This window comes from Bos javanicus, chromosome 7 (assembly GCF_032452875.1).
Source record: "Bos javanicus breed banteng chromosome 7, ARS-OSU_banteng_1.0, whole genome shotgun sequence".
In the NCBI taxonomy this organism is placed as follows: Eukaryota; Metazoa; Chordata; class Mammalia; order Artiodactyla; family Bovidae; genus Bos; species Bos javanicus.
In genome coordinates this window covers 18,198,922-18,311,773 of record NC_083874.1, presented here as the reverse complement: position 1 = coordinate 18,311,773, position 112,852 = coordinate 18,198,922, and the positions used below count along the sequence as shown (strand labels likewise).

General features: G+C 54.4%; 9 protein-coding genes, 1 long non-coding RNA gene and 2 other non-coding genes across 40 annotated transcripts; 5 read left to right on the top strand and 7 right to left on the bottom strand.

Moving 5' to 3' along the window:
• Window positions 1–2,463: 2,463 nt before the first annotated feature.
• MICOS13 (mitochondrial contact site and cristae organizing system subunit 13) lies at window positions 2,464–4,456 on the bottom strand. Its single transcript, XM_061422548.1, has 4 exons — window positions 3,989–4,456; window positions 3,160–3,337; window positions 2,945–2,996; window positions 2,464–2,687 (listed from the first exon to the last, which is right to left on the bottom strand). The coding sequence occupies exons 1-4, from the start codon at window positions 4,015–4,017 to the stop codon at window positions 2,590–2,592; spliced, it is 357 nt and encodes a 118-aa protein (XP_061278532.1). The 5' UTR covers window positions 4,018–4,456; the 3' UTR covers window positions 2,464–2,589.
• Window positions 4,457–4,551: 95 nt separating this feature from the next.
• Window positions 4,552–9,537, top strand: HSD11B1L (hydroxysteroid 11-beta dehydrogenase 1 like). Of its 15 annotated transcripts, none has more exons than XM_061422542.1 (8): window positions 4,552–4,775; window positions 6,456–6,542; window positions 6,626–6,756; window positions 7,387–7,498; window positions 7,899–7,990; window positions 8,126–8,387; window positions 8,498–8,663; window positions 8,766–9,537. In XM_061422542.1, the coding sequence occupies exons 2-8, from the start codon at window positions 6,470–6,472 to the stop codon at window positions 8,959–8,961; spliced, it is 1,032 nt and encodes a 343-aa protein (XP_061278526.1). In that variant the 5' UTR covers window positions 4,552–4,775; window positions 6,456–6,469; the 3' UTR covers window positions 8,962–9,537. The 15 variants fall into 15 exon arrangements, with proteins under 15 accessions (XP_061278526.1, XP_061278516.1, XP_061278521.1 ...); XM_061422532.1 differs by having other exon boundaries at window positions 6,424–6,542; XM_061422537.1 differs by having other exon boundaries at window positions 5,454–6,542.
• Window positions 9,538–10,868: 1,331 nt separating this feature from the next.
• RPL36 (ribosomal protein L36) lies at window positions 10,869–12,218 on the top strand. The gene is made up of 4 exons (XM_061422549.1): window positions 10,869–10,976; window positions 11,154–11,248; window positions 11,873–12,007; window positions 12,081–12,218. Exons 2-4 carry the CDS (start codon window positions 11,156–11,158, stop codon window positions 12,168–12,170), a joined length of 318 nt encoding a protein of 105 aa, XP_061278533.1. The 5' UTR covers window positions 10,869–10,976; window positions 11,154–11,155; the 3' UTR covers window positions 12,171–12,218.
• A 123-nt stretch (window positions 12,219–12,341) lies between these two features.
• On the bottom strand, window positions 12,342–31,111 carry LONP1 (lon peptidase 1, mitochondrial). Of its 2 annotated transcripts, none has more exons than XM_061422524.1 (18): window positions 31,033–31,111; window positions 26,078–26,166; window positions 25,406–25,525; window positions 23,798–24,029; window positions 23,540–23,601; window positions 23,225–23,354; window positions 22,765–22,848; window positions 21,777–21,997; window positions 20,154–20,292; window positions 19,445–19,623; window positions 18,218–18,305; window positions 17,706–17,828; window positions 17,510–17,626; window positions 15,324–15,464; window positions 14,785–14,950; window positions 13,892–14,112; window positions 13,647–13,811; window positions 12,342–12,678 (listed from the first exon to the last, which is right to left on the bottom strand). In XM_061422524.1, exons 3-18 carry the CDS (start codon window positions 25,453–25,455, stop codon window positions 12,502–12,504), a joined length of 2,295 nt encoding a protein of 764 aa, XP_061278508.1. In that variant the 5' UTR covers window positions 25,456–25,525; window positions 26,078–26,166; window positions 31,033–31,111; the 3' UTR covers window positions 12,342–12,501. The 2 variants fall into 2 exon arrangements, with proteins under 2 accessions (XP_061278508.1, XP_061278507.1); XM_061422523.1 differs by lacking the exon at window positions 31,033–31,111 and adding an exon at window positions 30,008–30,460.
• Window positions 15,370–17,062, top strand: LOC133250832 (uncharacterized). The gene is made up of 2 exons (XR_009737432.1): window positions 15,370–15,458; window positions 16,219–17,062. It is a non-coding gene; the product is annotated as an uncharacterized LOC133250832 (long non-coding RNA).
• A 59-nt stretch (window positions 31,112–31,170) lies between the features above and the next one.
• Window positions 31,171–68,541, top strand: CATSPERD (cation channel sperm associated auxiliary subunit delta). 7 transcript variants are annotated; one of them, XM_061422526.1, is made up of 22 exons: window positions 31,171–31,260; window positions 33,771–33,825; window positions 35,662–35,738; window positions 36,543–36,615; window positions 38,330–38,444; window positions 41,636–41,703; window positions 43,135–43,248; window positions 45,822–45,905; window positions 46,987–47,137; window positions 47,861–47,956; window positions 49,630–49,712; window positions 50,108–50,284; window positions 52,624–52,737; window positions 53,568–53,657; window positions 54,348–54,406; window positions 55,091–55,169; window positions 55,641–55,693; window positions 58,663–58,737; window positions 60,465–60,593; window positions 61,942–62,125; window positions 66,757–66,914; window positions 68,223–68,541. In XM_061422526.1, exons 1-22 carry the CDS (start codon window positions 31,217–31,219, stop codon window positions 68,458–68,460), a joined length of 2,316 nt encoding a protein of 771 aa, XP_061278510.1. In that variant the 5' UTR covers window positions 31,171–31,216; the 3' UTR covers window positions 68,461–68,541. The 7 variants fall into 7 exon arrangements, 6 of the variants coding, with proteins under 6 accessions (XP_061278510.1, XP_061278515.1, XP_061278511.1 ...); XM_061422525.1 differs by lacking the exon at window positions 31,171–31,260 and adding an exon at window positions 31,342–31,517; XM_061422527.1 differs by lacking the exons at window positions 31,171–31,260; window positions 47,861–47,956 and adding an exon at window positions 31,341–31,517.
• Window positions 68,542–70,389: 1,848 nt separating this feature from the next.
• On the bottom strand, window positions 70,390–70,459 carry LOC133252218 (small nucleolar RNA U2-30). Its single transcript, XR_009737842.1, has one exon. It is a non-coding gene; the product is annotated as a small nucleolar RNA U2-30 (small nucleolar RNA).
• Window positions 70,460–70,609: 150 nt separating this feature from the next.
• On the bottom strand, window positions 70,610–70,689 carry LOC133252219 (small nucleolar RNA U2-19). Its single transcript, XR_009737844.1, has one exon. It is a non-coding gene; the product is annotated as a small nucleolar RNA U2-19 (small nucleolar RNA).
• Window positions 70,690–72,557: 1,868 nt separating this feature from the next.
• On the bottom strand, window positions 72,558–74,351 carry PRR22 (proline rich 22). 2 transcript variants are annotated; one of them, XM_061422510.1, is made up of 3 exons: window positions 74,222–74,351; window positions 74,061–74,123; window positions 72,558–73,675 (listed from the first exon to the last, which is right to left on the bottom strand). In XM_061422510.1, the coding sequence occupies exons 1-3, from the start codon at window positions 74,349–74,351 to the stop codon at window positions 72,576–72,578; spliced, it is 1,293 nt and encodes a 430-aa protein (XP_061278494.1). In that variant the 3' UTR covers window positions 72,558–72,575. The 2 variants fall into 2 exon arrangements, with proteins under 2 accessions (XP_061278494.1, XP_061278496.1); XM_061422512.1 differs by having other exon boundaries at window positions 74,226–74,313.
• A 259-nt stretch (window positions 74,352–74,610) lies between these two features.
• Window positions 74,611–102,639, top strand: NRTN (neurturin). 5 transcript variants are annotated; one of them, XM_061422517.1, is made up of 4 exons: window positions 74,611–74,694; window positions 85,337–85,452; window positions 98,928–99,146; window positions 102,050–102,639. In XM_061422517.1, the coding sequence occupies exons 3-4, from the start codon at window positions 98,978–98,980 to the stop codon at window positions 102,472–102,474; spliced, it is 594 nt and encodes a 197-aa protein (XP_061278501.1). In that variant the 5' UTR covers window positions 74,611–74,694; window positions 85,337–85,452; window positions 98,928–98,977; the 3' UTR covers window positions 102,475–102,639. The 5 variants fall into 5 exon arrangements, with proteins under 5 accessions (XP_061278501.1, XP_061278503.1, XP_061278499.1 ...); XM_061422519.1 differs by lacking the exon at window positions 74,611–74,694 and adding an exon at window positions 79,841–79,905; XM_061422515.1 differs by lacking the exons at window positions 74,611–74,694; window positions 85,337–85,452 and adding an exon at window positions 88,529–88,949.
• Window positions 74,866–79,788, bottom strand: DUS3L (dihydrouridine synthase 3 like). 2 transcript variants are annotated; one of them, XM_061422508.1, is made up of 13 exons: window positions 79,691–79,788; window positions 78,692–78,980; window positions 77,922–78,434; window positions 77,521–77,562; window positions 77,227–77,379; window positions 76,903–77,019; window positions 76,668–76,733; window positions 76,480–76,590; window positions 76,135–76,231; window positions 75,911–75,986; window positions 75,359–75,547; window positions 75,140–75,268; window positions 74,866–75,018 (listed from the first exon to the last, which is right to left on the bottom strand). In XM_061422508.1, exons 1-13 carry the CDS (start codon window positions 79,786–79,788, stop codon window positions 74,946–74,948), a joined length of 1,953 nt encoding a protein of 650 aa, XP_061278492.1. In that variant the 3' UTR covers window positions 74,866–74,945. The 2 variants fall into 2 exon arrangements, with proteins under 2 accessions (XP_061278492.1, XP_061278493.1); XM_061422509.1 differs by lacking the exons at window positions 74,866–75,018; window positions 75,140–75,268 and having other exon boundaries at window positions 75,459–75,547; window positions 76,135–76,332.
• Window positions 102,640–104,759: 2,120 nt separating the features above from the next.
• LOC133250823 (3-galactosyl-N-acetylglucosaminide 4-alpha-L-fucosyltransferase FUT3) lies at window positions 104,760–110,962 on the bottom strand. Of its 2 annotated transcripts, none has more exons than XM_061422514.1 (3): window positions 110,818–110,962; window positions 107,558–107,746; window positions 104,760–106,190 (listed from the first exon to the last, which is right to left on the bottom strand). In XM_061422514.1, exon 3 carries the CDS (start codon window positions 106,176–106,178, stop codon window positions 105,081–105,083), a length of 1,098 nt encoding a protein of 365 aa, XP_061278498.1. In that variant the 5' UTR covers window positions 106,179–106,190; window positions 107,558–107,746; window positions 110,818–110,962; the 3' UTR covers window positions 104,760–105,080. The 2 variants fall into 2 exon arrangements, with proteins under 2 accessions (XP_061278498.1, XP_061278497.1); XM_061422513.1 differs by having other exon boundaries at window positions 107,558–107,698.
• Window positions 110,963–112,852: the final 1,890 nt, after the last annotated feature.

Below are 112,852 nucleotides of genomic sequence, written 5' to 3'. Positions count from 1 at the left end.
CACTTACTCCCCAGCACCCTGGCTCCCACCACCTACTTTTTGTCTCTGAAATCTGACTCCTCTAGTGAGATTGTGTCCTACTGTGAACGACAGATGACCACATGTTCTGTGACAGGAGCAGAAGGGTTCTTGGACACCAGGTGATAAAAGTAGGCCTGGGCGGGGTGGGCAGGGCCCAAGTGGAAGGGGAGTTGTCAGGATGGAGGAGTGGGGAGGGGTCTCACTCCACACAAGGTAGAGGTATGTTCAGGGATCAGGGGCTGCCTGGACTCCAGGGGTGTCCAGGTTTACTGCAGAATGCAGTGTGTAATGGGGCAGTACCACCTCCCTAGGTCAACTATGTGCCTTGTCTCCAGGGGCCCTGGGTCTGTGTGGATGGGGCTGGGGCCACCCCACTCCACTTTCCTAGGGGAATAGTGGTCAGAGCCCTGCTTCTTGGTTCTCTCTCTCACACTCAGGTAGGGTCTGGCCTGGCCCTCTCTGGAGGCTGAGATGTACCAACAATCAAAGCTGACTAGGCCCATCCCCCCAGGCCCACAGTCAAGGGAAGACAGACACGGGACAGGCCTTTTCACCTGTTGGCTGAATACACCTCCACCAGGCCAGGCACATCCCTGTCATAATTCTTCCATATTGACTGGGCAAGAGGGAGCTGGCAGACGGGACTCAAGTTAAGCTTCACACGAGAGCACCTGGAGTCACCCAGGTGGGTCCTCTTATTGGAAGTGTCCTTACAAGGGAAATGGAGGCAGAGGGACAAGCTGGAGACACGACAGAGGAAGACAACCCTGCTGGCTGTGAGGGTGGGTAAGGGGCAATGGCCTCTAGAAGTTAGTAAAGACAGAAAACAGACCCCACGCCCCACAGTCTGCCAAAGGAAGCATTATATACTTGGCTTCCAGCCTGCTAAGACCCACGCTGGACTTCCAGCCACATAGGGCAATTGTGTCCCCTGAAGACAGCTGGCAACACCAGAAGACATTGGTGGGTAAGGCGCCACTGGTATTTTGGGGGTTGGAGGCAGGGACACTGCTGGACACCATGCCTAGGGTGACCCCAACACAGATTCATCCTTCCTGGATGTCGGTGATGCCGAGTTGAGGAAATGTGCCCCGAGGTGATGGACACTGTGACAGGGCACTGAGAAGCACTGGAGGAAGGGGGCAGGGGAGGCTTCCTGGAGAAGGTGTCTAAGCCAGGGGAGATGGCCTAGTGAGGGGCCGCACAACGGGAAAGGCAGCTGTGTTCTGGGAACTGAGGGCTTCCAGTGTGTCCCAGAAGGACAGAGGGGAGGTGGGGCCCCTCTGAGGAGTCTTAAGGGGTGGGGGAGCCACAGGTGTGTGAGCAAGGTCCATAATGTCATCAGACATGGTCTATGGGGAGCAGATGGAGGGAGTGGCCCCACAGTTGGGGCCAGCAGGGAGCTGGTCACTGGCAACAAATACAAGTCGAAGGAGAGGAATCTGGGTCTGACAACGACGGCACAGAGCGGTTAAGAGCAGCACCAGTCTCCAGGCTGTCAGATAATGACCAGGTGGCACAGGTCATCCCTTTCCCAAGTACACAAGTCCTCCCCACCCATTACTGGCTGAGTGCATGGACAGACGTGCAGTTTCCTACGCTCAGGTAAGCCTAGGAGACACCCTGACCTCTGAGCTCTGCCTCCCGCATCTGTAACACAGCTCTGCCATCCTGGCTTACAGTCCTGAGTTAGCTCCGTCCCCTAGAGTGACATGAACCCAAGAACTCTTGGGGACAGACAATCCTGTGCCAGCTCAGGGCACCAGTCGTTACCCAGGCCTGCTCCCTGCTCCCAGGGTAGCTTCACAGGCCAGCAGCTGGCTCCCACCCACATCCACCTCCTACCCTGTCAGGGGCAGAGGTCTTCTCCTGCTGCCACCATGGTGGGATGCCTTCTGTGGCTGGGTGCTGGGGACCTCACAGGGAGCATCTCAAGGGTTCACCCTCCCCAGAACTCCGGCTGGATGGGGAGACATGTGGATCACCAGGCAGCTGACCCAGAGTAGGCATGGGATGTCAGAGGCGGCTTCCCAGGGGCACAGAATGTGCTCCCCAGCAATCCTCAGATTGTGGGGAAAGGGGGGAATGGGAGTGGACACAGGGTGAAGGGCAGGGACTTGACTAGACATGCAGATCAGGGAGCTGAGCAGGGAGGAGAACCAGTAGCTGTGGGGACTGCCGGCCGTGTGGATCAGCCCTTGCCCCCAGACTGCCCCACCCTGTGCTCAGCCCTCCAGAAACCAAGGAGACCCCAGACCCAGATGGGCCCTCAGCATGTTCTGAACCCTGAGCCCAAGGGCTATTGTCTGTTCCCACTCCCCATACCAGGTCGAGGGTCCACTGGTGGGCAGGGTCCAGGTACAAAGGAGTGGACCTTGGCCTTCGATCAAGGTCAGGCCCCCAGGAGCCAGAAGCCCATTTCCCAGGGGTCCAGCACATGGATTGAGAAACACTTCCAAGTCCTTTATTGGGCCAGCAAGGCCAGGAGCTGCCCAGTTGGGTCCCAGTCTGGTGTTCGTGGCGCCCCTGCCCCTGTTCCCACCTGGGGCAGACAGCTTCTCTGACAGGCTACTTGGTTTGCTCCTTCAGGTATTCCCAGCCCTGCTTGGAGTACTCCCAGGCCTTGGAGGGGGCCACGGACAGGGCTGACATCATGGTGATGATGCCTGTGAGGAGGAAGGGCCAGGCACTTTGAGCAGACTTTTAGAGGTACCACTACCAGCTGTCAGTTCCACACAGGGAAACAGATGGAGGTCACACTTGCTCCCCACTCCCTGGAATCTCCACCCCCTTGTCTCTTTTAGCTCTTGGGGAGGGGGGTTGTACAAAGAGCAGGAAAGCTAGTGATGAAAAGGAATGGCCAGGAAGGGATATGGGAGGTATCTGGGGCCCCTCCCCTGCCTGCAGATGGACCAGGGCCTACCTGAATTCCAAGAGTCGCGGATGTGAAAGTTAAACTTTGGAGGGGCTGGGAGCTGGGGAGAGAAGGGGAGAAGGGGCTGGTGAAAGAAGACCTGGCAGGCCCAGCCTCCCTCACAGGCCAGGAGAGCAGCATCCAGTGCCGAGGATGTCAAGCAGGGCTGAAGGACCCGAGATTACATCCCTCCCAGGCACAGCCTCAATACCAGCTCAGGGTACCTGTGGTAACTTCAGGCCTGTCTGCTCACACACATACTGGCTGAACTGGTACACGGCATTGGGGACCACCTCCTCGGCTTTCTGAAGGACCGCCTGACTCTTGTCACTGGACCCCAGCAGCTCTTGGTCGTACACGAGGTAGACAGCACCCCCAGCCACACTGCCCTTGATGAGGAACCTGCAGGCAGAGAAAGGAACCACAGTAGCTCAACAAACACTGCTGGCCACCTCCCAGGTCTAGGCCCGCAAAGGTGAGGGTGGGATTAGACTACTAGGGGAAGGGTGCCCACAGTCCAAAGAGGGACACACCTGAAGCCATACAGCTAATGGGGGAAGCGCGGGGCATCTTGGGAGCCCAGAGGCGGGACTGACACACAGCACTTAATTTAGAGCGTGCAGGAATATTCAGCGCCATTTAACTGGTACACTGAAGCATGGAGAGGGACGGGGTCACTTGAGATCCTGCAGAGGCCAGGGAAAAGTTAAGGCTTAAGACGTCTGACCACCTTCTACCTTCCAGTTCCCGTGGAATGCTCCGAGAGGAACCCGCGGGAGGTTTCTAAGTGTCCATTTAACCTCTCAACAAATGCGTGCGGCACTCCCATATTATAGAGCCGGCAACTGAGACTCCGAGGGCTCTAGCATACAGAGTGCGAAAGCAAGGACTCGCTAGGAAGCAGGAAGTGGAGAAGCTCCACCCTGTCTGAACAGACATGGGAGACCTGACACAACGGGCAGCAAAGAGGCGATCGGGAGCAAACCAGATGTCGGGTGCCCGCAGAAGGGAACATCTTCGGGGGCTTGAGGCCCGCCCGGTGACCCCACGAACCTCATCAGCGACCAAACTCGGGGTACCATGATCGCTCGGCTCCGCGCGCAAGGACACTCGGTTCGCCCGCCGCTTCCGGTTGCGGCACCGCAGGGGCCTTTGGGACGCGTAGTCTCTTGTCAGCCGCAAAGGTTTCTGGGAGTCGGAGTCTCGGCTCCGAGAAACCAAAGATGGGCTGCGGTCCGACTGCAAAAAACGTCTCCGCGAAGATTAGTCCTCAAGGGCCGGCCACCGCAAGGCTGTCTGGGAAAAGTAGTCGGCACTTCCCGTGAGGCGCGTCTAGCTGCCAAGCCTCCTGGGAAATGCAGTCGGGCGCAGCACGGCCCTGGTGACGTGAGGGAAATAGAAGTCAGGTGTCTTGAGTGAGGCCTGAGAGAGAGCCACAACCCAGGAGATCCACCCGCGCGAGGGACTAAGGGCTCAGGCCTAGGAAGAGAGTGTCTGCCGCCCGGTTGTCACGGCAACACGAGGGCGGAATTGTCTGATAGGCGGGGCTTTGGTCACGTGATCCGGTCGGGGTTGGGGCTTCCTTAAGGGGTGGGGTCAGGGAAAGAGCTAGGCCGGAGGCTGTTGCCTGGCAACGCCTGGAGCTGAGTTCCCCCCAGCAACACACAGTCTAGCCCCTCCCCCCGAGGAGGGCGGTTCGGAGTCACGTGACTCAGACCCTACGCAGGGGGGCGCGGTCCGAGCCCCGGGGACACGGACGTAAAGTGAGGGTGGAGGGGCGCGCGCGTGGCTCCTAAGCCCGGCCCCCGGCCCCTCTGGACGTTGGGAGAAACAAACCTGAGTGAGTGAATGCGCGGTTGGGAACGTGCAAGTGGGTCGCACGCCCCCTTTGTCTAGAGGAGAAACTGAGGCCCAGCGATGTCAGGAAGCCAGTGGGTTCTGCGAGGATCTGGGTTCTCCCTTTTCTCCCCCATCACATCCTAGCTATTTCATCCACCCATTCATCCATTCACCCCCGCCCCCCCGCCCACCCAGCTTGCCAGATAACCCCTGCGGGGCTGCTGTGATCAGGGCCTGGTTAAGGAGAGGGTTGAGCTGAGGGGCTTCAAGGCTTTCCCTGGAAGTGGGGAGAGGTGGGAGAGCGTTCTTTGCTGAGGGGATGCTGGCATAACTGGGTTAAGGCGAGGAGTTCACTTCTCTGAGAATTGATAGATTTATGGATGGGACGTGGGGGAGATGAGCATGGACAGGGAGGCAGGGGCCAGACCTGCTGGGTCTCCATTCGGGGAAGTGGTGAACCCTGGAAGGGTTTGAAGCAGCAAGAGACATGCCAAATTTTTTTGGACAGAGATCCCTATGCCCTGTAATCTTTGCCCCATGCAATTCAGAGGATAGAAACCCCAAGATGGAATGGCCCTGTGCCCTTTTCAGGGGAAACCCATGACCATCTGCACTTTAATTAGCTGGCTTTTCTCTCTTATGCCTTCTACCTGAGATACAAGTAAATCGACTCCCACAGATGAAGTCACATCTTAACCCTGAAGACATGGACACCTCCATCTCCAAGCCAGTCCTGAGTGTCCACTTCCTTCTGGGTGTCTCCAGATAGAGCTGTCTTTCTGGGCTCCCCCACTTCTCACCTCCCAACATTCCTCATATCACTCTGGATCAGTCTATCTATTGAGCACCTGCTACAAGTCTGGCGGTTTGGGGCACTGAAGATCAAAAGTGAGCAAAACAGGGACTTCCCTAGTGGTCTAGGGTTTAAGACTCTGCGCTTCCACTGCAGGGGGCTTGGATTCTATCCCTGGTCGGGGAGCTAAAATCCCACATGCGGCATGACACGTGGCCAAAACATTAAAAAAAAAAAAAAAAGTGAGCAAAACAGAAACAGGTTTCCTTTTCCTTTCTGCCCTCATGGAAGTGAGTCTAAGGGGAAAGAGGGAGCTGAACAGGTAATAAATCATCATTTCAGGGGATGACAAGTGCTGAGAAGGAGATGAATGTTGTACAGGTAAGGAACAGAGGAGGATCAGGAAGAGAGGTGCTGTAGAGAAGGAGGCCAGGCAAGCACCCTCTGAGGAGGTGGTGGTTGCCGCGAGACTTGAAACAGAGAGCCACTGGGTTGTACTTGGGAAGAGCATCCTCGCAGAGGGAACAGCCGGTGCAGAGGCCCTGAGGCAGGATGGTGACTGGCTGGTTCATGTGATCAGTGACGAGGCTAGTATGGCCAAGCAGAGTGAATGAGAGGGGCTGATCCAAGCAGGGTCTTTTTGGTCACCCACCTTTTGTCCTAAGTGAAACAGGCAGGGTTTTCAGCAGGTAAGAAGATTGCTGCAGTGGCTCAGGTGAGCTGGATGATGACCTGGACCAGGTTGTGGCTATGGGGACAGAAAAAAAGGGGCCAGGGCTGGGGGCATCATCACTTGCTATTCGAACAAAGACACCATTGGGGAAATGAGTGTGACTGGGGTTTAACTCTGGGCCAGGCCTGTGTGGGCTGCCCTCTCTCCCACTGCAGACCCAGGGAGGGCCATGAAGGTGCTGCTCCTTACGGGGCTGGGAGCCCTGTTCTTTGCCTATTACTGGGATGACAACTTTGACCCAGGTAAGTGCCCGGGTGTGGGGGAGGGAGGGATGGTCTGGCTATCCTGTCCATCCCCCAAGCTGACCATCCCTGCTCACCGCCAGCCAGCCTCCACGGAGCCCGTGTGCTACTGACCGGAGTCAGTGCCGGCATAGGGGAAGAGCTGGCGTATCACTACGCGCGCCTGGGCTCCCACCTCGTGCTCACTGCCCACACCGAAGCTCTGCTGCAGCAGGTGAGACACTCCATCTCAAGTAGGGGTGGGGAGTGGGGAACAGGGATTGAGTTTGAACCCCTGCAATCATCCGGGCTTCCTGTGTGACCTTGGGCAAGTCACCTAATCTCTCTGAGCCTTAGTTTCCTTATTTGCAACTCAGACAAGAAGAGTACCTTCTCCTGAGTTCTGGTGTGGGACTGAAGCAGTGAGATAGTTGTAAAGCGAGGAGTTTTTCTCACTGAAGGAGGGTAATGATAGTGAACAAAGGCTGTGCTGACAGCTCAGGTTCTCAAGGACAAAAGTGAGGTGGGTAGACATTTCTTAGCAACAGCCCAGTATTGCTTCAAGGAAATATACATCTCCTGGGGACAAACCTTCCAAAACTTCAAGAGGCCAGCAATCTCAAGATTTATTTTAAATCTCCTGAGTTTTAAATTTTGATGGTTGAACAAGCAAAAATGTCCCCCATTCTGGCCCATGAGCTGCCAGATTGCTATCCCAGTGTTAAAGCTTTGGGGATGATGTTAAATGGAACCCGAGGCTCACTGAAGGGGAGGGGAGGCTTCAGGCTGGGGCCCTCATGGAGCCGACAGGTGGAGGGGGACCAGCTGGGGTGGAGGGGCCCACGGGCAGCTCTGGCCCCCCTAGGTGGTAGGGAACTGCCGGAAGCTGGGCGCTCCCAAGGTCTTCTACATCGCTGCGGACATGGCCTCCCCTGAGGTGCCCGAGCGCGTGGTGCAGTTTGCGCTGGACAAGCTGGGTGAGGGGCGGGGCCTGGAGTCTGGGACCTTGGTCTAGGCTTTAGGGTCAAGACCCAAATTGGGGCGGGGGTGTGGTAGTAACAGCCGCCTGAGGGTGGAGATTTATGGCTCAGGGGGCGTGGCTAGGGGTGGAGCCTCATGGCATCCAGTGGGTGGAACGCATCCAGCGGGTGGAACTCTGGACCCGGCCCATTGAATGAGGGTTGAGGCCCGGTTAAGGAGTAGAACGGGTTCTCTTTGATCTTAGTTGTGGCACTACCTGGGTTAGAACTCACAGAGTCCATGCTCTAGCCGGAGTTTCGCTAGTTCAGGGGTCAGGGCTCGGGGCGATGTCTCATAGGGCCGGGGGGTACGGAGCCTCAAGGACTAGCTCCAGGCTGACGGGCCTCTCCGGGCCAGGGGGGCTGGACTACCTGGTGCTGAACCACCTCGGGGCCGCCCCAGCAGGCACGAGGGTCCGCAGCTCCCAGTCGACACGTTGGCTCATGCAGGTACTCCGCCCCTCCGCGGTCCCTGCTGCGCCCCCTCGTGGCCCTGGCCCCGCCCTCCCTCCAGACTCCACCGTCTCCCCGTTCCCATCAGGCCCTGCCCCTCGGGGCTCCAGACCCCGCCTCTCCTGGTTCTAGGCTCCGCCCTCTTGGCCTTGGCTCCGTTCCCCGGCCAATGCTCCCACACTCTCATCGGAGCGCAGTCCCAGTCCTCAAGCCCCGCCCCTACCTACCAAGGCCTTCACCCCTTCCCCGTCTGGGCTTGGATTCCTCCTCCGCCCGGTGACTCGCAGTCGCCACCTCCAGATGAACTTCCTAAGTTACGTGCAATTGACTTCTTCGGCGCTGCCAAGCCTGACTGACAGCAAGGGCTCCCTGGTGGTGGTGTCCTCATTGCTCGGTGCGTGTACGTGGGGCGGGGCGTGGGGAAGCCACAAGGGCTGATGCAGGAGAGCCTGGAGCGGGCAGGAAGGCTTCAGCCGCTCAGCCACTGCCCTCCCGCACCCCCAGGCCGGGTGCCCACTTCCTTCTCCAGCCCCTACTCGGCAGCCAAGTTCGCGCTGGACAGCTTCTTCAGTTCTCTCCGGCGGGAGCTGGACGTGCAGGAAGTGAACGTGGCCATTACCATGTGCGTTCTGGGTCTCCGAGATCGTGCCTCAGCCGCCGAAGGAGTCAGGTGAGGTCCAGGACGCAAGGCGGGGCCAGGCTGGCTTGGGAAGGGCTGTGGCCGGGCTGCTCAGCCCCAGCCGCAGTCCTCATCATACCCTCCCGTCCCCAGGGGCATCACAAGGGTCAGGGCCGCTCCAGGGCCCAAGGCAGCCCTGGCCGTAATCCGCGGAGGCGCCACGCGTGCCTCTGGGGTCTTCTACCCGTGGCGCTTCCACCTGCTCTGCCTGCTCCGCAGTTGGATGCCACACTCAAGGGCCTGGTTCGTCCGCCAGGAGCTCAATATAACGACGCCCGCTGCTGCCTGAGCCTCTGGGCTTGAAGCCCCTTCATCTTCCCAGAAGACCTTCCAGCCAACCCTCCTGGAGCTGGGACACACACTGAAGACACTTCTGAGCAGGTGGTCAAGGGCCAAGAGAAAGTCATCAAGACACAAAAAAGTAAACCCGAGAAAAACTACCAGCACTTGAAAACAAGCAGAACTCGGAGTGTACCAGGCATCTTGTCACGAAGTCGGAAGTCAATTACCTCAGTCCTCTTAGCTGTTACTGATGATACAAGAGTTGCTTCCATTTTGCAGATGGACAAACTGAGGCTCAGAGAGGTGATGTGACTTGTCTCAGAGCCCCGGCCCCATCAAACAGCTCATACCACCACTGAGCCACCCTTGGAGCGCGCTCTATCTGTGACCTGAATCCACTGCCTCCCACTTGGTTCTTTCCACTCAGTCAGCCTCAGAGCATCCTCCAACCCTTTCCCCAGGCAAGGGAGCCCCTAAAGCTTTCGAGTTGCTCTTGGGGTCTGAGGAGAGGGAGAAGTAAAGGAACATGTTCTAGGCTAGGTCCAACCTCCCATTTGATAATAAAAATCCTTCTTCCCTTGCACATCCGCTGTTCAGATTCCTCCAGTTTGTTTGTGGCATGAGGTGGAGAGGGATGTCTATGATATATTTATGTCAGAATGCTCAACTTCATTTCACAGATGGAGAAATGGAGGCTTCAAGACAGGTGGACCTCATCCAGGAAGTCAGGGATGGAAGGGAAGGGAACCGCTTGTGGGCCAAAGGCGTTATTTGCAGCACTAAGCACGTGATTTATGCCCCAGTAATGATCACCTGCATCAAGCGCTATGCACTTGACATTCGTGACCTCATGGCATTTTCGCAACCAGAGGTCAGTGCTATCATTATAATCATTTTATGGATGAGGAAACAGGGGAAGTTGGTGGCAGAAGCTGAGATTCCTACAACAGACTATCCCTCTTTAAGGCCATGTGTGCATCTGCACACCACTGATATTTACATTAATACATTTAAAATGGAGACTTTCCTTAGAATGGTATACCAGCACTGCTTGCATAAAGAAAAAGTAACTGTAAAGATTAAAACTGTAGCATGAAAACAGTGTTATAAAATGCAAGCTACTGTTGGTTCTCCAAGGCGCCAAGATCAGCGGATGTTTGAAGGGGTAACCCCCAAACAGATCAGCCCCAAACTGATATTGACTCTTGGTGATAAACAGGATTGAAAGATAAAAACGAGGGGGAAAAAAGGTTTTGTTCCCACCATGCCTCCTATCTCTGCCCCTAAAATTACACCAGGTGGCGCCAGTGGCAAAGAACCCACCTGCCAATGGAGGAGACCTGAGACGAGGGTTCGATCCCTGGGAAGATCCCCTGGAGGAGGAAATGGCAACCCACTCCAGTATTCTTGCCTAGAGAATTCCATGGACAGAGGAGCCTGGCGGGCTACAGTCCTTAGGGTCCCACAGAATCGAACACGACTGAAGCGACCTAGCACACACGCACATATCAAGTGCCTCCGGGGACTATATCACAACACTTTCCTTAGCGCTAGTCCAGAACTTGGCTTCATGTATCGTAAAACCAATTCCTCCGTTAGTGGAAGATTTATTTTGTGCCAGGTGTCATTATATCTTACTCAGTTCGGAATAGGTACTATTTTTGTCATCCTTCTATAAATGGAGAAATTCTGGTAGTGGGAGGTGGAGTCCCTGGCGCTGGGCCAGCCGGGTGGCTGAAGAGGTAGGATTCCAACTCTCAACCCACCTGCAGAGGGAAGCACCGTCGCCATAGTCACGCCCACCCCCAGTCCGACTAAAGATTAAGGCTCGCTGGGTAAATTAGCTTGCTCTGGGTGTCTGTTCGCGCATGCTCAGAGAGCCCGCAGGGACTCCTCCAAGCCGCCAGGGGGCGGCCGAGCCATTCTTGCCTCTCTGGCCCGCTCCACCCGCGAGCTGGTAGATATCCCAGAGTTCCGCTCGTCTGAAGTCCTTCCGCCGCGGCAGCCATTGTGGAACAACAGGTTAGTGAACTCTCTCGCGAGTAGCATCCGTTGCCATCCGAACCCTGGGGGTCCCAGGCAACTCAAGGGATGGCTGAGTGCAGCGAGCGAGCCCGTGGGAGCCGAAGCGCGGTGTTCCAGGCAGTGGGGACCCAGCCGGAGCTCACTCACATCCCTTCTCCCCTCTTCTGTCCGCAGCCATGGCTCTGCGCTACCCCATGGCCGTGGGCCTCAACAAGGGTCACAAGGTGACCAAGAACGTGGGCAAGCCGAGGCACAGCCGCCGCCGCGGGGTGAGTACCAGGGCGCGCGGTTAGTGGGTAGGAAGCCTCCCGGACGGAGGGCAGGGCCTGGGCAGAAGCTCCCGGAGCTCCGTCGGGGTATCGAGGACCGGGGGAACCCTGGTGTTTTAAGCAGGGGAAAAAAGAATGTGCGGCTGGCCGGAGGAGAGAGTGGAAATGCTGGTTACCCTCCTGTGTGTTCCCCTTTGCTGCGGATGCCCACCGAGGCCACGTAGCAGGACCCTCCCTCGCGCCGTGGATTCGGAAGCTGGGGCGGGAGCGACTTGGGGGCGGGTTTTGACACATGAGCAGGAGTTTGCCGAGTAGGAAGGTGCCTGGATCCGGGTTGAAACGTGGAGGGAAAGTGGATTCCTTGGTTTTCATGTTGAGGAATCGTGGCCTCGAGGGGAGTGTGTGTGTGTGTGTTTCTTGTTTAAGCGGGCCCAACTCCACCGTGCCCAGCCTGTGTGCAGGGCGAGTGTTCAGGGTGCCAGGACAGGCCGTGCAAAGGGCCGGGCGTGACGCGCCGCCTTGATGCCAATGAGACTGGGGAGGTGGGAGGAGTTGGGGGGGATCTGGCCTTCCGTCGTCGGCAGGTCCCTGAAGCCCTGGCCCTGACGCCCCTGTTTCGCGCAGCGTCTCACCAAACACACCAAATTCGTGCGGGACATGATCCGGGAGGTGTGTGGCTTCGCCCCTTACGAGCGACGAGCCATGGAGCTGCTCAAGGTCTCCAAGGACAAGCGGGCCCTCAAGTTCATCAAGAAAAGGGTAGGTGGGATTCCCGTGCGGGGGCCCGGTCTGGGACTCGGGGCGCAGGCTCACGGCCCTCCTTGCCCGGCAGGTGGGGACACATATCCGCGCGAAGAGGAAGAGAGAGGAGCTGAGCAACGTCTTGGCCGCCATGAGGAAAGCGGCAGCCAAGAAGGACTGAGCCCTTCTCCTCTGTTCACAATCACAATAAATCTTGCCCAAAACTCGGCGTTTCTCTGCTACCATTGGAAATTGAAGGGTAGTTCACGTTGAGAATTGGGGGGAGGGTCCCACCCCCTGGAACATCCAGGTGAGGTGGTGGTGGGCAACAAAAGAGGCCACAGACAAGCAGTACTGGAAACGGTTTTTAATCATAATTAAATACACTGATTGAGTCATAGTAGGATCGGGCTTCCAATCTTCCCCCAAGCTTCCTGGGGCTCAGCTGCCCAGAGCCCCTCCCAGGGTGCAGTTCCGGCTGGGGCCAGGCCCAGCAGTACCAAGGGCTGCTGTCACCGCTCCACCGCCAGGGCCTCGGCCCTTTCCTCCGGAAAGGCGATGTCAAAGATCTCGCGGTAGTGCTCCACGAAGTGCACCTCCAGGCCCTCGGTGATGAAGGCAGCCAGGTCATAGAAGTCCTTCTTGTTCTCAGCTGGCAGGACGATGCAGGTCACCCCAGCACGTTTGGCCTGGGAGGGAGGGGTTGGTCAGTGTGGAGGAAAGAGAGGGCTGGGCAGGGAGCCAGACTCCCGGTGCCTGCCCTGCCTTGCATAGGTGAGGAAACAGGCCCTAGGTACCATCGCCAGCCTCCACTCTGGCAGCCTGGGGAGCAGGGCTCAGACTTCTGCTCAGGTGCTCGCAGCCCAGATGCTCCCATACCACAGGTGGGCCTGGAAATACATGCAGTGTGATGTACGTGGTTTCTTAGGTCAATCACCGCACCCACTGCTTTACATTTTGAGGTTTGGCACCTAAAAGTGCATAAGAGCTGAAAGTTCCCACACTACGACCTGCTCCTCAGCCTGACTGCTCCTTGGGGGATGGGGGTTCCCATATGCTGCTTTAAGGATTAGTGACCCGTGGAAGCTCCCACTCTACAGGTGAGGAAAGCAAGGCCCACACACCCTGCCTGGGGTGTCTCCCTCGTCAGAGCCTCTGGGGACCAGTCTCTTTGAGATACCAGGGTGGAGCATATGAGGGCCAGAACCAGGGTGCCACAGTGAGGTGTGTGGGTGCTCAGAGACAGTAGGGCTCTGTTAGGAACCCCTCAGTCCAACCTACACACCTGGGGAGACTCCAGGCTCTGGCCTCTTGTCCATCTGCACTGCCTGAGCCCAGGCCCCTGCCACTGTCTCTTGCAGCCGCATTCTCACTGCTCAGCCACTGGGCAGAGATGGAGACCCCAGTCTCAACCTCAAGGAAGGAGCTGAGATGGGCTGGATCAGCCACTGGGGGGCAAGGGGTGGGGAGTCAGGTTGTCAGCTCAATAGAGGCTCCAGGCCAGGCAACCCTGGGTCCAACCTCAAGCCCAAAGAGCCTTACTTTTCCCATCTAAACTCAGCCTGTCACCCTGCCTTTTCCCCTGGAGGTGGGCTCAGCCCTGAGTGATGGCCATATGTTATCCGGGTCTCTCTTGCTGAGCCGGTGCAACACTCACCGCGATGGTCTTCTCCTTGATGCCGCCCACAGGCAACACTTTGCCTGTGAGGGAGACCTCGCCCGTCATGGCCAGGTTCTGCCGCACTGGCCGGTCCAAAGCCAGGGAGAGCAGGGCCGTGACGATGGTGCAGCCGGCACTCGGGCCGTCCTTGGGGGTGGCACCCTGCGGGGAGACAGGCAGGTGGGCAGGCAGCCTGGCAGATGTGTGTGTGACCCAGGGCGGGGGATCAGGGTGGGCCTCACCTCAGGCACGTGCAAGTGGATGTGCGAGGTCACCAGGAACTTGTTGGCGGAGTCGTGCTGCATCAGGAAGGCCCTGGCGAAAGTGTAGGCTATGCGGGCGCTCTCCTTCATCACCTCCCCCAGCTGGCCGGTCACCTCCAGGCTCCCATCCTTGTCCCCCTTGTCACTGTCTCTGTCCCTCGGCCGTCTCAGGGACGTCTCAACAAACAGAGTGGAGCCTCCTGGGGACCCAAGGGCAGAGCCATGAACCGGGGCAGCCCCAGACTCCAGGACAGCTGCCCCCACCACCTGCTCAGCCATTCCCAGTAAAGTTCCTTAACCAGCTCATCCCAGCCTAGAACCTCCTCACCCCTCTATGTTCACACTGTCCCTGCAGCCACCTCCTCGGGGCAGCAGGTGGAGCTGCAGGAATGGACCCAGTTACACGAAAACCTGAAGACCTCTGTGCTGGGCTTCCCAGAGTACTTGCCTGCAGAGCAGAGCCTGCAGGCTCAGGAGCACGGTTCTCTCACTATAGCCCAAATCAGCAGACTCCATGCCCTCAGTCTACTTCCTCTGACACACACCCCCTGCCTGCCTGCAGACATGCATCTCAGCTACATAAGCCCCTGAGCTGCTCTCCCACCACCTTGCAGCTCCCAGACCTCAGGGCCAGTGGGCTCAGCGAGGTCACTTGGACAGGGTTCCCTGAACCCTCTACCCAGAGCTGCCTCTCCTGCAGTGAGGCGCTCTCCTTCAGGCAAACCTGAAAAACAGAAACTCAAAGCTCCTGGCGCTGCTGCTGCCTCAAAGTTCCTGAACCAGCCCTGCGCACTCCTAGCAGCAGGGAAGGGTGTTCAGAGCACCCCACGGTGGACGTGCCCACCTCTCCTGGGGGTGCAGAGGCCACTCACCCATGGCCGTCCAGGCCAGGCCCATGACCACGCCAGGCGGCGTCACGTCATACATGCGCTCCACGGTGAACACCGGCTTCCCCACGAAGTCCTGCAGGTTCTCGGGCGTCACCTCCACGAACTCAGCCTCACCGCTGACAATCTTGTAGGCAGACTTCCGTAACACCTGCGTGGGCACAGTGGGCTGGGGGGTGGCAAGGCCACAGGACCCTGCCGTCCCCAACCTGACCCCAGCTCATCTCCACTCGCCTTTTTACAGTTTGTAAAGCACACATGACCTAAAACCACCTGAACCATTTGTAAGCAGACAGCTCGGTGGCAAAAGTGCACGGGGGCTCTTGTCCAACCACCCTTCCAGAACCCTCTGATCATTAAGCACTCACTCCCCGTTCCCCACCCCCAGCCCTGACCCTACCATCTGCTTCCTGTCTGTGGCTGTGACTCCTCTGGGCACCCACTGTGGCATGTGTCCTGTCTGGCTGGGCCCACTTTAGCCATCACGGCCCCAGGCTCCATCCGCCGCTGGGCAGGCAGCTCACCTTCTCCACCTGCTTCTGCAGATTGCGGACACCGCTCTCCCGGCAGTACTGCTTGATGAGGAGGGTCAGCACGTCGGACGACAGCTTGGCCTTGCTCTCGTCCAGGCCACAGAGGGCACGGGCCTGAGGAACCAGGTACCGCTACAGGGAGGAGGAGAGCTGCCGTCAGGGGCCCAAGAGCCTCTCTGGGACCCCCCGCCCAGCCTTCCAAGACCCCTGGCTGTGTAGATGCGGTCACCGAGGTATACCCTGGGCCTGCCCTGAGGAGCCCCTGTCCACTGGGAGTCATCCAGCAATGACAGGGTGTCAGGGAGGCTGCTCCACGAGGCCATGCCTAAGCCAAGACCCAAAGGGTGAGGAATCAGCGAGGCCAGGACGTGAGGTGCAGGCAGCAATCCCTGCAGGTGCCAGGATCCTGAACAGAGGGCTTGGGACCTGCAGACACTAGCCTGCCACCTCCGCATGCTCCCAAGGCTCCAGCCTCTGCTCCTGCTGCATCCTCTGTCCAGATCTGACTCCTGCCCTCCCTCCAGGTGTCATCGTAGGTGCCTCTTCCTCCAGGAAGGCCTCCTTGATCCCCTAGACTTGCTCCTCATACAGAGACTGGTTAGTAGCTGCTGCCCAGTACAGGCAGGGATGGGGAGCAGGTCACAGGCTCCAAGGTCACTCCTGCCACACAGCAGTGGCCGGACAGTCAGTCCGGAGCACTGACCACAGGCCTGATGCATCCCATAGTCCTCATCTTCCTCCTCCAGGGCCCTGAAGGAAGCCCTCCACCCACTCCACCAAGCCTGCCCCTCCTCTGTCCCGTCAAGTCTCCAGGCTCGGCGGGGAGTCCAGCACCCCTGCCACCACCTCAGCCAAGAGCTCTTTTTCTCGCCGCCCACTCCACCAGGGGACACAGAGACTGGGAGCCAGCTCCGGTCACACCTGCAGAAGGCTCAAGGGGACGAGTACACTCAAGTCCATTCTAGAAAGAGAACACTCCGTGAGGAATACAGTCCTCTGGAAAGGAAGCCCGGCTTTCCTGACTGCAGGCTAGCGAAGCCGCCACACCCCGGGCACCAGAAGGGGAAGGACCCCCACCCAGGAGAAGCTTCCTACACAGGTGCAGGCAGAGGCCCGAACCTCAGGTGAGCCTGGGACCAGGAAAAGGCCCGGCAGGCGGTCACAGAACTGGGAACCACAGCCTCCCTGTAAAGCCCACAACTGCGAGTGACTGGGCCTGGACACCAGCCACATGTGTGACATTAAAGGCGGGGGCCTCCTATCAGAGCGGAACTCAGGACCCCAAGATGGGGTGGGGCCCTGAGGCCACAGGTAGGGCTGTGCTGTGTTCAGCACTGTGCTTGCAGAGGTGTCTCCTGTTCTTGTTCTACGGCCTGCGATGTTGGGACATGAGAATTCCCACACAAGCGCTTCCAAGACCCGTGGGGCTTCCCAAGTGACAGGGACAAGAAGAGCAGCCCTTCTTATTCAGGAAAAGCCCCTTCCAGAACACTAAGAATAACAAGGTGATTATTAGCATAGCTGGCTAGGGGCCAGAAGAACCAACGGAGAGACTGGAGGGACAATTTCTGCCCCCAGGGAGGGGAGGGTGCTGGGGTGCTAATCACACACAACCAAGGATCTGATCAATAACCCAAGAAATGGGCCCTTCCCCACACCTTGCCCCAGTGTCTCTTTTTTGGCTGTTCCCTGGTTGAATCCTTTATAATAAACTGGTAACAGTGAATAAACCCATTTCCTGAATTCTGTAGGCTGTTCCAGCAAATTATCAAACCGAGGAGCAGATGGTGGGAACCCCTGACTGACACCTGGTCAGTCTGAGGTAGGAGAGGCCAGGGACTTGGGCCTGCATCCAGGCCGGGGGCTGTGCTCTGCTCTGAGTGCTGACCCTGGGTCTCATGCTATTCCTGGATGCCGAGTCAAGACCACATTGACTCACGCCCCTCAGCGGGAACCGGCAGGTGCAGGGACCCCCACCCCAGCACCTCAGTGTCAGAGGTGTGACTGGCAGGAACGGTTCACACCAGCCTCATCTGCTTCTCGTCATCCCGCCCCATCCCATCTGTCCCTCTGGCACGAGAGCCCCTGAGCAGTACCCTGAGCTCTAGCTAAGGGCCTGGCCCCAACGGAGCACCTGGCTATTTCCTGAGCCTAGGGCCGGGCTGTGGGTGTCTCACCTCAGCAATGGCGAGCTTCTCCTGGGCCACGTAGCCTGACACGTTGATCATCTCCATGCGGTCCCGCAGTGGCTCGGGGATGGTCTCGGTGATGTTGGCCGTGCAGATGAACAGCACCTGGGGGTGGGGCCGTGAGGTGTGGGGGGACAGGGTGCCCATCCCTCCCCGCTGGCCCAGCCCCGGGCAGGACACGCACCTTGGACAAGTCCACGGGCACGTCCAGGTAGTGGTCCAGGAAGTTTGCATTCTGCTCAGGGTCCAGCAGCTCAAGCAGTGCAGATGAGGGGTCGCCCTGGTAGCCCCGGCCGATCTTGTCCACCTGAAGCGGCAGAAGTGGGCGGGGGTGTTGGCCCCTGTCCTGCCTGAGCGCCTGCTCACCAGACACCCCAATGGGAGACAGACCCAGGGGTCAGAGCTGGGGAAGGCCGGAGCAGAAGGAAGAGCAGGGGGGCTGGCATGACCGTGAGGCTGTGGCAGGGACAGCGCCCTCCAGGGCAGGGCAGGGGCAGTGTCAGGAGACAGCCTGGGAGCAGCAAGGCCACCCCGTGACTGGCGCCATGGAAACCGCAGAGCCATGATTTCACCTTGAACACAGATTCCGTCTGCTCAGCGCCACCTGGAGCTGGGGGCCACGAAGGCCCAGGGCCCACGTCCAGCCTCGGGAAGGGGTGTGCGCCCAGCCAGGCCCGCCCACCCAGCCCCACGCACCTCGTCTATCAGGACCAGGGGGTTCTCCGTCTTCGTCTTCTTCAGACACTGGATGATCTTGCCCGGCATGGCGCCCACGTACGTCCGCCTGGGGAAGAGGGCAAGGCAGGGTGGTGGGAGCCCCAGCATCTGGGCTAGCCACACCAGCGCCTGAGGCCCAGCTCCCTGGAGCTCCAGGACGCTCATGTGAGACACATGGGCCCCCTCGAGAGCTGCCCAGAGAGGAGACACGCAGCACAGGGGGCCCAGCAGAAGATAAATGCTTCTGTGCTGTGCAGGTGGGCAGAGCACTAGATCACCCCTCCCCCAGCTCAGGCAGGAAGCACAGGGAACAGGTTCACAGCCACGTCTCACTCATCCCCCTAGATAGCAAAACCCAGCCTGCATCGCCTGACTCAGCAGAAGGACAGAGTGGGGAGCAGCTGGGGCCTGTGGCAGCAACGTCTCCAATGCCTGGGTCCCCGGCGTCCCCAGGCCCAGGGCCCAGCCGGCACATGCTTTCAGGAGACTACTGCCAGGAAGACCTGCGGGTCCCAATGTCCAGTACTGTCCGTGTTTTTAGAAAAACCAGAAAAGTAATTTAGACACAGATTTAACCCTTCTTTGACCACCACCAGATAACGGTATGCTCCAAGTCAGCTCGGAGCAGACACTCATGTATCTGTTGTGCTTGTGTCTCACTGAGCCCGGCTTTTCAGAGACCCACCCTCTGCAGAGGCCAACAGGGCGCGAAGCCCTGGAACACAACACCCTGAACGTCCCACTGAAGGGTGCCATGCACGGACCAGGTGGCTGTTAAGAGCCCGCACACAGGGAACACCAGCCCCCGCTCTGTGCCTGACAAGGGAGCAAAGAACCAAGACAGGCCCTGAGTCTTCACCTGGGAGACCTCCCACTCTAGTGCCCGGCCCTGGCCACGACACAGCTCCCGAACTTCGGCCAGTGCTGTGGGGAGCTGAGCTGGTGGGATGCGAGCTGGAGCCATGCAGCTGTCTACTGACAGCCTGGCCGAGAGGCTCTCCCAGTGACTGAGAAGCCGAGATTTTGAGCTAATGTTTGAGCACCTCGATCAAGCCAGGCCTGAAGTCAGTCAACACCTTTTCAATTACCTACTCCTGTGTGCAGTTTGCTGCTTGTCCCCATCATGATACCAGAGCAGGAACAGACCCAGGAAAAGGCAGGCTGACAGGAGAGGTGAGCTCTGGGGGGTGTGGGGGGCAGACCTACCTGTGCCCCTTGATCTCAGCCACATCTGTCATGCCTCCAACACTGAAGCGGAAGTACTCCCGGTTCAGGGCACGGGCGATAGAGCGGGCGATGCTGGTCTTGCCCACGCCCGGGGGGCCATAGAAGCAGAGGATCTTGCCTTGGGTGGAGCCCCGGAGCTGGCTGACGGCAATGAACTCCTGTGTGCAGAGGCAACTGTATGAGACAGTGCCGGACTTTCTGAAGGGCAAGGGGCCCCACCTGGCCTGAGGCTCCCCATGGCTAGGCACCTGGGGCTGCGGGAAGGGACAGCGCCTGGCCTGGAGGAGCCAAGCTGGCCAGACTGTGATTTGTCACAGGGATGGACAACGTGTGGCACCAACAGGACAAGCAGGCACCAGGGGATGTGGGGACTGACTGGGGGGTGACCCCAATGCCAGGCCCACCAGCCCTCAGCAAGATGCCTCTGCCCCATTTCCTCCGCTCAGGAGCACGATTTTTATCCCCTCTGGTGGATGTGGGCCCCCAGTGGCCCCTGGCACCTCTAAGCCACTCCAGCACTGGTGCCTCAGGCCCCTGCTGACGCCACTCCAGCCCTGCCACGGCCAAGCCCCTCCCAGAGCCTAGACTCACAGGGGACTCCTCAGGGTCTCCCCAGCTGCACAGGGAGTCCTGGGTCCCAGCAGGAGGCCCCGACGAGGGCATGGGCGGGGCGGGGGCGGGGCCTCACCAGGATGCGCTTCTTGACGTCCTCCATGCCGTAGTGGTCCTCCTCCAGCACCGCCTGGGCCCGCGCCAGATCTAGGTTCTCGTCGCTGTGCTTGCCCCACGGGATGGACGTCAGCCAGTCCAAGTAGTTGCGGGTGACGCTACCACGGGACAGGTGAGAGCCGGTGAGCGGGCCCTGCGCGCCGCCTGCCTCCCCAGCTGCACACCCAGGCGCTGGGACCCAGGCACCCAACACTGGAACTGCACAGCCTGCGCTGGACAGGCCGCCCGCCTCACCTACGGCTCCAGGCAGGCACCGTGTGTGTCATACCGGGAAGGTCTGTACTAACCCTGCCTCAGCAGGTGATAAAGTACTTCTTAATTAAAGCATGTAACGTACTTTTTTGTTTTTTTAGACAGAATGCAATTGCATACTTAAACTACAGTACAGGGTAAACATAACTTTTACATTCAACAGGAAAACCGACAAAATTCACATGACTCACTTTCCTGCCGTGAACCAAGCCTGCGCTGTCCTGAGGTCTGCCTGTGTGGGTGCAGCTCCTGGCCCAGAGGCTCAGTGAGCATGGGGATGGCTCAGAGTCCCACAGCTCAGGAGGGGCCAGCGATGAGAACAACCTGACCCAGCCCAAGTGGGGAAATTGAGGCCTGGAGCTGTGACCCGGGGACAGAGGAACCCCTCTCAAGGGGCCTGAGGAGGAGCAGGCAGGAAGGGCAATCAGAGGAGGACCCGGAAAACAGAAGCAGAGGTGGGAGTGACGCTCTGAAGGAGGATGGGCTGGGAGCGAGGAATGTTTCCGAGAAGCTGGAAGAGGCTAGAAACAATTCCCCCAAGGCCTCCAGAAGGAACCCATCCTTCTCATCACACCAGAAATGAGGGTCTCTGCCTCCAGACCTGAAGAGAAGTCGATGCTGTCTGGGGCACTACGTGTGTGGTCCACCCTGATGTGAATGTGGGGAATGCACTGCTGCCCCAGGGAGAGAAGCTGGGAGTCTCTCTGGTGTACAGGCCTGCGGCATCTGGGGAAACCAGGGAGTCCCAGGGTCCCTGAGCAAGAGAGCAGACCCCACCAGACACCCTGATCAGACAGGGGCCTAACACAGCAGCCCGGGAAGCCCGCCCCTTTGAGAAGCTGTCCCGGAGCAGCGCCCAGGCAGAGTCAGAAGCATCACATGGTGCCCTGACCCCTTAGCCGCCACTCTGACCCCCAGCCAGCGTGCACAGGAGAAGGCCAGCCAGGCAAGACCAGGAAGACACTCGTTTTCTGACTCTCAAAGCTGCCAGAGGAGACCAGGGAACAGAAGGTCAGGGGAGGGGCTGGCCTTGGGGCACTGGCCCTGGGGACTCCTGGTCCTGACGGGTGGCACAGGCTTGCAGCCCAACGTCCCTGGCTTCAAATCCGTCCCCATTTACCAGCCCAGGGGCGGGGGCACCGATTTAACTTCTCCAAGCCGCGATTCCTTCATCTGTGAAACAACAGTGACAAGAGACCCAGCCCCACAGGGACCACACGAGAGCACTAAACATGTGTGGTGACAAGAACATGCCCGAGGGCCCCCACCGTCCTGGCCTTCCAGGGTCAAATCCTGGCCCCCCACGCCAGGCCCCTCAGCACTTGCTCACTTGAACTCGGAGGAATGGTTGTCCAGCAGGCCCAGCTTGCTCAGCTCCTCGTCCACCACGTCCATGACATGCTTGGGGACCACGAGCTCCTTGAGCCGCTCACGGAACTTCTCCTCGATGGCGTCCTTGTCATCCTTCTCCAGGCCTAGCTCCTTCTTGATGATCTTCAGCTGCTCCTGCAGCAGGTACTTGCGGTGTGTCTGCTTGATCTTCTCCTCCACCTGTGGGGCCCAGGCCACTGTCAGACCAGAGGAGGGGGCCGAGGCCTGAGTGGGCCTGCCACATCCTCGGGACCCAGGAGACAAACCTGGGACACTCAGCCTCCAACGGCCCTCACCTTCAACCTGGAGTCCCCGCACATGAGTCTCGCGATAAGTGACCCCAACTTCCAGGGGAGGAAGGGATCTGCCCTTCAATCCTGGTTACAATCAGGGAAAGCCGGACCTGATGCCAGCATGTCCCCGACACTCATCAAAGCAGTGTCACCCTCTCTCTAAAAGCTGACACAGCAGGACACAGGCTCAACACTGGCGCCTGCCCCGAGTCATGCTGCCCTGCATATTGACAGCTGCCTCGTGGCTTTTCCAATGAAAGATGCAATACAACTTTTTTACCTAACATAGAATCAAGTGATATGATGGCCTATGTTGGAAATGAATCTAAAATAAGAGTATTTGCATAACTAATTCACTTTGGTGTATAGCAGTGACTAATATGTCACTGTAAGTCAACTATACTCTAGTAAAACTTTTTTTAAAAAACTAAACAATAAAAGTGACCTAAATCTGGAAAAGGTTAAACGGACAGTCCGAGCAGCCAAGGTAGGCCTCCACCAGCCGAGTATGGGGAAAGTCCCTTCAACCTTTCCTAGGCTGCCTCCCAATTTCTAGGTTTCCCCCAGAGCTCCCTGGACAGTCAGGGGAGCTCTCACTGTGCACAGCTCCTGGCCCCAGTGTGATGGTGCCATGAGTTTGCAACCTCTGCTCACCTCCCGGCCCAGGCGCTGCTGCAGCTTGCTCAGTTCAAACTCCTTCTTGAGAAGGGACAGGGCCTTATACAGCCGCTTTGGAATCTGCCGAGAAAGGGAAGATCATGTGTGCAGGCTGAGGGTTGGGGGGCAGGGGAAGCAGGGCACAGGAAGTATGAGCTCTGGCAAGTGGACAGGCCACGCCTCCCCAAATCCGAGAGGCCTGCCCCCTCGGTCCCAGGGCTCCAGCCAGGCCCACAGGGACCAGGACGTTGGCAGGGGCACTGCTTCTAATGTTGAGTCTGGGGACAACCCAAACACGCCACCGACTGAATGATGGGCACTGCCCAGGAGGACACCGCGCGGTACTACCAAGAACCAGGGGTCGGAGGCAGACGGAAGGAGGCGGGCTAACGTGAAACCGCCCCACAGCAAGGCCCAAGAGCAGCAGCCAGTGGGGGAGGCCCCCGGCCGCACTCACGTTGGTCTCCTCCAGGACTTCCTGCAGCTCGTGGGACTCGGCCCCCGTCAGCGCTGCGCCCATGTCGCTCAGGTAGATGGGGTTGTCCACCACCCTGTGGCCGGCCTGCATCATCTGCAGCACTGACTCCCTGCAAGGGACCCAGGCGCTGCACCAGGGCACCGACCACCACTGCGGCCACACCTCCTGACGCGCTCTCCCATCTGCCGACAACTGAAGCATGAAGCCGCTCCCCCGACCCGGGCTACGTCAGGAGCCCCCGAGCAGGACACGCCTGGGCCAGCCCCGGCCTCCGGGAGAGTGCATGAGACCAACCTGTAGAGTGGGTTCAAGGCGATGATGTCCCTGATGGTCTTCACGATCTCCGCAGTCAGCGCCTAGTGAGCAGGGAAGCCCCAAGCGTGGGTCACCGGACCAGAGGGGGCTGCAGCCCCCGGCCCCTCCCCTCTGCCCTGGACCCAGATCCTCCACAGCAGCTGAAGCCCTGGCCCACTTCCCACCTGCCAGCCGCTGGCTCCTCCCAGGACTCCTGGGGGAACACGGCCCTCTGCCCCTCAACACCCCTGCACTCACCTTCACCTCCTCCGTGACCTGGAAGTCCTCGTGGGCCACATTCTCCACCTCCACCATGAGCACCTCGCCGGCGGGGCTGGGACCAGGCCCCACCACCACCTCCAGTGGCCGCTTGGTGGCCCCGTCCTCTTCTGCCTCTTTCTTGCCCCGCTTGGGCTTCTTGCGCAGCTTCTGCTTGTTCTCACCCTCGGGCTCCTCAGGCTCCACCTCCAGCTGTCGGTTGATGTGAACCCTGAAGACAGGAGGAGGGGGTAAAGCCACCACCAAGGTGGGGTGGGGGGATTCTGCCTGCACGCTCCTCTGCAGTGTCCATGACTGAAGGGCCCACTGGGCCCAGACCCCTGCAGCCACCAGGCCTGAGGCTCGCTGCCATCTCAGAACCCAAGAACCTCCACCCTGGGACTCCAGCCGACCCATCCATTTCAACACCTACGGCCCCCCGGGAAAAAGGAAGCCAGTGGCAGCCCACCTCCAGGGTTCATCCAGGACTCTGCCTGCCCCTCCCTCAGCCTCCAGCGCACCCCTCAGTGGCTCTTGCACACCATTCAGGTTCAAGGGCGCCTCCACCAAGAGGCTCTCCCTGACCTCTCAACGTGAAGTCCAGCCCCACCTGCACAATCACCCAGCACCGCCCTCCATCTTTGTTTCTCCCACAAAGCACCTGCCACCATCAGAATTCAGCTTGTGACCTGTTCTCCCCACTCGGGGTGAGCTCCCCAAGGTGGGTCCCTCACCTGCTGCTCCACCCCGATAGCCCAGCAGACAACAGGCCGGGCGTCACTGCTGCGCTGGCTCCTTTCTACCTGCAGGCTAACTGACAACAGCACCCTCTTAAAGAGCAGGCCTGAGAGGTACCAGGGGTGTGGACTCAGCGCCCAGCAGACACCCAGGGTGCGCAGAGAAAAGGCGGTGGGGATTCAGTGAGCCCTGGGGCGGCCTGGCCTCAAAGGCCAGCAGCACTCATTCTACAAGGCACCCTGCAGGTGAGCAGGGCATTGAGGAGCTGCCATGTCTTTATTAATTCTGGTTGCACCTTATTCTGTTTCTCCTGAGCCATGACTCCTCCCAGGAGACAAAGGTGCAGGCTCTTTCCTAAAACAGACTCTAACAGACTCCTAACACGAAGACGGGCATGGGAATCAGCGCAGCCACCTGGACGGTCCACAGATGCGCTGCTAGCCCAGATTGTTTCCCGGATGCGCTCTGCAGGGTGACAGGGAACAGGGCTCCATGGGACTTCCCTGGTGTCCAGTGGCTAAGACTCCGCACTCCCGATGCAGGGGGCCTGGGTTCGATCCCTGATCAGGTAACTGGATCCCGAATGCCATGCGGCACAGTCAAGAAAAACCCTAACCAACCAACCAAAAAACCCCGCAACCTGCCAAGTTGAATGGAGCTGCAGACATGGGCAGGGATGGCGGGCCAATACCCAGACATGGGAGACACGGCAACATGCCAGCTTCCGTTTTGTGGTGCTTTGTGGACTAATAAGCATGAGAGATGGCTTCTCCCTGACCACCCAAAGTACTGCTTTAAGAGAAGGGCCCTGAGATTGGGGATGGGGACCCACCCCCAGCTGTGGCCGCTCCTCCCGTCCCGCCCCCGCACCTCCGGTGTCCCATGACGATCATGCGCAGCTTGTCCCCCAGGTCCTGCATTTCGTGGATCTGCACAAACGTCCCCGTGTGGTAGATCTCATCCAGGTTCTCGACCACGTCAGACTCATTGCTGAGGGAGAGGGACACGGGGCACATGGGCACAGGTGCTCTGGCTCTCTCAGGAGCAGAGAAACACCCATCCTGGCCTTGACCACCTGGCTCCCACTGGCACTCTAGGATGCAGGGTTACTGCACACAGGCAGACAGGGCCATATGGACCTGGCCTTTGGTTCCATACTGCCTCTTTTGGAGCCGGCCTAGAACATGCCTTCTGACTCTGAAGTGGAACTAAATCCTACCCAGAAGTGAGGTGGATGAGTCCTGAGCCCCCACACCTGCCCACCTAGCTCTGCTCTGAAGTGGCCTTGCTCTGGTCTGACACGGGGGATCATTGAGGTTAATTTCCCCCCACCTGAACTACACACAAGGCCCAGGGCTCAGGGCGGAATCTTAGCCCCATCTAAAAAAGGATGCTCAGCTCTTGGTCTTGTCCCCTGTAGCTTTTGCTAGGTTTGTTTCAGGTCAAGGGCCAGAGGTCTAAGCTACTCTACCGATCGGGCTCTGTGGGGAGCTACACTCCAGGGTGGTCTCAACAAAAGGGTGAGGGGGAAATTACACTTACTTGTCATCTTTCTTTAGAAAGACGCCAGCATACGGCTGGGCAAGGCGGACTTTCCTTCTTAGCAGCTCAACCAGCTTCTTATTTTTAACCTAGTATGACAACAACCCCAAAGTGAAACACAGGGTAGGTTTTTCTGGCTGATATTTTGACAGCAACTCTAGCATTCTCAGTGCTACACTCTGGAGATGCACTAGTCTGATCCAGGACTAACCTACACGGTTCAAGAACTCCTGAACCAAAAAGAAAAGAGAGGACGGGTGTGGAGAATGGAGTGGGGCAGTGCTGGCGAGCCGCACTCCTTAGTTTTTTTCCCTCTTGCTAAAAGGAAAACTCAAAGGAGATGAATAGCCAAAGCCAAGAAATTGATTTCACATCCCCTTCCCAGAGCTGGTTCTGCGGGGAAATGCGTTGGCTTGAAAGTCTAAACCTTCTGCTCTTGTCAGGAGGACAACAGTAAATGTGCATAACTCAACTGTGACACACTCCACAGGCTAATAATTTTCATGGACAGTTATCCCAATCCCATCTATATCCCATATATTGATCATCCGACCCCGCCCCCCTCAATCACAGCACATTCTCATGTTGTTTTATTGGCAGATAGAGGGCTCATGTTTCCCAGGAAACAGCTGCTGGGGAGGAGCACAGATGTCCTTAGGGCTCAGACGATTCCCTTCAAGCCCCTGTTCATTCCCAGGCCAGACCTGAACTCAACTTAATGGCCCTCAAACTTTGGCACAAATCAGAACCACCGGGAGGATTTTCTTTTTAAAGAACAGACGGCTGGGCCCCAATCTCTAAAGTATCTGATCTGCTGGGGGCTGGAATGGGCCTGGGATTCTGCACTTCAAGGGAGCTCCCAGGGGATGCTGCTGTTTTCAGGGACCAGACTTTAAGAAGCAGTGCTAGCTCACTCCATGACCACATGTTATGGGGATTCCTAACACTCTAAAGGCATTCTTTCCAGGATAAAGGCCCATGACATCCATCAGGAGGATACCTGACCCACCCAAACTTAAGAGTCACTGGCCTACACTCAGAGGCTACTGATAAGGAGATGCTACTGGGGCAAGTTAGCCACAGACAGGGTCAACTTCAACATCAAGATAATCCCAACTTTGCTAACAAGTTCAGATTTACTTATTAAATACTCTGGAAGCTCCCAATTTCTCCTCTGTTAACAGCTGACTGCTGCATCTTTATTTTGACCACACTGCACAGGATTATCGGAGAAGGCAATGGCAACCCACTCCAGTACTCTTGCCTGGGAAATCCCATGGATGGAGGAGCCTGGTAGGCTACAGTCCATGGGGTCTTGAAGAGTCGGACACAACTGAGCGACTTCACTTTCAAGCACTGGAGAAGGAAATGGCAACCCACTCCAGTGTTCTTGCCTGGAGAATCCCAGGGACGGGAGCCTGGTGGGCTGCCGTCTATGGGGTCGCACAGAGTCGGACACAACTGAAGCGACTTAGGAGCAGCAGCACAGGATTACAGCTTCCTGACCAGGGATCAAACCTGTGCCCCCTGCATTGGAAGCTCCTAGTCTTAACCACTGGACCACCAAGGAAGTCCCCTGACCCTTGCATCTTAACACCTGGCCCCTCCCTTTGGCAGGACTCCTTTTCCTTATTTGCAAGGTAACAGCAATAGAACTGGAGGAGAAAATGGCAACCCACTCTCAGTATTCTTGCCTGGAAAATCCCCTGGACAGAGAAGCCCAGCGGAGTACAGTCCATGGGGCAGCAGAGGGTGTGACACAACTGAGTGACTGAGTACAGCAATAGAAATACTCCATGTGCGTTCCACAAGCCAGCCTCATACCATCTGCATCAACTCCTATAACCCTCTTGGCTAGCCCTAGGTGGGCAGACAGGGTCTCTTGAAAGAATCTTATCCCTGCTTGGGCACTGGGGACAGGAGGCAGGTGCCACTTTGCAAGGCTGAGGGGACCATACCTGCCAAACAGTCCTGGCCCCAGAGGCCTGGAGGGTAGAGGACAGCTGGCAGTGGGAGACAAGGATGAAAAAAAGACCCACAAGGGTCATCTCTGAGGTGTCAGAGCACACCATAGAGGAAACAGCAGCCACTTCTTATGAAGGTGTATGAAGCACCATGTATGGTTCTAAGTCCCCTACATGTGACCTTATTTACCTCCCATCACAGCTCTAAGAAATGAGGGATTGCCCATTTCACGGATGAGGCAATGGAGGCCCAGAGAACATCTTGCCCAAGGCTATCAAGCTGGAGGCAGAGGGACCAGGATATGAAGCCCCAAGGTCTGGCCTTAGGGCCTGCCAGTAATCACTATTTAACATCAGAGAACGCCCTTGGAAGGGCAGCTCAGACGCATGCAATCAGCAGTTCCAGGGTGGGGATGTCTTTCTGTCCCCTGCTTGCTGACTGAATGCTGTCCCTCTGCTTTCCAAGGGATCCCTGAAATTTATGCAGCAAAGATGGGAGTGTGAGGGGAGGAGGGTGAATGCAGACACGGCTGACTCATTGTATGACCTTGCTTAGACAGTTAACAGATAACCTCCTCCACAGACTCGTTTCCACATCATTAAAGAAAAGATGGGGGCGGGTGGGGAAGAAAGCAGGCATTCAGGTTCTTCCTACTCTAAAAACTCAAGGTCTGGACTTCCCAGAAGGTCCAGTGGTTAAATATCCACCTGCCAATGCAGAAGACACAGGTTCAATCCCTGGTCTGGGAGGATCCCACATGCTGTGGGGCAACTAAGCCCGAGAGCAACTACTGAGCCCACACTCTAGAGCCCGTGCTGTGCAACGAGAGAAGCCACTGCAGTGAGAAGCCCTCAAAAGGCAACAAAGCGTAGCCCCTACTTGACGCAACTAGAGAAAACCCAAGTGCAGCAACGAAGACCAAGCACAGCCAAAAAAATAAACAAAAAAAAGCTCAAGTTCCTTGCACTCTTGCTTTCTATTACATCACCCCGGTCCACTTGCCCCACCCCCTAAGCCATGGCTCTTACTGTCTCTTCCACCAGAATGTAAGTCTCTGAGGCAGAGGGCTGTGTCTAACTTGTTCTGCTGAATCCTCAGCCTGCTGCATGGTAACAAGTCAAGAACACTCTGCCTGACTGCATTGCTCAGGCATGTCCAATTCTTTGCGACCCTATGAACTATATATATAGCCCAACAGGCTCCTCTGTTCATGGGATTCTCCAGGCAAGAATACTGGAGTGGATCCTCCAAGGGGATCTTCCCTACCCAGAGATTCAACTCACGTCTCCTGCAGTGTAGGTGAATTCTTTACCGCTTCGAGGCACCCTGGAAGCCCAAAGAACACTCTACTGAATGAATAAATCCGACAACATCTTCCTGCCACCTTCCTCCTAAAATTCCTCTACAATCTCTCGCTCAATCATTCTCTGTACTACTAATGACCTCCCGATACAGAATTAACTTACTACTCATGCTTCTCTAATCCCCGCTGGAACCTAAACTCCAAAAGCATGAATGTGTGCCCGTTTTGCTCACTGTTGTATCCCTTAGACTTACAACCGCACCTGGCCCATGACCTCAATGAACATATAATGAAGGTATGAGGAAGGCGGATAGCCCTGGGGGAAGAGTGTCACAAAACAGCTACGGAGAAACCCGCAGAAAAGTAACTGAGCGGCAAGACTGTTCTGATCCTTCCCGGCACCAAATTTCTATGACTGGGAGTCTATTGGACAATCCTAAGTTCACTGGATTCAACTTTCTTGAAGGGATCTGAAAGGGGAAGAAATCTAGCTCAAGCTCATGGAGCTAGTGCTGAGAAGACTCGTACTCGAACTCCAGGCCTTGGAGAAGCTTCGCTCCTGGAAAAAGTTGCTGGGGTATGAAGGTGGTAAATGATCCCTCGGTCCAACCCGCGGCTTGCAGACATGGGGAAACCGAGGCCTTGGGCGGGGCGCTCATTACCTCAACAATCTTGATAAAGCGCGGGAACACTGGGTTGCGAGTAACGGCGATGAGCGGCAGGTGCGGGAATACGTCCGGGATCATCATCGGCGTCAGCGCCGTTATGACAGGGCCCTCCCCGCCGCCCGCGCTGCCTCCCACGCCAGAGGCCCCGTCCTCGGCGCCGCCCTCGGATGCATCCTCGCCTCCCGAGAAGGCGCCGCCGCCGCTGCGGTTGTTCGCCTCCCAAAGTCCCCGCCAGTGGCCCGCGGCCGCGGGGCTTTGGCCCCACAGCGCCCAGGGAGGCGAAGCGTCGCAGGCCCTCCGGCCTCTGGGCAACCAAGCTCTGGCCGCAGTCGGGACCCGCCCCCCGGCGGCGGCCAGTAGCGGCCGCCGAAGCGTCCAACACCTTGCAGCTCCCCACAGCCGCACACAGCCTGTGCCCCCCGCCATGGCCCGGCCATCCTGGCGGCGCGTAAGACTTGCGTCATTTCCCCGGGCCCGGCTGGGGCGCACGTGACGACCAGCGCGTGTCTGGGTGCCCGCGGGAGGGGTGGCCGGAAACAGATGGCTGCGGGGGCGGGACATGGAAGAGTGGAGGCGGGGCCTACACGCAGCGGAGCTAGAAACTTTCAAGATACCTCGTCGCATCCACCTTTTCCGATCTTCTAGCCAGCGTGTTTGAACTATGGTGTTGGAGAAGACTCTTGAGAGTCCCTTGGACTGCAAAGGAGATCAAACCAGTCAGTCCTAAAGGAAGTCAGTCCTGAATATTCACTGGAAGGACTGATGCTGAAGCTGAAGCTCCAATACTTTGACCACCTGATGCGAAGAACTGACTCATTGAAAAAGACCATGATGCTGGGAAGGACTGAAGGCAGGAGGAGAAGGGGACGACAGAAGATGAGATGGTTGGATGGCATCACTGACTCGATGGACATGAGTTTGGGCAAGCTCCGGGAGTTGATGACGGACAGGGAAGACTGGCCTGCTGCAGTCCATGGACTGTCGCAAAGAGTCCGACGCGACTGAGCGACTGAACTGACCTGAGCCAGCGTGTTCAAGGCTCCTTCGAATCGCGGGGAGGGCTGTGGACACGCATGATGGCCCCTAGAAAGACAAAACCGTGGCTGCAAGCGCAGCTTTAGGAACGAGTGGGCAGCCCAGTCCAAACAGGTTTAGGAACTTAGGTGATATGCGCATGCTCGGACTCTGGACGCGTCACGATTGATGGATTCGGGTTTCCCGGGAGACGCTAAGTGCGGGCAGAAAAGGTAGATTGCCTATGGGCGGCCGTGTGCGCATGCCCAAGCGTTTGGTTTGGTGGGGTGGGTGGGTGGGGCTTGTTGAGAAGGTCAGCTTCGGGCTTCCTGGGGAGCAAGGTGCGCATGCCCAGACTGTGAAACGACTCCCCGCGGCAAATGAGTCTGCGTATTGGAGGCAACGGCCGGAGCGAGATGCTGGTGTTAATGTTGGTGGTGGCGACCACCTTTCGGCTCTGCCCGCTGGTGAAAGCTCGGCCGCTGTGCCGGTGGGGCTGCCCTTCCGGGCCTGGGGTACTGCCAGGGGTCGGGGAGGGGGCAGACTCATCTCTGGGCGCAAACTAGGAAAGATGCTCCGCTCCCCAACCTCATTGAGGATTCCCAGCTTACTTGATTCCCACTCTTCTCTCCCACCTCATGCCTTCCAGCCCATCACCAAGTCCTCCCATTGCCACTTAAAGACTTTAGCCTGATTCCGATGCCTTCAAGCCACCTCCGCCACCACTACCCCTGGGCTGTGCCTGGCAGCCAAAGAAGTTGTTTGTAAACGAATCTGACCTCGTAATTCCCCTTCCCTGTGGCACCCAGCATAAAAACCAATTTCCTGGCGCAGCCTTCATTCCCTCGCATGGTCTGGCCCAGGGTTCCTCAACAGCGCTGCTGACATCTAAGGCCAGATCACTCTCTGGGGTGGGACCGTCCTGTACATTGTAGGATGCTGAGCAGCGTCCCTGGCCTCCATCCACTCAATGCCAGTAGTACCTTGTTCCCCAGACTTGACAGTCAATCAAACGTGTCTAGGCATCACCAAGGGTCCGCAGGGGATGTGACAACCACTGATGTCGCCCCTGCCCACCCCTGAATCACTGCTCCCAGCCACCGGTCCCTTGTGGAACAGGGGAGACTCGGGGCCTGCTTCTCCCTCTGCCTGGGACGCTTTGCTTCCAGATTTTCTCCGTGACGTCTTCATTCAGTTACCAACTTAAATAGTACACTGCTTTATTGAAAGACGCCCCCCCCTCCCCCCTATAGACTTCCCTGGTGGCGCAGGTGGTAAAGCATCTGCCTACAATGCCAGAGACCCGGGTTCGATCCCTGGGTCGGGAAGATCCCCTGGAGAAGGAAATGGCAACCCACTCCACCACTCTTGCCTGGAAAATCCCATGGACGGAGGAACATGGTAGACTACAGTCCATGGGGTCGCAAAAAGTCAGATAGGACTGAGCGACTTCACTTCACTTCTCCCCTATAGCTGCTGCTTCCTATATATCACTAACTTCTGTTACACTTATTTTTTCTTGTTTGTTGCTGTCACTAAGATATTAACTCCATAGGGTATTGACTGTTTCTCTTATTCACTCCTTGCCCCAAATGTTTTCATTTCAGTAAATGTTAGATTAGTAAATATCATACATGAGGTGCCACAGGCACTGGACAGATGCTAAAGCCCAGTTTCAACCCTCAGGGAACTCCTGCCAGTAATAAGCTGTACATTCAGAGAGCCCTGTTTGCCGATGAAGTAGAGAATGTGTATTTCTGGTACATACTCCCATTTGATCACTGCAACAAATTTCATAGCAGAGTGATTCCTTAACCTTACTTTATAGAAGTAAAAACATACGCCGTAAAATTAAAGACACACTTGCTTTTAATAGGGCAGTGGGGAGTAGGACTTTCAGGTAAAACTTGCTAGCTGGATGTGTCTCAAAGTCTGCAAAGATTGGTACCATCCAATCCTCCCATTTCCCCACACTGGTTCTCAAAGTGCGGTCCTGATACAGTAGCATCAGCGTTACCTGGGGATTTGTTAGAACTGCAAGATCCTTGAATCTGCTGAGACTCAGCAGTGGAGCCCAGCAGTCTACAGTTTATCAGGACCTTCATGTGCTTCTAACTCACATGCAAGACTGAGAACCTGCTGTAGATGGCAGAATCTTTTTTTTATTTAATTTTTGGCTGTGCTCGATCTTCGTTGCTGCAAGTGGGTTTTCTCTAGTTACTGAGAGTGGGGCCTACTTTTCACTGATGTGCACAGACTCCAGAGCATGGACTCAGTAGCTGTGGTACATGGGCTTAGTTGCTCCCTGGCATGTGGAATCTTCCCAACCCAGTGATCAAACCCACATCCTCTGCACTGGCAGGCAGACTTCTAACCACTGGACCACCAGGGAAGTCCTAAGAACCTGCTGTAAACTGGACCAACATTCTCCCAGCCACCAACAACCTCCCATCCCCCTAGCCAAAAACCACCCCCTCAAAATCCAGGAGTAAGTATTCCTAATCTGGAGTCAGTCTGCAAATGACCCTTGATGAGCTCTGGGGAATTATGTCTCCATTCTTGCCTATACATAAGTCTCTTTCCAGGTGAGGAAGGCTCACTGTTTCATCAGATTCTCCAGGGGCTCCCTTAATCCTACAAGCTTCAAGAACTGGTACAGCACCATTAACCCAGAGGAAACTTGGTAGGAGTCACGCTGAATACTGAATAAATACTGACAGGTATTTTCTTGTCTCACCTCTAGTATTCGAACGTTGAGGACAGGAAAGGTGTTTCCTGTCGAAGAGAAAATACAAGGGGTATGTGTCTGGCAACCCACTCCAGTATTCTTCCCTGGAGAATTCCATGGACAGAGGAGCTTGGCAGGCTACATTCCTTGGGTTGCACACAGACACGACTAAGCAACTAACACCTTATGTGGCTCCGCGGGCTTCCCAGGTGGCTAAGTGGGTAAAGAATCCTGCAATGCAAGAGACTCTGGTTCGATCCCTGGGTGGGGAAGCTCCCCTGGAGGAGGGCATGGCAACCCACTCCTGTATTCTTGCCTGGAGGATCCCCATGGACAGAGGAGCCTGGTGGGCCGCAGTCCATGCAGTTGCAAAGAGTCTAGACATGACTGAAGCAACAGACCATGCACACACATGGCTCCATAGTTAACATTCATTCTTTACTTTTATTGCTGGATCAGAATGAGTATTTCCTAGTATTTCTTGGGTGACAGTGTTGTGGGCGGCGTAGAATATTACTTTATCTAATCCTTACTATTGCCTTTTGAAGTAGGCAGTAACCTCTCCCATGTCACTAAAAAGCTATTAATAATTGAGATGAAGTAGACAGAACACAGTACTGAGCGACTTTCACTTTCAGACAGAATGAGGGCTTCCTAAGTGGCGCTAGTGGTAAAGAACCTGCCTGCAAATGCAGGAGATATAAGAGTCATTGTTCAATCTCTAGGTCAGCAAGATCCCCTGGAGGAGGGCATGGCAACCCACTCCAGTATTCTTGCCTGGAGAATCCCATGGACAGAGAAGCTACGATCCACGGGGTGGCAAAGAATTAATTGGACATGGCTGAAGTGACTTAGCACAACAGTACAAGACAACAAAGCCAGAAGCTGGAGTTGGGTTTAAAAAGATCATCCGAGTTTTTATTCAGTGTTCTATTCTGATTGGAGGGTTAGTTGTGTGTGGTTTATTTTATTTTTTAATCTATTTGACTGCACTAGATCTTACTTGCAGCATGTGGAATCTTTTTTAGTTGAGGCATGAGGGATCGAGTTCCCTTCCCAGGGACTGAATCCCAGCCCCCCTGCATTGGGAGCACAGTCTTAGCCATAGACCACCTGACAGGAGGTTTTAAATGCATAGTAGGCAAATTACTTTGTTTACACCACATAAACAAAGCAGGAAACTTCCTTTCACCCACATGTGCCAAAATGCATGAAGAAAAAAATACTTTGTCAGCTCAAATGTGTTTCCCATTGACATCATGTTATCTCATAAGTGATGTCACCACTTGCTAAATAACCAAGTGATTATTTATTAGCAGATTTCTAACTTTTTTTGTCCTCGAGCTTCTCAAATGATGAGTAATCTGTAAACAAATAGCATACACGAGGCGAAGTGATATGGATTATTGTCCTGTGAAACTTTTTAAAGTTCTAATGTTTTTTTAAAAGATTTCATTGTTGTTGTTGTGGGCCATTTTTAAAGTCTTTATTGAATTTGTTGTAATATTGCTTCTATCGTATGTTCTGGTGTTTTGGCCAAGAGGCATGTGGGAGCTTAGCTCCCCAACCTGGGATTGGACCTGCATCCCCTGCTTGGGAAGGCAGAGTCTTAACCACTGGATCTCCTTAGAAGTCCCTAAACTTTTTGTTTTTGACATAATTATAGATTCATAGCAAGGTACAAAACAGTGCTGAGACATCCCAGGTCCCTTTCACCCAGCTTCTCCCATTGGTGACCTCTAACAAAATCAGATGATAATATCAAATCAGGAAAATGACATAGATGCAGTCCACCTGCCCAACTCAGATTCTACCTTTACAAGTTCCACGTTGCCCATAAGGAACTGTTTTCATCAGGTGTTTATTAGGATCGATAGGGATTAAAATTTTGTGATTCTCTTTCTAGGACCGCCTGTATTTTTCATCTGGGAAAACTCACTTGATTAAGCATCCTTGTAAGAAAAACCTAGCCCTGTATCTAGGGTAAGATATCGTTCCCTTCTTTTTATCAAACCATTACATTCACCCTTGTTCTTTGATTACACAAACATTAGGAAAAAAGACAGCTCCGTCCTCTGTTGCTAGATGCTAGCCTATAGGGAGTCCACAGTTGGGGTCCAACTGGAGAGAAAGAGGTGAAAAGATAAATAATTACAGTATAGCTTGTCACAGAGGCTTGAAATAAGGCAGCTGTGAAGAGTGCCATTCACAGTAGAAACAGAAACTTTAAAATACATAGGAGTGAACTCAGTAACTCCTCTCTGTTTAAAACCATAAAATTCTTCCAGAGGGGGGGCAAGGGAAAGAGATCTGGATAAGGCAACAATATACCATGTTCATGGATGGCCTTTGGCCTCTTAAAAGTTACCTGCCTAAGGGAACATACTGTTTCTTTTTTCTGTCACATTCCTGATATGAAAGCCTTTACTTTAGTGGGCTGAGCGTGAAATAAAGGACAAACCTGAAGTTCACCCTCAGCAAAACAAGCTGGGACTTAATGTACATTTTATATAATTTTATTTTTGATGCAGTCACACTTTTCAACTGTTATTTCTAGAAGTCAAATAGCCATGCTAAAGAGGTTTACTAATGCAAAAATAAACAGATGAGCAATAGCTAAATAGACAATGATGGATGATAGGTAGACAGACAGATAAATAAATCTCGGTTCCTTGTTAACAAAGGAATTTTATTTGAATGGAACATTTTTTAAAATGCCTGACATTGTCTTTTTTTCTTTGCTTGGGTGAATTTTTCCTAATTGAAACCTTTTCCTGTTTGTTTCAGAAGACAAATTTTTCTCACAAAGGACACCTTTGAGAGTAGTCTCATTCCATTTTCCATCCCTACGTCAATGCAGGTAGTTATGTTGTTGAACCATCTGAGAGATGCTTGAAATAGTAATACTTAGGGTTAGATATAGGGGCAACCCTGGTGACACAATGGTAAAGAATCTGCCTGCTAATGCAAGAGACACAGGTTCAATCCCTGGGTGGAAAAGATCCCCTGAAGGAGAAAATGGCACCCCACTCTAGTATTCTTGCCTGGGAAATCCCATGGACAAGAGGAGCCTGGTGGGTTTCAGTCCATGGGGTTGCCAAGAGTCCAGCACAACTGAAGTGACTGAGCAGGCGCACAGGGCTAGATACAGCTGGGAAGCGCCGTGCACATACTGCTCTGTGTTTGGTAGTTTGGGGACTTAAAGGCACTGAGAGTCATTTCTAATCTGGAAGGAGTGTTGATTCTATTCTGCCCTTACTACCAGAACAGATATTCTTTTTCCCTTAAAAAAGAATCAGATGTCTTCCAAGAGCTCTTTATAATTGGTTTTGTGATACATGACATGCACTGATTTTAGGACCTCCCCAAATTACTGTCAACCAAAACAGAAACACCTGTACCCTCTCAGTAACTATCTTGAGAAATCTGATGGTTGGCACTTATACTCCAGAGGGTTCTATCATCTGTTAAAATATTAATACCAGTTTTTCTGATAGCTAAGTGAAAGTCGCTCAGTTGTGTCTGACTCTTTGTGATCCCATGGACTATACAGTCCACGGAATTCTCCAGGCCAGAATACTGGAGTGGGTAGCTGTTCTCTTCTCCAGGGGATCTTCCCAACCCAGGGATTGAACCCACGTCTCTACCAGCTGAGCCACCAGGGAAGCCCAAGATTATTGGAGTGGGTAGCCTATCCCTTTTCCAGCAGATCTTCCTGACCCAGAAATTGAACCAGGGTCTCCTGCATTGCAGGCAGATTCTTTAAGAGCTGAGCTACATGGGAAGTCTCAGTTTTTCTGATAAGTGACACATTGATCAGTTATGTTCATCATTCATTATTGATGGATTAGGCTTTATCCTCAGGAAAGGTCCTTTAAAAAATATTTATTTATGTACCATAATTTCTGTAAGCATTCATCTGTTAATGGACATCTAGGATGCTTCCATGTCCCAGCTATTGTAAAAAGAGGTAGACAACCCTAGACCCCCATTATACAAAGTGAAGTAAGTCAGAAAGAGAAAGACAAATATTGTATATTAATGCATGCTTATGGAATTTAGAAAGATAGTACTGATGAACCTGTCTACAAGGCAGCAATGGAGATACAGACATAGAACAATATGTCGAGTCTTACTTGCAGCAGGTGGGATCTTTCATTGCAGCACGCGGGCTTCTCTCTAGTTGCAGCAAGCAGGTTCTCTAGTTGTGGCCCACAGGCTTAGTTGCCCCACGGCATGTGGGATCTTAGCTTCCCCAACGAGGGATCAAACCTGGGTCCGCTGCATTGGAAGGCAGATTCTTCACCATTGGACAGCAGGGAAGTCCCCTCAGAGGTTTTGATATGGGAGGAGATGGAGTGACTTGCGTATTCCCAGGGACACCCAACACTAATGCCAACCTCCCAGTTCTCCTTTCAGCTGATCCCTAGGACGCATAGTTCCCAGTATCTAGGACCCCAAACAACGCTCGCTGACCTAAACGTTCCTGGGATGCCTGTTTAGAAGTACTGCTTTCTGAAATCGATTTTGAAAAGCTGCACATACTGATATCCTGGTGTATATCCTATTCTTAGGTTGGCACACCGGAAGTGACGTCAGCACATTTTGCTGGTTCGGTATTGCTGTTAGTAGTGAATCAAAAAGTCTATGTTTATGATTATGAAGCCAACTTCTGGACTGCATCTACAGGTACGCGTATTTTGTAATTTTTTAATATTTATTTAGCTGCATTGGCTCTCAGTGGCCAAACTTGGGATCTTTGTGGCAGTGCACAGGCTTCTCTGTGGTTATGGTGCACAGGCTTAGTTGCTCTGCAGCAAGTGGAATCTAGTCCCCCAATCCAGGATCAAACCCACGTCCTCTGCATTGGAAGGCCGATTCTTAACCATGGACCACCAGGGTAGTCCCTATATTTTGTATTTTTTTTTTTTTTTTTAAATTATTTATTTGGCTGCGTCGGGTCTTGCTTGTGTCATGTGGGATCTTTCGTTGTGGTGCAGGGACTGTCTAATTGGGGAGCACGGCCCCGGAGTCCTCAGGCTCCATAGTGGTGGTTCACAGGCTTAGTTGCCCTGAGGCACATGAGATCTTATTTCCCTTACCAGGGATTGAACCTTCCTCCTCTGAGTTGCAAGGTAAATTCGTAACCACTGAACCACCAGGGAAGTCCCTATTTTGTATTTTTTAAAAACCTTGTTTGCGTTTGGCCAACATCAAAGAAAAGTTTCAGAAGTTACAGACAATGCTTTTACTTGGACATCGGTCCCTGGACATTACGCTGTCCTTTTTTTTTTTTTTGGCCATGCTGCACAGCTTGAGGGGTCTTAGTTCCCAGAGCAGGGATTGAACTGAGCCCCAGGCAGTGAAAGTGGCCAGTGCTAACCACTGGACTGCCAGGGAATTCCCTACGTGATCCTTTGCAATTCAGTGAGAGCTGGTCTAAGCCCCCATCCCACAGGTTGGGGACTGTTTCCACTGGGGATTGTGGTGACAAGCCACAGAAATGTGCTATCACTGACTGGAACAGTAAGAGGATTCAGTGGGAGTTGTGATGGCAAGGAAATCAGGGAGGACCAGGGAAGGCAGACGATGGGTCCGAGATGCCGGAGTGGGGCGCATATGCAGTCCCACAGATGTCACCTTCAGGACAGGAAACAGTGGAGAAGCTCAGGCTTTAAGGACAGAGAAAGCGAGAACCCTGGTGGAGGAGGCAAGGAGACGGGGTCCAGTGAAGAAAAGGGAGATGGTACTTTCTAGAGAAGAGAAGCACAGACAGGGATGGCCCGTCCCTCGCGGGGAACGAGGACAGGGGCCCCCATTGGTGAGAGACGGGGCAGTACTCGGTTTCTCAGCCCCAGCCCTGCTGACACTGGGGATGCAGCACTCTCTGGGTGCTATGGGTGGGGGCAGCAGTTATGCCCCCAGCCACTGGATGCCAGGACCCCCCTCCAGCTGAGTCCTGACAACAAGCACGTCCCCAGACAGCACCCAGTGTCTCCTGGGGCTTGAAATTCCCTTAGTGGAGAACCACTGGGGTGGTATACCACCATCTTGCAATCTGTTATCCTTCTGCTCCACTTGTATTCCTGGTGGTGAAAGATTGTGGTCCCCACTCCCTCCAACAAGATGGAGCCCTGCAGTCCGTCACCACAGTGCCTGCGGGGGAGCTTGCTAAGCTCTGGCTGGAGAGTCAATCATAGCACCCCCCTCCCCGCTGGAGGGAAAGAGAAGCACGGGAGAAGAGCCGCGCCTTGCCCTGGTCTCTGGCTTACGTGTCTCATCACTGTGTTCCAGGCTGTCCCTCCAGGAAGTGACTGATTGATGATGGTTAGTGATTGACGGCTGGAAGGTTTCAAGCCCGGTGGCTGAGGTGCCATGCAAACACAGCGTAAATGGCCCACAGAGAATGTATAACCCAAGTGAAGCCAGGCGGCCTGGGGGCCAGGCTTAGGCTTATCTCATCAAAGGGTCACATTCAGCACAAACACTCATCTCCCTCCAAGACATCAGCTGGCCTACTCTTTTTTTTAAAAATTTTATTTATTTGGCTGCACCAGGTCTTAGTTGCCACGTGTGGGATCGAACCCGGGCCCCTGCATTGGGAGTGCGGAGTCTTAGCCACCAGGGACCACCAGGGAAGTCCTTAGGCCCGTTTTTTTTTTAATCCATTTATCTGTCAACAAATACTCAGGCTGCTTCCATGTTTTAGTTATTGTGAATAATGCTGGTTTGAACATGTATATACTGCTTTTAATTTGGGGGAAGGTATGTACCTGGAAGTGGAATTGCTGGCTCATATTTTCCCATTTTTGAGGACCCTCCACCCCGGCCACACCATTTGGCATTCCCACCAGCAGTGCACAAGGGTTCCAAGTTGTTCGCATTTGTCACCAACACCTGTCTTCCGATTCTGTCATGGTAGCTGTCCTAATGGGAGTGAGGTGGGGGTCTCACTGTGGTTTTGCTTTGCATTTCCCTAAGGACTGGTGATGCTGAGCATCTTTTCATACGCTTTTGGCCACATGTGTGTTTCCTTTGGAGCTGAAGCTTCTCCTTCAGAAACAAAGGATGCCTTGCTCAGAGAAAGGTGCCCTTCCTGCTATTTTGGGGGACAGTTTACCCCTCACCCCCAGATGACACTTGGCAATGTCAGGAGACATTTTTAGTTGTCTAGACTGGAGGAAAGAAACTTCCCTGGTGGTCCAGTGGTTAAGACTTCAATTCCCAATGGAGGGGATGGGGATTTGATGCCTGGTTGAGAAGCTAAGATCCCACATGCTGCATGGCCAAAAAACATAGAACAGAAGAATATTGTAACAAATTCAATCAGGACTTTAAAAAATGATGCACATCCAAAAAAAAAAAAAAAAAGATCTTAAAAAAAGACTAGAGGAGAGTGACACTGGTCAAATAAGTCACTACATAAGTGATTTAGTAAGCTAAATAAGTCAGCAGAAGCAGGCAGCTGAAGCTCCAATACTTTGGCCACCTCATGCGAAGAGTTGACTCATTGGAAAAGACCCTGATGCTGGGAAAGATTGAAGGCAAAAGGAGAAAGGGGCAGCAGAGGATGAGATGGTTAGATAGCATCACTGACTCAATGGACATGACTTTGAGGAAACTCCAGCAAACTCCAGTGGAAGACAAAGGAGCCCAGTGTGCTGCAGTCCATGGGGTCAGAAAGATTTGGACACAACTTAGCAACTGGACAACAACAACAGAAGCAGGATGCTGTGAAACATGCCGCAGTGTCCAAGAGCCCCCTAACTGAGAAGTCTGGCCACAGATGTCAGTGGGGAGGATGGGAAGCCCCGCTCTAAGCTTCTCTCTCGGAACCTTCAGGGAACTCAGAGATCATCTCAGTTCCCTTTTACTTTCAGGCATACAACACCCTGTGTCACATGTATCTGGTGACAACTGTTGTTACAGTGGAAATTCATTCTGCATGGTGAGTACCACATGTCATTATCTCATTTTCTACTCTGCTGTGAGCAGAGATAATTAGGAATGGAAATAAGGACAGTGTAAGCCTTGAGGGCTGGGAGTGTGATGGACTCAGGCTGTGTTATCTTACTGGGTTCAGAAGAGGACCTGAGAGATGGGAGGGGCTCATCTGGCTGACACACTGAATATATTCATCTTTTTTTTTCTTAATGTGTTATTTTGAAATAATTATAGGTGTACAGGAAGTTGAAGAAATTATACAGAGTCCCATGTATCCCTCAGCTAGTTTCCCTGAGTGGTTACATCTTACATGACCAACTACAGTGATACAAACAGGAAATTGATTTGGGTACAACTGTGTCAAGTCAGAGAACTGCTGTTGCCATCAAAATACTGAACTGGGGACTTCCTGGTGGTCCAGGGGTCAAGGCTGTGTGCTTCCACTGCAGGGGGCACAGGTTCAACCCTGGCTGGGAAACTAAAGTGCCGAAAGCTGCATGGCACAGCCAAAAAGTAAAAACAGTAACAGTAATAATAAAATAAAATGTTGAACCGTTCCATGGCCCCAAGGCTCTCCATACCTCCCTACCCTGCCCTAGCGCTTGGCAAACACTAATGTTCTCCATCTCTCTAATTGTATCATTTCAAGAATGTTCTATAAATGAGGTCATACAATATGAAACCTTTGGAGAATAGCTTTTCTCAGCAAAATTCTCAGGAGACTCATCCAATTTGTTGCATATATGTCACTAGTCTGTTCCTTTCCATTGCTGAGTAATTTTCCATGGCCTGGACCTACCAGAATTGGGTTGTTTCCACGTTTTGGCTTTTATAAATAAAATCACTAGAAACGTTCATGTAGCTTTTTGGTGTGGACACCAAGTTTCCATTTCCCTGGGAGAAATGCACAGGAATGTGATCATTGGCATCTGTCTCCCCACTCCCTTTTAATTAAAAAAAAAAAATCTTTTTATTTTTCTCGCTTGCTGGATCTTAGTTCCCCAACCAGGGAGCAAACCCTCACCCCCTGCAATGGAAGAGCAATGTCTTAACCACCGGACTGCCCAGGAAGTCCCTTTTTTCCCCCGATTTTTCCTCTCCACCCACCCCCTTTTTAAATTGGGATGCAATTGACATACCACACTGTGTAAATTTAAGATATACAATGTGTTGATTTGCTACACTTACATATTGCGGTATGATTACCAACCACATCATGTCATGAAATTATCATTTCTTTTTTATGGTGGGAATAACCAAGACCTGGTTTCTTAGCAACTTTGACGTTTCTAATCTAGTATTGTCTGTGATCACTATTCTCTGCATTAGACCTCCAGAACTTATCTACCTACTTAAAGAACATCTCCCCAGCTGCCACCCCATTCCACCTTTTATGTCCTTTTAAAGTAACTGTTTTATGTGTGTGTTCTTCCAGGATATAAGTAACTCGGTTTTTGCTTATTTGCGTGGAGATCAGGTGTCTCAGGCCAACATCTATTTCTCAAACTCCCGAGGATACAGATTTCAGAAGTACACCCAGGAAAGACGTGTATGTTCAGTGTGGTAAGAAAATGAACAAACAGGGGCTTCCCTGGTGGCTCAGTGGTAAAGAATCCACCTGGCAATGCAGAAGGCATGGGTTCCTTGCAGTCCAAGGGACTCCCAGGAGTCTTCTCCAGCACCACAGTTCGAAAGCATCAATTCGTCGGTGCTCAGCCTTCTTTACTGTCCAACTCTCACATCTATACATGACTACTGGAAAAACCATAGCTTTAACTATATGGACCTTTGTCAGCAAAGTGATGTCTCTGCTTTTTAGTATGCTGTCTAGGTTTGTCGTAGCTTTCCTTCCAAGGAGCAAGCATCTTTTAATTTCATGGTGTCTTTTCTTATCAGGGCACTAATCCCACCCTGACCTCATCTAGATTTAATCACTACCCAAAGACCCTACCTCCAAATACTATCATTTTGGAGGTTCTATGAATGTTTGTGTCCCCCCACTTCCCTCACCCCAGTTCATAGGTTGAAATCCTAATGCCTGATGTGATCTGTATTAGAAGCCTTTGGGAGGTGCTTAGGTCATGAGAGTGGAGCCCTCACGAATGGAATTAGTGCCCTTATGAAAGAGACTCCAGAAGGGCTTCCTGTGGTCCAGTGGTTAAGGATCCACCTTCCAGTGCAGGGAACACAGGTTCAATCCTTGGCTGGGGAACTAAGATCCACATTTCATGGGGCAACTAAGCCTGTATGCTGCAACTACTGAGCCTTTGAGCTCTACAGCCAGTGCTCTGCAACTAGAGAAAGCCTGTGTGCTGGAAGGAAGACCCAGATCAGCCAAAATATAAAAATTTTAAAAAGAGGCCCCAGAGAGCCAGCTCACCCCGTTCCTCCATATGAGGACACACCAAGAAGTCTGCAACCGAGGAAAAGGCCCTCACTTGACCATGCTGGTCCCTTCATCTTGGACTTCAAACAACAGCCTTTCTGTTGTTATAAGCCACCCAGTCTCTGATATTTTGTTGTAGCAGCCTGGACAGACTAAGACAGGGGGTTGGGGTTTTAACCTATGAACTGGAGGAGGACACCATTTGGTCCATAACACTGTATATAATAGAAATACTGTCCCCCCTGCCCCACATACACACCCAAACACAACCAAGTAACAGAGGCTTAAATAAGATGGGAGTCTTTCTCTCTTACCTGAAAGATGTCCAGGGAGGGGTGGGGGAGCCAGGTGGGTTGCCATGGCAACTTGTCCCACTGACCATAGGTTGGGGTCCTTGGCCTTATACTCCAACATGCCTGCCAATGGGCACTTTGCTGCCCAGCCAAAGATCAGGAATGAGGAACCGAGGCAGGAGTGAGGGATTTAGGCAGGCATCTCAGAGTCTGGGTCACCCCACTTCCTCAAGCACCCCACACCAAGCTGTCTTCATTCAAAGTTCTGCCCTAGATGCTGAAAGGTTGTTGCTGAGCCACGAAAGATGCCGGGATTCTTGGCCTCCAGGAGAGAAGAATTCAATCCGGGGCCAGAGACAAAGCTTGATTGCTCAGAGCTTTTGTGTAATAGAGTTTTATTAAAGTATAAAAGGGATAGAGAAAGCTTCTGACACAGACATCAGAAAGAGTACCCCCTTGCTAGTGTTAGCAATGGAGTTATATACCTTTTAATTAGTTATTACAATGAATCAAAAGAATGTCTCAAGTTCGTGAAAATTTTACCAGACCCACTCCCACAATTTACATTTTAGGATAACAAGATTAGAATTTAACAATAGAAAGATTCTACCAGACCCACAGGGCTTCCCTGGTGGCTCAGAGGTTAAAGCGTCTGCCTGGAATGTGGGAGACCCAGGTTCGATCCCTGGGTTAGCAAGATCCCCTGGAGAAGGAAATGGCAACCCACTCCAGTACTCTTACCTGGAGAATCCCATGGAGGGAGGAGCCTGGTAGGCTACAGTCCATGGGGTCGCAAAGAGTCGGACATGACTGAGCGACTTCACTTTACCAGACCCACTCCCATGATATACATTCTAAGATATCAGGATTAGTCAGAAGGTTTTCAGGAAGGAGAAACTGTCCTCCAGCCAGATACATTACTGTTGTATAATCCCTAGTACAGAGTTTAAACTGAATTGTGTAATTGACTAAGACTAGCTCAGACTAGCAATCTGCCTGCAAGGCTCGGGAAACCTGGGTTTGATCCCTGGGTCTGGAAGATCCCCTGGAGAAGGAAATGGCAACCTATTCCAGTACTCTTGCCTGGAAAATTCCGTGGATGGAGCAGCCTGGTAGGCTACAGTCCATGGGATCGCAAAGAGTTGGACACAACTGAGCAGCTTCACTGGTGGTGGACTGAAGGAATGTAGATGGACAAAAAGTTTGTCCTTTTCTCCTCGAGAATTCCAGACCCCTTTCTCCTCCTTGAGAACCTTGGACTTCTTATCAATCTGCCTAGGAATTGACTTTCTCAATGCTACAGAGGGGAAACAGATCATAATTTAAAAAATCATAATAAAAAAGACTTTCCTTCCTTTTAGCTTACTAGCTAATCTAGAGTTAAGTTATAAAGGAAGCACACTGATGATCTTATTTACATGCAGTATTCCGTTTGTCTCACAGGCAGAGCTAGTCGGGACCTTCGGGGGGATCTTCTCCTTTCACTCCCTGTCACAGGTCGGGCTGCTTCTTGTTGACGAACAGATGGTAAGTACCATTTGGACTGGGAAGAACCACTTTGGTGACCTTTACCCCAAAATAGGTTTTTGTCAAAACTCATACACTTAGATTATCATATCTGAAATCCATCTAGCTTTTGATTCACCTGTCCATCCATGTATCCATCCACCCACTCATCCACCCATCTACACATCCATCCACCTTTCTACCCATTCTCCCATTTACCTATTAATCCATCCCCCTACCCATCCACCTGTCTACCTACCTACTCTTCCATCCATTCATTCTTCCATTTTTCTATTTATCCATCCACCTACCTCCCCACCTACTCACCCAACAAAACACTTATCTGTCCTTCCATCCATCCATTAACCTGCTTATCCATCCTTCCATCCACTCTCCCATTCATCCATCCACTCATCCATCCATCAGTCTACTTACTCATCCATCTACCCTTCTACCCACCCACACACCACCACCCACCTTCATTATCTCATTCAGCCATGCACTCAGCAATACTTCAGTAGGAATATAAGATACGGTGCATGTGTCACTGGTGGCACCCGAGGCCATTACATGCCTCGTGTCACCCCTTTTTTTAATGATTATTTTCACGTGGGTTCAGAAAATCGGGACATGGAAACCATGACCTCACTGGTATCATTTAGGATAAGACTAAGAAGAGGAATCAGTTCATGCAAAGTACAGCTGAAGAAAAACTATTAAGTCAGGCAAAGATTAAAGTACAGTTGGTACCCCTGCTGCAAAATTCCTGAACAAAGTGTGTGGCTTTGAAATCTGGGGGAGGCCCAGGGATCAGGAAGCTCCCAGAGGCTGGGCTGCACCTGGTAGCTAAAAGGCCCTCCCTCTAATCACACGGTGGGGCCACCCCCCCATCCAGAGTCCCCTCAAGCACCTGCACACACTGCCAGGGTCCCGTCATGAATAACAGACACTCCCAGAGTCTGGAAATCCTAAGAATATAATGGTGGCCGAGGAATCAGGCTCTGGATACAACCTGTGGGTGCAGGGTGTTAACCACTGGACCACCAGGGGAGTCCCCTTGGTGATTTCTTTTCTCACTCAAGATTGAGTATTTTTCTTTCAGGCCATGTTCAGCTACTCTGACCATCCCTTGAACCGCAGCTTTGGGCTGCCCTTTGACTATGACAGGGCCCTTGACATCCTCATCGCCCCGGGCCAGAAAGGCATCCTTATCTTTTGGTCTGAGAAGAACCTGCTGGTTTCCCGAAACTCAGGTGAGCAAGGCCCAGGGTTGGGGCATAGCCAGTGCAAGCGGCTGTTTTCCCCTCTCCCTTGACTTTAGTGGACCATGACAAGCTGATTCTTACCTTGCCATCTTCATTGCAACCCCCGACCCCCACTTTACGCCACCTGGGACATTGAGGCCCTGTAGGCAGGTTCTGAAAGTCACCAGACCCCAAGGGCAGAGGGGCCACATCCAAGAACTGAGATCTTATTTTGAAGCCTATGACACATGAGTCCCAGGAGAGAAGCACAAGGCAGCCCCCTAGAAGAAGGTGCTGTCAAGGACCTCTGGGCACAACTGTGGCTGCCAGAGCACCTTCAATCACAGCATGCTCCCAAGTACCGGTTAGGCCACCTGAATATGGCTGTTTCCTTCCCATGCAAGAAAAGGGCTTAGGGCTGGCCTGGCCATGCAGGGGGCACCCACTCCAGAAAGAAAGTTCTGCCTGATTACATGTTACCTGTACAGTAAGAGGCATCCTAAAGTTCATCTGGTATCCAGTCCATCCCTAAGAGTTCTCACATCAAGATTTAGGTGGGATGGGGAGGTCACGTTTTCTTAAACCTAATGTCTTGCATGAGATATTTTACAGCATTGCATCTCGTAGCTGCATTTTCCTTTGAGTCAAGAATCAAGGGGCTGTGTGGGTGGCAGGGGACCCTCTTGCCAACAAGTGCACAGGTCTCTCTGGATTTACCCCGTTGTCTACTAGGTCAGCTGGTCGAATCTGTCCAGGTGCGAGAAGGACAACGCATCTTGTATAATTCCATTGTCAAAGCCAACATCACCATCCACAGCGTTGCTGCCAGTATGTGCCTGACCCCCGGGTAACTTTCTAGAAGCGCTTCAGACCTGACTTATTCACTCTTGACACACACCGCCCCACCCCCACCGCCAGATCCCACCTGGCCAAAACAAACAGAACATGATTGTTACATGTTCTAGAACAACTCGGGGCAGAAACGTCTGTGCCCTTTCGCAATGAAATGGAATGTCAGTTGGATGTCGTTTGCTGGGGCTGCTCTAACAAACCTCCACAAAGTGGGTGAATTACTGTGATTATTTTGGCCACTTCTCAGGGCATGTGGGATCTTAGTTCCGAGACCAAGGATTGAACCCGAGCTCCCTTCAGTGGGAGCACAGAATCTTAACTGCTGTACCATCAGGAAGTCCAAAACCGGGTGAATCAGAACAGCAGACAGGTACTGTTCCCCAGGGCTGCAGGTTCTTAGTTCGAGATCAGTGTGTTGGCAGGGCCGGGTTCTTTGGAGGCCTCTCTTCTTGGCTTGCAGGCGGCTATTTTCCCCCTCTGTCTCCTACCATCTCCTGTGTGGTATCTATGTCCAAATTTCCCTTTTCTTAATATATTTATTTATTTGTGGCTTTGCTGGGTCCTCTTTGCCGTGCAGGCTTTTCTCTAGTTGTGGCAACTGGGGCTACTTTGTAGTCGTGGGGCTCAGGCGTCTCATCGCAGCAGCTTCTCTTGTGGAGCGTGGGTTCTGGAGGTGTGGGCTCAGTAGTTGTGGTGCATGGGCTTAGTTGCTCATGGCATGTGGGATCTTCCAGGCCAGGGATTGAACCCATGTCTGCTGCATTGGCAGGTGAATTCTTAACCACTGGACAAGCAGGAAACACCCTTGTCTTTTTTAAACCAAATAAAAATACACATTGGATCTTGCTACCCCTTCTCATGGAAACTTTTAATGGGACTTTCCTTGTTGCTCAGTGGTTAAGACTGTGCTCCCAACGCAGGGTGGGCATGGGTTTGATCCTTGGCTGGGGAGCTAAGATCCTGCATGTCACACAGTGCAACAACAACAAAAGCCTTTTAAGAATATCTTGTGTTTGTCGGAACTCTATATCTGCCAAAGATCAGAAACAACCTGTGCTCATCAGTGGAGCATTGGTTACACAAAGTTATGATTCATCTAAGTAACAGAATGCCAAAGGGTCAACTACATTCATGTGTATGGAAGGAAATAAACATACATTTCCATGCTACTTCAATTAAGAATAAGTACATAGAGTAAAAAATACTCAACTTGTGCTATTAAAAAAAAGAAAATAAATACAAAGCAGCTTAAAGGGTCCCAGAATATGATCCCCAAGTATATAAAGCTACTGAAAAGCATGTTTACTAAAATGCTAACAGTGGTACCTATGTCAGGGCTCAGCATACTGTGGCCCATGACCCACCATGGGTTTTAAATAAAGTTTTATTGGCACATAGTCCTGCCTATCCATTTACAAAGTGTCCATAAGCTGCTTTCCGGGGGCCAAATGCTTGTAACAGACATCACGTGACCAGCAAAGCAGAGCATTCTTACCACCTGGTCCTTTACAGAAGAAACTTGCTGACCCCTGGTCCATATGATGGGACTTGGGGTAACTTTTTAAACTTTAATATTTAATATGTTTATACTTCTGTCCATGGAAACAACCCCTGTTTCAATTTTTGTTCTGTTTTGTTGGCTTTCCTAGATGAAAATGAACTGGCAGTTTTGACTGAAGAGAATAATTTATATTATGGCAGCCTGGGAATCCAGTCAAGTTCTCTGATCAAAGTGGGTAAAATCCCGATGTTACTCAGTTGTTAAGGACTAACAGTCTTGTTCTCAAACATCTGATCCTTTTTATAAAGAAATTGCTCTAGTTATTAAAATAGCAGTTAGTCATTTAATAGCAATAATGATAATATAACATGAATTTTAATTAATTTGACACCTGAAAAGTAGGTGTCTCAACAAAGGGTATCTAAGACTTAGCTTGGCCTTTTTGGTTCTTGTTCAGTCGCTCAGTCGTGTCTGACTCTTTGTGACCCCATGGACTGTGGCAGAGACCATGGGGTTTCTTAGAGTTTTGTTTTTGGCCTACCTTCTGTAAATATGAATCATAAGGAAAGTTAAATCCTCAAAAAAATATGAGAATGAGCTGATCTCATAAGTCACTCTTCTCTTAGTTTGCAGACCAAAACATCTGGTCCCAAGAGGCAGTCCTGATGTTCACTGACGTGGGGATGCTGGAAATACTGACCCCGCTTCCTGACGTGCTCTTTGCAGCTTTCGATTTCCAGAAGTGCCGCCTGAATATCCAAGCCCTTCTCATGGATCCCCAACTCCAAGCTGGCGTCTGCAAAGTATGTGGTCGTGACTTGGGGTAGGGAGAAGGTCAGTTTCCAGAAAGATATTAGACCGTCCATTTCCAAAGGGCCTTTGGACCACAGCAATCAGTGGAATGAGAAAAAAGAAGTGCCATTTAAAAAAATTTATTTGTTTTTGGCTGTGCTGGGTCTTCCTAACTGCTCGGGCTTTTCTCTAGTTACGGTGAGCGAGGATGTCACTCCAGTTGCAGTGCTCAGGCTTACTGTTACAGAGCACAGGCTCTAGGGTACTCGGGCTTCAGTAGCTGTAGCACATGGGCTCAGCAGTTGCCGCTTCCGGGCTTTAGAGCACAGGCTCAATAATTGTGGTACACGGGCTTAGTTGCTCAGTGGCAGGTGGGATCTTCCTGGATCAGGGATCACACCCATGTTTCCTGCATTGGCAGGTAGATTCTTTACCACTGCAGCCACCAGGGAAGCCCAGTCAAGCACATTTTGTCCAAAATATCCTTTTATGATGGTGCTACTGGGGCTACTCTCCAGTTGCTCTCTTCTCACTGCAGTTGCCTGTCTTGCTGAGCACGGGCTGTGCAGCACGGGCTTCGGTAACTATGCCGCACAGTCTTAGTTGCTCCGTCAGCAGCTGGGATCTTCCTGAACCAGGGATAGAACACATGTTCCCTGCAGTTGGCAGGTGGATTCTTTACCACTGGACCACCAGGGAAGTCGGTGACTCACTTTTAAAGAACAGGGTCTGGATGGTGAGACAGCCACTCAGCGTTGGAGGAACCTCCACCTTCACACCACCACCCTCACCAGGAGACCAGGATGCACATGGGCAGCGATGAGCCCTGTTGCCAGGAAAGAACACTTCAGTTAACTGTGTCGTCCCTTATCAACCCCAGGTCTGGAACCAGAAGCAACTTGTTGGTTCTCTTCCTAGGACACCAGGCAGCCTACACATGATCTCAAAAACCACGTTAAAAAAAGACAAGATACAATTTCTCCACTTCTCCTCCACACCTTCTCCTGAGTCAGCAAATAGCACAGGGAAAGGGTCTCCTCATAAAATTATTCTGGTGAATATATGAAAACAAAATGATAGAATATTGCCCTGCGCTGATGCTCAGTGTTGGAAAAGAGAGATAGTCGGCCATTAGGTGCCACCTACAGAAGATGGATCACCCACTTGCTCTCCCATCTCAATTCTGCCCTAATCTGATGGATCCAGCTGCCAATCTGCCAGAAAAGGCAGAGCATGGAGGAACGGGTGTTGAACCTCACCAGGGAAAATCCAGACGATGGGAAATCTACAGGTTCAATGGCATAGAGGGACTTTCATGGTGGTCCTGTGGCTAAGACCCCACCCTCCCAATGCAGGGGCTCTGGGTTCAATCCCTGGTCAGGGAACTAGATCCTACATGCTACAACTAAAGATCCCCTGTGCAGCAAGTTAGATCGAAGATCACATGTGCCACAACTAAGACCCAGCGCTGGTAGATACATTTGTTTTTCTTTTTTTAAAGATGCCTAGGAAAGAAACGAAAAAGAAAGGAAGGGAGGGAAAACTGTAGGTTGAAGAGACTGAAAAAGACAGTGTTTACAAACAGAAAAACTAAGTTACGTCATCTGGGAATGCGTTGTGCTATGCTGTGGTGTCCGACTCTTTGTGATCGCCTAAACTGTAGCCCACCAGGCTCTTCTGGCCATGGGATTCTCCAGGCAAGAACACTGGAGCTGGTTGCCATTCCCTACTTACTCCATGGGATCTTCCCAACCTGGGATCGAACCCGAGTCTCATGTCTCCTGCATTAGCAGGTGGCTTCTTTACCACTGAGCACCTAGGGAAGCCCTAGGGATATGCACTCGGCAATCATTCTAGGAAATGGGGAGGGAGGTGGGAAGGAGGTTCAGGATGGAGGGGACACATGTATACCTCTGTATACACATGTATACCTATCGGCATCAGTATGCCGATACATACTGATGTATGGCAAAAACCATCACAATATTGTAAAGTAATTAACCTCCAGTTAAAATAAATAAAGACATAAAAATCATTCTAGGAAGAAACGCAAGTAAGTGATTACTGCAGAAGTCAGGCAGGAAGCAGGGCAGGCTACTTCTGGAGAGAAAAAGGGCTGTGACTAGGGAGACCTCCAGGGTCTTCCAGGGGTGCAGGGTCCAGTGGGGAGTGGCTTGAGTGCCAGCCCAGGCTGCCGCACCTACCAGACTGAAAGGGTCCATCCCTAGGGACCCCCCACCTGCCACTGGCCACTTGCTCTGTATTTTGGGGAACAGAGGCTTGATTTAATTGATCCAAAGATTGATGGATTATTTTTTTTTCTTTTTAAACATAATTTATTTCTAACTAGGTGGAGCTTCTGCAAGGGGAATTTGAAAACAAAATGTACACCATTGACATGAACAGCCAGTTGGAGTTGACGGCCCTAATGATACCCCGGCCAGGCACGTTACCTGTCCCACTAGTAAGGACACTTTATCTGTTTGACAAGTGTCTCAACATCTGCCATCCTTGGCCTCATGTCTCGTGCCCACAGTTCCCAGGCTCTGGAAATTCCCTAGCATCCTCCCAGAGAGACACTGGCTCAGGAAGCCCCCAGAGACTTCTCCTCTTCCTCCAGACACCAGCATCCAGGTGTCTGGCCGTGGCTGTCCCTCTGCCCACCCTGCCTCCTTTCTCTGTACCTCTGTGCTGGTCCTCCAACCCCCTTCAGAGCTGCCCCGGACCCTTTCCAAAAACGCCTTTTCTTCCCAGCTCAGCCAGCGTTGGCTTTCCCGCTTGCAGGGCATGCCTGAGAAAAAGTGGGCATCCCTGGACCTGAAACCCAGGTGTCCAAACCTGGACCCTTGGGTGCAAGGAATCAAGCTGAAAACAGGGGAGTGGTCCAATGTAAGATTCCAGGGGATGTCCAGTCAGCTGGGACCAGGGCCCGAGAGGGACCAGGACCAGCCGGCCTGGCCGCCGGATCTTGCCCTGCGCTCTCACCCGTACCCCTCAAGCCCCCTCCCTGCACAGGACGAGCCTCTCCGCGCACGAGGGACCAGTCTGGGTCTTGCGGCACTTCAGCCTCAGGCTGTCCTCACAGAGGGCCTCAGAGCCACAGTTAGGGGGTATGTATGACAAGGAGAGCATATTTGGGGATGGAACCTGCAGTAGTATTTGCGGAGCAAGCTGGGTCTTCAGTCCGAAGGGGCACTGGGATCACTGGTTGTTGCGCCCCCAAGCTGTGCCCTTCCACTCCTGCCAGCGCCCGTACAGCGCATGCGCCTCCCTTCCCGTTTCCGCACCCCCCAGGTATCGGTGAGCAACCCCCACTCCCTGGGGCTGCAAGCGGTCATCTGTGAGGACGGCTACACCTACGATGGCAACACCAAGCACAGACTGGTGAGCTCATTGTCCCGCACCCACCCCGCGTACCCCTCCCCCCACTCCCACCAAACCCTCAGGCTGAGGGGCTCGGCCTTGACCTGCAGATGTCAAGGGTCACCTGATGATGTCCCTCAAGGTCTGACCTCCATCCGTCATCCCTCCCTTACAAACACTCAGATAAGGTGCTGCAGGGTATGAAGAAGCCCCTGCCTCTTCCCCACCTAGGCAGGTGACAGTCCCCCAGAAGAGGGATGGGAGGAGGCATCAGGAGGCAAAACGGGCCGCAGGGAGGGGCTTGACTTAAATATGGGTCTGGGTGATCTTCAGGCCACAGCCAGGGTCACACCAGGAAGTCTGGACTTGACCCCAGACCACAACAAACTCTTTGCACCAGACCTTGTCACATCATAGTTAAACAGGAGGGGAAACTGATTCATACGCCACGGTGGGTCCCCAGGACAGAGGCAGCGAGGGAATGAAGGAGCTTGGGAAGAGGGTCCATTTCCATGAGCTTCTAGAAGGAAATGAGAACCAGAGATGGGCTGGGTGGCTCCCAGGCTCCTCCTCCCAACTCCCCTACACCCGTCCATCCCCACCACCCACCCACACCTGGTCCTGCCCTCCTCCTGAACCCCATTCCAGGACTACCCTGGGGCTGTCCCACAGTGGTAGCTGCATTTTGCATTTTCTCTCTTGGTTCCACAGAACATTTCCCTGAAGCAACAGCACCACTGGGGCAGGGCTGACCCCAACTTCACCTCCAGGTATGTCACCACCTGGATGGTAGTGGCAGGTGGCCCCAGGGTCTCTGTAGGGTTCCCTTAGCAGGAGCTGGGGAAAACAGAACCAAGATCCAGGCTCCCCTAATCCAAGGGCAGTAAAGCAAGAATGACTGAAAACTCTTTAGAGAAAGACAAATAGCATATGATGTGACTGACTCGTGGAGTCTGAAATATGACGCAGATGAACCTATCTAAAAAACAGGAACAGACTCACAGACACGGAGGACAGACTTGCTGCTGAGTGGGGGAGGGTGGTCGGGAAGGAGGGATGGATCAGGAGTTTGGGGTTTAAAAAAAAGTTTGGATACAGCTGTTAAAAGAATGATGTTAAAACATTATATGCAGCAAGGTGATAATACAATTGGGGCTCAGGTGTTCTTTTCAATAAGCTATTGTATATCAATTAAAAAAACTGACTCAAGAAGAGGTAGAAACTAGAGGGAGGGTGGTGCCACCATGTCTGAGCCCATGGTTCTTGGTCAATATTCTGGACTGAATGGAGAAAAGATGAGTGAATGAATGGAGCAATGAATGAATGGATGGATGGGTGGGTGGGGTGGATGGATAGACAAATGGGTGGACAGATGGATAGATGGATGAATAGAAAAATGAATGGATGGATCAGTGATGCTTTTTACAGTTACACACACTCCCATTGCCTTGTAGCATAAAGAGACCCACAATATCTACCATCACTCTGGACATTGCCAACAAAGAAATTTCATGTGTGGACCTTAAGCCACTGGTATGACCCAAACTTCTGCCATCTCATATTCTTTGTCTTTCGTGTTCAGACTAACGGCAGCAGGCCTTCACTAGCTTTCCCCAAGGGGCTGGCTGAGCTCACACTCAGGATCTGGAAATGGATGCTGTCCTGTCCCGGATGCCAAGGTGGCTGCCCCTCCCCTTCATCTTCCCCAGGGCTGTGCCTTAGGACTCACCATCCTCAGAGCAGGTGTACCAGCTGGGAGTTATCAAATGGGGGATCTTCATGGCACCCCATACCTGGTGCAGGTTTTTAGGGAATGACTCCATGAGTCCCAGGCACCTGGTCACCGCATCTCCATCCAAGCTCAGGGTCTCCAGTCCCTGTTGGGTTGAGTGTGACCCCTCGTGGGCTTTCACCGGGGCCAGGCGATGGGCGTCCTCACTGACTTGGGTCAGCATCCCTATTTACCCCCTTCCTCTCCCCTGCCCCGTGTCTCCCCACCTGCAGACAGCGCTCATCTCAGTGGGGTGCGACCTGGAGAAGAAGATCGTCATTCAGAAGTGAGTGTGTCAGGAGGGTGGAAGTGAGGGGTGGGGAGAGGAAAGTGGGGCTTGGGGACGGTATGAGACAGTCACCATTGCTTCACAGTTGCTAAAGGTGGGTGACACTGCTGTCTACTTTTGTATATGTTTAACATTTCCATGAGGAACAGCTCAATAAGGAATCATAATAGATTAACTTTGAGTTTCCTGCAGGTGGCTGCCCCTCCCCGCCATGGACTTGGGTGATATTCAGCTGTTCTTTCTGTTCCTTCAGCCTCTGCTCATTCTCTTTCTCCCTTTTAATCCCTGAGTTCTTGATTTTGATTACAATTGCTGAGTTTTTGTGTTTAATAACCTGCTGAACATTTGGGGGAACTTTGCCTCCAGTTACCGCAGGGAATGCAGCCAAGGAAAGTATTAATGCTTGTATGTATTTCAGAAAGTTCACATGTGAAATGAAATTGTTTTAACTGTAAATATTTGAGTTTATGTAAGGATGTGCACACTGTGCTAAAAGGCAATATGTCTCAGTTTGTGTGTAATATTAACATGCAACTTTGGGGTTAAAGTTTTTTCTTAAAAAATTAGTGGTTTACATTAAAAAAAAAAAGAACAATCACCAGCATGAAATTGCCACAAAAAAAAGAAGAAAAGGGAGCTTCTGTGGTGGCTAAGTGGTAAAGAACCCTCCTGCCAGTGCAGGAAACACAGGTTCGATCCCTGATCCAGGAACATCCCACATGCCAAGGAGCAACTAACCCCGTGCACCTCAGCTACTGAGCCTGTGATCTAGAGCCCGGGAGCCACAGCTACTGAAGCCTGCAAGTTCTAGAAGCCCCACTCCGCAACGAGAGAGGCCACTGTGATGACAAGCCCATGCATTGTAACTAGAGGGTAGTCCCTGCTCACCACAACTAGAGAAAGTCCACTTGCAGCTAGGAATAGGAAAATCCAGTGCAGCCACAAATAAATAAATAATTAAAATCAGTGGCTTACATTTTAAAAAAGAAAAATCACCAGCATGAAATTTTAAAAAGAAAGAAAGAACCCTGAAGATTGGTCAGATCACCATAGTTTTCCCTTCAGGCGGTGGTGTGCTGGTCAATGGGCAACAGCGAGTTCTGGGTAGGTGGGAAGCCTGCTTTGGTAGGTTTTGCCATTCTTACAGTATAAATGCTCCCACTGAGCCCATTGATCGCTACCGACATGTCTCTACTGCCCGACAAAATTCCTGAGGATTTTATGGCTAGCAAGAGCCAGCCTCAGCACTTCACCGAAGAAGGGCACTAATAAACTCAAGGGATGATTTTACCACATTTTTCTCCCAAAATGGAAACACTTTATTGAATCAGTCAATGATGTATTTAGAATATATTGCAGGAAAGCATTTTAAAACAATCTTTTCAAAGCTTCTGCCCTAAAGAGGGTCAGAACATAATTTGCCACATGTGTAATGAACAAAAGACTTGTATCCAGGATTTATAAAGAATTTCTATGAATCAAAAAAAGAAATGACAAACGAAGAGAAAAATATGGGCAAAAGGCTTGAGCAGGCACTCCCAAATAGAGGGTGGGGGGAAAGGCTGATCAATACATAAAAAGTGCAAGAAAGGTTGTCCACCTCAGTAAGAAAATGAAAACAAAAATGATACACATTATAGAGGGTTATTCACCAGCATAGCGACAAAGCCTGGACGGTAGCAGTAGAACTTGACGGTGAGAACCCCCTGGCAGCTTCGGGAACTTCCAGACATAGCTGGTGGTGTTTTTTCAGCTGCTTTAGAATGTATATCTTTCCACCAGCAATTCCACTCATGCACATTTGCACTGACCCAGGTTCCAGAATGTTCTCAGCAGCATTATTCTTAATAGCTCCAAGCTGGAAGCAAGCCAACTCAAATGGCCATTAACAGGAGGATGGATAAATCAAGTGCAAAAGTTTTGATCCAACAGAATGTCACAGCAGTGAAAAGGCATGAGACAGGGTTACCTGTATGGATCATACAAACATAGGCATGGAATCAGAAGGCGATGGCACCCCACTCCAGTACTCTCACCTGGAAAATCCCACGGATGGAGGAACCTGGTGGGCTGCAGCCCATGGCATCGCGAAGAGTCGGACACGACTGAGTGACTTCCCTTTCACTTTTCACTTTCATGCATTGAAGAAGGAAATGGCAACCCACTCCAGCATTCTTGCCTGGAGAATCCCAGGGACGGGGGAGCCTGGTGGGCTGCCGTCTATGGGGTCACACAGAGTCGGACACGACTGAAGAGACTTAGCAAAAGACAGAAAAGAACACATAGCATGATTCTATTCTTTAAAAAAACAAAATCCAGAATCAGGGGAATTCCCTGGTGGTCCTGTGGTTAGGACTCTGCACCACTGTGGAGAACAAGGGTTCGATCCCTGGTTGGGGAACTAAGATCCCACAAGGCGCACAACATGGAAAAAAGAAAAAAAAAATCTGGCAAAAATAAACTACAGTCGACCCCTGTATCTGTGGGTCCCTCATCCGCAGATTTAACCAACCGTGGATGGATTGTGTTTACCTTCTAGGTTAACTGAATCTTCGGCTGTGGAACTGGCAGATGTAAAACTCTCACATACAGAGGCCCCCACTATGGGACTTGAGCACCCTGGGATTTTGTTATTTGTGGCAGATCCTAGAACCAATCCCCCTGCTGATAGCATATTGCTTAAGGATATATGCACAGATGGTAATGGTACAAAGATAAAAAGGGAAAGCATCATCTCAAAAGTCAGGAAACCCAGCTCCCAGATTTCCAAGTATAACATCGTTCTCCAACCCAAGGAATTAGGGCTCCTTGGCGAAATGGCTGAGCCTAGGCCAGGCAGGGAAGATGCTAGATGAGCCTGGAGCATCTTAGAGAGCCCCATCCAACCAATGGGGGCGATCAAAGGGAACGATTTATTGGTCTTGCACAGGGTCAGGCGGCATCTCACCATCTTCTGTTGCCCACAGTGAACTTTCAGCATGTTACCACGGAGTCCTCGACCCTGTGGCCCTTCAGGACAACTACAGCTACATCATTGAGAGGTGAGCCCCGCCCCCCAACACACAGTCACACGTGTGCGCTCACACCCATGACCATTTGGTGTGCATGTGCCAAAGGCCAATTAATGTTTTTTAATTAATTAAATTTTTGGCCATTTGGAGCAGCATGCAGGATCTTAGTTCCCCGATCAAGGATCAAATCCGTGCCCCTGCAGTGGAAGCTCAGAGTCTTTATCTCTGGACCACCAGGGGAGTCCTAAGAATCATTCTTAAATCATAATGGAAAAGAAAAAAAAATTTAAAGAAAAGAGAAAAAGAATCATTTAAAATTGATACCATGCCAATTGTTATCTGGCCAGCAAGGAATCCGAGGGGGTGAGGAGACAGGCAGGGGATGGGGCCAGGCCTGCGGGAGAACCAGTGTGATGTGTCAGAGTCCCTGGCCCAGGTCTGCCCAGGCTCTGCTGCCTGCTGAGCCAGCCTCAGACCCCTCCCCAGCCTGCCACCAGCTCGTGGAGCCCAGCCACTTGCTCGCCCCAACTAGTGGAGTTGATCAGACAGTTAGCCAAGGCGGGGAATGGGGGTGGCTGGCCATGGTGAACCCTCTGTGCAGGGTGACACAGAGAGCCGATTCCACACTGGTGCACAATGCCCATCCCCCTGGCATAGGAGGATACTGGTGTGTCTTATATGACCTGGCTCTCCCCACTGCAATACAAGCCAAGAGTCCATCCCCCATCCAAAGTCTCAAAGCTGAAGTCAAAACTGGTGCTGCCAGGGCTTCCCTTGTTGCTCAGTGTTAAAGAAACTGCTTGCTAACGTAGGAGACAAAGATTCGATCCCTGATCCCGGAAGATCCCACATGCCTCGGAGCAACTAAGCCCATGCACCACAGCTGCTGAGCCTGTGCTCTGGAGTCCAGGAACCACAGCTACTGAGCCCACGTGCCATAAGTCCTGAAGCCCATGTGCTAGAGCCTGTGCTTCACAATAAGAGAATTCTCACCACAGTGAGAAGCCCGTGCACTGCAACTAGAGAGTAGCCCCCGCTCGCTGCATCTAGAGGAGCCCAAGCAGCAACAAAGACCCAGCACAGTCAATAATAATAATCAAACCTCCCCCTCCCCACACACAAAAAAGCTATTAACAAACTGATGTTCCTGGGCTTACTGACCAATGAGGCTGCAGCCAGACCTCCTGGGTGCACGAGAGTGTATGAATCAAGGTCTCCAGAGAGAGAGAAGCCACAGGATGTGTGTGTGAGATAGACACACAGAGCAAGATAGAGACACACACAGAGTGACTGCCAGAGATTCACTTTAAGGACTTGGTTCCCTGACTGTGGAGGTTCGGGGGAGGCTGAGGGGCTGGCAGCTCTGGCACAAGTTGCTGTTCTAGTTCAAGGCCATCCACAGGCAGACTTCCTCCTCACTGGGGGAGGCCCTTCTTTGTTCCACTCAGGCCCTCCGGCTGTACCCACATTAGGGCAAGCACTGCTTTCTCAGCCCCAGAGAACAAGCTCACAGAAACATCCCGAAATGCATCTGCCCACAATCAAGTGCCACAGCAAAGCTCAGAGGACCTAGAAGGTCAACCACCACCCACGGGGGCATCCCAGGGGTCATGTTGACAATGGCTGTGAGTCCCCTGCTCAGACACCCCTCCACGGCCGTGGCCCACCCCATCTGCAGAGAGGAAGCAGGGCGGTGGGTGGCTGGACATCTGGGCGCCTGGGGGAGCTCACCCATGTCTCTGTCCTGTTTCCCACAGGGAAGCCTATGACCCCAACTTCCAGGGGCAGCAGGCCAAGAAAGACCTGGAGGTGCATTACCCCTATGAGAAGCTGGGCTGCCCCCTCCTCGCCTACTATGACATCCCGTGGAAGCCAGTGGTGGAGCTGTGAGACCCCCCCCCAGACCCCCCCAATCCCCCATCATCCTCCCCACCCCTCTGCCCAGGCTGCATCCTCACCCTTTTTTCCTCCGCAGCTCCCAGCTTGGATACCTTTCCCCTTCCCTGTCTTAACTCGGTGGCTTTAACAAAACACACCAGGGACTGGACTGGCTTGTGGGCGTGGTAGTGGGGGCACACACGGGCACTGACTTTCTCACAGTCCTAGAGGCTGGAAGTCCAAGACCAAGGTGTCTTGCGGTGTCTCAACCTCTTCCCATGGCACCAGGGCCTACCCTTAGGACTTTGCTCCATCTCGATCGCCTCATTAAAGCTTCCAATTCCAAATATAGTCACATTTTGGGGGGTTAGGACTTCACATAGGAATTTGGGGGGGCACCTTTTAGGTGCACTCACTCTGGCCCCTTCCATGGATTCTGTCTTCTTTGATCTGATCCTACCCCCAACCTGCCCCCACTGAGGATCATTGAACTAAATTGTTGACAACTGAATGATGGAAGTTGGTGATGGACAGGGAGGCCTGGCGTGCTGCGGTTCATGGGGGTCACAGAGAGTCGGACACGACTGAGCGACTGAACTGAACTGAATGATGGTGGGACCCTCAAACACGTGGAAACATTTAGGTTCATTAGAGCATCTCCGGAGGGACTTCTTTGGTGGTCCAGGGGTTAAGACTCCATACTTCAGCACTTCCACTGCACAGGCTTGGGTTTGATCCCTGGGTCCGGAAGATCTCCTGGAGGAGGGCATGGCAACCCACTCCAGGATTCTTGCCTGGAGAATTCCATGGATAGAGGAGCCTGGCGGGCTACAGTACATAGGTTCGCAAAAAGTTGGACATGATTGAGGCGATTAATACTCAACTTTCCCATCAGAGGAGGGTGTAAGCCCCAGCCTGGCAGGAGACAAATGTGCATTCAAAAATAAGAATTGGGGACGGGGGGGGCATGGGGCTTGGCTGCACATCTTGCAGGATCTTAGTTCCCCAACCAGGACTCAAACCTGGGTCCCCAGCAGTAGAAGCTCAGAGCCCTGACCACTGGACCATCAGGGAATTCTCTCAAAATTAAGGATTTAGAACAACTCTAATTCATCACCCTAGAATATCTGCAGGTGCCAGAATTAAATCGACACCCGCTCTCCCACCTTACCCTAACCGGGTCAGTGCCCGCTGTCCCTACCTGCCACTGGGAATCAGGGTTGAATGTCCCAGAGGCGTCAGCTTTGGGGTGGTGGTGGGAGAAGGCGTCCGCCCCCTGACGAGATGGTTTCACCAGCCCGGCATAGCTGGGCCCCCTGGCCTCCCACAGCCTCGCCTGTACGTGCCTTGTCCCAGGTGGCGCGAAGGCAAGTTCCAGGAGGTGGTGGAGGCCGAGTATGTCCTGCTGGAGATGAACGGGCTGTTCACCTACACGTACTCCCTGACGGCCGGCACGGCAGGCTGCAGTGCCCAGCCACAGAACTGGACCACCATCACCAAGATGGCTGGCGACACAGCGCCCTTCTCCTGGGACCGTGAGGTAAGGCCTGCGCTCTTGAATAGTCCCAGGGCAGGCCTGGGAAGGCGACTTCCGGTCCTGCGCAGTGTGTGCTGGGAGCCGGCTCGACCTGTTCAGGCTGCTGCTAACTGAACACCAGAGACCCCAGGGGCTTTTAAGAGCAGCATGGGTTTCTCACGGATCTTGGAGGTTGAAGTTCCAACATCAAGGCGCCAGCAGATTTGGGATCTGGTTCATGGGTGACGCCTCCTGTGTCCTCACAGAGCAGAACGGGTGGGGAAGCTCTTCCAGATGCGTTTGCGCCCAGGTACGTGTTCAGTCCTGTCCAACTCTGCAACCACGTGGACTGTGGCCCCGCTGCCGCCCGCCTCCCGCCCCGCCCCGCCCCCCACCCCCACCCCCCACCCCCAGGGCTCCTCTGGGCCTGGGATTCTCCGGGAAAGAATACTGGAGTGGGTTGCCATTTCCTGCTCCAGGCCCAGGTCCCTTTATAAGGACACAGAACAACTGACTGGTTCAAAATTGGGAAAGGAGTACGACAAGGCTGTATATTGTCACCCCACCTATTTAACTTAAATGCAGAGTACATCATATGAAATGTCAGGCTGGATGAATCAGAAACTGGAACCAAAATTGCTGGGAGAAATATCAACAACGTCAGATAGGCAGATGATACCACTCTGATGGCAGAAAGTGAAGAGAAACTAAAGAGCCTCTTGATGAGGGTGAAAGAGGAGAGTGAAAAAGCTGGCTTGAAACTCAGCATTCAAAACACTAAGATCATGGCATCCGGTCCCATCACTTCATGGCAAATAGAAGGGGAAGAAGTGAAAGCAGTGACAGATCTTATTTTCTTGGGCTCCAAAATCACTAAGACAGTGATTGCAGTGGTGAAATTAAAAAGACACTTGCTCACTGGAAGTAAAGCTGTGACAAACTTAGTGTATTAAAAAGCAGAGACATAACTTTGCCGACAAAGGTCAGTATAGTCAAAGCTATGGTCTTTCCAGTAGTCATGTACAAATGTGACATTTGGACCATATGGAAGGCTGAGGGCCAAAGAATTAGTGCTTTCGAACTGTGGTGTTGAAGAAGACTTTTGAGAGTCCCTTGGACAGCAAGGAGATCAAACCAGTCAATCCCAAAGGAAATGAACCCTGAATATTCATTGGAAGGACTGTTGCTGAAGCTCCAATCCTTTGGCCACCTGATGCGAAGAGCCAACTCATTGGAAAAGACCCTGATGCTGGGAAAGATTGAAGGCAAAAGGAGAAGGAGGTGACAGAGGCTGATGGTTAGACAGCATCACCACTCAATGGACATGCATTTGAGCAAAGTCCGGAAGATAATGAAGGACAGAGGAACCTGGCTTGCTGCAGTCCATGGGGTTCCAAAGAATGGGACACGACTTAGTGACTGAACGACAAAATCTCCTTCAGGAGTACTCCACCACTATGACCTGCTGCCTCCCAAAGGCCCCGCCTCCTAATTCATCACCTTTGGGAGTACAGTTCAACAGATGACCTCTAGTTGGTTGACACAACATTTAGTCCCTGAATAGCTGGGGTGTTGGATGCTGGTAATGTAAGATGCACAAACCCTTTGGGAACCTCTACCAAGGGAATGACCAGACGATCAGAGATGTCAGGACCAAGGCGTTCCTGGAGCACACTGCTGATGACGTACAAAACTCTGAAACCATCCAAATGCCCATTATGTAAGGGGCTGATTATATTTACGGTTCTGCTCAGCGATTGTTTCTATTACGCGCGTTGGTACACGACTGACAAAGAGGGCTCTGGTAATAATGAAAGGAACACGTCGATTTGGTCCTGGTGCGGAAGGGGAGCTTGTGCGCAGTAGTTTCCAGCGCCATCCGCCTCTCAACACCAAGGGCGCGAACACAGTGCAATGCTGCCACGTCACCAGCAGGGCGCGCGCGCTACCCGCATCCGAAGCCGGTTCCCGCACCGACCCCGGGCTCCTTAAATTTTTATTTGTTTTCAGAGCCAGCAGCCTCACCCTTCCTCACTCCCCATTCCGTCCAGTGAGTTTGAGAATTTATTTGGTTGGTGACATTGGGTGTTTTGTTTTTTTTAATCTTTCACATAACCTATAATGAATTTTTTTTTTAATGTAAAAAGTACAATTCACAACTTGGGCATTTTGTGCCTTCCAGATGTTACCCAAGCACCACCTCTCTGACCATTTCTTTAAAAAGTACAAGCCACACACATGTAACTTTATTGTTTTCTGACTGTGCTGGTGTTTACATTTTTTATTAGCCGTCTCATTCAAAGTGGCACACATTCCTTTAAGAGACTGTCCAGTTGCTTTTTTCCCATCAGCCCTGGTGGGCGATTTTGTAGAACCCCGAGGGTTTTTCTATCAAGATACAGCGGCAATGCCTGCATTTCCAGCATGATCATTAGATGGGCAGTTATGTAGCTACTTAGCCAAACCATGGGGTGCAGCTAGCTATAAAAAATAATAATAATAATGAGTCTTTAGGCTAAGCAGCTGTCCTCCTTATTAAATTTCACATAGTTTTTATGTGATCCAGCTTTTTTTTTTTCCCTTTTACTCTCAAAAGATTTTTTAAATTTTTTCTTAATTGTTAGGCACTTCCCTGGTGGTCCAGTGGTTAAGACTACAAGCTCCCAATGCAGGGGGCTGGGGTTCAATCCCTGGTCATGTCACCAGATCCTTCGTACCTTAGTGGAGTGGGTTGCCATGCCGTCCTGCAGGGAATCTTCCCCACCCAGGGATCAACCCGTGTTTCTAGGGTCTCCTGCATTGGCAGCTGGGTTCTTTACCACTAGCGCCACCTGGGAAGCCCCAACTAACAGCTGCTGCTGCTAAGTCGCTTCAGTCGTGTCCGACTCTGTGCAACCCCACAGACAGCAGCCCGCCAGGCTCCCCATCCCTGGGATTCTCCAGGCAGGAACACCAGAGTGGGTTGCCATTTCCTTCTCCAATGCATGAAAGTGAAAAGTGAAAGAGAAGTCACTCAGTCGTGTCCAACTCTTAGCGACCCCATGGACTGCAGCCCACCAGGCTCCTCCATCCATGGGATTTTCCAGGCAAGAGTACTGGAGTGGGGTGCCATCGCCTTCTCTGCCAACTAACAGCAGGCACAGCCAAATAAATTTTTAAAATAATTTAAAAATTTTGTTTTAACTGTGGTCAAACATACATGGACAGAGGAGCCAGGTGGGCTGCAGTCCATGGGGTTGCAAAGAGTCGGATACGACTGAGCGACTAACACTTACTTATACATAACATAAAATTGACCATTTTAAATATTTTTAAGTGCACAGCTCAGTGGCATTAAGCGCATTCACATTGTCCTGCAACCATCCCCACCATCATCTCCAGAACTTTCTCTTCTTCCCAAACTGAAACTCTGTCCCTATGAAACACTGACTCCTGTCCCCTCGCCCTGGCACCTGACCCTCACTATCTACCTCCTGTCTCTAAGGATCTGACTCCTCTAGGGGGTCTCACATGGGTGGGATCAGATGGTATTTGACCTTGTGTGTCTGGCTTATTTCACTGAGCATCACGTCCTCACAGTTCATCCATGTTGTAGAGGGTGTCAGAAACTCCTACAATACTCTATTAGTGTGTATGAGCCGCACTTTGTTTATCCATCATCTGTCCATGGACATTTGGTTTGCTTCCACCTTTTGGCTATTGTGAATGGTGCTGCTGTGAACTCAGGAGTGCAAGTATCTCTTTGAGACCTTGCTTTAGTTCTCTGGTGTCAATTCTTACAAAAGAAATAATCCCTTTATAGGGGCCTTACCCTCAGGACCTCATCAAATCTCTTTCCAATGCCCCACCTCCAAATACTATCCCACTAGGGGATGGTGCATCAACATGAATGGGGTTGGGGATTCACACATTCAGTGCATGGGCTTCTCATCACAGTGGCGTCTTTTGTTACAGAACATGGGTTCTAGGGCACATGGACTTCAGTGGTTGCCACGTGCGGGTTTAGTTGCTCTGCCCGTGCGTCCCACGGCTACTAAACCTGTGCTCTAAAGCCCAGGAGCTGCAACTACTGAGCCCACGAGCTAGACCTACTGAAGCCTGTGCGCTCTAGAGCCCAAGTTTCACAACAAGAGAGGCCACTACAATGAGAAGCCCTTGTACCGCAATTAAAGAGTAGCCCCTGCTCTCCTAAACTAGAGAAAAGCCCAAGGGGCAACGAAGACCCAGCATAGCCAAAAATTAATAGATAAACAAATTAATTTTTTAAAAGACCTTATCTCCAAATAAGGACACTGCCCAAGGCCCTGAGGGTTAGAACTTCCCCATATGATTTGGGGAGGAATTCAACCCAGCTCATAACAAACACCAAGAGCACATGTATCAGACTCACCCTCAGACTCAGAGCTGCAAGGGACCCTGGGGAGAGGAGTTACTATGCCTGCAGCCCACCTCAAGCTTGGGCAGACCAGGAAGGAGGAGGGCTGGAAGACGGATCCACACTCACAAATTGGCTGGCCTGCCCAGCGGGCACCTGGCCCTAGATTCACAGCCACAGATGCTGGCGGATGGCAGTGTGCCATGGGGTGTGTCGGAGGGCTTCCACAGTCCTCCCCAACCCCCAGGGCCAGCGAGCACACCTTTGTCGTCCTCCCCAGAATTACATGAGCTGCCATGACCCCAACTACCATGAACCCTTGAGATGGCCTGACGTCCCATATCAGATCTTGGGAGGCCAAACAGAGAACAAGGTTGTTTTCGACCAAAGAAATGGCATCTACATCTTCTTCATTTCTATCGTGGATCCATCCTACAGGTGAGTGGATGAGGGGAGTCACTGTGCACCGGGGGCCTCTGGGGAGACAGCTGGCGCTTCCAGGGCAGGTCCCACACGTGTGTGGGGCCCACTTTCTGCCACCCTTAGGCAGGTCCTGGATAAACCTGAATCCCCCAACAGCTCAGACCATCCCCGGGAAGAGTGATACTTTAAGTCGTGGATGGCATTTGTTCACTGGCTAAGTAAATCTTTATTCAGAGACCACGGCAGGCCCTAAGGGGAATAACAATGCCCAGCAGCACCCCTATCCCTACCCTGTGGAATCAGAGTCACCCCCATGGCTATGTCTCACTGGTGGGCACAGACAGGCTCCCAAGCACTAACCCTCAGATATTCAGGGAGTCTGCAAGCCGGCGGACTTCCCACTGGTAACTTGAAATCAGCACTGGCCAGAGTATTAATGCCACGGAAACTGACACAGGTTATGGGCCTGGCCTCCCAGGCACCCCACCTCTACCCTAAGAGCTGAGTAGTATTAATATTCACCACTGTGCTGGATCAAATCGTGAGCATCTCCCACTGGGAGGGGGAACGTGGGCGGCATTCTTTCCCCCATCACATTTCCCCTCCAGATGGACACAAAAGCCACCCTCAAAAGCTTGGGGGGACCCTGCCTTCCCTAGGGGCCCCAGACCAGACCACCTCTGGGACGTCAGGGGTGGAAGGCTGGGGAAACCCTGGGGGCACCCAGTGGGGGGAAGGGGCCTGCCTGGGAGCCTCAGCCCCTCCCCTCCCCCCACCTGCCTCCTGCAGTTTCCCTGGCTACTCGCCCCCTGGGTCCCCTTTCCTGGGTGCCCTTCCCTCCATCCTGCTACCCCCACTTCAGGGATGCTGTGGCCCCCGTCACACCCCCTCTATGTGATGAACAGTTTCTTGGCCTCTTCTGCCCCACCCCCAAGATAGCCTGGGCATGGAGGGGAGACCCCTTGTCCCAAGAGCAGGGGACCACAGGGGCCCTGGGGAAAAATGTGACCTCTGCAAAATACAAAGAGGATGACAGATCAGAGGAGAGAGAAGTGGGTATGAATGGAACTCAGTGTCCCGAGTAACCATTCCAGGCCCAGCTGTCATTCCTGTGGGTTTTAAAATCTTTGCTGGGGAATTCCCTGGCAGTCCAGTGGTTAGGGTTCCTTGCTTTCACGGCGGAGGGCCCGGGTTCAATCCCTGGTTGGAGAATTAAGATCCCACGAGCTGAGCAGAGCTGCCAAAACAAAAAAGCTTGCTGGGGTGAAGGGCGGGGCCCCTGAAGGCGGTGCCCCACAGACTCCACCCACCCACCCCTCGCAGCTACTGTCGCCTGGAGACCACCTTCAGCGTCTACGTCTACGGGGCCTTCCCACTGTCCATCTTCCCGCCGGAGATCACCATTGTCCTGCTCACGGCGGCCACCTTGCTGTCCGTTTGGCTGGCTTACATGATCCCCCAGCTGCTGCACACCGAGCAGGGCCTCGAGGGGAACGGCTTCTGGGTCAGACTGTACCAAAGATGCAGGAAGTCTTGTGCATGTCTCTGGGGCAGGTGCTGAGCACCTGTGGAGGGTGGGAATGCCAGGGAGAGGGCAGAGTTGTTGTAAAGGGTTTATGAAAATAGCTGGTGGCAGCATGTATCACTCGCGTTTTGTGGTTTTTCTACACCCATCAGCCTCCCTGGACATCCTGGCATCAGAGTCCCTCTTAACTATAGCACCTACATGTGTAAGGATATAAGGATAAGGGGGACAGCCCAAGTCCTAGTGAACAGGAGCTTGGTGGGGACTTCCTGCTGGTCCAGTGGTTGGGACTTCACGCTGCAGGGGTTTGATCCCTGGTTTGGGAACTAAGATCCCACAAGCCATTCAGCATGGCCAAAAAAAAAAAAAAAACTAGTGAACAGGAGCTTGGAGAAATGAGCTCACCCAGGCATGTGGTGCGCTCATCTGCCAGCCCCTGAGATATATCAGACACATGATAAGTTCTGTTAGAGAAGGATGAGACCCGAGAGTCCATCTCTGTTGATAAACCCTGACGTATATACAAATGAACACACGTAGACTTGTGGGATGTCCATGAATAAGATTTGGAAGCATAGTACATACTTTATATGTACATGGGTTAGGCATACGTATAGGTACAGATGGTGTGCATATATATATGCAGAGAGATGTACACACATGTACATAGCATGGGTAAGGCATACACATCAGAGAAGGCAATGGCACCCACTCCAGGACTCTTGCCTGGAAAATCCCATGGATGGAGGAGCCTGGTGGGCTGCAGTCCATGGGGTCGCAAAGAGTCAGACACGACTGAGCAACTTCACTTTCAGTTTTCACTTCTATGCATTGGAGAAGGAAATGGCAACCCACTCCAGTGTTTTTGCCTGGAGAATCCCAGGGATGGGGAGCCTGGTTGGCTGCCGTCTATGGGGTTGCACAGAGTTGGACACAACTGAACGACTTAGCAGTAGCAGCAGCAGCAAGGCATTCACATACATGTGTGTAGATAATGTGCATGTGTGTGCATGCATATTGTATATGTGTGGATATTGTGTGGACAGTGCACACGTGTGTGATGTATATCTGCAATATACATACATGTGTGTACATGTATGATACACATTCATGTAAACACATGCATATATATGTGGGTGATGTGTCACACAAGTGTATATGTATAATACAATTACACATGTGTACATGTATGGATAAATACATGTGAACATAGATATAAATAACACACCTATCTACAAGTACACACATACAAGCATATAAATGTGCACACGTGGATACATATATGGGCATGTACACATGTACATATGCACTGTACACATAGATGTATATGTATGTTGAATCAGTCTGTCCCTCCGTTCAGCGGGCTTCCCTCTCCCACACATCCTTCAAATTCCAGATGGTGCAGGACACCGTCTCATTCTACTGAAAATTTTCTCTGTAACTTTTTTGATCACTCTTAGGTTAAAAGAACACATCCCATGGTCATTTACTTGCTTTCTGTTTGTTTTGGGCCATGGCTGGAGGCCTGTGGGATCTTATTAACAGTTCCCTGTGGTGTGTGCTGTGCTTAGTTGATCAGTCATGTGTGACTCTCTGCCACCTCATAGACTATAGCCCGCCAGGCTCCTCTGTCCTGGATTCTCCAGGCAAGAATACTGGAGTGGGTTGCCATGCCCTCCTCCAGGGGATCTTCTCAACCCAGGGGTCGACCCCAGGTCTCCCACATTGCAGGCAGATTCTTTACTGTCTGAACCACCAGGGAAGCCCATGAATACTGGAGTGGGTAGCCTATTCTTTCTCCAGGTCATTTTCCTGACCCAGGAATCGAACCGGGATCTCCTGCATTGCAGGTGGATTCTTTACCAGCTGCCCTACCAGGGAAGCCCTAATAGTCACCTGACCAGGGATCAAACCCATGCCCCCTGCAGTGGAAGCTTGAAGTCTTTTTTTTTTTTTTTTTTTTTCTGAGCTCAGATCAAGTGTAGAAACCTTCATAGTTATATAAAGTTCTGAAGTAAAATCTTCATCATTGGTCAGAACTGATCAGCCTTTCATACAAGCACACCCACAACCAACTCTCACTTACCCACCAATAAGCCCCTTAATTATCCAGTCACCTACACACACACACACACACACACACACACACCCCTTCATACCCCTTATTTTAAATTATTCTTTTGCTTCTCAGAACTACAGAGATCATGCATCAGATACACTGGGTGGTCTTCTGATGCTCAGATTTGGCTACTTTCATCACTGATCCACTTCAGTAAGAGCAGATCTCAGAGAAGAAGCTTGGAGTCTTAACTACTCCCAGGGAAGCACCCCCTCCATGCCATGGTCATTTAAATTGCCTAATACGGGGACTTCCCTTGCAGTCCAGTGGTTAGGACTCGGTATTTTCACTGACATGGGCCCAGGTTCAAGCTAGTCATTTTGTCCCACCATCAGGGGCTGAGTTGCTCTGTCCCATCCACCCTCCAGGCCTGATGGGGGGGGTCATGAGATGGGATGCCATGCTTCACGATCCTCAGTCCACATTAATCTTACAGAAAACCAAGCTCCTCCCCTTGCATCCACCTTGTTTGCCAGGGGCTCCCCGTCACTGGGGGCACTTCATGTGCGTCTCAAAAACACCCGTTAACACGGCTGCAGGGAGAAGGGCTCCAAGGGAGGTGAGGGAAGTGAGCTCCTGGCTTCTCTCGGCCCATGTCCCATTCAGAGGAGAGTCAGTAAGTGCAGGTGCAGACTTAGGGCTGCCCCCGCCTCCCTGAGCCTTGAAACAGGCTTCAGGGAGACGAGCCCTGTAGGCTTGAGATGTGGTGCCAGCACATGGCATCCCCCACCCTGACATCTCCTGGATCCCAGTCAAGCCCCCCAGCTTCCCAGCAGAGTCCAAGTGTGAAAGCCCCTGAGACGCAGCCCTGAACCTGGACCCTTACTCCTGCAGGGGAGGGAAGCAGGCAGGGCTGGCCCACTCCAGAGGTGTGCTCCATCTCTCCTTGTTTGTTTTCTTGCTAAGTCGTGTCTGACTCTTTTGGAACCCCGTGGACTGTAGCCCGCCACCCTCCTCTGTCCATGGGATTCTCCAGACAAGAATACAGGAGTGGGTTGCCATTTCCGTCTCTAGGGGATCTTGCCGACCCAGGGTCAAATACTTGTTTTCTGCATTGACAGGTAGATTCTTTACCACTGAGCCACTAGGGAAGCCCCCAACTCTCCTTACCTCCTTGCACGTCACCCCCTTCAGGGTCACCTTGAGTATTTCAGGGGAGGGTATGGACAGCAGCTGCTCCAGACTCTCCAGTGGGAAGGGCTGAAGAGAACCTGGCCTGAGACCCACAGGGGTGGGAGCCATGTAGATGCAGCGGGAGGAGCCCAGGCAGGAGGGAACAGGTGTGAGAACTGAAATCCCAGGCTCCCCGTGCCTGCCACGCGCAGCTGGGTCCAATGAGGGGACGCAGCCCCCTGCCCATCTTGGAACAGGCACGCCCACCCAGGCCTCGGGCCTCACCTGGGCTGCAGGTGCACTCTGCACACCCCATCACATGCGGGCCTGTTCTCAGCCACCCGTGTACCAGGCGGGCACCATCTCCTGCATCCCTGCCCAGCCCCCACCCTCAGGCCTCAGGTGCCGCTCCTCCAACCAGCACCTACCTCCACACCCCAGCTGTCTGCATGAACATGGGTGGGGGCCTGCCCCTTCACCATTGGTGACACCTGCCCTGCCAGGTAGGTAGAGGCTGAGCCCAGCCCGCAGGCCTCTCTAAGGCCTTCCCCCCTCCTACCCATAGTGTGCTTCAGAGGGATGGTCGGGGATATGCAGGCCACTCCCTAACTCCCGCATTTGCTGTGTCTCCAGGCCAGTCCCTGCTCATCTCTGGGCAGCCCTGACTTTCCCAAACACAGAAGTGAAATTCTTGCAGTTCCCACCTCTCCAAAGTGCCGGCTGATGTGGATTCTCTATGGCTAGATTTAGAATCCCAAATCTGAATCTAGGGCTCCCCCACTCTGCTCTGTAAAGTCCAGCACCCTCGGGGTTCTGCAGGGCCTCACCCCGTGGCCTGGGGCCCACTGTACAACAGGGAGGATGTGGGGATGGCCCTGATGCCACTGGGCGGACACAGCACTGAGAGGTCAAATCCGCTTTAATGGGGGGTGGCTCCCAGGTCCTGCCGGGGCCCTGAGGAGGCAGCAGTCGTGGGACCCGTGGCCTGCTTGCCCTTGCTGCCCTGCCGCCCTTTCTTGGTGGTGGAACTGCCCGCCTTCCTCTTGCCAGGGGGCTCGGCCCTGGGGGCAGAGGCTGTGGTGTTGGTGGCAGGGGGCCCCGGACGGGGCAGCGGCTCCTCGTCCAGTGCCTTAAAGTTGAAGAAGTAGTCCACGTTGGAGACAGTGTCCAGGATCTCGGGCACGCTGTAGTCGAAGGACAGCAGCTCGTCTGGCAGGTGCAGCGAGCGGATGTCACCAGAGGAGTCGTCACCGCCGCCCCCGCTGTCGGGCAGGGCTGGCCCAGGCCCCAGGGGCTTGCGTGGGGCCCCTTCGGGCTCGGCACTGCTCGGCAGGCAGTCGAAGAGCTTCATTGCATCCTCCAGCAGCACCTTCTCGGGCAGCGCGAAGGCCCGGGCCACCTCCGGGGTCCTGGCCTCGCCCGCCCCCAGTGGGGCCACCTCGGCATCGGCTGCCTTGGGTTCAGTGGGGACCGGTGGGTACAGCGGGCTGGGGGGCGGCTCCTTGACTGGGAAGGTCAAGGGCTCCCCGGGCCCGTGCAGTTGGCTCAGGCGGCCCTTGAGGTGGCTATAGGTGCCTGGGGGCAGTGCGGTCTCGGCGGGCAGCGTGATGAGCAGCGGGGGCAGCTTGCTCTCCTTGGGGGGTGGTGGTGGCGCCAGGCGCTCCTTGATCAAGGGCCGGGGCAGCTCCACGAAGGCGGGTGGCCCCCCGTCCCCCATGAAGCCCACGGTCTCGGGCCCCGGCCCCTCAGGCGGGAAGTACGGCAGGAGGTACTGGGGGCCCCCAGGGGGCGGTGGCTGGTAGTGGGGGTATGGTGGGGGCGGTGGGGGTGGCACCGGGGCCTTGAGGTAGTGCTGGGGCTCCAGGAGGTAAGTGCCTGGCGAGGTGGGGGCCCCAGCTGGCCCCCCATCGCCCACGGCCACCAGCTTGTACAGGGATGACTGGCCGAAGTCGGTGGCAGCCCACTCAATTCGGTAGATGCGGGGGTCAAAGAAGCACCCGCAGGGCGCCATCTGGAAACCTGTGGCCAGGAGGGTGGCCCTCAGAGGGATGGTCCTGGGACCTGCCTGGGGGGCACATCAGGGGGACACAGGACACGGACCAACCCTGGGGTCCATTTGGGGGATGAGGACATAGGCTTTGCCTCTGGGGGTTTATCTACCAGTCTGGGGACCCAGGATGTGCTTTGGGGGCTCATCGGGGGGATGGGAGACTGGAGACACAGACCTGGCTTTGGGGACTGACTGAGGGACAAGAGTCATAGGCCTGCCTTACTGTCAAGGCCCCCTCGAGGGAATGAGGGACACTGGCCTTGCTTTGAAGTGGGAAGCCATCTAGGGTTAGGGGTGGGGACGGGATGGCCCCGCCCACTCCCCAGTCCTCAAGGGTTGGCGGGAGGCCAGTACCTGCTGGAGGGGTTGGGAACACCTCCTTCTCCGGGGTTGGGGGGTGGTACAGGTTGGAGGAACCTGTGGACAAAAGCAGGCAGGCAGGTGGGGTCCTGAGGTTGGCAGACAGAGCCCCAGTCCCTGCCCCCATGGCCACGCCCCCCGCCACCGACTCATACCCACAGCGGACAGAGGCTCTGTGCAGGCAGGAGTGGGCTGGCTATCCAGCCCATCAGTGGCATCCAGGCCCTGGGGACTGAAGCCTTCTTGGGGAGCTGTGGGTGCGTAGAAGGGTTTGGGGTGCTGCATAGGGAGGCGGGGGCCTGACCTAGGCGGGCCAGGAGGGCAGCAGGTGGGGAGCACAGGTGGCCCACCCAGAGAACAGGCTCAGAGTCCTGTGGAGTTCTGTTTGTCCGGTTACTCCGGGCAGCGGGTTCCAGGCTGTGGCCCGCCCACCAGTCGAGGTTCCGGGTAATGGCGGAGTGGGGAGTGGGCAGGGGTAGACCAGGAAACCAAGGGAGCCAGAGACGGGCATCACAGAGGGCATGGTGGACCTTGGGTGAGGTCTGCTGCCTTCCACCTCTGCCAGCATGGCTTGCCCGTCAGCTCTGAGGCCCCTTCCTCCAGGCAGCCCACCCTGATCCACACTCAGGTAGGATGAGGCCCCATCTCATGGGCTCTGATGGCTTCTTTGTTGTCAAGGCCTTTTGGGAACCAGCAGTGGCCAGCACAGGGCTGGTGAATGAGTGAAGGGGTGAGGCGGGGCTGGGGGTGGGGATGGCAGAGGGCCAAGGGCAGCATTAGGGTCACAGAAAGGCCTGAGTTTTAGAAGAATAAAATTTATTGTCTTCTCATGCTTTAGGGGGCTCTCTGGGTACTCAGATGCCCCTCCGGCCCCTGTGGCTACTTGTAGGCATTGGCCTTGTGCTTGGGCAGGAAGACGAAGTTGGGCGGGACAGGTCCCAGCAGCATCTCACTGTGGGAGGGAGGCAGGCAGCCGGGGTCAGGCCTGGTGTGGGGCAGCCCCCAGTCCAGCTCACCCCAGACCCACCAGATCGTCTATCCCCCTGTCCCCCAGGGCCTCAGTTCCTGGGCACCTGATGCGAATCCAGTCGGCTGCCTTCGGGCTGGCCATGAGCGTTTCCAGGTAGTCGCGGCCCAGGTAGTAGGGCGGCCGCTCGTTGATCCGCTGCGGGAGCCGCTCCAGCAGGCCCACGGGCACATACCTGTGGGCGAGGGTGGCGGGAATGAGGTTGGGCTGGGGCTCCCCACACACTGTGCCTGGCCCACCCCACCGCCCCGCCGCCCCATCCCACCTGCACAGGAAGGAGAGCCACTCAAGGAGGAAGCGGCGCGTCTTCTCGACGCCCTGTGTGTCCGAGCCCCAGTGCTCCAGGCCGTAATGCGTGAAGTCCCGCAAGATGTCCAGGCGCTCGGACGACGAGATGTCCCAGTGCCTCTGCTCCTTGATCTCCGTGAACAGCCATGGCTTGAGCAGGGCGCCACTGGAGGTGGGCGGCAGGCAGCGGTCAGTGGGCCACTGGGGAAACCCCGGCCCCCAACACCACGGTCCCCGGCCTCCCAGCCACACTCACACAACGCTCAAAGCCAGAAAATTTGGGACTTTCCTTGTGGCCCAGTGGCTAAGACTCCATGCTCCCAATGCAGGGGATCTGGGTTTCATCCCTAGTCAGGGAACTACACCCAACATGCTCCAACTAAAAATCCCACATCCTATAATAAAGATCAAAGGTCCCACATGCTGCAATTAAGACCCGACACAGCCAAATTAAAAAAAAAAAAAAAAAAAGCCTGAGAGTTCCACGCTATGACACTAAGACCACAGCTGCAGCCTGAGGCACACGCACCGCGCGATCATGACCCCCGCGACACCAGTCTGCAGGGCCCGGTTGGCATCTTCGTAGGACAAGACGTCTCCATTCCCTGAGGGACAGAGGCCGGGGTCTCAGGGAGCCACGTCGGGCAGGGGTGCCAGGGCATGAGGAGTTCTCGCCAGCCGGGAGCCCCCCATCGGGGCAGGGAGGGGCCCTGGTGAGGGGTGGGCCTGGGTGTGTGACCTGTGGGGACCCACCGAAAAGGGGCATGGGGCGGGCTGCTGCCACGCACTGCTCGATGTACTGCCAGTCGGCCAGCTTGGTGTAGCGCTGCTCCCGCGAGCGGCCATGGAGCTGGAGGAGAGGCGGCCGTGTGGGGAGGGAAGGAGGGGCCGGGGAAGCAGAGGACCATAGAGAGAGAGAGAAAGAGACCCAGAGAACCCGGGAGAGACGGACTGAGAGAGAGAGAGACAGAGAGACGGACAGACGGAGACAAGAGATGGAGGGCGAGCCAGAGACCAGGAGAGAGGAGACGGGAGGGAGGGATAGTTAGAAAGGGAAGTGCCTCGGGGCCCTGACGCCCACTGCGCCCCAAGACCCACCGTGACCAGAGTTGCCCCCCAGTCCCGCAGATCGGGCAACAGCCGGTGAGCCAGATTCACACGCTCCTGGACGCCCGTGCGGAGCTTCACGGTCAGCGGCACGTCCAGCACCTGTGGGAATGGGAGTGGTCGGCAGCAGGGCCTGGGGTCGGTCGGTGAGGGCTCTGGGTGGTCATCTTGAGCAGTACCTGGTTCATACCACGGACGATCTGCTGGAACTTGGCCAAGCGGTTCATGAGGGCACAGCCCCCGCCCTGGGAGAGACAGGTGGCTGGAGCTCAGGAAGGCCGGGCCCTGGCTGGGCCTGATGCCAGCTCCCACCCTACCACTGCCTTCCTTGTCCGGATGCAGAAAGCAAGGCACAGAGGCCCCCACAGATTCCGAGCAACTCCACCCTCACCCACTCAGCTGAATGTTGGGTACCTTCTTGAACACGAGGTCAATGGGGCAGCCGACATTGATGTCCACGAAATCCACCTCGATGGTGCGGTTCAGCAGCTCGGCACATTTGGTCATGGTGTCAGGAAAGGCACCCTCAAGCTGTGGCCGGGTGGGTGGGCAGAGAGTGAGGGGCTGTCCTGCCTGGCCCCGTGCCGAGGCTATCAGCTCCTCCAGGTGCGTCAGGCTGGCACGTGGCCAGTAGCTGAGGCAGGGGGTCTGGGAGGTGATCCAGGAGAGCCTGACCCTGCACCTGACACGTGGCAGCCAAGAGCCCCTCCTCCTTCCCTTCCTCGGGGCGCCACCAACCTGGACACCAAAGATATCCTCGCAGGGGTGGCGTTTGAGCAGGGCCCACTCAGACGTCTGGCCCTGCAGCAGGTTGGTGCACACAGCCATCTCCCCGCAGGTCACGTCTGCCCCGAAGCGCTTACAGATCCGGCGGAAGGGCAGGTTGCCACACTGGGGACAGTGGAATGTACACGTAAGGGCATGGCAGGCTAGGACCCCAGACACGGACCCAAGCCCCAGGGCAGGGGGAGCAGTGGGTACTGCTGTGATGAGCACATTGCCAGCACCTGCCCACCCCGCTGTGGGTCCTACCGTAGTGAGTGGGGCCAGGTACAGCTTGCCACTGATGTCCAGCTGAAAGGGAAGAAAAGCACACTGAATTTCCACCCACGAATCTGACTTTCAAGGCCTCTCAAGCCTCAAGCCTTCCCACAGGCTTTGTCCTGCCCCAGTAAGTCTGGTTCCTTTTCACCTCCACACCTCTGCACAGGTCACCTAATCCCTCCAAGAGGAAAGTTCTTTTCTCCATGCTTTTCTCTGCTAGAGAGCTTCTACTCAACCATCAAAGCCCCAGTCCCAATGCCCTCCCTTCTAGGAAGCCTTTTCCACTGCCCACTTCTGTTAGAGCCCGGACTCTCTGGAGCTGGGAGTGTGTCCAGCTCTGTCTGCCCCCGACGCTGCTAGTGTCCTCAGAGGGGGCCCATGACACATACCCGCCGCTTCTCATGGGGCCTCAACCTGACTACATCCTCATCTGTCAGGGGTCCGCAGGTCCTTAAAGGGCCACTGGGAAGGCCAACGGTGTCCGGTTCCTGGGGGGCCAGCTGGATGTCACAGTTGTCCTGCCCTGGGGCACCCTCGGCCTCCCTGCCCTCGGGGACAGTGGCTTCGGGGGTGGGGCCTGGCAGCGGGCCCCTGCTCAGCTGGCGCAGAGCCTGCTCTGCACGCTTGAAGTGGATCTTCCTTTTTCGCAGCTGCTGCTGCAGGGCCTTGTCCAGGCCGTTGCGGACAGGCGGGGCCTGGACCAACCCCTCCCTCACCAGATTCTGGCCCTCAGGCCCCAGATGCGCCCCGGCAAAGCGGCAGGTCACACCATAGGGGCACCTGCCGAAGGTTTCGAAGAGCACACAGCTGGGGCCAAGGTCAGCAGGCTTGGTCTCGAGGTAGTGGCCCACATCATGCAGGAAGCGGCAGCGGTCGCCATAGAAACACCTAGCAGCTGATTCCTGCAAGGAAACAGAGAGGCAATGAGGGAGGACAGAGAGACCTTGATGAAGGCAGTCGGGCAGCCTAGGTCTGAAACTCAGATCCCTCCCCTCCTGGCTGTGTGTCCTCAGACAAGGCAGAAACCTCACCAAGCCTCAGTTTCTTCACCTGGAAGATGGGAACAATAACGATACATCATAACGTCATGAAGACTGAACAGGGGGCAGACAGGCTCACACTCAAGGCATCTGGGACGTTCGGTAACAGTGACGCACACCTGGACCAGAGAGGGGCAGAGCTTGTTCTTATCATAGTGGGTGGGCTTCACGTGAGGCCGGCACTTGTTCTGGCCCCGGGCCCTCTTCTGAGCCTGAAGCTGCTCCCCAGGTTCAGCTGCCTCCTCTGCCTGGCCGTCCTCTGTCTGCCCGTCCTCCAGTCGGATCCGCTTGGCCTCAGGCTCAGCCAGGTCATTGCCAGCAGGGTCTACAGCCTCGGATTCCTGGCTGGGCTTCTCCTGCCCTTTGGCTTCCAAGAATTCGTGGAACTGCTCCTTGGTGGTGAGGTATCTGCCAGCAGAGAGGCAGAAGAAAGGAGGGCTTGTAAAAGAAGTATCCTGCCTTGAGCTCAGATTCATGAACGCTAGAGAAAGGGGCTGAGAACACTTGCCCCTGTTTACATGCCTCTGTTGATGGGGTACTCCCTACTTAGAACTAGCCAGCTGCCAGCCGAGGAACACTTCAAGGCCGCAGGGAGGATCTGTTTTGTTCCTGAGTCCCCAGTGCCCAGACTGGAGAACTGAATTAAGTACAAATATAAGATGTGAACATCCCTGGCGACCTTAGGCTACAAGAAACTACAAGTCCCAGCGTGCTCTGCAATGGGTCCGCTGCCACCACATTTCCCAGCATGCCTTTCAGCCACCCCCCCCCCCCCGACCCCAAGACCCAGCATGCCCGCGGTACTAGCTTCAGACACAAGTCCCTACCTGTAAGTGCGGCGGCTGGCCAACAGTGCTCTTGCGCCATTCCCGCCATACGCTAGGCCTACAGTCCCCAGCATGCACTGCGGCCTCCGCCCCAGACCCCGCCCACCCCAGCATGCACCGTGGTCTCCCTTCGTGCATGTGACAGTTCCCAACGTGCGTGATCTCAGGTGCTCGCTGACCCTGCGAGCGGACGGAAGGCCGAAACACAAGAGCCGGCGAACTTCCAATGCTGGGCCACTGCCCCAGCTCCCGGCAAGCACTGCTCGGGCCGCGCCTGACCCAGCGACTCACTGAGGTTTGATGGGCGCCACTCCCCGTTCCGGCTCGACGGTTCCTAGGTCGCCACCACCATCACTCTGTGCTGAAACTACTGCCGCTCCCTCCGCCATCGGCCCCCCTCACGCCCGCTTTGGAGTGCCGCGGAAAGGCCTTCCGGGTCGCGTGTGTGTCTTCCCCGGTCTTGCTGGTGAAGTGCGCATGCCCAGGTCGCTCCAAGTGACGCAATTGTACGCGCATCGACGTAATGGGGCGGAACCTAGGAGGGGCTGGGGCCTCGGGTCCCTTTTCTACCTCTAATCCCTTTGCGGGAAACGGAAATGTTCAGTGAGTCTCTTGGGGCTCTCAAACTGGCTTCCCGCGGGCCACAGTCGGCTTACAGAACTATTTTGTTTTCCTGATGAAATTTTAAAACACTACTACTTTTATTTGGGGTGTTCTTTAAACGAGTAACTCGTTGAATGCCTATGTGTTACATGCTATCCTAGACGCCAGCGAAGTGAAGTGAAGTCGCTCAGTCGTGTCCGACTCTGCGACCCCATGGACTGTAGTCTACCAGGCTCCTCTGTCCATGGGATTTTCCAGGCAAAAGTACTGGAGTGGATTGCCATTTCTTTTTCCAGGGGATCTTCCCAACCCAGGGATTGAACCCGGGTCTCCCGCATTGTAGACAGACGCTTTACCATCTGAGCCACCAAGGAAGTCAGCAAAACAGCAGTGAATAAAACAGACCAAAAAATCCTTATGCTTAGGAGCTTAGATAGAAGTGGTGAAGACAGTCAACATAATACATAAGTAAGGTATACTGTATATTGGACGGTAATGAAGCAGGGAAGAGGAAGTGGAAAAACCATTTCTGGTGGTTGCGGTTCTTAATAGAATGGTCAGGGAAAGCTTTTTCACTGAGGGGACATTTTAATGGTTTTGCAAGAGATGAGTGAGAGAGACAGGAATATCAGAAGGAAAAGTGCTCCAGGTTGAGGGAACAGCTAGTACAAAGGCCCTGAGGCAAGACCCTGCCTGGTGTGTTAGACATACAGTGAGCCCTCTGTGGTTGGAGCTGCGTGAGCAAGGGGGAGAGAGGGAGGAGGTGAGAACAGGGAGGTGAAGGTCATGCAGGGCCCTCTAGGCTTTGGGGAGGGCTTGGGGATTTTATCCCAGGGAAGTGGAGAACAAACAGCCCAAGGAGAGCAGAATCTAGTCCCCATTTTCCACAGTCCCCACCATTGCCTGTTGCACTCTCCTAAAGCTCCCTGTTCCTGGAAGAGCCTTGGTGCAGCACAGGCACCTCTGGGCTGTGGACTCAGCCTGCCAGTTTGGAATCCCAGCACTTCTGCTGACCAACTGAGAACATTGTCCTTAACTTTGTGCCTCAGTCTCCTCATCAGAAAAATGGGGCTGATAAAAATAGCAGTTTTAGAAATTATAGACTCAATAAATAACAGTCAGTAAACATTAAAGAGTACTATTGTTGCTACTGTGTGCTACTTCAGTTGTGTCCAATGCTTTGCGACCCTATGGACAGTAGCCTGCCAGGCTCCTCTGTCCATGGGATTCTCCAGGCAAGAATACTGGAGTGGGTTGCCATGTCCTCCTCCAGGGGATCTTCCTGACTCAGGGATCCAACTTTGCTATTTCTTTATCACTATTATTTGCCTCGAATTATGTGAACACAGTGCAGGATGTCAATAACCAATTTCTTGGCCACCCGTGCATTTTACCGCTAACCTTGACAAAGCTTTCCTGGAACAAGGAAATGAGACAGAGACTGAATTCCTTGAGTGACAGAGGGACAAACTGAGGCCAGAGGAGGGAAAGGATTTGCCTGAGGCCGCAACAGGCTTAACTCCAGCTTTTCTAAGACCTGGGGGAAAATGGAATGGGGGTCAGGGAGCAGCTTGTCTTCCATCTCTGGCCTCTGCCGCCCTCTATAGGACAAACTGGAAATAAAACTTGGAATCAGGGACTCTGGAAGAAACCACAGCAGTCCTTGGGAGACTCTGTCCCACTTACCCACCTCCAGGGACAGGAACTCACTTCTTCTTGAGGTGCCCGCCCCATTGCCCTCTGAGGTTCTACCATCGTTTCCCGGGACATCATCCCACAGGCGTCCAGATCTCTCTGGGGAAACAGTTGTTCAGGTGGAGAACTGAGGCCCACAGGGGGTGACCTCAGGAATGGGACTCCCCTCTCTGGGCCTCAGGCTTCAAGAAGACCCTTCTTAGGGCTTCCTGGATTTGCCCTGTGACAACGAGCCTTCTCTGTGTAAGGCGATCCAGAAAGCCTTCCTGTAGGGAGAGAAAGGGAGATTGTGGACTGGCAATTAATAACAATGTGCTGTGCTCTGCGTAGTCACTCAGTTATGTCCAACTCTTTGCGACCGCGTGAACTGTAGCCTGCCAGGCACCCCCGTTCATGGGGATTCTCCAGGCAAGAATACTGGACTGGGTTGCCATTTCCTTCTCTAGGGGATCTTTCTGACCCAGGGATCAAACCTGGGTCTCCCGCATTGCAGGTGAATTCTTTACTGTCTGATCCACTAGGGAAGCCCAAGAATACTGGGGTGGGTAGCCTATCCCTATTTTCCTGACCCAGGAATTGAACCAGGGTCTCCTGCATCGCAGGCGGATTCTTTACCAGCTGAGCTGCCAGGGAATCCGTAATAACCATGATATGGGTATTAATATAAGTGACACATTATTAATTGCTTGTTATTATTTTGTTATAATATTGCATTATTTTAATGGCATAGTACTAATCATTTACCAGTAGCTGCACAATTATTGAGCACTTACTGTATATTGGGCTCTGTTCTAAGCTCTTTTCATGTATTAGCTCCTTTATTCCTGTCTCTGACCTTGTGTGGAGGAAACAGACATTCATCCCAACTCTACCTGAATCAATGGCTTGCAGAGGTCCCAGGTCTGGGGACTGCCCCATTGCCTAGCCAGAGACCTTGGGCATCAGCCTCTCCTCCCACCACAGCCTGTCAGTCCCCATGTCCAATCTGCTTTCTCTCCAGAGTCTCTTTCTAGCCTGTCCCCTTTCCCGGCAACTCCCCTTCCAGGCCTCAATCTCCCAACCTACCCCCAATAGCCCAGCCTCCCACACCTCTTTCTAAAACCCAGATCTGACCATGACCCTCCCCTGCTCCCAATCCTGCCTTGGCTCCCTACTTCCCTAGTCCTAGACTATAGCCCCAAGGTTTCTGCATAGTCCAGCCCCTGCTGCCTTCCCCAGCTTCATGCCTCTTCACCTCCTCACTCCCTGAACTCAAGTACCAAGTTAATGCCAGAATTCCCGTGAGCTGGTCTTACCTCCCAGGCTTCAGATATGCGGTTCCCTCTCCCAGTAACAGTTTCCCACACCCAGTCACCTTGGGTACCCCACTCACTCTTCTGTTCTCAGCATCATCTTCTCTAGAAAAGGGAGGCATTGAGGATCTTCCCCTCATTAAACTAAGTCCAGAACTGGTGGGTATCGGGTCGGCTTCGGCTCCTCTGTGTCTTCAGCATGCATGTACCAGGCCTGGCACACAGTAGGGGTTCCCTGAACACTTGCTGAGTGATTGTATCTTGTCATAGCTAGGGAAACTGAGGCACTGGGGGCATACCTCCTCTGGCCCGGTGGGGTGTCCCACCCTCACTGAGGCTGTGGCAAGGAGCTGAGGACTTCCCAGGTGCCAGCCTGGAGAGTGTGGGGACACCAAGAAAGATGTTCCTGCAACACTGAACTGGGCCTGAGTCATACAAATGCCTGACCTTGGTTGATCTGAGGAAGCAGGAGGGAGGCAGGTTGCCCTGGGGCCCCCGAGCAGGTAGGGAGACTGAGGCACTCAGGAGGGGGTGGAGTTGGGCCTGGGAAGGTGCCGCTGGCACTCTGCCCAGGCACTGGGGCTCCCCCTGCCTCCGTCCCTTCCTTTTATTCTTCCTGTTTCTGGCTTAGCATTTTTTGCTTCTCTTTCTGTATTTCCTTCTCTCAGTGTGTCTATCTCATACCTTTCTCTGCCTCGCTCTTTTCCCCACATATTGGCTCTCCATCTCTCTCCCTCTCTTCATCTTTCGCTGCATCTGTCTCCATCTCTCTGCTGTTGTTGCCAGCCCCCATGGTTGCCCTGCCTCCACTCTGTCTCTCTCTCCCTCCACTGTCTCCCCTGCCCTCTCTCTGTCCCTCTTGGCTGGTCGGATGAGGGAGGAAGCGCAGGGCAGGTGTGGCCCGGGCTCTTTGCCCGCTGCCGCCGGGCCGCTCCGGATTTGCGGCTTTCGCCTCCTTTATCTGGGGCTGCAGCTGCCCCTTATCTTCTGGCTTCAGGACACGAGACCAGGATTAGGGCAGCCTGGGCCAAGGACGCAAGGAGGCAGGGCCAGACTGGCGGGTGGTGAGGGCCAGGGTGCTGGGAGGTGTGTGCTGTGGGGTGCCTGTGAGCCTTAGCATCTGGGGCTGCCGTGCACATCTGAGTGTGTGTGTGTGCATTAGTGAGGGTGTACACACATCTGCAGAGCATGACTGACTTTGGGGGGGTGTCTGTGTTTTGATGTGCATATTTATGAATCTGTGAGCGTGTGTATCTATTGTACGTGTGTGTGTGTGTGGATACACACTCAATGTCCACACATTTGTGGCTTTTGTGTGTGTGTGGGTTGTCTGTGATCTGCCATAAGGTTCTCAGCCCTGGCTCCACCTCTTAGGTGTCCCCCAACCCCAGGCCCAGGCCCCTTTGCCTCCCCAGCCCTCTGCCCCGCCCCCCAGCCTGATGGCTTTCCTGCATTGCCGACCTGGGACCCCCAGGGACAGGGCCTTCGACCTGTGACCTGGGGCTGCAAATGGCCCTGCAGGGACAGCTGGCGGCCCTGCTTTTTCCATCATCCTCTCCTGGAATCAGCCTGCTCCTTCCTGCCGCCCGCAGGCCTCATGGGTCCCCATCCTGGCCAGTCCGGCTGGCTCCTTCCCTGGTCCCTGGGGCCCTTGCTCTGACCCTCGGCCAGGAGTGGGTGTCCAGCTGTGTTCTCGGTAGGAGCCGAGGCCTCTCTCTGCCCTCAGCATTGTCCAGCTCAGGGTGAGGATAACTTTGATGAATCCAGAGCCCCAGAGCCTGGTTTCAGGGAGCTTCTTGGCTGGGCATCAGCAACCCTGTGCTGAAGAAACATGGGAACCATTTCACAAATGGGAAAACTGAGGCACAGCGAGCTCAGCCACCAGCATATTGGGGGGGATGGAGTAACACTCAGTGTGTGAGGATGCTCTGACTGGAGGGGTGGCTGGAGGGACAGAGAACACAGAAGGTGCCAGGCCACCTCACCCTCCATGGGCTGGTCCCTGGAGGGGTCCCCGAAATGCAGCCATGGGGCTGCAGGGCCTGGACCAGCTCCTGGAGTTAAGATGGAAACTTCTCTACCAGCCAAGTCTCTGCGTCTTGGCCAATGGCCACCAGCCTCCCTAACCCTCTGCCTCAGCCTCTATCCAGGAACAGAACACTCCCTTGGGAAGCAGTGACCATCGGGCGGGGGTGGGGGGTGCAGAGGGCCCTCTGACCAGAAGGGACAGGGTTGGAGGAGCAGTGGGGGACAGTGGTTACATGTTTGGTAGTCATCCAGCCCCAGAGTTGAGCTGCTGTCGTACTGTGTGACCTGGGGCTGATGTCTTGACCTCTCTGATTCTCAGGTTTCACAACTGCCCCATGGGCTTACAGCACGCTGGGGAAGGGAAGGCCTCACCTGGAGCTACCTGGCGGAGATGTGCTGTGGAGGAGTCAGTAAAGGAGCAGAACTAATTTCCCAGTAAGCATGGGAGAGGAGGTGGCGATGGGCAGGTGTCTGGGCCTGGCTGCCCCTGCCTCAGCCTTGACCTTGGTGCCAGCCAGCTCAAATCAGTCACAGAGGTCACATGCCTTTGAGTGCCCCCTGCTCTTCACTGAGCTTCACCACCCTCCCAATCCGTGCACTGAAAGACCACAGTCCCTAGCCACGGGCTGACTTTTAGCGTGGGAGGTTCAAGGCTGGGTTCCACCCATCCCGCCCCACAGTAGCCCAGTCTGGAACAAGCAAGGTTTAAAAATAAAGCATTGTAAATATCCATGTTTCCTGCAAATAGAACCAACCCCTGAATCCCCTTGGCCTCACAGGCAGCCCGGCTCAGACAGCTCCCTTGACGGAGGTGGGGGGGCATGTCATGTGTGCACCAGTTCCCACTGCTGTGTGAATCAGCCAGTGTGACAGGGTGTCTGTCACCACCTGTCCAGGGGGTGACAAAGCCTGTGGTTGGCGACAGAAAGTGGCCAGTGTGCTGGGTTGTATGAGGTGACATGCATTGATGTCAGAGGGGGTCACATCTGTGTCTGGTGTGATCACGTGGGGCCGGCCTTGAGGTGGGTCGGGGCTCTGGGTGCCTGAGTGTGACAGGGGCTGCCTCCTCCGTGTGTGTTTGGGTCAATGTGTATGTCCCTGAGTGTGCAGGGGTCTCCTTCTAAGTGGGGAGCGTGACCGAGTCTCCCCACGGTGGTGGAAGGTGGGCATGAGTCCTACACCCTGGGGGCCCCGCCCCTCGACTCCGCCCCTGTCCCCCTGCCCACCCCAGAGGAAGAACCTGGTCTTTCAAGTCGCTGTTACCAGGGCAACCATTTTACGAGCGTCCACATGGTGGGCACATGTGTATGTCCTGCACCCCATGTGTCTGTACGCCCCTGCCCCCATGGCTCCCAGCCTAGGCCGGGAGGGAGGGGGTCCAGGCGGTGTGCCGTGAGCGGAGGCGGCCAAGGGGCCGCTGGTAACAGCTTAGTGATGGCTGGCGGGGTGGGGGTGGGCTCCTGGTCTGGATACGGGTATGCAGATGGGCTGTGCTTCCCGGACCGGCACGGTGTGTGCGTGTGCGCCTGAGTACGCATGACAACAGAGTCTCCTCGACTCCTGTGCGTTCATGGCTGTGGAGTGGGCACACGATGCTCGGCCTTGCGTGTGACTGTCAGAGGGTTAGGGCGTGTGTGTATGTGTAACAATCCACCAAGTGGACACGTGTGTGCAGGAGCAATCCTACTCCGTGCCGTGGAGATCCGCTGGGGTTGCTCTGAGGGCCAGTGGGCTGCTAAGCACGTGAATAGCACGTGTGTCTGTGTCTCTACAGGGAACTCTGTGTGTGTGTGTGTGTGTGTGTGTGTGTGTAGGGATGGCGCTGTTCTAGAAGGGTGTGCGGGTATGCGTGAGAACAAGCATGGCGCTGGGTGTGACTCTGCCTGGAATAAGGTTTGGTGGTCAGTGCCTCACCCTTCCCTCCCGGCCAGGGTGTGTGTGTGTGTCGCTGAGAGTGAGTCCTTAACGACACCAGTAGTGGCAGACGCGTGGACATTGCTCAGCAAGTGGCATGGTTACTCATACTTACCAATTCAATCCTTACTGCAACCCTTGCAGGATCTACTGCTAACATCCCGTGTTACAGACGGGGAAACCGAGGCACGGAGAGGCAAGCACAGATCCCTGTTCTTTGCATCCTGGACTGGAATCGGGCAGCTGCGGGGCTCCGGCTCTGACGCACACTCACCCTTTTTCCTTCCACGACAAATTCAGAATCCAGGCTGCACCCAGCTCGCGCGTCCAGTGCGCCCCACACCCCCATGGCTGGGGTGCCTGTGTGATGGGGGTGGGGGTGGGGGCCTCAAGACCTAATAGCCATACAAACCCCAGGCAGCTGGAATCAGGGGAATGCAGACGGCCTGAGTCAGAGTGAGGAGGCACCAAGAAATCAGGCCGCGGGAGGCCGCGGGAGTGAGAACCAGAACCCGGCTCCAGGAACGCAGGCGGCGGCGGGGACCCAGAGGGCAGGAGCCGAGCGCTGGGGCAGGGGGCGGGACTCTGGGGCGGGTGTTTCACAGTAACTAGGCCGGGGTGGGGCGGGGCCATGGCGGATCAGCCTCCGCCCACCCTCCCAGCCCCGCCCCCTGAGCCCTTTGGAGCCGCTAGGGGGCGCATTGGGAACGCGGAGCCGTCGGGGAGGGTGCCGGGTGGGTTTGGCTCGTTGGGCCGCGCTGGGCCTTGGTGCCCAGGGGAGCGCCGCAGGGAGCCAGGGGTGGGAAGATATCCCCCCGCGGAATCTGGCTCGGAGGCCAGACTAAGGAGAACTGCCACTTGATGAGAGGCTCTGTGGACAGCGGGTACCGTCCGACGTCGGTCTTAGGGTCTCATTTGCTATCTTCAGGGGAAACTAGGTCCCAGAGGGGACCTTTAGCTTTCTGGAATGAGGACCTGGGAAGGGGCTGGGGGGCCCGTAATACCCAGTGAGATGAAGAGGGAAATTGTGGGCCATGATTACCGTGTCGGGGGAGTGCTGTGGCTCTTAATTCCACGGAGGCGGATCTTAGGGGGGTCTGGAGAAGTCTCGGATTTATAGAAGATGCGCCGTCGGGGTTCTTGAAGTGGGAGTGGGATATAGCTAACCTGGAGGGACGCTGTCCCGGGGGAAATCCCCCGAGGGGCTCCCTTGGCGAGAAGACTTCTTGGGGCCCTGCGTTCCTGAAGGGGACCGAGCAGGACGTGGGGGGGGGGGGGAGGGGTCTGGCAGTAAGACCGGTTCTCTGTGGAGTGGGGAACGCTGAAGGTCGAGGGACTGGCATGGGGGGCACTGTGGCTCTTATCTCAGCAAGAGGCCCTTGGAGAGAGGCTTTACAAAGGTGCGCCGCCCGAGCCTCTGGGGCCAGCGGATATCGCCGTCCAGGGGGCTGCTGCTGTCCTTGCACCCTTGCCACCTGCGTTGTTCAGGTCCCCCTCTGGCTGGGCGGAACTGGGCGGGGGCGTCTCCCAGTCCCGGGAAATCCGAGCCACCGCCCCTGGCCCCGCCCCCGGCCCCGCCCCCCGGCCCCGAGCCGGCCGAGCCGTCCGCGGCGGGAGCGGCGGAGGCGGCGGGAGAGCGCGCCGTGGAGCCGCTCGGAGCGTCTGGGCCCCTCGCGCCGCCGCCTCGGACCCCAGCGCCGCGCACTGAGGCCGCCCGCGCCGTCCGTGCGCCCCTGCGCCCCGCGCCCTCCGAGCCGCAGGCCGTCCAGGGCACCCCCTCAGCCCCAGCCTCCGCCGGGCCGGGATGGCCGCAGCCCGCGGCTGAGCGAGCCCGGGGGGGCCCCATGGGCCGGCCCGCGCCGCGACCCCCCCGCGGCCGCCCCCTCCGGCCCGGGCCCCCCCGGGCGCCGCGGGCCCAGGCGGCCCGGATGGCGGTCGCGGCGGCCGGGGCAGGGGCTGGGGCCGGCGCGGGCGGCAGGCGCGGCCGCCACTGACGGCTATTAGGGCGCCCAGAGCAGGTAAGCAAGGGAAGAAGGGGGGCCCGCAGAGGACTGGCGCGGGGGAAGGACTGGCCCCCATGGACGGAGGTTGCGGGGGCGTCCAGGGACTCCCGGTAGACCAGTAGCTTCCCGCTTTGAGCCAAGAACAAGCGTGTGTATGAGGGTGGGGTCAAGAGGCGACAGGTCCGCGCGTGGTAGGGGGTCGGGAGGGCGATGTAAGTGCCTCTCTAAGCTAGCGTATGGCCAGGGGAGGGGGTGGTCCCTGTCCGACGGGGCGGGCGCGCTTCTGCCTCCTCGGACCCCCTTGTATGCTTCTGGAGAGGGGGTGGAAACAGGAGCAGCCGGACACCCTTCCCCAGCCTTTAGGTGGGCGAGACCCAGACACCCCTTCGGCCTTGTGGTCTACAAGGGCCCGCGGGGGACAACCGGATCCCACGGACCCTGAGTGGGGGGCTGCCATCGCGGCCCAGCTGCACGCAGAAGTAAACATCTGTCAGTGGCGCGTTCCAGCCGCGTTCCCTGCGCGCCGCCGCCGCTGCCGCCGGGGACACGGTGTCCTCCGGTAAGGGCCCAGCTCTCTAGGCTCCTGGAGCCTTATGCAGCCGCAAGAGGGCGCGAAACCATTTTGGGGGGGGGGTGTCCCTTAAGGGCAAAGACCAAATTTGAAGAAAGAGCGGTCTTCCTTCCTCTTTTTACTAAAGACATCTCATATTCAGGATGGTCCCAAAATTCTCCCAGAAAGTGTGGTTTGTCAGTTCACAGTCTTTAAGTGGAGGAGGCTGCAGACAGTGGGCAGATATGGGCTGGGACCAGAGACAGAAGTGGCTTCTCTCCTGGGGTGGGTGTCACCACAGTCCCCTCCCCAGGAAGCACCAGCATACATATATCATGGTGCCACTGGCCTGGCTCAGTGGGTCTGTGGTTACCTGCAAGGCTGAGGCCAGCAGCCCAGATCTGGGGAGTAGAACTAGGGCCTATGTGGGGGGCATGAAACGCCAGACCCCTGATTTTCCTCACTTGTGCATGTCCACCCTGTCCAACATCCTTTTCTGTCTGTTGCATGACATTCTTTGTCTGTCTTTAAAAAAGCCCCAGGCTGAGGAAGCCCTAAAAGGGCATGACTGGTCTAGGCGGATGTCAGTTGGGGGACACTTTCAGTTTTGCCAGCTTTTCCCCGCCCCCAGCCCCTTGCTTTGGGCCCTTTGGACACCTCTCCCCACACCCTTCATTCTAGGACTGCTGAGGTTTGAGGTTCCATAGCCACTCCCAGGCCTTACAGCCCACTCCCAGAGAGCTGCAAAGAGCTAGTTCCAAAGGTGCAGGGAAGAAACCAAATCATGCCTCCCTACAGCTGGGCACAGTGTCTGAGGTTCTGCCATCACTGCTTGTCTCTCAGGTGATAGGCCTCAGTTTTCAGGGGGTGGGAAATGGATACAGCTTTCAAGAGTCTGGGACAAGAGAGGGAACCAAACAGTTTGCAGCCAGGCAAAGAACACAACCAAGATATCACTTCCACCAACGTGTACTGCCATGGTGTAGCTGACTCTGTTTGGGGTCAGGCTCCTGGGCTTTGTCCTTCCAGGAAGACAAACTTGAATCCAAGGTGGAGGCCAAAGTGGGGAGCAAAGGCACTACCTCCGGGTAGGAGGGTCAGGGGAGACTCCCTAGAGGAGAGCCATTGGGGTTGGGGCTGTGCAGGATGAGTAGGAGTTTTCTAAGTGGGACAGGTAAAAGCATCCAGCTAGTAGAAACTGCATATGCAAAGATCTGGAGGCAGGAAAGTGCATGGGTGGTTTTGGAAAATCCAGGGGGCCTGAGTGTGGGAGGGAGAGATCATTCTGAAAGATTGACAGAGAACTGGGCTGGGGCCTTCAAGGACAGATTCCTGGAGATGGGAGCTGGAGACACAGAGAGAGGAACAGGTCCTTTAATGCATCTGGCATCATCGGGTGCAGCCATCTTTGCTGAGAGGTTCTGGGATTCTTCTGCAGATGCAGCTTTCCTGGTTCCCCAAGGTGGGATAGGGGAGTCAAGGCCCATGAAGGGAGACAGGATCTTCCCTCTGCCCAGTGAATCAACTGAGCAGGCACAGTGGGAGGCTGGTTCTCCCCATTTCACATCTGAGAAAACTGAGGCTGGGCAAGCTGGAGGGATCTTTCCTTATGTGCCATGTAATTAATTCCTGAGCCCTAAGCTACCGTGTGCCAAGCTGTGCACCAGGACGAAGCAGAAAATAAGACAGGCCCGGTGCCTGCTGCACTCATGAGGGGGAGGGTGGGGGGCAGGCCTGAGGCTCTCAAAACAGCCAGCCAGCCTCCTGGACTTTCAGGGTGTGTAACGGCCACCAAGGAAGCCTGAGTAGGACCTGGGACACTTTGGCATCGGTGTTCAGGAGCAGAAAGATCTTAACTAACAATCCCAGAGGACTCAGGCTTTGTCTGGCCTTGGAAGAAATCCAGCAGGTGGCCCTCACTTCCCAGTGGGGGAAAGAAAGCCCAGAGCAAGGGCCCCACCATCCGTGCCTAAAGAGCTCAGTATGTCAGGACCCCAAGGCAGAATTTGAACTTGGGGACATGGAAAAGGTGACTCGGGTCCCCTGCTTCCCAGGACACCTGTGTTAGAGTTTGAGACATGTCAGAGGTCTGTGCCTTGGTTTCCCTTTCTGTCACAAGGCCAGGTTTGTATGGCGTCCTCCTAGAGGACCCATGTCCCTCGCGCCACCCACTGGGCCCCATGCCAGCTGCTCAGCCGTGCCAGGCCTCATTAGGTTGATCCTGTTATTCTCCCCTGGGGAGGTCCCCCCCCAACACCCGCCCCAGATGCCTGTAAGGCCTGTCCCAGGCCAGCTTGGCTAAGCCAGACCAGCCTGGTATGGTCGAGGTGGGAATTTTATGGGCCGGCCGCAGAGGACCAGGCCAGAAACAGCGGGTCGGAAAAGCAGGCAGCCCCACCACATACACGCTCCCCGGCCCAGCCTCCCCAAGAACACGCCTGAACAGTGGCCAGTATAGGAAGTGGGCACTGGGCACTGGTGGGGAATAGGAGCCCCCCCATCTCTCCTCATCTCCCTGTGCTGTTCCCTGGCTAAGTTTGCTCTGGTCACCCCGGTCCCTTTGAAAAGCTATCATCCTGTGTCTGAGCCTTTGCTCATGCACTTCTCTCTGCCTAGAACACTGTTCTAGATCTTCATGTGGGCTCAGCGCAAATCCTGCCTCCTCTGAGAAGCCCTCCTTGACCACTCAGCCTAAAAGCAACCCTGGTCACTATTGCTTCACCTTGTTTTATTTGGGGGCTGGTGTTGCACTGACAACCTCTAAATTACCCTTTCTTTTTTATTGGGCTTTAATTTTATTTTTTTCTTTTATTTTTTAACTGGAGTATAATTGCTTTAAGATGTTGTGTTAGTTTCTACTGCTTTCTTCTTTCTCTCTCCCTTTTTTCCTCCCTCCCTCCCTCCTTTCTCTCTTACTTTTGTAGCCACACAGCTTGTGAGATCTTGGTTCCCCAACCAGGGATCAAACCTGGGGCCCCAGCAGTGAAAGTGCAAAGTCCTAACCACTGGACTGCCAGGGAATTCCCTAAAATCTTTCTCTCTTTTTTATTATCCATCTCCCTTAATGGATGGTCTGAACTTGGCCAAGGCGGAGTCCCAGTTGGCCTTGGCCATCCTGTGTTCCTTGGCCGGCCCAGCACCTAGTAGGCACTCCATATGTGTTGAGTGAATGAGTTGGGGGCAGAACAGTGGGTCTTCTGTTTACTTGCTAGTGCTGCTCTGCTCTGTGTCTTTGAGAAAATACTCTCCTTCCCTGGACCTCAGTCCCTCCTAAACAGCAAGACCTTGCTTCTCTCCGTCCACCCCCCAGCATTACCCTTGTTATGGGGGGTTGTGGAGACATTGAGAGAACAAGTTTAGAGTCAGATCCCGGTTCAACTGCAGCTCAGCCACTTAATTTCTGTGTGATCTTGAGCAAGTCACTTTACCTCTCCAAGCCTCAGTTTCCATGTGGTCAACGGCGCTAATAATAAGAACATCTTTTCCAGGGACTGTGCGGGGGGGGGGGGGGGGGGGTGGGAAATAAACTTGTGGAAAGCACTCAGCAGAGGTCTCGGCACTAAATAAACGGAACGGCCAGCACCGCCAGGTGTTAATGTTATTATTCCTATTCTGGTTGTACGAGGAAGGCCATGTGGCACAGTGTTCACGAATGTGGAACAGAGGGCACTGAGGCTGGAGCTTTGAAGGATGAGTAGGAGTTTGCCTAGCCACCTGAGTTCAAATTCTAGCTTGGCCATTCATGCTCTGTTTGACCCTGAGGAAGACACTTCAGTCTTTTGGACCTCAGTTTTTCTGTCTACACAATGGGGATAAAATGGTCCACACCTTTCTACGAAGGCACTAAAAGATGTAAAGCACTTAGAACAGCAGCAATGGTGTTGTTCACTAGGGTTAGTATTAGCTATTTTTCTTTAATACTATTATCACAAAGCAACCAACACAGAAGTCCTCCCCAGTAGTCGACTCCTCAGCCTCACTTTGGCGAAGACAGACCCAGAGCCCCTTAGGATAAGCTCAGGACCCGAGACTTGATTCTCAGAGTAGCAGGGAGCCAGCGATGGTTCTAGCAATCGGCCAGCAGGCAGCTTCTGGGTTGGAGGAAAAAGAGGAGAGGCTGGGCTCCCACCTCTAGCCAGGCCTGGGAGGTTCTGCAGGGGGCGTCTGTGCCTGCACCCTCCCACGAGGCCGCCCCACAGGCTGGCCCCTGGCCCCCGCAGACGCGACATCGGAACCAGCTGTGCTAGCCAGATGTTCCTGGTTTATCTGCAGATGTGCGACGCTGGCTTCCGCCTGCCCCGGCCTCCCCATCCCCACCACAGGGTGGGGCTGGGCCCTGGGGCCCTCTGAGGGAGGGGGCACATTTTTGTGGGCTGTGGAATTTGTTTCTCGTTTTGCAGAACCATTGAATCTTGTCTGGAGAGAAGATCAAGTCCCACCCATTTCCCCATCATGAAATGGGGCCTCAGTTTCCCCATCAGTGGATCCCTAGGGAACCCCCAGGGGTCATCTGGGGTAAACAAAATGAGCAAGGCTGCCTGGGGAATGGGCCCAGCTGCCAGCCCCAGAGCTGGAAGACTGATGGAGGAAGCAGAGAAGGGCGTGCAAGCACAGGCGTCTGACACCCGGGCCCCACTGCTGCCATAGGCCAGGCCTGCAGGGCTTCACTGAACAAAAATGGCCCTCCAGATGAGGATGTGTCCTGGGAAGCCCATTGTACAGATGGGAAACGGGCTCAGAGAGGGGGAGGAGCTTGCCATGTGGTCCAGCCAGGAAGAGGCAGAACATGGATGTGAGTTCAGCTGTCTGGACCCCAGGTGCCGCAGCATCCAGAAATACCCTTCTCCAGGGGCAGCCACTCCCACTACTGCCCACGTGGCTTCCCAGCCTGGCTTGTTCTGCCCGTGGGTGGCAATGACAGCCCCACATGCAACCCGGTCATTCCTATAGTGTGGGGTGGACCCCCTCGGACCCTTTCTGAAGTTGGGGAAACAGAGATACAGGAAGACCAGAGACAGATCTGGGGGTGAGGTGCAGGGGGAGAACAGTGCTAGTGGAGGGAGGCACCACACGGGCAAAAGCCTGGTGACTGTGGATGGAATTCTCAATGTCCATCTTTGCCTTGAGGGGACTCAGCCCAGACTGCCCCTCCAGAAGCTCCTCCTATCCAGCAAAGACAGATATGGACCCACATACTATGCTGGCAGAGCTGGGCAAGGGGGAGGGACCTGCAGCTGTGGGGGGACGGTCAAGATAGGGAGCAGGCATGGCTTTCGGGAGGAGGGGCTATAGGAGCTAGGACTTTGAAGGAAGAGTAGGAGTTTGCCTGATGGAGACAGGCATGCCTCCCCCAGACTAGAGAGATGAGTGTGTGGGCGGAGGGTTCCCCTCTCCTCCAACCTCTCCTTGGGAACAAGCATGAATCAGGTTCCTCCCTGAGGCCAGCGGCTCCACAGGCTAAAGGCTGGTGACCCTGGGAACAGGTATGCCTGGTGGGTGTTCCCTGGGAAGCTCTGTGGAAAGGTGGAAACTTGGAGCATTGCCGGGACATCAAGATAACGAGCAGTGTTTCCTGGCACCATCAAAGAAGCTGCCAGGAACACCCTCACACCCTCACCCTAATTGTCTGCTCCTTGGATAACTGGAAAGATCCAGCTGGCTGTGTGTCTACAGGCTGTTCATCACCCCTCTCTGAGCCTCAGTTTCCCCTCCCTCCCAGCCCTGGGGACTCTGTGGCCTCCAGCTAGAAGTTGAGGTCATTCAAGGACCCTCTTGCTGCAGTTCAGGCTGACCTGACCCCCATGAAGGGAGATGCCCCCTTCCTTAGGCAATGAGAATTCTCCAGGGTCTGGACATTGTTGGCTTGAGAGGGGACCCCTGACCAGGTCCTGTCTGGCAGATGGGTGGCACTTGAAAGGCCAGCAGGTGTGGGCAGAGCAGGCCTTTTCCTCTGGGTCATTCTGCCTCCCACATTCCCCTCTCCCCCCTCGCAACCTGCTGTGCCTCCACTGCCCCATGTCGCCTGGAATCTTGGCAGCCAAGGGCCCCAGCACTGGCAGGATGTGTGTGTCTGCATGCCTGCTTGCACGAGCGTGGCTGGAATATAGGATGCAGGTGATAACAGGCACGCCTGTGCACGCACAAGTTCAAGTGCACAAGGGGTGGCTTGGAGGCAGCACGTGTGTGGCGTGCCCATTCTCTGTGTCAGCGTGCAAGAGACAATATGTGTCTGAGTGTGAAAGTGCTTGATTTGTGTGGGAGTGTGAGTCTCAAGGGTGTGCGAGAGCTCCCATGGGCATGAGAGAGTGTAAGGGGTGTGATCAGGGGATCTCCCAAGGGCAAATCAGGATGTGTGTGCATGTGTGTGGTAGTGAGTGGTAGTGCTTGAATGCTATGTTTGTGAGTAAAATGCCCACATGTGAGAGTATGAAACACACTAGCAGGTGAATGCAGTGATGTTCAGGTGTGAGGGTGTGATAACGTTCGAGTGCATGGTCATGTTCTAGGTGGGAGAACACCGGAGTGTGTGATTGTGTTCAAGCATGTGAGTGGAATTCTGTTTGAGGGTGTGTGAGACCACTGAGTGTGTAAGCAGGACAGCATCTGAGCATATCAGAATGTGTGAGCTGGGCAGTGTCTGAAAGTGTGCATGCAACAATGATTGGGCACACATGAGAGAGAGAGAGAGTGTGTGTGTGTGTGTGTGCACACGCACGCGCGCGCGCGTGCACATGTGCTGAGCGAGTCAGAGTGTGTGTGAGTCTGGGAAGGCTGGGTGTGAACATGAGCCTCCAAGTGTGCTGTGTGAGTGCCCACCTTCCCCATGACACAAGCACACAGCTCATGCACACCTGGTCTCCCCCTCCATGCCCTCCGCCACACCCGCTCCCCATCAGGTCCACGCCAGAGACAAACCAGTTGGGTGACCCCCATACAGAAAGGCCCATTGTTGCAGACGCTTATCAGCTGTGCCTGCCAGGTCCCCTCCACCAGCGGTCCCCTGCTTTCCCATCCCCCTCAAAGCTCCAGGAGGTCTGCAGCTCCAAGGCCACCATGGGCTCCTGTGGCTGGGCCATCTCGGGACTGGAGACCCATCTATCCTTTCAGCCCCCTGTTTTACACTAGTGCTGTACAGGGACCTTGTTCCAATCTAACAGGGAAACTGAGGCACGCCACTCCAAGACTTGGGTGTGATGACCAGAGGTCTTGCACCTGGGGGGGTTTCCATGTCTCCCCTGCCAGGGTGGGTGAGGCCACCAGAGTTCTCATCTTAGCTCTGTGACCCTGGCAGTTCACTTTGCCACTTGGGGCCTCAGTTTTTCCATCTGTAAAATGGGAATAAGGACTCTTGTGAAGTTAAAATGACTTAATAACATGCATTAAGTTTGTACAATGGGATCTGGCATCAAGTAGGGGCTCATTAAGAGTAAAGGCGGTGGGTTTGGGCACTTGACAAATGGCCAAGACTGACCTGTTTGCTGCACAACCTTGAGAATGAAGTCTTCTCCTCCCAACCCACAGGGCTGCATGACCTGCACAACCTGTCCTCGTCACCTCCCTGCCTTCACCTCCTCTTGCTCACTTTGCTCCAGCGACATGGGGCTGCCTTGGTGATTCCTTCAACCAGCCAAGCATGGCCCTGCCCTAGGGCCTTTGCACATGTCCTCAGAACTCCAGGCTGGCCCAGGGTTTGTTTACATGGCCCCAGGTTGGGGCCCTCATTATCCATCACCCTACTGACAGTAATAATATTATCACCACAGTAATAATAACAGCAGTATCTTCCACTTAACCACTTCCCTAGGAGTCCAGTGGTTAAGACTCTGCGCTCCCAATGCAGGGGGCACCTGTTCCATCACCTAGCTGGAGAAGATCCTGCATGCCTCGTGGCCAAAAAAAAAAAAAATCCAATACCACCAACAGTGGCAGGTCCTCAGAATGACTCCAGAGCATTTGCTCCACCCACGTGGTGTGCATTGTGTCAAAGAATCAGGGTGTGAGTCTCTAGATCCTTTCCTAGCTGTGCCCTTGACCAAGCCACTCTGTTTCCCGCCTCAATTTCTCCAGTTATAAAATGGAGGTTACAATGCCTCCTTCCTGGGCTCAGCACCGCTTATGGTACACAACAGGGGGTTAATAAGCGTTCTCCGTTACTTACTGTCTGGTGTAGGTCCTGTGCGGGTGCATCCTTGGGGCGAGGGGAGAGGTGGTTCCAAACTTACTGCTCTTAGCCACGCCCCGTCCCCCTCCGCCGACACAGGCACATCGCACGCAAATGAGATGCAAATAGCACGCAATTAACTGCTCTGGGCAGCGCGCAGGTCAGCCCGTGCGGCCTGAGGCGCGCGCGCGGGGACGCCCAGCACCCCGCGGCCGAGCCGGGGCGCTGACCGTCGTCCAGCCCGGCTTTCATCGCTCCGTGTAAATGTTTACATCGGGCCGGCCGCCAGGCCCCGCGCCGGGCGGCCGGCGGAGTAATGTAAACGCGGGCTGGAGGCCGCTCAGTGGCCGGGAGCTTCACAGACAGGGTGGGGGTGTGGGGGTACGCAGGAGTTATTAAACATCTACTGTGAGCATGACGCGACTAGGCAACCACAACACTGAGTAATCGGTGCCCCAGTAGGGGAAGCTTAGACATTATGGGGACCCAGAGAGTGCCCTTGCACGGGCCTGGGGCTGAGGAGGAGGCGCAATCAGGGAAAGCTTCCTGGGGCAGGTACCGTCTAAGCTAAGACTGAAAGTGGAAGGAGTGGGCGGCAGTGGAGGAGAGAATGTTCTGGACGGAAGGACTCACTTGTACAAAGGCCTGGAGGTGGGTTGAGGGCAGCTTTGGTCCATTGCTGCCCACTTCTGGGCATCTATTTGTCTGGTGGGGGCGGGGGGGCAGGGAACCTAGGCCCAGAGCAGGGTGGAAAGTCACTTCCAGGGACATTAATATGGCTCAACCCCAGGGCTCCAGCCTCCCAGACTACCTATTCTAAGCACCACCTCTCCTCACCACCCTTGTCCCACAGTGCCCCCTGCTGGGGATGTCTTCACCTTCCAGTCTTCCCCAGACTCCCTGGATTCCAGCCACTGCAGCCTCCTGGCTGGATTGGCCACTCCAGGTCACGCCTCAGGACCTTTGCACCCGCTGTTGCCCCTGCCTGAGATGCCATTCTCTTCTGCCTGGCTAGCTCCTACCTTTGTTCAAGTTTCAACTTTCTTCAATCCTCAGGAAAGCACTCTGGGACGCCCACATGGGGGTGGTTCCCAGGTTACCCCTGGCACAGTGCCCACCTCCTCCTTGGCAGCATTTCCCACAACCTTGTTCAGTGGTTCCTAGATGAATCACTTCTATATTATTATTGGTCATTAAGCAGGAGTGGTTCAAATCCAGGGGCCCCACTGTATCCCCACTAGCTGGTCCAGCACCCTGTGCCCATTCGTTTGTTGCCTGACAGACAGACAACGGAGGCCGTGTGGCTGACCATCCCGTGGACGCAGGCTGAGGATGCAGCGCTGGAAGGCGGCGGCCCTGGCCTCGGTGCTCTGCAGCTCCGTGCTCTCCATCTGGATGTGTCGGGAGGGCCTGCTCCTCGGCCACCGCCTCGGACCTGCGCTGGCCCCGTTGCGCCGGCCACCTCGCACCCTGGATGCCCGAATCGCCCGTCTGGCCCAGTGTAAGCCCTCCCCCGCCCCCTGTCTTGAGTCAGATACCCCCAACGTCGCAGCGACCATAATGGTGGAATGTTGTACGCAGTGGAGCGGGCCACAAAGGCTTATTTTAGATGGGGTGGAGGGAGGGTGCAAATCCCCTCAACGGCCTGGCAGGGGTGTCAGAGGGGATGGATGCTGGGAACTGGGGTCCCTCGGCTCAGCTGTCACAAGGAATTAGGCTCTAGCCCTGAGGGGCCCGGGGGCCAGATGGAGATTAGACCTGGGCATTCGGCCCGGGTGGCCCCTGCAGCGCAGCGGGGGGTGGAGGAAGAGGGAGGCTGGACCGGAGGCCCTAGTGACCTGCTCGGGGGGTGACAGGGGAGGCAGAGAGAGACCGAGAAATAGGACGAGTCCTAGAAATGGGGAGAAAGACAGACATAGAGGAACAGAAGATGAGCAAGAAGATGTGGGAAAAGGCCAGGAGGTAGAAAAGTGGAAATGTCAGCCCTGGGGGTTGTGGCTGCATGGTCCAGCTCCCCACTAGCCCCTGATGCCTGCCCCCTGCAGGTTCTGTGGGGCCAGAGCAGTGTGTGGGCCCTGACTTTGTGGGTGCACGGGTGTGTCCACACGTGCATCCCCACGGGTGGATGGGGATTAGGTGTAGGCGGGGGAGTGTTCGTGGGCCCCTGTGGGTAGGGGGTGCATGCACGCCTGCGTGCAAGTCCACACGCGCCCTGCCGGCCCACACAATCCTTCTTTCTTGTCTTCACAATGGACAAGGGTGGCCTCCGGCGCAAGCTCCACTTCCGCCCCCGCCGCTCCCCCGCTTCAGGCTGCTAAGTCCTTCCCAGGACACTGGGTCCCAGAGACCCGGGCTCCCCAAAGCTAGTGCTCCAGGCCCTGGGGCAAAGGCCCAGTGGAATTTCAGGCATCGGGGAGGATCTCGGCCCACCGTCGGGTCCTGGCTGCCCTGCATCCTGTCCCTGGATCTAGCCCTACTGGAGGAAGGACAAAGATTTCCATACCCCAGAGTCCGTGTTCTAGATTCTGGGATTAATGTACTGATGGAGGAATCTCAGGCTTGGGCCAGGGAGATGTGGGCATCATCTCCTTGTATTCCAGATCCTGTGCACGTGGCCAGGCCTGCTGGAAGAACAGATATACTAGAAGATTATTGTTTATCTGAAATTCACACTGAACCGGGGATCTGTATCTTAACCTGGCAATCCTATGAATTAACTCTAGACACACATCTTTGGGGTGGGCACACTGGTGGAATTTTAGGCATCGTTAGTGAGCTAGGCTCACTCTGATCCCAGAGCAAGCAGTGTTTGTCACCCTACTCCCACCCATCTCCCAGAAGATGCTGTTGGGTGGCCCCTGATTTCCACCCTCCCAGCCCCAGCCAACGTAGGGACTCTGCAAGTCTCACTGAGCAAACAATGAAAGTAGGGTACAGCAGGGTACAGCGGGTGCAACGAAAGTAGGGCTGTCATCTGCCTGAAACTACAAGGCTCAGAGTGGGCAGAGCAAGGCTCAGAACTGGGGCTTGTCTGCTCTTGAGACCCCCTGTGGGAACAGACAGCTCCCAGGCTGACAGACAGCCCTTCCCGCTTGGGCCTCCCAGGAAGCTATTTCTTTTGACAGCCAGGTGCGCCAGCCTTGGGGGCAGGTGGGAGCTTAAACTCGGGATTTCCTCTCTCAACCACAAGAGTGACTGCCACCTGCTCAGGGGCTGGAAGCCCCCCATCTGCAGACCCAATGTCAGTTCAGTGCTGCCTGTCATTCCGATGTCTACACTTCTCTCTTGGGGCTGAAGAGCACTGGGGCAGGACCAGCCGCTTGGGAAATAAATTTAGGCCATGGAGTCCTGGGAATCTATGGCTCAGGGCACCTCCAGGCAGTTGGTGGGAGAAGAGGGTTGGACTTGCACCAAACTTGGGCACGGGATGGAGGTGGGAAGATTGTTTGGTTTTCTCTCCGTCACCTGCCAGTGGTGTGGTCTTAGGCACCTCTTTTCCCCTCTGGATGCCAGTTTCCTCACCTGTAACATGGGGGGAGCCCCTGATGGTAGCTGTCACCCCATGTGGTGGGGCCAACACACAGGTCTCAGTGTCTGCGGCTCCTCTGTGCATTTTGAGAAGCTCACACACCCTGATCTGGTGTTGTGAAAGGGGAAACTTGAGTACTGCTACACGGTGGAGCAGGAGGGATGGGGGCAGGGGGAGGCGTTGTGAACAGGCCAGAGGTTCAGGGAAGATGCGGAGGTCTGGGTGGGGATCCCAGAGAGGGAGTGAGAGACCCATGACAACCAGAGTGGGCGGTTGGGGTGTGGGAAGCAGGCCCCCAATACTGCTCAGAGAGGATGTGCCAGTTTCCTGGGGCAACCAGCATGGGGTGGGGACAGCTGGGGCCCAGGAGGGACAGGGATTTGGTTCACTACACCGCTTGCTGAGCGCCACCCCTCCTTTTTTTTTTCTCCAGTGAGGTGAGAGCAGCTCAGTGAAAAAGGGAAGAATTTCCAGTGCTGCCCTGCATAGGGATGGGGTCCACAGAGAGTGGTGGAGGGGTGTGCCCACAGGGAGACAGACACCGGGTCGGCTCAGCTCAAGTTGGGGCAGACTGGTATGTGGTACAGGAAATGGTTCTGGGCAGTCCATCTTAGGTGTAGGCTCCAGAGAAGAGTGCTGGTAGCCTTGGGGACCCAGCCTGTGGGCCTGGATATGCAACCCTCCCCTTACACACACGCCACCCAGAAAGGGTGCATGAGCGGGAATCAGGGAGCAAGATAAGATGTGGTCGGGAGAGGGTGCACTAGGCCTTGAGTCACCCCAAGGTCCCTTTTCGCAGAGGAACAGCGTAGATATGGCGCTCCTTCCCATGCATCCACCCACTGACCCCTCGGCCCTTCTCCATCCCCTCGCAGACCGTGCACTGCTGCAGGGCGCCCCGGACGCGGTGGAGCTTCGAGAACTGACGCCATGGGCCGGGCGGTCCCCTGGTCCGCGCCGTCGGCCGGGGCCCCGGCGGCGGCGCGCGCGTGCGCGGTCGGGGACACGGCCGTGCGGGCTGCGCGAGCTCGAGGTGCGCGTGAGCGAGCTGGGCCTGGGCTACGCGTCGGAAGAGACAGTGCTGTTCCGCTACTGCGCAGGCGCGTGCGAGGCGGCCGCGCGCGTCTACGACCTGGGGCTGCGACGCCTGCGCCAGCGGCGGCGAGTGCGGCGAGAGCGGGTGCGCGCTCAGCCCTGCTGCCGCCCGACGGCCTACGAGGACGAAGTGTCCTTTCTGGACACGCACAGTCGCTACCACACGGTCCACGAGCTGTCGGCGCGCGAGTGCGCCTGCGTGTGACCCTACCTCAGCCGGCCCGGAGAGACGGAGGCCACGGCCCCCGCCCCGACGGCACCCACGGTCCCGCCTGGCAAGCCCCGCGACAGACTGCCCACCAGCAGAAGATGCCGTCCAGGGCTCAGGACTCTCGCGTTAACTGTACCAAAATAAAGTGTGGAAAATCCAGCCAGGGTTGTGATTCCGTGCTGAAGGCCTACGGGGAGGAGACGCCATCTCCACTGGGAAGAGGGGGACGGGTACCGTCTGCACTATAGTGGGAGGATCCCGTTTGCTTTGGGCTCGGGGGAAAGAAAGACGGTTTTGTTCAGGCGTGCAGGAAGCAAAGGGGCTGAATGGGGGGATGCCCACAGGGACCTTCCTTCGCTTCTCTCTACAGGCTCTCTTGCCCCTTCCAGGTGTGTCCTAGCCTACTCCCTGACAAGGTGTCCTTCTGGGTAGGAAAGATTGAGCCACAGTGCAGATGGAAAAACTGAGGTCCAAGTGATGCAAATCTCCCTCACCCAACAGACGTCTTCGGGCCTGGTCAGCTGCCACCAGGGTGAACTCGGAGCCACTATCTCCTTTCACTAGCTAAAAATATTCGCGTTGCCCATCTCCCTGCGGGGATAGGTCTGGGGCGGGCGCCAATCCCATCTAACCCAAAACCGGCGCCTGCTGGGGCACAGCTGGGTCCCCAGGGACCTAGGTCCTGGGGCCGTAAAGGCTCTGGCCAGAGCTCGAGGGAGAATTTTCCAGGAGCCCCCGTGGAGGATGGAAAAAGCGTGATGCGGTGTTTAGATTTGCCCACGGTGTCACCTTGATGCTTGGCACGCCCAGAATGGGCACAGGGTGTTGGGTTCCTAGCAGGCAGAGAGGGGTCTGCTCGTCAATGGTCTGAGGAGGGCCGGTAAGACAGTGGCCACTGCAAGCACAGGACTGGCTCACGGGGGACCAGATGGATGGACTCCTACCCTTCTTCCCCTCAGACTGGGTGGCAGAGGAATGTCTCCAAGGCACAATTGCCCCTTTGCCCAGTTTGTGTAAGGGCACAGTCCCTTCTCTTCCATCCTCCCACACTAGTCTGGGATTCTCAAAAGAAGAGCCCCACCCTCTCCTTTACTGTTGTGTCTCCTAGACTGGCCTCCTCTCTGCTGTGCCAAGGACCACCTTCTAGAACCTACTAAACATGGTGTCCTTCGCAGACCCAATCCCCATCCTGATGCTGGGAGACTCAGCTCAGATGCTCCACCCAGGGAGACTCACCTGGGTGGGCAGGAACATCCCCAGCTCCCTGCTTTCCAGTCTTCTTTTTTGCCATTGCGGCAGCTGGACCCACTGGAGTCAGCTAATAGGCAGGACTTCCAGGGAGACCCAAGAGCAGCACTTGGAGGCCAGGCCCCAGACTGTGGGTGGTCAGCTTGGAAGGCAGTTTCAGAGCACGCTGGCTGGCTGGGGTCCCCATCCACCCCCGCAGTCTTTTGACTCTGAGGTTTGGGGTGGTGGATTCCTACACCATTCGGGCTGACTCAGCCCGGCGGCCGTGGCAGAGAGGCCAGAGTTCCCAGAAGCCGAAGAAGCTGAGCCTCAGTTTCCCCATCCTAGAAGGCCCTGAGCCTCAGAGAGGGAAATTGCTCAGCCCAGGACACACAGCAGGAAAATCAACTTTGGTGCTTGGGCCTGTGGTCCCTGAAGTGCCTTGGCGGGGGTGTGTGTTTGTGTGTGTGTGGCCTCCTGGGACCACAGCCTCCCTGTCTCCCACCTGGATCCAACCACAAGGCGCTGGCCCAGCCCACCAGAGAATTGGAACATAAGAGCTGCCTTCGCAGAACCCAGGGCTGGGGGTTCTCAGCAGTGCATGCCATACACACACACACACACTCACAGGACACAGAGACTGCCACTCACATGGGGCTTAGAACCATGCGCAAACCTCCTTTGGGGGCATGCCCTGCCCCTCCCATATCCCTGCAGTGGGTATAGAAGATTCACTTGTCTCAATCTTGCCCTACGTGACCTCCCAGATAGCCCCACCCCCACTCTCACCTGCTTCAGGCCTCGGTCTTCCCGCCCTGCTTGAGGGTTTTTCCTACCTCTGAACACTTGGGGCCGGTCCGTTCTCCCAAGTTCAGGGCCGTTCTGGGCGCCACAGACTTTTGGGCAAGATGTCTGGCTCCCCATCCACTGGATGCTATCGGCCCACCCGATTTGTGACAAGCACAGATGTCGCCAGACCCTGTGAGTAACCCCTGGGAGCAGAATTGCCCTGGGGGGAGAGTGCTGGTGTGGAATAAGGGAGGACAAGCCAGTTTTCCTCAGAGCATTCCCATCTGGAAAATGGTGTTAGTATTGCCTACCTTAGTACCCCAGAGACAGTTCATCAACAGCAGCAGTAAACACAAACCAGTCAACCAGAGCCATCACCAGTGGTCAGGACGCCAAGGCAAGTTCCCCAGGGGCAGCCATAGCCCCTGGCAACTCACCCCTGCCCCCACCAGGTAAAGTTCCTAGCAAGAGAGCTCCCAGGGAGGAAAGACCCCTGGCAGCAGAGGTGCCCAGTAGGTGAAGCCCCAGGTAAGGGAGAGCTCCAGCCCCAGATACTCAGCAGTGCAGGTGCCAGGCTGGCCGGCTCACTGGAACCAAGACGCGATACTGGGCACCGTCTGGTACCTGGGCTCCTGCTGCAGCTTCCAGCAGGCCTTACAGAACATCAGGGCCCAGGAGAAGGACCGAGGCCGCAGTGTCTCCCGCCAGCGGAAGTAGTTCAGGTAGCTGGCGTAGTCCTTGTCCAGTGCTAGCAAGTACTGTGCCAGGTCCTTGGGGCTCTGGAAGTCTTCGACGTGGATGAAGGCTTTGGGTGGCAGGAACTGTTCATAGTTGACCCGGCTGGGTCCCAGGACCACTGGCACGGCCCATGCCTGCAGGGCGTTCTTCCACAGCTTCTCTGTGATGTAGTCGGGGTGCAGGGAGTTCTCAAAAGCCAGGTAGAACTTGTACTGGGACAGCTTTTTGGCCATGAGCGCGTGGGGCAGTGGCGTGTGGAAGCGTCCGTACACGTCCACTTGGAGGTGTGGCTTCAGCAGCTTGTAGTATTTCACCCTGATAGAGTCTTTATTCCAGTTGGACACCACCCAGGCCACCAACTTGGTCTTGGCCGAGATGTTGAGCAGCGTCTCCACGGGCTGGCCGGGCCACGGCTCGAGCCAGCCGTAGGGCATGAAGATATCTGAGTCCCGGCGGTAGGACATGGTGAGGTTGAAGTAGCCATCTAGGTCCTTCAGTTTCAAGCAGTTGCTGGGTGATTCCATGCTGAACCAAACCCAGCGCTGGCCAGGGGGCCGCGGGGAAGGCGGGAGCTGCATCCGGGGCCGGTGGCTGACCTCCCGGTGGTGCACGAGGACAGCGTCCGCTTGAGGGTACTCGCTTCGGTTGACGGTCAGCTGGCAGTCAGCTGTGCCAGGCCACAACTCCGAGCAGCGGGACAGAGCCACTGGCCGGTTGAATGGCCATGTCCACAGCAGGACACGCAGAGGCAGGTGGGCGGAGGACCCCTCAGTGGCCTGGGAAGGGGCCCCCAGTTCAGAGACCCACATGGGCTTGGGCTTGGGCTTCTCTTGAGACATACGCAGATAAGAGAAGAAGCACAGAGCCAGAAGCAGCTGCAGCAACAGCCCGGGAAGACAGTGGTGCCAGGAACACTTCACCTTGGCGCAACCAGGTGGATACATGGTTTGGAGCAGCTGGGAGGAGGGGAGAGTGAATATGGCATCTTTGACAAGAAGGATAACACATGCCTAGGGACTTCCACCTCATGTGAAGAGTTGATTCATTGTAAAAGACCCTGATGCTGGGAGGGATTGGGGGCAGGAGGAGAAGGGGACGGCAGAGGATGAGATGGCTGGATGGCATCACTGACTCGATGGATGTGAGTCTGGTTGAACTCCGGGAGTTGGTGATGGACAGGGAGGCCTGGCGTGCTGGGATTCATGGGGTCACAAAGAGTCGGACACGACTGAGCAACTGAACTAACTAAGGGACTTCCTGGTGGTCCAGTGGCTAAGATGCTGAGGTCCCAATGCAGGGGTCTGGGGTTTGATCCCTGATCAGGGAACTAGATCCCGCATGCCACAACTAAAGATCCTTGCATGCCGCGATAAAGACTGACGATGCCTTGTGTCACAGCTAAGACCTGCTACAGCCAAATAAATAAATATTGAAAAAAAAAAAAACCAATAACACACATGCCTAGCGGGCAGATGTGGGTTATTTCTATTTTACAGATGAGAAAACTGAGGCTAGGGGACTCAGTGAGAAAACAGCAGAGCCGGCCCCGGAGTCCACGCTCTCCTACCCACCAGGTCACGCAACCTCTTGACCGAGGATAGGTTCTAATGGTTCTCAGGTCCCACCTTGACCTTGACTTTGCTCTTGCCCTTGCCCTTTCTTAGCTTCCCCAGAGTCTTCCCCAGCCTAGGGAGAAGACAGGGCTGGTTACTGAGTGCTCCCCAGGGCCCTGGAGTTGAGGCTTGGAGCCAAGACTCCGTCTGGGAGGAGTACAATGGAATTATGTTAGAGGGCTCACCAGGCAGTATACAAGTTGGGGGAAAGGACACTCCTGGTGGACAGAACAGCCAATGCTGAGGCCCGGAGGTGACAGAGAACCTGAACAGTTTGCGGGGAGAGGACAGGAAGAGCTCAGGGAATAAGCACTCAAGACACCTCCCACCCCTGGTCATGCACTAGGGGATTCTGGGTGTCTCTTGGTCCACTCCCTGGTCCTTTCTGTTCCTGCATGCGGTCACAAAGCCCTCCCAGACTCCAGATCCCAACCGCGGGAATGGAAATCTAGGACTTTAGCCCTGTGCTCCTCCACTTCCTGCAGCCATGGAGCTGCCCTTTTTACAGATGAGAAAACAGAGGTTCTGAGCAATACGTATGTCTTTTGCCCCAAAACACAAAGCTGGAGCACTTATGATCCAGAATCCGAACTCTCCTCTTTTAATGTAATTGCAAACTCCTCTCCCATGTTCAGATTGGCTAGTTGTCCGTGACTGTAGTTTCAGTCTGTCTGCCCCCTGATCCCCTCTCTCAGTGCCTACCGTCTTACCTGGGTTTCTCTTACTTTGGATGTGGGGTCTCTCTTCAAGGCTGCTCCAGCAAAGCGCAGCCACCGCTCCTTACCTCGGGCGCAGGGTAGCTCCTCTCGGCACCTGCACTTGTGCGCCTTTGTAGCCACCGGGCTCAAATTCTGAAAGAGATGGGAACACCAGACCACCTGACCTGCCCCTTGAGAAACCTGTATGCAGGTCAGGAAACAACAGTTAGAACTGGACATGAAACAACATACTGGTTCCAAATAGGAAAAAAAGTACGTCAAGGCTGTATATTGTCACCCTGCTTATTTAACTTCTATGCAGAGTACATCATGAGAAACGCTGGGCTGGAGGAAGCACAAGCTGTAATCAAGATTGCTGGGAGAAATATCAATAATCTCAGATATGCAGATGACACCACCCTTATGGCAAAAAATGAAGAACTAAAGAGCCTCTTGATGAAAGTGAAAGAGGAGAGTGAAAAAGTTGGCTTAAAGCTCAACATTCAGAAAACTAAGATCATGGCATCGGGTCCCATCACTTCATGGCAGATAGATGGGGAAACAGTGGAAACAGTGGCTGACTTTATTTTTCTGGGCTCCAAAATCACTGCAGGTGGTGATTGTAGCCATGAAATTAAAAGACGCTTACTCCTTGGAAGGAAAGTTATGACCAACCTAGACAGCATATTAAAAAGCAGAGACATTACTTTGCCAACAAAGGTCCGTCTAGTCAAGGCTATGGTTTTTTCAGTGGTCATGTATGGATGTGAGAGTTGGACTATAAAGAAAGCTGAGCACCAAAGAATGGATGCTTTTGAACTGTGGTGTTGGAGAAGACTCCTGAGAGTCCCTTGGACTGCAAGGAGATCCACCCAGTCCATCCTAAAGGAGATCAGTCCTGGGTGTTCTTTGGAAGGACTGATGTTGAAGCTGAAACTCCAGTACTTTGGCCACCTGATGCGGAGAGCTGACTCATTGGAAAAGACTCTGATGCTGGGAAAGATTGAGGGCAGGAGGAGAAGGGGACGACAGAGAATGAGATGGTTGGATGGCATCATCAACTCGATGGACATGGGTTTGGGTGGACTCCGGGAGTTGGTGATGGACAGGGAGACCTGGTGTGCTGTGGTTCGTGGGGTCGCAAAGAATTGGACACGACTGATCGACTGAACTGAACTGAACTGAACTCCTGTGTTGCACATGGAGCTCCAGTCTACAGCCTGAGGCTGTCTACAAGTTCTGCTATCATGGAAATATTATTTGTCTGCCCCATAGGGTGCACCCCTCTGGCTCTCAAGCCCTTGAAATATAGCAGTTGTGTTGGACAAACTGTTAGCATTAAGCTAAATTAAATTAAGAAAAGCTTCTCTATTCTGTACATTGAAGACAATTTCAAGATAAAAAGTAAAAACACTGGCGGGTCCAGTGGTTTAAGACTCCACACTTCCACTGTAGGGGGCATGGGTTCAAACCCTGGTCAGAGAACTAGATCCCACATGCCCAAGATGAGGCCAAAAACAAACAAACAAACAAACCCAAACGTCCACCCGCACCCCCGCCCCGCAACAAAACCCCACCAAAATCAGCGTCTGATAGCCAATTCAACAACTGGAAATCCTGACAGAATATTTGGGACACCTTGGAGGGGCAAATCTGCTCCCACAGGACATTTTTACAAAGTCTAATTAAAGATCAAGGATCTACAGTGAAAACCGAGTGTCCGGATTGGGTGTGCTATTGGTGTAAGATACCCAGTTTCTAAGACTTGGGCTTCCCCAGTGTCTCAGCGGTAAGGAATCTGCCTACAGGGCAGGAGACACGGGTTTGATCCCTGGGTCAGGAAGATGCCCTGGAGGAGGAAATGGCAATGCATTCCAGTATTCTTGCCAGAAAAATCCCACAGCCTGGTGGGCTACAGTCCATAGGGTTGCAAAAAGTTGGACACAACTGAGTGACTGAGCACACATTCCAAGACCTGGGATGCAAATGAGATTAAAATTATGATCTCAATACTTCTGTTGATTTCACATTGGAATAATACTAGTTTGGAACTTCCCTGGTGGTCCAGTGGTTAGTACTCTGCACTCTCACTGCCGAGGGTGAGGGTTCGATCCCTGGTCGGGGAACTAAGACAGCACATGCTGTGCAGGGCAGCCAAAAAAATTAAAGAAGACTCTGATAGCTGGTGGGTTACTTCTGTTGGGCACAGCTGGCATAAGCCTCCAAGTGTGGGATGGAGGAGCTGGCAGGTGGCCTCGGGTGATGAAAAGGGAGTGGGATTTAGAATTACATGTTCATGCCAGAATTTCTGGAAAGAGACCCAAAAGACAAAACCTTTGAGGAGGTTCAGGAGGCTGAACTCTGACCACAACCTACTTTATGCCGCTGGGGTTTGGGGCCACGCACAGAAGGTTAGTGTGTGGAAATGCACTTAAAATGAATATATTTTTTTTTGTCCTGGATTTATAGCAACTCCTCCTAGGAGGCACTGAGGCCCTTGGCAGGGAGGAGGATCCTGGATCCGGGGATGGGGGTTGGGGAGGTCAGGGCTGAGATTCCACCCAAGTGGAACCTGAGATATTTTTTTCCCAGAAAGGAATTGAAAAATGCCATGATGCCAGGACACCATAAAGATCAGATAAACAGAACAAAATCCACCCTCTTCTCCCCACACCTCAGGTCCTCTCCCCACGGAATGGGGTGGGAAAGAGGAAGGGCTCTGGGGTGCTAATGGGGGCCAAGAAGCAGTGGGGGTTCTAAGCCAGAGCTTTGCCAGAGACAGATCGACAGAAATGGAGAGAAACGCAGCTCCTCCTGGTTTGGCAAATCAATCAGAACTACCCACACCTGCTCCACCTCTGGTGCACCTGGTACCCAGAAAGACCCCTGGGAGGGACTTCCCTGGTGGTCCAGTGCCAAGGATAGGAATCTCCCTGCCAGTGCAAGGGGCACAGGTTCAATCAAGATCCCACGTGAGGCAACTAAGCTGGGGTACCACAACTACAGAGCCCGAGCTCTAGAGCCCTCGAGCGGCGACTGCTGAAGCCGTGTGCCTATAGCCCATGTTCTACAAAAAACACCACAGTGAGAAGCCCGCACACGACATCTAGAGAGAAGACCCTGCTCGCCTCAACTAGAGAAAGCCCATGCACAGCACCAAAGACCCAGCACAGCCAAAACACCAAAAATGTCTGGGAGTACAGCCTGCAAGCCCTTCCCAGGGGGCATCACTGCCTCCAGGGAGAGGGGACGTGTTCCCCAGGAGGCCTTACCTGGAGGGGCAGTGTGCAGGGCAGACAGCAGCCGACCAGGAGGCTTCGGGCCGAGGAACAGTTGGTCACGCTGGGAGGGGATAAGGTGACTCCAGGGAGAAGGAAGTGGACAAGTCAGTCCAGCTCCACCACACCTGCAGTCAGATGATATAGGATATGCTGTCACGCAAGCCAGGCCAATGTTTAATAGCAAAGGTGAGACTTGGCTAATCTCTCCCTCATGGCCTGCTGAGGGAGGGGTGGAGGGAACTGGGGACTAGTCACTGCCCTGACCTCCCGTGTGGCCTCCAGGCTTTCATGGCGTTGGGCATAGAGTTGACCCATCCATAAAGGGAAAGGGCTGACCCAAATCACTGGCTCTCAAAGTGGTTTCCGTGGCAGGGGAGGGGGCACCAGGGGTTCCTTGGAGTGGGGGAGGGGCAGGTGAGGAGAATTTCAAGCCTCCTACCCTCCCTTCCCACAGATCCCACCTCTTTATTCCATCTCAGCCAGGAAATGTTTCCTGAGCACCTGCTGTGTCAGGCCCCAAGAATATGGCAGGAAGCAAGTGGGTGAAAGAGATAACCAGTAAGAAAACTTGTAAAAAAAAAATTACAGATTGCAAGGACTTTCTTGGTGGTTCAGTACTTAAGAATCCACCTTGCAATGCAGGGGACATAGGTTCAAGCCCTGGTTGGGGAACTAAGATCCCACATGCTGTGGAGCAAATAAGCCCTTGTGCCAGACTACTGAGCCTGTGAGCCACAACTAGAGAGTCAAGGAATCACAGCAAAAGGACCTGCATGATGCAACAGAGCTCCTGTGTGCCCCAACTAAGACCCAACACAGCCGAATAAATAAATACTCTTCTAAAAATGTCTATTGGATCAATACTAAAATTAAATACATTGCAAAAAAGAGGTTGCAGCCTGGTCTGGACTTCTCCTGGATATGTGAGCTGGGGGTTAAAGCTCCATTAGAATTCTCTAACTAGGGCTTCCCTGGTGGCTCAGTGGTAAAGAATCTGCCTACCACTGTAGGAGACATGATCCATTCCTGGTACAGGAAGATCCCACATGCAATGGAGCAAGTAAGTCTGTGTGTCACAACTCCTGAGCCTGTGCTCTAGAGCCCGGGAGCCACAACTACTGAAGCCCATGCACCCTAGAGCCCATGCTTCACAACAGAAGCCGCTGTGATGAGAAGCCAGTATACCGCAACTAGAGAGTAGCCGCCGCTTGCGACAACTAGGGAAAAGCTTGCACAGCAAGGAAGACCCAGCACAGCCAAAAACAAATAAATAAAAACAATTTTTTTAAAGAATTTTCTAACTAAAAAGCAGTATGAGAGAGCTTTCCAGGCAGAAGGGACAGCCTGCGCAAAGGCCCTGAGACAGCAAGGAGTGGCAGCATTGGAGGGGATCCAGGAAGCCTGGGTGTTCAGGAGCAGGAAGTGAGGTCGGCCACCTTGAGCTGCATCTGGCTGTGGTCAGAAATGGACATTTAACACAGGGCGACAGTGGGGCCATGAGGAGCTTCCAGTGGAGCTGTCGCCGCCACAGACTCCTGTTTGAGGTGCTCTTTCAGGCTGTCATGTTGGGGACAGACGATTGGGAGGGGAGGGAAGCAGGGCAGAGGCAGGGAGGCTGGGAGGAGGGGGCTGCGGCGGGTGGGTAAAAGCACGAGGGGCGGCTCCCATGTACCGCAACTCCTCTGTTCACAGATGAGAAATCATGTCCATGAGGCTGCTTCATGCTGCCTGGACATCCACCATCTGAGTATCCAGTTAGTTCCAGGCTGACGGAGGCTCCAGGAGGCTGGGTATCCACCAGGGCAGGGCATTTGTAATAGGGAAGCGTAAGTCTTTGTTTATTTTTTTTGGCTGCACCATGGGCTTTGTTGGATCTTGGTTCCTACACTACAGATCAAACCTGCATCCCCTGCAGTGGAAATGTGACGTCTTAACCACTGGACCATAAAGGAAGTCCTGGGAAGAACAAATCTGACTCTGTATTAAGGCATAACCCTCCTAGACTTCAGACAATATTACAAAGCTA

Excerpts from the sequence above, each read along its gene's own strand:
- RPL36 (XM_061422549.1), top strand. The coding sequence starts at position 11,156 with ATGGCTCTGCGCTACCCCATGGCCGTGGGCCTCAACAAGGGTCACAAG. Across the intron at positions 11,249-11,872 it reads GGCACAGCCGCCGCCGCGGG|CGTCTCACCAAACACACCAA; the intron begins GTGAGTACCAGG and ends TGTTTCGCGCAG. Across the intron at positions 12,008-12,080 it reads TCAAGTTCATCAAGAAAAGG|GTGGGGACACATATCCGCGC; the intron begins GTAGGTGGGATT and ends CTTGCCCGGCAG.
- HSD11B1L (XM_061422542.1), top strand. The coding sequence starts at position 6,470 with ATGAAGGTGCTGCTCCTTACGGGGCTGGGAGCCCTGTTCTTTGCCTAT. Across the intron at positions 6,543-6,625 it reads GGATGACAACTTTGACCCAG|CCAGCCTCCACGGAGCCCGT; the intron begins GTAAGTGCCCGG and ends GCTCACCGCCAG. Across the intron at positions 7,991-8,125 it reads CGACACGTTGGCTCATGCAG|GCTCCGCCCTCTTGGCCTTG; the intron begins GTACTCCGCCCC and ends TCCTGGTTCTAG.
- PRR22 (XM_061422510.1), bottom strand. The coding sequence starts at position 74,351 with ATGCAGCACCCCAAACCCTTCTACGCACCCACAGCTCCCCAAGAAGGC. Across the intron at positions 74,124-74,221 it reads AGAGCCTCTGTCCGCTGTGG|GTTCCTCCAACCTGTACCAC; the intron begins GTATGAGTCGGT and ends TTTTGTCCACAG. Across the intron at positions 73,676-74,060 it reads GTTCCCAACCCCTCCAGCAG|GTTTCCAGATGGCGCCCTGC; the intron begins GTACTGGCCTCC and ends TCCTGGCCACAG.
- LONP1 (XM_061422523.1), bottom strand. The coding sequence starts at position 30,439 with ATGGCGGGGGGCACAGGCTGTGTGCGGCTGTGGGGAGCTGCAAGGTGT. Across the intron at positions 14,951-15,323 it reads TGCAGAAGCAGGTGGAGAAG|GTGTTACGGAAGTCTGCCTA; the intron begins GTGAGCTGCCTG and ends GTGCCCACGCAG. Across the intron at positions 14,113-14,784 it reads CCTGGCCTGGACGGCCATGG|GAGGCTCCACTCTGTTTGTT; the intron begins GTGAGTGGCCTC and ends TTGGGTCCCCAG.
- DUS3L (XM_061422508.1), bottom strand. The coding sequence starts at position 79,788 with ATGGCGGAGGGAGCGGCAGTAGTTTCAGCACAGAGTGATGGTGGTGGC. Across the intron at positions 78,435-78,691 it reads TCTGCCCCTCTCTGGTCCAG|GAATCAGCTGCTAGGTGTTT; the intron begins GTGTGCGTCACT and ends GTTTCCTTGCAG. Across the intron at positions 76,232-76,479 it reads GGGGGGCAACTCTGGTCACG|CTCCATGGCCGCTCGCGGGA; the intron begins GTGGGTCTTGGG and ends CCTCTCCTCCAG.
- NRTN (XM_061422517.1), top strand. The coding sequence starts at position 98,978 with ATGCAGCGCTGGAAGGCGGCGGCCCTGGCCTCGGTGCTCTGCAGCTCC. Across the intron at positions 99,147-102,049 it reads AATCGCCCGTCTGGCCCAGT|ACCGTGCACTGCTGCAGGGC; the intron begins GTAAGCCCTCCC and ends ATCCCCTCGCAG.
- CATSPERD (XM_061422525.1), top strand. The coding sequence starts at position 31,408 with ATGAGTCTGCGTATTGGAGGCAACGGCCGGAGCGAGATGCTGGTGTTA. Across the intron at positions 47,138-47,860 it reads GCTGGTTTCCCGAAACTCAG|GTCAGCTGGTCGAATCTGTC; the intron begins GTGAGCAAGGCC and ends GTTGTCTACTAG. Across the intron at positions 53,658-54,347 it reads GCAACACCAAGCACAGACTG|AACATTTCCCTGAAGCAACA; the intron begins GTGAGCTCATTG and ends TTGGTTCCACAG.
- MICOS13 (XM_061422548.1), bottom strand. The coding sequence starts at position 4,017 with ATGGTACCCCGAGTTTGGTCGCTGATGAG. Across the intron at positions 3,338-3,988 it reads CGAGTTTGGTCGCTGATGAG|GTTCCTCATCAAGGGCAGTG; the intron begins GTTCGTGGGGTC and ends CTCTGCCTGCAG. Across the intron at positions 2,688-2,944 it reads CCGCGACTCTTGGAATTCAG|GCATCATCACCATGATGTCA; the intron begins GTAGGCCCTGGT and ends TCCTCCTCACAG.
- LOC133250823 (XM_061422514.1), bottom strand. The coding sequence starts at position 106,178 with ATGTATCCACCTGGTTGCGCCAAGGTGAAGTGTTCCTGGCACCACTGT.